The sequence below is a fragment of the Triticum urartu genome, chromosome 1A (assembly GCF_056163025.1).
Source record: "Triticum urartu cultivar PI428250 chromosome 1A, HENAU_Tu73, whole genome shotgun sequence".
NCBI classification, from domain to species: domain Eukaryota; kingdom Viridiplantae; phylum Streptophyta; class Magnoliopsida; order Poales; family Poaceae; genus Triticum; species Triticum urartu.
In genome coordinates, this window is record NC_141873.1 from 230419558 (window position 1) to 230563736 (window position 144179).

General features: G+C 46.2%; 1 protein-coding gene across 1 annotated transcript; it reads right to left on the reverse strand.

Annotated features, from left to right (window-relative positions):
* Positions 1-55245: 55245 nt before the first annotated feature.
* On the reverse strand, positions 55246-116912 carry LOC147990671 (uncharacterized). Its single transcript, XM_087538345.1, has 2 exons — positions 116394-116912; positions 55246-55251 (listed from the first exon to the last, which is right to left on the reverse strand). Exons 1-2 carry the CDS (start codon positions 116910-116912, stop codon positions 55246-55248), a joined length of 525 nt encoding a protein of 174 aa, XP_087394471.1.
* Positions 116913-144179: the final 27267 nt, after the last annotated feature.

Consider the following 144179-nt stretch of genomic DNA (forward strand, 5'->3'; position numbering starts at 1 on the left):
CTGGCCCGAGAATCCGGCCCCCTTCACCGAACTGCACCAAAGCGGCCCAGCCGGCCGGGACATCTGGCCCCCTGCCCGGACATCCAGCTCCTCGTGAAGGCCCAGACATCCGGCACGACGCCTGAACGACCGGCTCCTCCTGTCTGGGCACAGTGAAAGGGCCAAGGCCCATGTACCCCTTCTCCCCCTAGACTATATATACTCCTTCTCCTCCCTATTTCTAGGGTTGGCATTGGTTTTAGCTCATATGAGATATAAAGCTTTGCTCATCCACTTGATACATACTTCATTGGAGGCCAATTCCTCCATCTAGGAGAAGATCCTCGAAGTGGATTCAACCCCCCATCTAGGAGAAGATCCCCTCGTGGATTCAAGACCCCGCCTCCAGATCGAGAAGAACTACCGCCTCTTGTATCATCCTTTGTCGCATTTGAATCTTGTATCACTCATTGTGTTCATGGATCTAGCACATGTGTGATTGTTCTCGTTGATTTGAGTGCTTGTCCTTGTGATTTCCCTTGTGTTTCCCCTTGTGATCTTCATGGGATCCCCTCCAAATCATGAAATATCGGCCCTATGGTTTCCACCCTACATCATCTTGGTATCAGAGCCATGTTGATCATGATTTTGGAGTCTCCCTCTTTGTTTTCTAGCCTAATTTTGCTTTGCTTTCATCCTAAATTCAAAAATCCTCACCAAAAATAGCCCCAATTTTTTTTTTGTGATTTGTTGGTGTGATGATGTTTTGTTGAATTTGATCCGTGGATTTGATGTGTTACTCGTAGATCTAGCTTCCCCTAACTTTCCTCCCAAATCCATCCACGAAATCTCTCGAATTTGGCCCCAAATTTCCTTTTTCCCCATGAGATCCACCGAGTTCATCACGGATCTGGACCCCCGGACATCCGGCCTCCCGCAGCACATCTTCATCCACCACTTCCTTGCAGCCTAATTTTCGATAATTTTGACCAGGTTTCCACCATACCTTCCGCATACCACCACCACTTTCCGCAACCACCATCGCTTAGTCGCTACAACCTCTAACAATTTTGACATATTTGCTTTGAGAATTTGAGTTGCGGTTTCCGTTTCCTAACGTGTTTCGGCTACTTAGGGATGGTTCGACAACGAGATCACCACCGCTCATATTCGCCACAGATTCGTCATCGACAACAACCACTTCACCACTTTGACACCATAAACCGTAAGCAAGGACGGTAACTTTGATGACATCTTTGTCTACTCCTTGCCATTGCATTGATAACCCACATTAGCCTGCCTTTCGCGTCACTTACCTATCGAGACTAGCCATTGAGTATTGCCGGCAACGTTACTTGTGCACATTAGCAATCATCATCTCATTGCATACATAACATCGTGTTGGTATCCATATCTTGGTATCATCTTTTGTGTCACAAGGTTGTCATCGCATATACAATTGCTATCTTGGTTCGTGAAGTTTTGCATAAGAGGCCAAATAAAGAGCTCAAAAGAGAAAGAGCCAAACAAGCTTTTAAGCAAAAATAAAAGATAAGCAAAGAGCTTTTAAGCAAGAACCATAATATCATAGTACATTAAGATTGTCATACTCGATCATCTTGGATCATATCATCGGAACACCATACATATAGCATACTTGTGATAGAAGTCATTGCATTTTGCTTAGTAGGTTGTGCACAAGTCTCGTATCTGTCCTATTGTGCAGTCGAGCCAACGTCTCTCTAGCGTTGTGCAGCAAGAGCATTTTCCTAGATTCCACATTTTGGCTCATTCCTTGGTTGCATGACTCCTTTTATCTATCCGTGTGTGTGTTCCCATGTGCCATATCTTACTATTGGTCTACTTCTTCCATTTGCAAATTTGCGTATCTTTTTCAACATTATTGAGTCTTGCTAACATTCGCATAAACTTTGTGCCACCATCCTCACCAAGCTCCTCCAAAAGCTTTAATTGTGTAGGTGTGAGAAATTGGCGAGATATGGTACCAATTGTGATATTTCCTTGCTACACTATTGAGTGATCATTGATCCATTCTCAACATTGGTCAAAGTACATTTGGTATAGTTCTTTCCTTTCTTCCACTCACATATTTGCTTGCACTGATGGATAGGCCAACTACTTCTTCGAAACCACTCTTCATCGAGCAAGATGGTGACTTGAACACCTTTTTCACCAAGAACCACCTCTTTGGAGCGCAAAGAGCTTTGCACCAAGAACAAGAAGCTTTGAGCGACCGCATCGACTTGGTCGCCATAGACTTGCGACAATCTGAACAACATACAAGAGATTACTTCGACAACAAGCTTGAGGCACAAAAAGAGGATAGCAATTCAAGGATGGACGAGATCCGCACCTTGTTGATCAATCGTTCTTCTACCTCTTCGCCATACTCAAGATGGAGCCACTCAAGTCGACATTCTTCGCAATCTTCTTCAGATGCAAGTCCTCCTTGAGCTCGTTCGCATCATCACCCGAAGCCATGAAGCTCATCAAGCTCCACAAAACCCATTCCATGGAAATGGTCTACAAGGCTGTCTTCGTGAACATGCACGCCAATGGCAACAAGATAATGAGCCTCCGGTCCAAGTGCAAGCTCCAATCCGTCAAGATCGACAAGAGAGACAAGATGGTGATGCCCCTCAACAAGAGCAACAATGTCGTGAGGAACGAAACCATGAAGCCCAACATGCTCTACTCGAAGCTACACCAACCATCGACGAGCGCAACCGTCAAGCACGGCTTCAAGAAGAGGCCCTCTGTCGAGAGCACCAAGAAGAAGTCACATGCCTTGAAGAATACCAAGAAATGAGGAACCACGCAAGAATTCCACAACCTCATTGAAAAAACAATCAAGAGGAGCATGAGGAGCAAGCGATTCAAGACCCTCCTCAACGCCAAGAGCGCCATCACCATCGACCCCAACACAATGAAGAGCAATGCTACGGCAAGCTCAAGTTCACCATGCCTAAGTTCTTTGGAAGCAACAACCCCGAAGACTACCTATCGTGGGAATTGAAAGTTGACAATATCTTTCGCTTACGCAACTATGAGGAAGAGAAAAAGATTTCCATGGCATCGCTTGAGTTCCAAGACTATGTCCTCATTTGGTGGGAGCAAGTCATTGAGTGCTGAGCGGCAAGAGGTGACCCCGAGGGGACTTGGAGTGCAAGTCAGAAGAGCCACGAGGCGGCGGCAAGGGTAGAGGGCGCGCCTTAGGGGGCCGCCCCCTACCTTGTGGGACCCTCGGTGACTTCCTGACCTAGCTCTTCCTCCTATATATTCACATATATTCCAGAACCACTAGAGGCATTCACGAAAATACTTTTCCACTGCCGCAACCATCTGTTCCCGTGAGATCTGATCTTGGGTCCTTTTCTGGCATCCTACGGGAGGGTGATTCGATCACGGAGGGCATCTACATCAACTCTGTTGCCCTTCCGATGAAGCGTGAGTACTTTACCATATACCTATGGGCCCATAGCTAGTAGCTAGATGGCTTCTTCTCTCTCTTTGGTTCTCAATACCATGTTCTCCTTGATGTTCTTGGAGATCTATCTGATGTAATCTTGTTTTGCGGTGTGTTTGTCAAGAACCGATGAATTGTGGATTTATGATCAGCTTATCTATGAATATTATTTGAATCTTCTCTAAATTCTTATGTGCATGAATTGATATCATTGTATTTATCTTCGAATTATCGGTTTGGTTTGACCAACTAGATTGGTTTTTCTTGCAATGGGAGAGGTGATTAGCTTTGGGTTTAATCTTGTGTGATTTCACCCAGTGACAAAGTAGGGGTAGCTAGACACGTATTGAATTGTTGCCATCGAGGATAAAAAGATGGGGTTTTCATCATATTGCTTGAGTTTATTCCTCTACATCATGTCATCTTACTTAAGGCATTACTGCCTTCTTTATGAACTCAATAGTCTAGATGCATGCTGGATAGCGGTCGATATGTGGAGTAATAGTAGTAAATGGAGGCAGGAGTAGGTCTACTTCACATGGACGTGATGCTTATATTACATAATCATTGCCTTGGAGAACATCATAACTTTGCGCTTTTCTATCAATAATTTGTTCACCCACCATATTATTTGCCTTCATGAGAGAAGCCTCTAGTGAAACCTATGGCCCCCTGGTCTATTTTCCATCATATTAGTTTCCGATATACTATTTTGCAATCTTTTATTTTCAGATCTATAAACCAAAAAACCGAAAAAATATATTTTATCTTTTTATTTGTTTTATCTATCTCTATCAGATCTCACCTTTGCAAGTGACCGTGAAGGGATTGCCAACCCCTTTATCGTGTTGGGTGCAAGTGTTTGATTGTTGGTGTAGGTGCATCGATTGGGGACTTGCGTGTTTCTCCTACTGGATTGATACCTTGGTTCTAAACTGAGGGACATACTTATCTCTACTGTGCTGCATCACCCTTTCCTCTTCAGGGAAAAAACCAACGCAAGCTCAAGAAGTAGCAGGAATAATTTCCGGCGCCGTTGCCGGGGAGATCCACGTCAAGTCCACCAAGTACCCATCATAAACTCTGATCTATTGCATTACATTATTCGCCATTCCCCTCTCGTTTTCCTCTCCCCCACTTCTAAAATGATTTTCGAAAATATTTGCCTTTTTTGGCCCTTCTTCCTTTCATCCTTTCTTTTGCTTTCTGTTTGCTCATGTGTTAGATTGCTTGCTTTGTCACGATGGCTCAAGAGAATACCAAATTGTGTCACTTTTCCAATACTAATAAAAATGATTTTATTAGTACTCCGATTGCTCCCGCCACTAGTGCGGAATCTTATGAAATTAATGCCGGTTTGTTGAATCTTGTTATGAAAGATCGATTTTCCGGCCTTCCTAGTGAAGATGCCGCATCCCATCTAAATAATTTCGTTGAGTTGTGTGATATGCAAAAGAATAAAGATGTGGTAATGATATTGTTAAATTGAAGCTATTTTCGTTATCACTACGAGATCACGCTAAACTTTGTTTTCATCTTTGCCTAATAATAGTTTTGATTCATGGAATAAGTATAAAGATGCTTTTATTTCCAAGTATTTTCCTCCCGCTAAGATCATCTCCCTTTGGAATGATATTATGAATTTTAAGCAACTTGATCATGAACATGTTGCACAATCTTGGGAGAGGATGAAATTGATGTTACGGAATTGCCCTACTCATGGTTTAAATTTGTGGGTGATCATACAAAAAAATTATGCCGGATTGAATTTTGCTTCTAGAAATCTTTTAGATTCGAGTACGGGAAGTATTTTTATGGAAATTAATTTAGGATAAGCTACTAAACCCCTAGATAATATTATGGTTAATTATTCTCAATGACATACCGAAAGATCTTCCACTAGTAAAAAAGTGCATGCGCTTGAAGAGATTAATGTTTTGAGTGGAAAGATGGATGAGCTTATGAATTTTTTGCTAGTAAGAGTTCTTCTATTGATCCTAATTATATGCCTTTGTGTACTTTGATTGAAAATAATAATGAATCTATGGATGTGAATTTTGTGGGTAGGAACAATTTTGGTAATAACGCGTATAGAGGTAATTTTAATCTTAGGCCGTTCCCTAGTAATTCCTCTAATAATTATGGTAATTCCTACAACAATTCTTATGTAAATTATAATAATATGCCCTCTGATATTGAGAATAGTATTAAAGAGTTTATGAGTTTGCAAAAGAATTTCAATGCTTTGGTTGAGGAAAAATTTCTTAAGATTGATTATTTGGCTAGGAACGTTGATAGAATTTCTCTTGAGATTGATTCTTTGAAAATTAGATCTCTTGAACCCAAACATGATATCAATGAATCTCTAAAAGATATGAGAGTTTCCATTGATGAGTGCAAAGAAAGAACCGCTAAGATGCGTGCTAAGCGAGATTGGTTTGTAAAAGCGTGTTCTTCTAGTTTTTGTGAAAATAATGATGAAGATCTTAAAGTGATTGATGTAACTCCTATTGAATATTTGTTTTCCAATATAAATCTTGATAAATATGGGACTGGAGATGATTCGACTTTAGTTAAAAGGCGTCCCAATGATTTGTAGTTTATAGATCTAGATGCAAAATTGATAAAAGTGGGATTGGAGAGATCAAAACTTTAAGTAGCGACGAACCCACTCTTTTGGATTCCAAGGAATTTAATTATGATAATTGTTCTTTAATAGAATTTTTTTCCTTGTTGCAATCCATGTTGAAATTCTCCTCGTGCTTACAATCAAAATAAAGCTTTTACTAAACATATCGTTGATGCTATGATGAAATCTTTTGAAGAAAACCTTGAATTGGAAGTTTCTATCCCTAGAAAACTTTATGATGAGTGGGAACTTAATATTAAGATTAAGATTAAAGATTATGATTTCCATGTGTTGTGTGATTTGGGTGCTAGTGTTTCCATGATTCCAAAAACTTTATGTGATGTGTTAGGTTTTCAAGAATTTGATGATTGTTCCTTAAATTTGCATCTTGCAGATTCCACTATTAGGAAACCTATGGGAAGAATTAATGATGTTCTTATTGTTGCAAATAGGAATTATGTGCCCGTACATTTCATTATTCTTGATATAGATTGCAATCCTACATGTCCTATTATTCTTGGTATACCTTTCCTTAGAACGATCGGTGCAATTATTGATATGAAAGAAGATAACATTAGACTTCAATTTCCATTAAGGAAGGGCATGGAACACTTTCCTAGAAATAAAATTAAGTTGGCATATGAATCTATTATGAGAGCTACTTATGGATTGCATACCATAGATGACAACACCTAGATCTATGTGTTTTTATGCCTAGCTAAGGGCATTAAACAATAGCGCTTGTTGGGAGGCAACCCAATTTTATTTTTGTTCTTGCTTTTTTGGTTATGTTTTTAAATATATAATTCATCTATCCATTGGTTAGATGTGTTTTTTTGTTTTAATCAGTGCTTGTGCCAAGTAAGACCTTTCGGATGGCTTACGGTGATAGTTGATTTGATCTTGCTGAAAAACAGAAACTTTTGTGCCCAGGAAAATAATTTTCATTTCTTACAGAAGCATGCTTTTTATCTGATTATTTTTGCAAAAGATTGGTATAAAATTTCCCTGGTTGTCCTAATTTGTCAGAATTTTTGGAGATACAGAAGTATTCGAAGTCTATAGATTGCTATAGACTACTCTGTTTTTGACAGATTCTGTTTTCTATGTGTTGTTTGCTTATTTTGATGAATCTATGGGTTGTATCAGGGGGTATGAACCATGGAAAAGTTGGAATACAGTAGATATTACACTAATATAAATAAATAATGAGTTCACAACAATACCAAAAGTGGTGATTTATTTTCTTATACTAATGGATCTCGTGAGATTTTCTGTTAAGTTTTGTGTTGTGAAGTTTACATATTTTGGGTAAACATTTGATGGAGTATGGAATAAGGAGTGGCAAGAGCCTAAGCTTGGAGATTCCCAAGGCACCACAAGGTAATATTCAAGGATAACCAAGAGCCTAAGCTTGGGGATGCCCCGGATGATAAATTTAATTGAGGCTATATTTTTATTGACCACATGATATGTGTTTTGCTTGGAGCGTCTTGAATTATATGAGTATTTACTTGTTAGTTTGCCACAATCATCCTTGCTGTACACACCTTTTGAGAGGGACGCACATGAATCGTGATTTATTAGAATACTCTACGAGCTTCACTTATATCTTTTGAGCTAGGCAATTTTGCTCTAGTGCTTCACTTATATATTTTTAGAGCACGACGGTGGCTTTATTTTGTAGAAATTATTGAACTCTCATGCTTCACTTATATTATTTTGAGAGTCTCTCTAAACAGCATGGTAATTTTCTTTGGTTATGAATTTAGTCCTAATATGATAGGCATCCAAGAGGTATATAATAAAAAAAATCATATAAAGTGCATTGAATACTATGAGAAGTTTGATTCCTTATGATTGTTTTGAGATATAAAGATGGTGATATTAGAGTCATGCTAGTGAGTAATTGTGGATTGTAGAAATACTTGTGTTAAAGTTTGTTATTCCCGTAGCATGCATGTATGGTGAACCATTGATGAGGACATCAATACCATTGTTACACCCACATCCCCTACTGCTACATATACTCGACCAATTACTAGAGCTCGCGCATGCCAATTAATTATCAGGTACTTTCATTTCTTGGTAATGATTCTAATGTTCATGAGAATATGATGCTGCCTAAATTGGATACAGTTGTTTTGCTTACAAATGAAGGGACTGGCATGGATAAGAGGGATGAACACTGGAGAAAGACCAAGCACGGAGATGATGGCATGCGCAAGGGGAACAAGAACGGAGTTACAAGTGATGATTTCAGGACTTTGAAGCCACCATAAGGAGTGCATGAAGCCTTGGAAGAAATATACAAGATGCCACTTCATAAATTTCGTCCAGAGGCTATTCTAGGTGTTGTGTCACCTTATTATTGGGCTTATTTTAGGGTCCGTATGTGTGGGAAAACAAGAGTTAGGGTTGGTTTCGGACCCCTCCTCCAAGGGCCACTAAATTCCCCCCTCTTCCTCCATATATACAGCCGTTAGGGCGCCGTTTAGACTTTGGGTTTTGTTTAGATTAAAGTTCACCATAGCTGCAATTTTGCGTACTTCGTTTTTGTTCAACGACCAGACAAAGGCGTCACAGAACCCCAGCTTGATCAATAAAGCTTTCCTCTTATATTCGCAATATCCGGATTCCAATCTTAGGGTGTGTTTGGTTTCAATCACCAACTAGAATAGCATGGGTCGGACCCGTGACTGGGCCTCGTTCCTGCTTTGGTACATAGCTAGAACGGGAACCGGGACGTTCCCACCGAGCAAATATTCGGGCGATATCCGAAACGCGTTGATACCTCCAAATTGGAGGAATCACGCGGAACCGGTCGCTCTTTCCTCTCCCTCCGCGGAAACCAAGTCGCGTCTCCTCCCTAGGTTCGTCTCCCCCTCGTCTCTCCCTTCCCTCCCTCCGCTCTCTCACAGCCGCAACGCTCCCATCTGGGTAGCAGACCTGGCAACAACCGACGGGGGCCGGTGGTTGCTGGCGGCGGCCTGACCTGCAGGGGGGCGGCTGCAATTTTCAAGCGAAGGCCAGATCTTCTGGCGAGCGGCGGCGGCCTGATCTGCTTGTGGGCGGCGGCAGCCTGATCTGCTGGTGGGCGGCGGCGGCTTGATCGGCTCGTGGGCGACGGGGTACTGACCTGCTGGTGAGTGGGCGGCCGATTTGTTGGGGCGGTGACTGACCTGCTGCCCTGCTGGTAGCGACACACATGGACCTGGGAAGAGGAGCCCGGTGTGCTGTTGTTCATCAAGACTAGCAGGCGAGCAACTTCTCGTTCTTCCTCCCATCTGAAGATTTACTTCAATAGACTAATGGAGGCAAAGGAGCAGTGGCAGATCGCTAATGGAAGCAGAGTAATCATTAATCATTGAGGAGTTTGACCGTGGCTTTGGTTCAAGAGCAAATGGTTGTAGATATTTTTTATGCATTCTTATTATGCTTTGTTAATGTACCTTGTCAAAATGAACCAATTCCATTATGTTCCATCCCTCCAACCAAACACTGAAATGTAACCATTACATTCCATCTATTGTCTCCAAACAAACACAAGAACGGAACCGACCCATTCCTGTGGAATGGAACCATGACATTCCATTCCACTTTGTTCCGCAAGCAAACACACCCTTAGTTTCTTGCTTGTTCTTCGTTTGCCTGCAGGAAACAGACCTTCGTAGTCAGGTTGATCGTGCTCCGGCGTGGTCAATAACCTCTCGGAGTTGGTTTAGCGATTGCTAAGGAGCGACGTCCTCGCACGTTCGTAGTTAGATCATCAAAGTCGACTTCCTCCAAAATGATAGCCACCATCTCATCGAAAGACGGGACACCTTTGCCTCTATCAACCGTTATGTGATGAAGTCAGAGCATGATTTCTTTATTTATTGTCTTCCTAATGAGTGGCGGTCGGGGACGAGCGATGGTGGAGATGGTGGGAGCTGCAACAACTTGGCTAGCATGGAGATGGTGGAGAAGCTATCTCTCACCACAAGACCACATCCACATCCTTATTATATCCAATGGTTCAATAATAGCGGCAAGGTTAAGGTAACACGTACTATTCATGTGCATTTTAGTATCTCTACATATGTTGATTGTGATGTGGTACCTCTGCAAGCATGTTCCTTATTACTTGGTAGACCATGGCAATTTGATAAAAAAATTGTACACCATGGTAGAAACAATTAGTATACTCTTGTTCATAAGGATAAAAATATTACTTTGCTTCCTATGACTCCTGATTCCATTTTGAAAGATGATATTAATAAAGCTAATAAAGCAAAAAAGGAGAAAAATAAGAGTGAAAATCAGATTGTGGCAAAAGAATTTCAGCAACAAATGAAGCCTAATAATAAACCATCTAGTGTTGCTTCTGAAATTAAATTGAAAAGTGCATGTTTACTTGCCACCAAATCTGATATTGATGATCTAGATGTCAGCAAATCTATTTGCTATGCTTTTGTGTGTGAAGAGGCGTTATTTTCTTTCGAGGACGTGCCTTCCTTTTTGCCTCCTACAATCACTAACATTTTGCAGGAGTTCGCTGACGTCTTTCCACAAGACGTGCCACCGGGATTACCACCTATTCGAGGGATTGAGCATCATATTGACTTAATTCTTGGTGCTTTGCTATCCAACCGTGCACCATACCGTACCAATCCAGAGGAGACGAAGGAGATTATGCGTTAAGTCCAGGAGCTGCTCGACAAAGGTTATATACGTGAATCCCTTAGTCCTTGTGTTGTTCCTATTATTCTAGTGCCGAAAAAGGATGGTACATCACGTATGTGTGTTGATTGTAGAGGCATTAATAATATTACTATTCGTTATCGTCATCCTATTCCTAGGCTAGATGATATGCTTCATGAATTGAGTGGTTCTACAATATTCTCCAAAGTTGATTTGCATAGTGGATACCATCAAATTCATATGAAATTCGGGGATGAATGGAAAACAACATTTAATACTAAGTTTGGATTATATAAGTGGTTAGTCATGCCTTTTGGGTTAACTAATGCACCTAGTACTTTCATGAGATTAATGAACGAAGTTTGACGTGCTTTCATTGGACGATTTGTGGTAGTCTATTTTATGATATACTGATTTATAACAATTCTTTGGAGGAACATTTACGTGCTGTTTTTATTGCTCTACATGATGCACGTTTGTTTGGTAACCTTGGAAAGTGCACCTTCTGCACCGACCGAGTATCTTTTCTTGGCTATGTTGTTACTCCACAGGGAATTGAAGTTGAAAAAGCCAAGATTGAATCTATTGAGAGTTGGCCGCAACCCAAAACGGTCACACAAGTGAGGAGTTTCCTTGGCCTCGCTGGTTTCTATAGGCACCATTGTTGCACCTATCAATGAGCTTACAAAGAAGGATGTGCATTTTGTTTGGGATACTGCACAGGAAGAAGCCTTCATGGTATTGAAAGATAAGTTGACACGTGCTCCTTTACTCCAACTTCCTAATTTTAATAAGACTTTTGAGCTTGAATGTGATGCTAGTGGAATTGGATTAGGAGGTGTGTTATTACAAGATGGCAAACATGTTGCATACTTTTCCGAAAAATTGTGTGGGCCTAGTCTAAACTATTCTACTTATGATAAAGAATTATATGCTCTTATTCGGACCTTAGAAACATGGAAACATTATTTATGGCCCAAAGAATTTGGTATACATTTTTATAATGAATCTTTGAAACACTTTAAAAGTCAAGCAAAATTGAACCATAGACATGCTAAATGGTTTGAATTCATTGAGACTTTCCCTTATGTCATTAAAACACAAGAAGGGTAAAGAAAATGTTATTGCTGATGCATTGTCTCGTCGTTATACTATGCTTTCACAACTTACTTTAAAATATTTGGTTTGGGGACCATCAAAGATCAATATGTGCATGATGCTGAATTTAAAGATGTATTGCAGAATTGTAAAGAAGGTAGAACATGGAACAAGTTTGTCGTTAACGATGGATTTGTGTTTCATGCTAACAAGCTATGCATTCCAGCTAGCTCCGTTTGTCTTTTGTTGTTGCAGGAGGCGCATGGAGGAGGATTGATGGGACATTTTGGCATGAAGAAGATGGAGGATGTACTTGCTACACATTTCTTTTGGCCAAAGATGACACGAGATGTTGAGCGTTTTGTTGCTCGCTGCACTACATGTCAAAAAGCTAAGTCATGACTAAATCCTCATGGTTTATATATGCATTTGCCTGTACCTAGTGTTCCTTGGGAGGATATATCTATGGACTTTATTTTAGGTTTATCTCGAACAAAGAAGGGGAGGGATAGCATATTTGATGTTGTGGATAGGTTCTCGAAAATGGCACACTTTATACCATGTCATAAAAGCGGTGATGCTGTTAATGTTGGTGATTTGTTCTTTCGTGAAATTATTTGCTTGCATGGTGTGCCAAATACTATTGTTTCAGATCATGATACTAAATTTCTTAGCCACTTTTGGAGATGTTTATGGGCTAAGTTGGGGAGTAAACTTCTTTTTAATACTACTTGTCACCCCCAAACTGATGGACAAACTGAAGTAGTCAATAGAACATTGTCTACTATGCTTAGGGATGTTTTGAAGAATAATAAGAAAATGTGGGAGGAATGCTTGCCTCATATTGAATTTGCTTATAATCGTTCATTGCATTCTACTACTAAGATGTGCCCTTTTGAAATTGTGTATGGTTTCCTACCTCGTGCACCTATTGATTTGTTGCCTTTTCCATCTTTGGAGAAAGTTAATTTTGACGCTAAAGAACGTGCTGAATTGATAAAATGCATGAGTTAACTAAGGAAAACATTGAGCGTATGAATGCTAAATATAAACTTGCTGGAGATAAGGGTAGAAAACATGTTGTGTTTGCACCTGGAGATCTTGTTTGGTTACATTTGCGTAAGGATAGATTTCCTAATTTGCGCAAATCAAAGCTAATGCCACGTGTTGATGGTCCTTTAAGGTGTTAGAGAAAACAAATGATAATGCATATAAACTTGAGCTGCCTGCAGATTTTGGGGTTAGTCCCACTTTTAACATTGCATATTTGAAGCCTTATTTGGGAGAGGAAGATGAGCTTCCGTCGAGGACGACTTCATTTCAATAAGGGGAGGATGATGAGGACATCAATCTAATTGTTACACCCACATCCCCTGCTGCTACATATACTGGGCCAATTACTAGAGCTCGCGCACGCCAATTGAATTATTAGGTACTTTCGTTTCTTGGTAATGATTCTAATGTTCATGAGAATATGATGCTGCCTAAATTGGATATAGTTATTTTGCTTACAAATGAAGGGTTTGGCATGGATAAGATAAGAGGGATGAACACTGGAGCAAGACCAAGCATGGAGATGATGGCATGCGCAAGGGGAACAAGAAAAGAGTTACAAGTGATGATTTCAGGACTTTGAAGCCACCATAAGGAGTGCATGAAGCCTTGGGCGAAATATACAAGATGTCCACTTCATAAATTTCGTCCAGAAGCTATTCTAGGTGCTGCATCACCTTATTATTGGGTCAGGCCCATGTATTTTCGAAATACTTAAGTATAGGCTGATTTTAGGGTCCGTATGTTTGGGGAAACAAGAGTTAGGGTTGGTTTCAGACCCCTCCTCCAAGGGCCACGAAATTCCCCCCTCTTCATCCATATATACAGCCCTTAGGGTGTCGTTTAGACTTTGGGTTTTGTTTAGATTAAAGTTCACCATAGCTGCAACTTCGCGTACTTTGTTTGTGTTCAACAACCAGACAAAGGCGTCACAGAACCCCACCTTGATCAATAAAGCTTTCCTCTTATATTCACAATATCCAGATTGCAATCTTAGTTTCTTGCTTGTTCTTCATTTTCCTGCAGGAAACAGACCTTCGTGGTCAGGTTGATCATGCTCCGGCGTGGTCAATAACCTCTCGGAGTTGGTTTAGCGATTGCTAAGGCGCGACGTCCTCACACATTTGTTGTCAGATCGTCAAAGTCGACTTCCTCAAAACGATAGCCACCATCTCATCGAAAGACGGGACACCTTTGCCTCTATCAACCATTATGTGATGAAGTCAGAGCATGATTTCTTTATTTATTGTCTTCCTTATGAGTGACGGTCGGGGACGAGCGATGGTCTTTTTCTACCAATCTATCCCCCTAGGAGCATGCATGTAGTACTTTGTTTCAATGACTAATAGATTTTTGCAATAAGTATGTGAGTTGATGAGGACATGAGTACCTTGGATACGACCAAAAATATTGCATACATGTATATTTGTGAGGTGATTTCTAATGCAAACTATGAAATAATTTATTTATGTCATCCAGGACAAAAATACTTCACAAACTTTTGTGCCATGTCTAATTGTAGGTGTATGGGAAATTTGTACAATCCACATATGAAGACAAGGGAGAAAGATATGTTTACTTGCTGCTCAAAAAGTTCTCTCACGTCACTTTTGTCCCAAGAGAAGATAGAGTCCAAGTGTCTCACATTCTGAACTCAGATTCGGACTCCATAGACATACCTGAATCAAAACATCAATAACTTTTTCATACGGACTCCGAATTGGGTGATTCTTTTTTTGGAAAATATATTCCGTGCACTTTCCAACCCAATTGGGTTCACCTTCAAATTCGTCCAGGGCGTTGAGTTATGGACGAAACAATCTGATGCTGCAGCAGAATTCGAGTCAAACTACAAGTCCAAAGGTGTTACGTCACCTCCACTTGGGCCGATTGGCCTTGTACGACCTGGGTTTAGTTTTAGGCTGCCTTGGGACGTCCTGCCACCTCCTTGGCCGCCACCCCTTGCTCCTATATAATTAGATCCATCTAGTAGTTTTTTCCTTGGGTTTTATTTAGTTAAAAGTTAGCCATCGCTGCAACTTCGTGTACTTCGTTTCTGTCCAACGACCAGACCAAGGCCGCTTATGAAACCCCACTTTTATCAATACTTCATCCATATTCGCAATATTTAGATTACTTAATCATATTCTTGCTTGTTCTTCGATTTCCTGCAGGAATAGACTTTCGTGGTCAGGTTGATCGTGCTCCGGCGTGGTCAATAACCTCTTGGAGTTTTTTTGTGATTGCTAAGGCACAACGTCGTTGCATGTTTGTAGTCGGATCATCAAAGTCGTCTCCAAAAAAGCGTTAGTTATCATCTCATCGAAAGATTGGGACACCTTCGCGCCTCTATCAAGTGGTATCAGAGCCTAAGAACTAACAACGCAAAGAGAATAAGGAAAGGAAAAAAGTAAAAAAAAAGTCAGAGAAAAAAAAGAGAGAAAGAAAAAGAAAAAAGTGTGTGGAAAAAAAGAGAGAAAAAATTCGGATCTATCTAGACTCAATCTCGTAGTTGAATTCGGATTGGAACCTGTTTTGTTCAATGTTCAATAAAACAGGCATAACTTCCTCATACAAACTCCGTTTTGGCTTAGCGAGTACTCAAATGAAAGCTAGTGACGAGACGCATCTAAATAGTTGCAGAACCTAGTTCAATATTTGGCACCTCAAAATCGTCTTCTAAATAGGCCTTTTTCCCTCGGAAGCTCGCGAACACAACTTATTCCAGTTTTTCAGGCCAGTTTTAGAATTTTTTGACCTCTCATATCAACTCGGAATTGCGTGATTCTTTTTGCGTTTGAAATCCGGAGTCAGCGCCATTCTTGAGAAAAATTATCAGAAAATTGACACAAACTTTTCTAGAGGAAAGTTGTAGATAAAGTTGTTGGTATATCCTGCTTGGCAGTTGTTTCACATCATTATCTTTACTGCCATTGTGATCTTCTCTTATATCTTGCTTTCCAGAGCTATTCGTATCCTTTAATGATGCTAGTTTTGCTACATCGTGACCTCATTAGTGTTCTAGGCTCGCGTCTCTAGTCCAGTCCAGCCTATGACCAGCACACTACCGTCGTTGAGTGTTTATTCAACAGTGCATCTCTGAATTGATTATTGTTAATATTTTGCTACCATATACTTAAGCCTTCCAAGCTCCACATATTTCTACACCGTGTATACGCACTTTACCCTGGCAATCGCTTTCTAAATCTTCGGAGTTATTTGACACCGCTGGTTGCCTGCCACCACCTGCTGCATGGTAAGACATGTAAGATATTCATATTTGTTATACTGTGAGCGTTTTACCACCACATCCTAGTAGTTCATAGGAACATTATTCTCAGATTTTGTTTCTTATTTTCTACTAACTATGGCAGGTTCAGGAGTTGTTAGTTCTTGGGCTTCATCGATCATGGGAGATTTTCCATCGCCTAAGAAAATACAACAACTGTCACAAGAGGAGCAATAACATCAGAAAGCACATAATCAGGTTAATGTTTCCATGCCACCATTTACTGGTTGTTTTAGGCTTGATTTATATATTGAATGGGATTACAAAATAAATGCTATATTTGCTTCCCATAATTTTGATGAGCGTGGAAAATTTCAAGCTGCGGTAAGTACTTTCAGTGGCTTTGCTTTAGTTTGGTGGAGTGAATATTGTCGGTTAAACCCTGATTTTATACCTACTAATTGGGATGATTTAAGACTTGTCATGAGAGATAGATTCGTTGATGTTTATTATACTCGTGGCATGATTAAAAAATTACAACATTTAAAACAAGGCACTGACACGCTAACAAAATATTATGATGATTTACCAACTACATTGGTGCACTCATTTTTAGAAGAAAGTGAAGAAGAATTTATGGATAGATTTTGGGGAGGATTAAACCGTGATATTCAAGAGATACTAATTCATGAAAAGTGTTATCCTATGGACCATTTGTGTCGTCTTGCTTGCAAAGCTGAACAGGAAATAAAATGACGTGTTGTCCATGAGGAGAACAAGCGCGTGGTGCACATTCGAAGAGTTGATACAGATGTTTCTTCACCTACTAAGCATACTATGACAACCACATCCGTTGTTGCGAGGACTACATCATCTCCACCATGTGACACAACACCACCAAGAGTGCCTACATTGTCTTAGTTGATCATAAGAGGTAGTGACAAAGGTACAGATTTTCCACTGATGCATGCCTAGTTAAATTGAATACATCATGTGTTGAGTTACCTATTGATTTGAGCACACCAGCTATTTTCGAGAATCGTGTTACTATCATGAACGTGTCATGTGATCAAACAACTAAAATACCAACAATTTTGAGTGCACCCATGGAATTAACTGTTGATGCAAAAGAACCAATGTTTAATCATTTTGATATGATCTCTAATCTTGGTGATGATTCTGTGTCAAATGACTTATTGCATGTTTGCTTATTTAAGCATGTTGTGGCATGTAAATTTCATGCAAGTAAAGTTTATTCACCAATGTTGGGATGGTTTCATGATGAACATTGTCAATCCTTTCATATGAATAAGAGCTTCACTTATATGTGCAAATTGAGTTGCAATTTTCATTCCATCTAATACTTGTGATAATATTTTGGATTTACATTTTATGAACTATGAAAGTTACTCATGTATACATGTGTCATATGTGCAAAAATTAAGGGAAGTAAAAATGGATGACATATACATATACAACATGTACACCTTGTCTCTTTTCTTAGCCACATTTCAGATTAAGAAACATCGAGGACGGCTTTGTTTTAAAGAAGGGGAGGATGATGAGGACATCTGTACCTTGGATACGACCGAAAATATTGCATACATGTATATTTGTGAGGTGATTTCTAATACAAACTATGCAATAATTTATTTATGTCATTCAGAACAAAAATACTTCACAAACTTTTGTGCCATGTCTAATTGGAGGTGTATGGGAAGTTTGTACAATCCACATATGAAGATAAGGGAGAAAGAGATGTTTACTTTCTGTTCAAAAAGTTCTCTCACGTCACTTTTGGCCCAGGAGAAGATAGAGTCCAAGTCTCTCACGTTTTGGACTCAGATTCGGACTGCACAGACATACCTGACTCAAAACGTCAATAACTTTTATTTCGTGCACTTTTCGAACCAATTGGATTCACCTTCAAATTCATCCGGAGCGTTGAGTTATGGACGAAACAATCTGATGTTGCAGCAGAATCCGAGTCAAACTACAAGTCCAAAGGTGTTACATCACCTCCACTTAGGCCCATTGGCTGCCTTGGGACATCCTCCCACCTCCTTGGCCGCCACCTCTTGCTCCTATATAAGTAGATCCATCTAGTAATTTTTTCCTTGGGTTTTATTTAGTTAAAAGTTAGCCATCGCTACAACTTCGTGTACTTCACTTGTGTCCAACGACTAGACCAGGACCGCTTATGAAACCCCCTTTTATCAATACTTCATCCATATTCGCAATATTCAGATTGCTTAATCATATTCTTGCTTGTTCTTCGATTGCCTGCAGGAATAGACCTTCGTGGTCAGGTTGATCGTGCTCTAGCGTGGTCAATAACCTCTCGGAGTTGGTTTAGTGATTGCTAAGGCACAACGTCGTTGCACGTTTGTAGTTGGATCGTCAAAGTTTTCTCCACCAAATCGATAGTTATCGTCTCATTGAAAGATCGGGACACCTTTGCGCCTCTATCATGAGTTCTTTATGACTAATGTTGACTCCATGGATTATACGCACTATCACCCTTCCACCATTGCTAGCCTCTCTAGTACCGCGCAACTTTCGCCGGTGCCATAGACCCACCTTTTACCTTCCTCAAAACAGCCACCATACCTACCTGTTATGGCATTTCCATATCCATTCCGAGATATATTGCCATGCAACTTCCACCATGCCGTTTTACTATGACACGTTCCATCATTGTCATGTTGCTTTGCATGATCATTGCAAAGCCACCGATCATAATTTTCATACATGCCACTCTTGAGTCATTGCACATCCCGGTACACCGCCAGAGGCATTCATATAGAGTCATATTTTGTTCCAAGTATCAATGTTGGGGATATCGCTCATCGGGAACTTATCGGTCGACCCATGATAAGGGGTAAATCGGTTAATTTATCGGCATATCGGCTGATTTATCGCCATATCGGCTGATTTATCGGCCGGTTTATCTTATCGGTTAGACAACGGTAAGCGATAAATCGGCCGATTTATCAGAATATCGGAAGATATCTTGAACAGTGCTAAGTATCGAGTTGTAATTCTTGAGTTGTAACTATAGAAGTGTGATGATCATCATTATTAGAGCATTGTCCCATGTGAGGAAAGGATGATGGAAACTATGATTCCCTCACAAGTTGGGATGAGTCTCCGGACTTTACAAAAAAAATAAAAGAGGCCAAAGAAGCCCACCAAAAAAGATGAGAGAAGAGAGAGAAGGGGCAATGTTACTATCCTTTTTCCACACTTGTGCTTCAAAGTAGCACCATGATCTTCATGATAGAGAGTCTCCTGTGTAGTTACATTCATATACAAGTGGAAATTTTTCATTATGGAACTTGGCTTGTATATTCCAATGATGGGCTTCCTCAAATTTCCCTAGGTCTTCGTGAGCAAGCGAGTTGGATGCACACCCACTTAGTTTTCTTTTCGAGATTTCATAAACTTATAGCTCTAGTGCATCCGTTGCATGGCAATCCCTAATCACTCACATTGATATCTATTGATGGGCATCTCCATAGCCCTTTGATACTATCTCCTTCTTTTTTTGTCTTCTCAACAACCACCATATTCTATTCCCCCTATAGTGCTATGTCCATGGCTCACGCTCATGTATTGCATGAAAGTTGAAAATGTTTGAGAACATCAAAAGTATGAAACAATTGCTTGGCTTGTCATCGAGGTCGTGCATGATGAATACTTTATGTGATGAAGATGGAGCACAGCCAGACTATATGATTTTGTAGGGATAGCTTTCTTTGGCCATGCTATTTTGAGAAGACACAATTGCTTTATTAGTATGCTTGAAGTATTATTGTTTTTATGTCAATATCAAACTTTTGTTTTGAATCTTACGGATCTAAACATTCATGCAACAATAAAGAAAATTACATGGATGAATATATTAGGTAGCATTCCACATAAAAAATTATGTTTTTATCATTTACCTACTTGAGGACGAGCAGGAATTACTTGCCTATCGAGACTAGCCTTTGATTGTTGCCGGCAATGTTACTTGTGCATGTTAGTGATCATCGCATATACATCATATCATCTTGATATACGTATCTTGGTATAATCTTATCATCACTAGTGCAATACCTTGTTCCCGCATATACACAATTGCTATCTTGGTTCGTGAAGTCTTCCATAAGTGCAAAAGAAAGAGATCAAAAGAGAAAGAGCCAAAAGCTTTTAATCAAAAGAAAGATAAGCAAAGAGCCTGTAAGCAAGAACCATAGCATCATACTACGTTGCACTTAAGATTGTCATACTCGGTCATCTTGGATCATAACACCGGAACATCATACATATATAGCATACTTGGGATAGAAGTCATTGCATTTTTGCTTTATAGGTCGTGCACTAGTACCGTATACGCCTACTGAGCAATCCTGCTAGCGTCTCTCTAGAGTTGTGCAGCAAGAGCATTTTCCATGGATTCCACATTTTGAGCTCATTCCTTGGTTGCACGACCCCATTATGAAGCGATCCAACCCCAAACAGTCAAATCTCTGTGCATAAGTGCCATCCCTGGATCGGTAATGCTGACACACACAGTACTTCGAAGGATTTATAACATAGTAGCAATCACACACTTATTACATCGATAGTCTCAAAAGAGAACTTATTACAATAAATATGGCTTAAGGACATCTAAAAGATAACAACGGAAGGCTTGGAAGATAGAGTGAGTCCATTAACTCCAATGGCATAGCTGAGTGCACGACAACGACCTAGCGCACCTTACTCTTCATTTGAAAAGTTTGCAACATGATATGTTGCAGCCCGAAACGGGTCAGCACATCGAATATGCTGGCAATATAACATAGTAGAGCAATGAACAAGTAAATGCTATCACTACATGAATATATGGCTGGTGGAGGCTCTATGGTTATAATGTTTTTGCGAAAAGCCAATTTTGTCCCTACAACAAAGGAATATATTTTATTTAACTATCATGGTAGTTGAAAAACATTGAGAATGGTAAAACCCCATCTCAATCCCAATTAAAATTAATTAACATCCCAACAAATTAATTTAGGGTGATGAGATCCACATGATAATCCAAGAACCAGATACTCAAGATATCCATAACCGGGGACATGGCTAACCATGATTAGTTTGTACACTCTGCAGAGGTTTGCGCACTTTTCCCCACAAGACTCGATCTCCTCCGTTGTATTTCTCGCACTGCATGGTGTTTGAGAAACGGATGACCGAGACACCGTCTTTTCGAAGAGGTCCCCTTAACCGATAGATAGGCCAGTACACCTACAATCCCCTACATCTGCTAGCCCATCATGGAAAGGTTTCCCACGACTTACTTAACTATGCCAGAGCCCATAATGGCATGTGGCCGCACACGGAAGTTTCCAGCATGAATAATCTTATGATCTCTTTGAGCCTAGGTGGCGAACCAAAAAGGACAGCACTGGTATATCCCTAGGTGCCCACAACCAATCCACCCAGATGTGTGTGTAAGTAGCCACCTTAAGTAAACCATTAATTAATAATCTCACATCTTTCATGGATACACTCAAACCCAGTCCACGTCTACGAGCATAGCATGGCAATAAATAGCATAACGTAGAAGTAATTCCTAGGGTTCAATAGTAAAATGAGTAATAGGTTCTACCTCATCATCTACTTCCCAAAACCCACAAGTTAAGAGATCCTACTCATGCAATGTTTACTTGCCTTGCTGATGTTTACTCATGCAATTTTGGGTAATAAAGCGGTATGATCAATGTGTTACTTGCCTTGCTGATGATCCGCAAAACCTAGTGACTCGTAGTAGCACGCTGCGCACTTCGAGAATTCTAGCGCAAACAATAGCATACATAAGCACTCAAGCAAAAATTCAAGGGGAAAACTTCAAATAAGAAGATCCAAAATGAAAGTTCAACTGAAGAGGTTCGATTTGCAAAAAGAATCGATCAAAATGGAGATACGAAACTGAAACTACGGTCAAAAGAACTTCGTAGACAAATCTGCTTGGAACCAAATTTTAAATTTGTCAAAACATTGTTCAAGTTTAGTAAACAGAAAGAGGGTTTCAAAACGAAGAGTTTGGCGTTGGTTTCACTGGATTTGGACAAACGGTTAAGACACGGCGAGGGTTTGAAGATCAGGAGCTAATCTGCGATAAAAATCATCGCGGATAGGTCCTTGGCCGAAAAAAATAAAAAATAAAAGACTAACGAACGAAAGTTCGCTGTCTAAACCTAACCAGTGAAAAACGTTCGTTAAAACGAACAAACGGACGAACGTCCGCTAAATAAATAAACCGACGAAAAACCGAACCGATCTAAAAAAACAGATCTAGGGTTTTCTGGAAAAAAACCAAGACGATTTTTACCTAATCGAGCGAAAAGACCGGCGGCGGTGGCGGCTAACTCCGGCGGGGCTCCGGCGGCGGTGGCGGCGGGCGGGCGGCGGGGGTGGCGGCGTCGCAAAAACCGAGGCAGCGGCTAGGGTTTCAGGCGGTGGGGCGGTCGGGCCTCGCCTTTTAAAGGGGCCGGCCTGGGATGTCCGGCTCGGGCACAGCCCGTAGGTTGGTTCGGTTTTTTTAACGGACGGAGTAAAATAAATAAAAGAAATACCAAACGAAGTCCAAAAATCCTGAAATAAATTTTCACGCTCCTCTAATAATATTTTGGACAAAGTGAACATTTATTTGGGCTAAGAATGCAATTTTGAAAAAAAAAATCATATTTTTCTAATTCAAATAAAATAGTAATAAAATCCAAATAAAATATTTATTTGATTTTAATATTTTCCTCCAATATTTCATTTATTTTGGAGAACTTGTATTATCTCCTCTCAAATATTTTAATTATGAAATATTGTTGGAGAGAAAAAAAATTAAAACCAAAATGATCCACTTTTCAATATTTGAGAAAATTCAAATATGAAAACAATAAAATCTCCAACTCTCTCCATGGGTCCTCGAGTTGCTTAGGATTTTGGGATCACAAAGCCAAAATGCAAATAAAATATGATATGCATATGATGACCTATGTATAACATTCCAAATTGGAAATTTGGGATGTTACAATTTATCTATCCGTGCGTGTGTTTCCATGTGCCACATATTACTATTGGTCTACTTGTTTCACATGCATATTTGTGAATCTTTTGTAGCATTATTTGAATCTCGCTAACATTCTCATAAGATTTTGTGCCACCATCCTCAACAAGCTACTCCAAAAGCCTTACTTGTGTAGGTGTGAGAATCGACAAGATCCGGTACCAATTGTGATGTTTCCTTGCTACATTTTGAGTGATCATTGATCCATCTCCAACATTGGATATGGTACATTTGGTCTAGTTCTTTCCTTTCTTCCACTCACTTATTTTGTTGCGATGATGGATAGGCCAACCACTTCTTCAAATCCACTCTTCATCGAGCAAGATGATGACCCGAACAACTACGTCCCCATGAACCACCTATTTGTCATGCAATGAGATTTGCATCAAGAGAATAAAGTGTTGAACGATCTCATCACCGGCTTGTGAGACTACCTCAGCCACAAGCTTTCTACACAAACGGAGGAGATTAACGAAAGGTTGTCTACTCAAAAGGTGGAGACCGATGCAAGAATGGAGGAGATTCGTGCCTTGTTGGTCAAGTTCTTCTACGACATCATCAACATCAAGACAACACCACTCAAGTCGACCTTCTTCGGACTCTTCCTGGATGCAAGTTTTCCATGAGCTCATTTGCATCATCGCCAAGACCATCAAGATCATCATGCTCCACGCAACCCATCTCGTGGCAACGGCTTACAAGACCGCCTCCGGGAACGTGAACGACTATGTTGCCAAGCTAATGATCCTCCGGTCCAAGAGCAAGCTCCAATACGCCAAGATCAACAAGAACATCAAGATGGCGATGCCCCTCGACAAGCGCAACAACGTTGTGAGGAACAAGCACTTGAAGCCCAACGTGCTCTACGTGAATCAACACAAGTCATCAATAAACGCAACCGAAAAGCACAACTACCAGAAGAGGCCCTCTGTCGTGAGCGACAAGAAGAAGCCGCACACCTTGAGAAGAACGGAAAGATGAGGAACTGATGTGGAGCATCCTACGGACATCAACATGTCAAGAGTCTGTTTGGCGAGTGATACGTGTAACATCTACCTCACATACACAAAGGTGAATCATCTCCTTTACATGTGCTCGCTTGACCCGCATAGGTATTGTCGGAACTTCACGGACAACGAGGAGGAGTGCAAGCGCCATGGAACAACTACACCATCCGTGAGGGAAGCCTGAAAGCGACGACGGAAGAAGACAGAGCTGCTAAAGCTACAGCGGCCGGACATCCGGGCCAGAGGCCGGATATCCGGCGCCTGGGCAGCCGCACATGAGCTGCCCCAACAGTCGACTAGCCGCAAGCCAGCTCCAGCTCCAGGCCCCGGACATCCGGCCCTTCCCCCTGAAATCCGGCAGGGACGTATCCAGAGAGCAACCGAACCTCCACTTTAGCCCGAACATCTAGCCGAGACCACGGACATCCGGCTCGTCCCGAAGCCCCAGACGTCTGGCCCCCAGCTCGGACGTCCGGCACCTGCACGTGCCTAACCGGGCCAGAGGCCCATGTATCCCTTCTCCACTTACCCTTCGTGGCTTAGACTATATATACTCCTCCCCCTCCTCCTAGTTAGGGTTAGCAAAGGATTAGCTCATTTGAGATAGAGCTTTGCTCATCCATCCGGATCTACTCCACCGAGAGAGAGCGTGGCCTCTACAGGGAAGATCCATCTTGGATTCAAGACCCTCACGGGAAGATCCATCTAGGATATCATCAAGACCTCCTCATGGAGATGAACTAGTTACCCTTTGTATCATCCTTTGTTTATCGCGGATCGTGTAACTCTTTGTGTTTCGAGGATCTAACACGTATGATTGTTTCTTGTTGATTTGAGTGATTCCTCTCGTTTCCCCTCATGTTTTCCCCTCGTGTTCTTCGCGGGATTCCCTCCATTTTATGAAAGATCGAGCATCTAGGGTTCTACCCTACATCAGGAACCGTGCAATAATTCCATGTCCTGAATGTCAAGATAATCAAGCGGAGCACGAGGAACAAGCGGTTCATGACCCTCCACCATGGCAAGAGGATCATCACCATCGACTCGTATGCATTGAAGAGCAACACTATGGCAAGCTCAAGTTCAACATGCCTAAATTCTCCGGCGGCTCCAACCCCAAAGACTACCTTTGTACAAGAAATCTTCGTCTTGTTCGACACCTTCATGTCGTCCTTCCACTACAAGCAACTTGAAGCCGAGAGCTTCATCATTAAGAACTCCAACCAATGAGACCGACAAGGCAAGTTACATCAAGTGTTATACTTGCCAAGGCTGAGGCCGCAAGACAGACGAATGTTCCACTCGGTGCACCATGATTGCCAACGACGACCACACCTACAACTCTAAGAGTGAGGAAGAAATGGAAGCCCTTGAGTACATGCCCATGCACCGGCAAGTGAACGAAGATGAATATGACCAAGTCTTTTGTGACAATGATTCGAGCCCCGCTCTTGTTGTCTCCAAGGTCTTGACACTTCAACATCAACAAGACGAAGACCAATGTTTCCATGTCTACCACACCAAAGTGGCACCAATGTTCGTTCCGTGAAGGTCATCATTGACAAAGCAAGTTGCCACAACTTGGCAAGTAAAGAACTATGTTCCAAGCTACAATTGATCAAGATCAAGCATCCTCGTCCCTACAAGTTCCAATGGCTTAGCGAGTCCGGCACCATCCAAGTGGAGCACACGTTCAAGTCTCCTTCAAGATTGGCGCATACGAAGACACCTTGTGGTTCACATGTCCGTTTCCTACCTCCTACTTGGACGACCTTGGCAATTCGACCACAGTGTCATCCACAACGGAAGAACCAAGCAATGTAGCTTCTAGATGAAGGGAATGGAGTACGTGCTACGACCTATGTCACCAAGCCAAGTGATTGCCGACAAGCAAGCATCCACCCATCATGGAGAGAATAGTGAGAGACTGAGCCAACAAAAAGGGAGTGAGTGACACAAGCAAAAACTGACTGCCTCCACGATGAGCAACAAGAAAAACTTAGTTCTTTTAGCTACCAAACAAGACATGAGAGAAGTGTGTGAGAACCCATCGACCGTTACTCATTATGTCCTAGTGTTCAAGGATGAAGCGGCAAGGACTAACAACTCTCACCATCTACCTTTAGTGTTGTCTCGTTTGTTGTAGGAATTCCAGGACGTCTTCCCTGATGAGCTACCTCCGGGACTACCTCCTCTATGCAACATCGAACATTGAATCAACCTCATTCCTGGCGCACCTTTACCGAACAAGGCACCCTACCGTGTGAACCTTCAAGAAACCAAGGAAATACAAAGGCAAGTACAACACCTCATTGACAATGGGCATGTACGTGGAAGCTTAAGTCCTTGTGTCATTCAGGCTATTCCCGTGCCTAAGAAAGATGGTAGTTTTCACATGTGTTCCGATTGTCGTCCCTTTAATGATATCATTGTTCATTATCGATATCCCATTCCATGCCTTGATGATATGCTAGATGAGCTTAGCGGAGCCACCATTTTCTTAAGAGTTGATCTTAAAAGCGGCTACTACCAAATCGGCATTCAAGAAGGTGATGAATGGAAAATCGCTTTCATACAAAATCTGGCTTGTATGAATGGCTAGTTATGCCTATGGGCTTATCCGAAGCACCCAGAACTTTCATGCGTGTCATGCATTATGTTCTTCGCCCATACATTGGCATATTTGTTGTGGTCTACTTTGATGATATACTTATGTTTAGCGAGTCCTTAGAACATCATGTCACACATCTTAGAACCATTTTGCAAACTATTAGAAACGGGTGCCTTTATGCTAATATGGAAAAATGCACATTTTGTGTTGACAAGCTTGTTTTCTTGGGTTTTGTTGTGTCATCTAAGGGTCTTCATGTAGATGAAGTTAAAATTGATGCTATTAAAACATGGGTAGAACCAACCAACTTGCAACAAGTGCCTAGTTTCCTTGGCTTAGCCGGTTTCTATCATAGATTCGTTAAGGACTTTAGCACTATTGCATCACCATTCCATGCCTTAAGTAAGAAGAATGCACCATTTTTTGGGGACCATCCCATGATAACCCATTTTGATGAGGACATGACTACCTTGGATATGACCAAAAATATTGCATACATGTATATTTGTGAGGTGATTTCTAATGCAAACTATGCAATAATTTATTTATATCATCCAGAACAAAGATACTTCACAAACTTCTGTGTCATGTTTAACTGCAGGTATATGTGACGTTTGTACAATTCTATTATGAAGATAAGGAAAAAGAGAAGTTTACGTGTTGTTAAAAAAGTCTTCTCACGTCACTTTTGGGCTAAGAGAAGATAGAGTCCAAGTCTCTCATGTTCTGGATTCAGATTCGGATTGCACAGATATACCTGACTCAAAACACCAATAACTCTTTCGTACGGACTCCAAATTGGGCAATTCTTTTTTTGTTGGATAGTAGATTTCGTGCTCTTTCCAACCCAATTGGTTTCACCTTAAAATTTATTCAAAGTGTTGAGTTATCGACGAGAAAATTTGACGTTGTAGCAGAATTTGAGTCAAACTACAAGTCCAACGGTGTTGCATCACCTCCACTTGGGCCCACGAGCCTTGTACGACCTAGGGTTAGTTTTAGGCTACCTAGGGATGTCCTCCCACCTCCTTGGCCACCACCCCTTGCTCCTATAGAAGTACATCCATCTAGTAGCTTTTTCCTTGGGATTTGTTTAGTTAAAAGTTAGCCATTCCAACTTCATGTACTTCGTTTGTGTCCAACGACCAGGCCAAGACCGCTTTCGGATCCCCATCATTATCAATACTTCATCTATATTCGCAATATTTGGATTGCATTATCATATTCTTGCTTGTTCTTTGATTGGGTGCAGGAATAGAACTTCATGGTCAGGCTGATCGTGCTTCTGGCATCGCCAGTAACGTCAGCAGATTAGTTTAGCGATTGCTAAGGCGCAATGTCGTGCACATTTGTAGTAGGATTGTCAAAGTCGACTCCACCAAATCGATAGTTATCATCTCATAGAAAGACCGGGACCCTTGCCTCTATTAAGTGGTATCAGTTTTCAGGTTGCTCGGTGAGAATTTCGAGTTATCCCTAGATTAGATTTATTTTCTTACCTATTGTCCAAGAAAAAGCCACAAAAAAGTTAGATCTATTCATCCTATGTCCTAGCCAATCTGAGCCTTTGCAATTTTCTTTTCATTGTTTGCATTGTTGAATTATCGGTTGCATCATTGTGTCGAGTTGCTGGTCTTAGTGTTTACTTTGTTTAGAGTTTCGAGTTCTGCTCACATTAATCACGCCGCCGCCGCATCTTTATTCCTTCTAATTTCCACCATCCCATCCATCAATTTCTACCACGTGCTACCCACCTTTCATTGTCATAATCATAGTTGAGGTCGTTCACATCTTAGCTTGATCCAATCGGCATCTTATCTATTTTGTTTTGGAAACAGGGAGACACAAAAAAAGAGACAGAGAAAAAATGATAGAAAGAAAAAGAAAAAAAGTCTGAGGAAAAAAAGAGAGGAGAAAGAAAACAAAATTTTGATCTATCTAGACTCAATCTCGTATCTGAATTCGGATTGGAATCTGTTTTGCGCATTGTTCAGTAAAATAGGCATAATTTCCTCATACGAAGTCTGTTTTGACTCCGTGAGTACTCAAATGAAAGCTACTGACGAGCCACATCTAAAGAGTTTCAGAAGCAAGTTTAATATTTGAGACCTCAAAATCGGCTTTTAAATAGGTCTTTTTTCCCTCCGAAATTTGCGAACACAGCTTGTTCCAGTTTTTCAGGCCAGTTTTAGAATTTTTTGACTCCTCCTATCAACTCGGAATTAGGTGATTCTTTTTGCATTTGAAAGCTTGAGTCAGTGCCATTCATGTGAAAAATTATCGGAAAATTGACACAAACTATTCCAGAGGAAAGTTTGAGAGAAAGTTGTTGCTATATCCTGCTTGGCAGTTGTTTCACATAAGTATCTTTACTGCTATTGTGATATTCACTTTTATCTTGCTGTCCAGAGCTAGTTCGTATCCTTTATTGATGGTAGGTGTACTACGTCGTGACCTCATGAGTGTTATAGGCTCGCGTCTCTAGTCCGATCTAGCCTAGGACCAGCACAGTACCGTCGTTGAGCGTTTTTTCAACATTGCATCTCTCAATTGATTATTGCTAATATTTTTCTACCAAATATTTAAGACTTCCAAGCTCCACATATTTCTAAACCGTGTATTTGTATGTTCCCCTAACAATCGCTTTACTCAATCTTCAGAGTTATTTGACACCGCTAGTTGCCTGTCACCACCTGCTGCATGGTAAGAACTTGTAAGATTTTTTTGAAAAGGGGGGTAAACCCCATCCTCTACATCAGAAAGATGCATACGGCCAATATTATTAATAAGAAAAATATACAACATAAGTCTCCAAGTATCAAACAACGAACAAAAAAAGGCTCAGAAGAGCTAAATAGTAAAATGGAAAAGCCACAACCGGCTGGCATAAAAAGATAAGAGCACTACATGCCTATCCTATTACATGACCGCCATCCAAACCAGTTGAAAATATCCCGTGCTACCATCTCCCATCGGGTAGACCCAGTAACCAAACGCTTCCTGGCCTCCGTCAGAGTGAGTAGCGACCACATACGGATCAACGCAGTGGCTCTGAAGATAACATGCAAAAAGTGAATATTCGTTGTTCTGTTAAAGACCAAATCATTTCTGCAATTCCAGACTACCCATAATAAAGCACATACTCCTACACGAATGTGTCTCGCTGTATCGTAATCTATCCCGTCAAGCCACGTCCCAAATAACGTGTTGAGAGAATTCGGTGGAGTAATGTTAAAAGCTATGTGAACCGACCGCCACAAATTGTTTTGCCAAAGGACAATCCAGAAAGAGATGTTTGATTGATTCGTGTTGGTCGCAAAAACTACATCTGGTAGATCCTGTCCAAATGCGTTTTGCCAAATTATCCTTAGTTAAAATAACTTGTTTATGCACAAACCACATAAACACTTTGATTTTCAAAGGAACTTTAACTTTCCAAACATGTTTCAATCTAGGAATCACACTAGAGTTGATAACATCCAAATACATGGCTTTAACCGAGAATTCACCATTCTTAGTTAGTTTCCAGCACAACTGATCGGGCTGTTGAGACAGCTGAACATCCATCAATCTTCTGACAAGATTGAGCCAAGCTTCCCAACGGGTTCCCACTAGCATCCTCCTAAATTGAATATTGAGCGGAGTTGACTGCATAACTATTGCAACGTAAGCGTCTCTACGCTGAACAGTGATATATAAAGAATGATATTGGCGCGCGAGGGGCGTCTCCCCTAACCATGTATACTCCCAAAACCTCGTAGCGGTACCGTTTCATCTATGAATCTTGTCCTATTGAAAAAGAGTGGTTTAACTCTCATCGGTCCTTTCCAAAAAGGCGAATCAGTCAGCCTCACTGTCACCTGGGACAAGGTTCTGGAGTGAAGGTACTTGTTCTGCAAGATCTGAGCCGAAGCGGCCTCCATCTTGATAGAAAGCTTAAACAACCACTTGCCAAGGAGACATCTGTTCTTCACTTCTAGATTCTCAATACCTAGACCCCCTTGGTCTTTAGGCCTACAGATGATATCCATTTAGTAAGTCTGCATTTTCGCTTAAGTTCATCACTCTGCCAGAAGAAGCGTGATCGATAGAAGTCTAGCCTCTTCCAGACTCCCACCGAAACCTCGAAGAAAGAGAGAAGAAACATGGGCATAATCGTGAGGACCGAATTAATGAGAATTAATCGTCCTCTGTATGATATCAGCTTGCCTTTCCAGCAGCTCAATATCTTCTCAAAGCAATCCTCAATGCACTTCCATTCTCTGTTGGTTAGCTTACGATGGTGAATTGGTATACCTAAATACGTAAAAGGTAAAGCCCCCAATTCACCCCCGAACAATTGCTTGTACACATCTTGTTCATAATTAGCTCTTCTGAAACAGAACAGCTCGCTCTTGTGGAAGTTAATCTTTAACCTGGACAATTGTTCGAACAAGCATAACACGAGCTTCAAGTTTTGTGCTTTTGCCAAATCGTGCTCCATGAATATGATAGTATCATCAGCATACTGTAGAATGGATACACCTCCGTCTACTAAGTGCGGGACGAGGCCACCTACCTGACCCGCATCCTTAGCTTTTCCTATAAGAATTACCAGCATATCGGCCACTATGTTGAAGAGAATAGGAGACATTGGATCCCCTTGCCTTAGTCCTTTATGTGTTTGGAAATAGTGACCTATGTCATCATTCACTTTAATTTCAACACTCCGTTTTTGCGTGAAGGACTCTACCTGGTGTCTCCAGGCCTGATCAAAACCTTTCATATGCAATGCCTGTTGAAGGAATGGCCATTTGACCTTATTGTATGCTTTCTCAAAGTCCACTTTGAAAACAACTCGTCTAGTTTTTTTGAGTGGATTCCATGGAGTGTTTCATGCAGAACGACAACCCCTTCCAGGATGTTTCTGTCTGGCATGAAAACAGTTTGGGATGGTTGCACGATAGAGTGCGCAATTTGCGTAAGCCTATTAGTTCTGACCTTGGTGAAAATTTTGAAACTTACATTAAGAAGACAGATAGGCCTGAACTGCTCAATGCGAACAACCTCTGTCTTCTTGGGGAGTAGAGTAATCATTCCAAAATTAAGTTGAAACAACTGAAGCTGTCCACAAAAAAGATCATGGAACATTGGAAGCAAATCCCCTTTGATAATATGCTGACATTTTTTATAAAACTCCGCCAGAAAACCATCCGTCCTAGGAGTCTTATTGTTCTTCATTTGTGAAATAGCCTCAAACACCTCTTTCTCCATAAATGGGGCGGTCAAGACCTCATTCTCGTCCGACGCAAGTTGAGGGAAATCCTCAACCCTGGACTCATCTAAGGACACAAAGTTATCTTCTGGCGGCCCAAACAGCTTGATGAGGACATCAATACCATTGTTACACCCACAGCCCCTGCTGCTATACATACTGGACCAATTACTAGAGCTCGCGCACGCCAATTGAATTATCAGGTACTTTAGTTTCTTGGTAACGATTCTAATGTTCATGAGAATATGATGCTGCCTAAATTGGATACATTTGTCTTGCTTACAAATGAAGGGCCTAGCTTGGACAAGAAAGATGAACCTTGGAACAAGTTCAAGCGTGGAGCTGATGGCATGCGCAAGGGGATCCAGAACGGAGTTACAAGTGATGATTTCAGGACTTTGAAGCCACCATAAGGATTGCATGAAGCCTTGGACGAAATATACAAGATGCCACTTCATAAATTTTGCCCAGAGGCTATTTTAGGTGCTGTGTCACCTTATTATTGGGCCAGGCCCATGTATTTTCGAAATACTTAAGTATAGGCTGTTTTTAGAGTCCGTATGTGTGTGGAAACAAGTGTTAGGGTTGGTTTCGGACCCCTCCTCCAAGGGCCACGAAATTCCCCCCTCTTCCTCCATATATACAGCCCTTAGGGCGTCGTTTAGACTTTGGGGTTTTGTTTAGATTAAAAGTTTGCCATAGCTGCAACTTCGCGTACTTCGTTTCTGTCCAACGACCAGACCAAGACGTCACAGAACCCCACCTTAATCAATAAAGCTTTCATCTTATATTCGCAATATCCAGATTGCAATCTCAGTTTCTTGCTTGTTCTTCGTTTGCTCACAGGAAACAGGCCCTCGTGGTCAGGTTGATCGTGCTCCGGCGTGATCAATAACCCCCCGGAGTTGGTTTAGCGATTGCTAAGGCGCGACGTCCTCGCACGTTCGTAGTCGGATCATCAAAGTCGACTTCCTCCAAAATGATAGCCACTATCTCATCGAAAGACGGGACACCTTTGCCTCTATCAAGTGGTATCAGATTTCCAGGTTGCTCGGTGAGATTTTACAGTTTTTCGTAGTTTAGGTCGAGTCTGTTCTTCATACCTATAGTCCACGAAAAAGGCAAAAAAAATTTAGGGTTAGGTCATCATATCCAAACCAATCTGAGCCTTTGCATAGTCTTTTTAGAGTTTTGCTTTGTTGAATTTGCGGTTGCATCGTCGTGTCGAGTTGCTGGTCCTAGCGTCTAGTCCCTTAGAATTTCGAGTTCTGTTCACAGGTTGTCACGCCGCCGCCGCACCATCGTCATCATCATTACCATATACCACCACCCCACCATATACATCGCCGCTGCCATATACCACCACCAATCTGAGTCCACATATACCATCGCCATATACCACCACCAATCCGAGTCCAGATATACCATCGCCATATACCACCACCAATCCGAGTCCAGATATACCACCACAGTCTGAGTTCCACCAGATTCATCTCCGCCACTAGTCCTAGTCCGAGTTCAGTATTTTTTGCTTTGTTTCCGAGTTCCAGATCACGCCATACTCCAAGTCGTGACAGAGTAGGACTATCGCGATTACGTGCTACCCACAGAAGAAAAATAGTTCCAAACTCAAAAAAAAACTAAGTCTGGAAAATTCTGGCAAGGCAGTTTTTATACCATTTGTAGACTTTTTTGAAAAAAATTGTTGCGGGGCAAAAAAAAGAGGAAAAAAAGTGAAAAAAATTCAGAGTGTGCTCCTCCATTGTTTACGTGCAGCGCCATGATTTTGTTAGTATTCTAGGCTCGCGTCTCTAGCATGGTCTAGCCTAGGACCAGCACAGTACCGTCGTTAAGTGTTTATTCAACTTTGCATCTCTGAATTGATTATTGCTGACCCTTTTTGCTACCATATTATAAGCCTTCCCAGCTCCACATACATCTACGTCGTGCGTTTGACTCTCCCTGGTAATCGCTCTATCCAAGCTTTGAGAGTTTTGACTACGACGGTTGCCGATCACCGCCTGCTGCTGGGTAAGAACTGGTAAGAATTTGAGATTTGCTTGACGGATTTGTGACACCACCACCACCTCTTGTTAGTAGTCTGTAGGATCATATTCTTGTGTGTTTCTATTGTTGCTAACCATGGCAGGATCACAAGCCGACGAGACTGACTGGGAGAACATGACGAATAAGGAGTTGCATGATAAATTTCAGCAAATGATGAGTGGACAGGTGCAAGATGTGCTAAACAGATTTTAAGAGGCCATGGAGAAGATAGATGGCATGGAGAAGATGTTCGAAACAAAGCTCGATAACAGGTTTAATGAATTGCTCGCGCGTCTTCCACCATCACCACCGGCTGCACCTAACGCACCTCTACAACAACAACAACAACAACAACAACGACGACTACCTACACATCACGAAACAGCCCTCCGCTGAGCAAGCCGTCTCCCTCTTGCACCTGGCCAACCTGTTGGTGCTGCTGTTGATACTTCTGTGGCTCCTGCTGCTGATGCGGAGGAGGATGATTTTGCGGGAGATTACGAGGATGAGGTTGATCAAAATCAGAACTACGTGCCACCACAAGCACAGCAACCACCAGGTCGTCCACATGCAAATAATGGCAATGGTAGGGCTCACCCTCAGGTACGAGATCATGCCCATCTCCCTAAACTAAAATTGAATATTCCACCATTTGAGGGTAGATATGTTCCTGATATATATCTTACTTGGGAGTTAGAAACGGAACAATGATTTACATGTTTACAATATCCCGAGGAGAGACGTGTTCCTGCTGCTGTTTGTGCATTTACTAGTTTTGCATGTGTTTGGTGGTCTGAGCATTGTAGATTATATCCTATTCCAGTTACTTGGGCTGCTTTGAAAACTGCTATGCGTACTCATTGGGTTCCACCATATTATCAACGTGAATTACTTCAAAAATTGTAGCGTTTAAGACAAGGAAAAAATTCTGTAGAAGAATATTATCAGGAATTACAAACTGGCATGATTGGATGTGGTATTGTTGAGGAGAATGAAGCTATGCTTGCACGTTTTATGGGTGGATTAAATAGAGAGATTCAGACCATTCTAGAGTATAAGGAGTATACTAATATCACTCGTTTATTCCATCTTGCTTGTAAAGCTGAACGTGAAGTGCAGGATCGACAGGCATTGGCGCGAACTAACTTTTCTGCAAGTCGATCTTCATCATGGATACCACGTGCATCCTCTACTTCCACTACACCAGCACCTCCATCAGGTGCCACCTCCAGCCGTGATACAAGAAAGCAAGCACAACCACCACTATCTGCCAAGAGCACACCTCCCGGGCCTGTGCAGAGTTCTTCTTCTTCCATGGCATCAACAGGGCACACAAGTGATATTATTTGTCGTCATTGTAAGGGAAGAGGACATTTTGCGAGAGAATGCAAATCTCAGCGTGTGATGATTGCTACTGAGGATGGTGGGTATGAGTCTGCTAGTGACTATGATGAGGAGACTTTGGCTCTTATTACACGTGCAGAACGCGGTGGAGATGATTCTGATCATGAGACGCAATACATGGCTCCTGAAGATGCTGACAGGTATGAATGTTTAGTTGCTCAACGTGTTTTGAGTGTGTAGGTCATACAAGCTGAGCAAAATCATAGGCATAATTTGTTCCATACAAAGGGAGTTGTGAAGGAACGTTCTGTTCGCGTCATCATAGATGGAGGGAGCTGCAATAACTTGGCTAGCATGGAGATGGTGGAGAAGCTCTCACTCACCACAAGACCACATCCACATCCTTACTACATCCAATGGTTCAACAACAGTGGCAAGCTTAAGGTAACACGTACTGTTCGTGTGCATTTTAGTATCTCTACATATGCTGATTATGTTGATTGTGATGTGGTACCTACGCAAGCATGTTCCTTATTACTTGGTAGACCATGGCAATTTGATAAAAATTCTGTACACCATGGTAGAAACAATCAGTATACTCTTGTTCATAAGGATAAAAATATTACTTTGCTTCCTATGACTCCTGATTCCATTTTGAAAGATGACATTAATAGAGATAATAAAGCAAAACAGGAGAAAAATAAAAGTGAAAATCAGATTGTGGCAAAAGACTTTGAGCAACAAATGCAGCCTAATAATAAACCATCTAGTGTTGCTTTTGAAATTAAATTGAAAAGTGCACGTTTAATTGCCACCAAATCTGATATTGATGATTTAGATTTTGGCAAATCTGTTTGCTATGCTTTTGTGTGCAAAGAGGCATTATTTTCATTCGAGGACGTGCCTTCCTCTTTGCCTCCTGCCGTCACTAACATTTTGCAGGAGTTCGCTGATGTCTTTCCACAAGACGTGCCACTAGGATAACCACCTATTCGAGGGATTGAGCATCAAATTGACTTAATTCCCGGTGCATCATTACCCAACCGTGCACCATACAGTACCAATCCATAGGAGATGAAGGAGATTATGCGTCAAGTACAAGAACTGCTCGACAAAGGTTATATACGTGAATCCCTTAGTCCTTGTGCCGTTCCTATCATTTTAGTGCCGAAAAAGGATGGTATGTCACGTATGTGCGTTGATTGTAGAGGCATTAATAATATTACTATTCGTTATCGTCATCCTATTCCTAGGCTAGATGATATGCTTGATGAATTGAGTGGCTCTATAATATTCTCCAAAGTTGATTTGCGTAGTGGATACCATCAAATTCGTATGAAATTGGGAGATGAATGGAAAACAGCATTTAAAACTAAGTTTGGATTATATGAGTGGTTAGTCATGCCTTTTGGGTTAACTAATGCACCTAGTACTTTCATGAGGTTAATGAACGAAGTTTTACGTGATTTCATCGGACGATTTGTGGTAGTTTACTTTGATGACATATTGATTTATAGCAAATCTTTGGAGGAACATTTGGAACATTTACGTGCTATTTTTATTGCTCTACGTGATGCAGGTTTGTTTGGTAACCTTGGAAAGTGCACCTTTTGCACCGACCGGGTATCTTTTCTTGGCTACGTTGTTACTCCACAGGGAATTGAAGTTGATAAAGCCAAGATTGAAGCTATTGAGAGTTGGCCGCAGCCCAAAACGGTCACACAGGTGAGGAGTTTCCTTGGCCTCGCTGGTTTCTATAGGTGTTTTGTGAGAGATTTCAGCACCATTGCTACGCCTCTCAATGACCTTACAAAGAAGGATGTGCCTTTTGTTTGGGGTACCGCACAGGAAGAAGCCTTCACAGCATTGAAAGATAAGTTGACACATGCTCCTTTACTCCAACTTCCTGATTTTAATAAGACTTTTGAGCTTGAATGTGATGCTAGTGGAATTGGATTAGGAGGTGTGTTATTACAAGATGGCAAACCTATTGCATACTTTTCTGAAAAATTGAGTGGGCCTAGTCTGAACTATTCTACTTATGACAAAGAATTATATGCTCTTATTCGGACCTTAGAAACATGGCAACATTATTTATGGCCCAAGGAATTTGTTATACATTCTGATCATGAATCTTTGAAACACATTAAAAGTCAAGCAAAACTGAACCATAGACATGCTAAATGGGTTGAATTCATTGAGACTTTTCCTTATGTCATTAAACGCAAGAAGGGTAAAGAAAATGTTATTGCTGATGCATTATCTCGTCGTTATACTATGCTTTCACAACTTGACTTTAAAATATTTGGTTTGGAGACCATCAAAGATCAATAAGTGCATGATGCTGAATTTAAAGATGTATTGCATAATTGTAAGGAAGGGAGAACTTGGAACAAGTTCATTCTTAACGATGGATTTGTGTTTCGTGCTAACAAGCTATGCATTCCAGCTAGCTTCGTTCGTCTTTTGTTGTTGCAGGAGGCGCATGGAGGAGGATTAATGGGACACTTTGGCGTCAAGAAGACGGAGGATATACTTGCTACACGTTTCTTTTGGCCAAAGATGAGACGGGATGTTGATCGTTTTTTTGCTCGCTGCACTACATGTCAAAAAGCTAAGTCATGACTCAATCCTCATAGTTTATATATGCCTTTGCCTGTACCTAGTGTACCTTGGGAGGATATATCTATGGACTTTGTTTTAGGTTTACCTCGAACAAAGAAGGGGAGGGATAGCATATTTGTTGTCGTGGATAGGTTCTCGAAAATGGCACACTTTATACCATGTCATAAAAGCGATGATGCTGTTAATGTTGCTGATTTGTTCTTTCGTGAAATTATTCGCTTGCATGGTGTGCCAAATACTATTGTTTCATATCATGATACTAAATTTCTTAGCCACTTTTGGAGATGTTTATGGGCTAAGTTGGGGACTAAGCTACTTGTTAGTACTACTTGTCACCCCCAAACTGATGGACAAACTGAAGTAGTCAATAGAACATTGTCTACTATGCTTAGGGCTGTTTTGAAGAATAACAAGAAAGTGTGGGAAGAATGCTTGCCTCATATTGAATTTTCTTATAATCGTTCATTGCATTCTACTACTAAGATGTTCCCTTTTGAAATTTTGTATGGTTTCCTACCTCGTGCACCTATTGATTTGTTGCCTCTTCCATCTTCGGAGAAGGTTAATTTTGATGCTAAAGAACATGCTGAATTGATTTTAAAAATGCATGAGTTAAGTAAGGAAAACATTGAGCGTATGAATGCTAAATATAAACTTGCTGGAGATAAGGGTAGAAAACATGTTGTGTTTGCACCTGGAGATCTTGTTTGGTTACATTTGCGTAAGGATAGATTTCCTAATTTGCGCAAATCAAAGCTAATGCCACGTGCTGATGGTCCTTTTAAGGTGTTAAAGAAAATAAATGATAATGCATATAGACTTGAGCTGCCTGCAGATTTTGGGGTTAGTCCCACTTTTAACATTGTAGATTTGAAGCCTTATTTGGGTGAGGACGATGAGCTTTGTTAGGGGTGGCCCTGTTAGGGGTGAAACCTCCTGCCCGACCCCCAATAGAGCTCAACTAAACTGGATCAGCCGATAAATCACCAAGAGTCCTCGAAGCCTCTCGCGGCCTTGGCTGGTGCCCGGATCCCGGAGACGCCACAGGATCCCCACCAACCACGGGCGCAGCAACAGGACCCATGAAGGCATCTGAAACAGACGAAGCCGCTGGAGTGGGGCGGCGCGGCGAAGCGGTGAGAGGCCCCTGGCCGCCCATGCCACCCGACCCTCTCGCCAGGGTAGCCGTCGCCGGTAATGGCGCCGCAGGAGGCGTCGGGGGGATGCATCGCCAGGGAGGGAGAAGGGGGTGCGCATGCCTCCTGTCCGCATGCCCCTCCTTGGTCCGCCAGTCTCTCTAGGGAGCCCATGGCCGCAGAGCCAGCCTTGCCCCCCCCCCCCGAAGTAGGTGAAGAAGCAGCGTAAGAGGGCCAGGCCACCTACCCGCCTCCATCTGCCGATGCGTCCAAAACGGCCGTCACCTCCAGCCTAGGCAACGGAGATGAAGAGGGAGTAATGGAGACCTCCTGCCTACCGGCTCCTCCCACTCCATCCATCACAAACAAAGAGTCACACCCCACAATCAGCGGCGAAATATGTTCAGACGGATTCCAAATCAACTCGCTCACTGCAAAGACGAGGAGGCGTTGAGAAAGCCCCTGAGGATCCAAGCTACAACATGTTAGTCGGAACAGAAACCGGTGACTTCTCCTTAGCAGTCTCTCCTGCCTTAGACGAATTCGTAGGCCCTGTAGCCTTATCACCATTATTGTGTGCACTATCATCCTGGTTCCCGGAGGCACCTCCCCCCTCAGAAGTGTCCATATGATGTACCTCCTCAAAATCCTTAAATAGATCAGGGTCCTCATACTCGACATCCAACATATACATGATGCCCTCGTTAGTCCATCTTACCACATCCGGCAAGAACTCAATGTTAGCAACACTAACCAGCAAACGCGCCACACCATGAGCATGTGTGAAGGGAATATCCACCTTCTCCGTCTTGCCAAGAAAAGATCCCAGGCTCCATGTGACCAAGAAATTATCCAGTGGTTCAGTTGGCGCCCCAGAGAAACGAACCCAAATCTAAGTCAACGGCGTACCCTAAGGCTCCTTCTTTTTCCACTCATCAAACTACAGCACAAAACTAGTACCAGTGACTCTGCACATGCCAAACTTGAGGATTCTCAACTGATCGTCCTTAGAAGGAAACTCAACTTTGTAGATCTGATCTGATAACTTCATCAATGACCACTTAAAATTACCCGGTGCCAGCTCCTGTAGCTGCTGAATAATTAGCTTCAATCAGCGGTCCATGAACCACCTTCCCAACACCAGGGAAGGAAGTTTCAATCACAGGTGCCACAGGTGCCACATATGGTGGCTCGAAAAACATCAACTCTGAGCAACAGACCCCATAAATGTTAACAGTAGGCTTAGGCCCCAAAAGAAGAGGACACTCTGTCGCCGTATGCTTCGGTTTCCGGCAAAGATCGCACAACTCAGCATTGCATTCACCCATAAAGTGACCCGGTTCACCGCAACGAAAACAGATCAATTTTTTCTTCTTAATCACCCACTTGGACGGCTTGTCACCCTCGGACTTATCCGTACCTTTGTCAAACGCAGTATCACCAGGCCGAGTTGGCTCCGGCACCGTCACAGCTGCCAAAGACCGAATTGTCTCCACCGCAATCGGAGGCAAAACCGATCCATCAGCAGGCACCTCCGCTAAACTCGTCACCGAATCTGTAGCGGAGGGCGGCAGGCGCGGGGGAGGAGGGCGCCGGTGCCCGCCTCGACCTCGACGGTAGCGGCCCCGGAAGGAGCGGTTATTGGGGCCAACCGCACCCACCACAAAGTTTCCCGGCGGCCCTTGAAACCCTCTCATGTTATCTCCGTTCTCTGACCAAGGATAGCCGCGCCCACCTCCGGTAGACGACTAACCATGATGAAGCCCATCTCCGTAAGCATTAAAACCGTCATTGCCCCACTTACCACGAGGACGGATGCGATTATCTCCCGTGTAAGCGCCCGTTCTGCGGCCAAACGCGCCATGAGCAGAGCCACCCCACCCGCCAGCCTTCTGCCTGGGCCAAGGGTGCTGTGGTGGAGTAGGCGCAGCCCTGGACGACGGCTGCGCGACCCCGGCAGGGGGCATGGCAGCCCGCATGGTCGCCGGAGGGGCCGAACCCGAAGCCTGCGCTGGAGCAGCTCCAGCAAGCCCTGCGGCCATCCTCTCCGCAGGCGCGGTCTTCGTCGGCGGTGGGACCTTAGGCGGCATCACGATCTCGCGGTCTGCCGCCGCCGCGAACACGCCAGCAGGGCCAACACTCCTCCTCGCACGGCCAACAGCAGCGGCAGGGAAACCAATTCGCCCGATACGACAAACCCTAGTTTTAGTGGTGCTGCAACAGGAGGAAGGCGTGCGTGCATGTGGTGGCTCCCGATCCGATGCCTGCACATGCACATTGCCCCCCAGAGACTGAACGCAAGCCTATTCAGCCCCCTGGGCTATAGACCCAGTACTAACCAGGCCCACCTCGGAGACACCCATCAATTCAGGCCCAACTTGGCCCAATAGTGATTTCAAACGTTTCTCCCTGGCCGCCCGGGTCTCACCGAGATCCATCGCCGGTGCCGGCGCCGCCGTCTGCCGAGTCTGCTTCTAGCGAGCTTGAATGACCCTCCACGATCCGACAAAATCACCAAGAGTGAGAGATGGAAGACGTACCTTATGTAATGGACCCTTCCACGGTCTGATTGCCGTCGCCATCGTTCTCCGGTGAACGACTCGCCGGATCATCTCTTTCTTCTCCTCCGCGTCTAAACCAATCCTTATCGGATCATCGAGGGGTAGCACCTTGTCTATAGTCGTTGCCACCTCATCCTCATCGTAACCTGAATTAAAAAACTCACAAATTAGATCAGAAGGCGTCGGCGATGGGGGATTCTCCGCCGAGTCCGCGTCCGGCTCCCCCTCTGAATCGTCATCGTCACCTAACGCCCAGAAACGGTCACCAACTTGCCGCCGTGAGCCGAGGCCAGGAAGCAAAGAACGAGCATAGGCAGCGGTTGGCCCTACCGTCGCCCCCGCGATTGCCCCCTGAGTCACCCTACGCCCGGCCATATCACGCCTTTCTTGTGAGTTTCCTCGATAGTAAGATACTAATATTTTCTTTATTGTCAGCGTTTTACCACCACATCCTAGTGGTTCATAGGAACATTATTCTTGGATTTTGTTTCTTGCTTCCTACTAATTATGACAGGTTCCGGAGTTATTAGTTCTTGGGCTTCAACGATCTTGGGAGACGTGCCACCACCTAAGCAAATACTACAACCGTCACAAGAGGTACACAAACATCCAAATGCACATGATCAGGTTAATGTTTCTATACCACCATTTAATGGCCATTTTAGACCTGCTTTATATATTGCATGGGAGTTCGACATAAATAATGTATTTGCTTCCCATAATTTTGCTGATCATAAAAAAAGTTTAGGTCGCGGTTGGTTCTTTCACTGGTTATGCTTTAGTTTGGTGGAATGAATACTGTTGGCTAAACCCTGATTATATACCTACTACTTGGGATGGTTAAAAACCTGTCATGAGAGATAGATTCATTGATGTTTAATATACTCGTGGCATGATTAAAAAATTACAAAATTTAAAACAAGGCACTGACACGGTAACAAAATACTATGATGATTTACAAACTACATTGTTGCACTCATGAAGAAACTGGAGAAGATTTTATGGATAGATTTTGGGGAGGATTAAACCATGATATTCAAGAGATACAAATTCATGAAGAGTGTTATCCTATGGACCGTTTGTTTCGTCTTGCTTGTTAATCTGAATAGGAAATAAAATGACGTGTTGACCACAAGAAGAACAAGCGCACAGTGCACATTCCAACTGTTTGTAACACCCACGATGCGGCTATATCTCCCACGTGTCGGAGCACGACTTAGAGGCATAACCGCATTGTAGGCATGTCGCAAGAGGGGTAATATTTACACAACCCGTGTACTGAATAAGAAAGAGATACAAAGTTGGCTTACAATCGCCACTTCACACAATACATGAAAAGCATTACATCATCCAGAATACAATCAAGGTCCGACTACGGAACCAAAATAAAAGAAGACTACCCCTAATGCAAAAGATCCCCGATCGCCCCGACTGGGCTCCACTACTGATCAACTGAAACGAAACAACACAAAGAATGAGATCTTCATTGAGCTCCTCCTTGAGCTCGGTTGCGTCACCTGCACGGTTTCATCGGCACCTGCAAACCGGTTTTGGAAGTAATCTGTGAGTCACGGGGACTCAGCAATCTCACACCCTCGCGATCAAGACTATTTAAGCTTATGGGTAGGGAAAAGGTATGTGAGGTGGAGCTGCAGCAAGCACTAGCATATATGGTGGCTAACTTACGCAAATGAGAGCGAGAAGAGAAGCAAAGCACGGTCGTGAACTAGAAGTGATCAAGAAGTGATCCTGAAACTACTTATGTTCAAGCATAACTCCAACATCGTGTTCACTTCCCGGACTCCGCCGAGAAGAGACCATCACGGCTACACATGCGGTTGATGCATTTTAATTAAGTTAAATGTCAAATTTTCTACAACCGGACATTAACAAATTCCCATCTTCCCATAACCGCGGGCACGACTTTCGAAAGTTCAAAACCCTGCAGGGGTGTCCCAACTTAGCCCATCACAAGCTCTCACGGTCAACAAAGGATATTCCTTCTCCCAGGACAGCCCGATCAGACTCGGAATCCCGGTCACAAGACATCTCGACAATGGTAAAACAAGACCAAAAAAGCCACCCGAATGTGCCTACAAATCCCGATAGGAGCTGCACATATCTCGTTCTTAGGGCACACCGGATTGTCCAAGGTTTCGGTAGGCCAGCCCAGAGTTGCCCCTGGTGGCCACTGGCAGGTGACAAGTTGGACCAACACTCAAAGGAGCACTGGCCCGGCGGTTTAAATAAAGGGAAAAAGGCTTGGTGGCAAATGGTAAAACCAATGTTGGGCCTTGCTGGAGGAGTTTTATTCAAGGCGAATTGTCAAGGGGTTCCCATTATAACCCAACCATGTAAGGAACGCAAAATCAAGGAACATAATACCGATATGATGGAAACTAGGGAGGCAAGAGTGGAACAAAAACCAGGCATAAGGCCGAGCCTTCCACCCTTTACCAAGTATATAAGATGCATTAATTAAATAAGAGATATTGTGATATCCCAACGATAAACATGTTCCAACAAGGAACAACTCCAATCTTCACCTGCAACTAGCAACGCTATAAGAGGGGCTGAACAAAGCGGTAACATAGCCAAACAATGGTTTGCTAGGACAAGGTGGGTTAGAAGTTTGACATGGCAATGTGGGAGGCATTATATAGCAAGTGGTAGGTATCGCGACATAGGCATAGCAGTAGAGTGAGCAACTAGCAAGCAAAGATAGAGGTGATTTCGAGGGTATGGTCATCTTGCCTGAGATCCCACAAGGAAGAAGAACAGGTCCATGAAGAAGACAAACGGATGTAGTCGAACAGATCCTCACAACTCCAGAACGAAACCAAAGCTAACACGAGAAGCAACCCGGAAAGAAGCAAAGAACATAGTAAACAACCATCACATAAACATGGCATGATGCGCAAACAAGTATGATGCATGTCTGGTTTAAATATGCATGGCATGGCAAAGGGCACAAACAAAACTACAAGTTAAGTGGAGCTCAATATGCAACGAGATGCATATTGACGGAACACCACATCAATTATTTAGTTCTCTCTCGTTTATGTACCCAGCAATACTAAATGTTGTTAAACATGGCAAGAGGTGATGCAAAGTAAAACTACCTATTTAGGCAAGTTTAAATGAGGCCAGAACAATAAGCAACAAGTCCGGAAAATCCTCATGTGCATATTTATGGATTTGGTACTGTTCTGCCCTAAACCATATTTTAGAGTTATTAAACATGCAAAGTGATGCCACCATGTTAAACTAGGCATTTTTCAACCCCATTTACATACAAAGTTTATTAAAATCAAAGCTACGGTTATTTAGTTATGAATAAAATCATTTTAACCTGGCAATTAAGCAAAACTTAAACAAACAGTATTTTAAACATTTTAAACATGCGTGAAAGTTGGAGATTATGAATCTAGACACAATTATAATCATTTTTCATATATAATTTATTTTAAAAAGATGCACTGTTTGTGAGTTATTAAATGCATGAAACAGGAGGGTTTTTCTGTAAAAACTGTTGTCTCTGGAATATTGGCAAAATTCGCAGGACCAGGAAAAAAACCTAGCGGGCTGAATCTGGCCGGCCCAACAGTGCATAGGGAGCGGGGGCTGCGCACCAGGCCTCATGGGCCGGTCGGTGGAGGTGTAAGGCAGGCAGAGCCAGCTGGGCCGAGGCGAGGCCGACCCAGGTGCGCGCGGATCTGGCGGTTGACTCGATCGAGTCAACGTGGTCAAGCGGGAGCTGGCATTGGTCGTCGTTCTGAAGGAAAACGGCAGCGGCGGGTTCAGGGTGACGCGGGAACGGGCAAGGGTGGTGCAGGGCCGGGACGGAGCTGTGGCACAGGACTTGGGGGTGCCGGCGGCGGGGATGGAAGCAGGGGCGCGCCGCGGGTGGCTGGACGAAGCGCGCGAGGAGGCAGGCGCTCGTGCACGACCTCGCGAAGCAGGGCGGCGGCGGCGGATTTGGCGCGGAGGCGAGCAGGAACTTGCAGCTTGGTTCCCATGGTGGTGGCTGTGGAATGATTGACAGAAGATTATAGAAAAGAGGGAGCCGCGGGGAGGAGGAAGGAGAGATGGGCGGTGCGGGGCTGGCCTGGTTCCCTGCTGCTGATCGGCGCGACGAGGGATGGCGCGGAAGTGGCTCGAGGCGGCGTCGTGGCTGGCCTGTTTCTCAACAGAGCTCTCCGGCGGTTGCGTGCTCGGGGACGGGAGGACACAGGAGGTGCGGAAGCTGCGGGCGAGGAGCTCGGGGAAGCATCCCTGGCGTTCTTCTGCTCATCGCCGGCAGGGACGGCTGGCTCCATGGAAGTGCTTGAGAAGAAGTAGAGGAGGCCGTGGACTCTGGCTGTTGGTCGAGATCGAGTTTTCTTGATCTGGAAGCCGGCCGGGATGGGTGCTGCTCGGGGAAGGGGAAGCTCGGGCAGTGGTTGGCTATGGTTTGGATCCAGGAAGATCGGGCGAGGGGATTTGGCCTGGTGGGATCTGGATCGCTCCCGAGGAAGGAGGAGACTTGTTCGAGCGCTTCGTTTGGGCTGGTGGGGAGACCGAGGAGAAGGTGGAGGCTCTGGTTGGTTCGCTGGTGATCCCGAGGGGAACCAGAGAGAGTGGCGGCGGAGGGATTCGGAGGATGGGACAGGATAGGCTAGGGTTTGATCTGATATTTATATCAGATGAGTTTAGGTTAGGGGATAACTCGTCCCTCCGATCAAAATCGGATGGTCGGGAAAAATAGGCTAGGGAGCCCAAATAAGAAAACGGTGATGTTTTGTAGATGTTTGGGGATGATCTGGATCCAACAGTGATGACTGTCCGGGTCGGGTCCGAGAATGTTTCGGACGCGCACGTGAGGGGTCGGTGCACTGTGCAAAGCGGGGTTTTCGGACCGTGCGATCACATCGGACGGCTCCGGACGCGAAGAGGGGTAGGTGGATGGACTAGGTGGACTGTGGAGAGGCTGAGAGGAGAGAAGAGAGACAGAGATGGCCCGACAGCAGTTTCCGGAGACCGAAAATGTCCGACGATAGACCGGCTATACTGCCGCTATAGTTTAACGGTTGGGCTATCAAACGAACTCCGAATGCGATGAAACTTGGCAGGCGACCTACTAACACTACAACAACACCGCATGCCAACTTTCAACCCAATCCGAGAACATTTTCCGGCCACTTATAAAATACTATTTCGGACATGCCGCAGGCGCGTGCAAGTGTGTCTGGGCTCAGAACGGACAACGGACGGATGCAAGTTTTGAAAACATGCACATGCAATGTGGATGATGAAATGGCAAGATGCAACACGCAAGTGAATGAGATGGCAATGACGGCAAATAACTAGAAGACACCTGGCGCATCAGTCTCGGGGCGTCACAACACTCCACCACTACAAGAGGATATCGTCCCGAGATCTAGAATGGCACCGGAGAGAAAAGTAAGAGGAAGAGAAGAGGTAAAACTAAGTTGCTTCTTTGACAAACGAGTGACACCAAAGAACCTTGAAAAGTTGAACAAATTGAAAGAAAGAATACAAACGAAGATGAACAAAGTTGAAAAGACTCCTTTAGAAAAGAGAAAGAAGGAAGAACAAATTCGGGCAGCACTCCGGTTGAAAAATGATAAGCAACTTAATAAGATGAAAAGAACTAGAAGAGATGACACAAAACTCCGGTTAAATGGATAAGCAAAGGAAAGAACATGATCTTTGATAAAACGAGATGATGGTTGAAGACAACAATATCACAATGCCTCCGGAATGAAAGAATAGAAGTTGGATCATCAAAACAAAAGAACGTAGAAGAAAACAACATCTTCTACCTCCAATGAGCTTGAAAAGCATCTTTAGGAGAAGGGTCGAACGGAATTGTTGGAAAACCAACAACGAAAAAGAGTAAGCTTGTTGTGGGCTTATAGAAAACATCTCAAAATTATGAGGTGAAATTCCGCCACTAACGGAAGACAAAAGATTTGCTTGGTATGAACAACGAGACGAGAAGCTTATTTCACCGGGAGGATAGATGAAGAACTTGGGTCATTTATGAGCACCATAAATAGCAACAATCCTTAGGAAAGGCTTTAGGTGAAACATGACACAAGATAACCCCAACGAAGAGGTTGATGGATTTAAAATACCTCATTCTTAACAACATGTGAATCATTAAACATGAACTCAAATTATCAAGAATGACATAATACCACCTCCAATGATACGGTAGAAAGAATTGCACTCCGGATTGCAAGATGGAGAATGCTTGAGCTCCTCTGGAAAGAATCTTGATGAACACTTCGAGAAGGAATTAAATCCTTTATGAACCATCATGTAGCGCCTCCATGAAGAACTCCGGTAAACAAAAGGATCGCGAAAAGAAAGAGAAGTTGAAAACACAAGGTGAAAGCTTGTAATGATTTAGATGGATCTCCGTGATAATTAGAGCTTGGAACTCCGAGAAAGAAAAGATGAACAAAAGAAAATCAAGAATTTATTCATCATGAACAAACTCCGAAGGAAGGAATTTATCACTTGGATGAAACAAGAATAAGAATTATGTTATGCGTATCCTTCACCAATTTAATTGATGACAAGCAACGGATTTGGCATACTACTTATTCTCGTAGAAAGAGTTAAGATAGATATAGCACCAACTTGAGAAAGTCTTCAACGAACCATCGGTAGGATTTGGGAACAACGAATGAATTAATACAATAGCAACGGAAGAGAATTCTTGAGCGAACCACCATAAGAATAGAACAAGAAAAGTAGCAAAAGCACAATTCACCGGTAAGAATTGGAAAATGAATGAAGATACTTAAGAGAATTTTAGATACAAGTGAAACGAAGAGATCCCGAGCTGATTATAGAATACTTGGATGATGCACCGGTAAGATTTGGAGAAACGAGAGCTGGAAGCTGGAATGAATAATTTTGAGATGATGGGCTCCGGATAATCTAATTGAAAAATACTCCTGAATTGCTCTGGACGGGTGAAAAGAATTTTTTACAATCTCAACAATTATGAGAGGATGGCATCACGCTTGAACTGAGAATCCTCGAGAGAAGGCACAAGATTTAGAGGAAACACTTCTTTAGTCTTCAAATCCGAGAATAACGATGAGAAACACCACCAAGAATTGTTGAGGCACTCCAAAATGAAAATTAGAAAGGTTGAACCAATGATGAAAAGAATGTGAAAGATCTTGGAGAAGGCATTTGACTGATGATAACTCATTCTTACGTCAAACTTGGAAAATAATTTGAGAATCTCCAGGAAAAATTAGAAGAGTCAAGTAAGATCCTAGGAAAGACCTGTGGGTTAGGGCCCACTCAAAAGAAACACCGTTGAAAGATTTGAAGAGAGATTGCACCGGTTGAAATAAATGGATTGAATAAGATAACAATCTCGAAAAAAGGCTTGAACGAATACAGAGTGGAAGCACGAACGTTCGAGATATCTTCAGCACTCCAGAACAAATGAATAGCGAGGAGTGGATGATTAAGAGGTGCACCGGCATGAGAAAGCATTTGAAACAAGGAAAAGGCATGTGATCAACACAGAAAGCTTGAATTGAATCCACCGGAGAAGAAAAGAATGAAGAATGACGAACGAGTAGAGCATCTTCAAGAGAACCACCGGGTAAGAACGTAGATTGAAAAGAATGGTGAGACTTCACATCCATAAAATGGATAACGAATTAAGAAATCCGAGTCCTTGACGAAAAATGGGTGGGTGGGCGGGAAAACAAAGGCAACTTGGAGACGGATGAAACAAACAACATTGACAAAAACTAAGATTGGATCTTGCAAATAGGAAAAAATGATAGAATCATCTTGAAGAGAATCGCACCGGTTGGAAAGAATTGACGTGACAATCTCGATGATCATCAAGGATTAGCATCCACATAAAAATATGAGAACACCGCTTAGGGAAGGTATGGAATCGACACTTGACTTCGAAGCAACTCGAATACCAGAACTCAAAACAAAAACAAGGATTGGCTTGCAAAATAAGCCGGAACAAACATATGATAGAGATTTCATCCGAAGTTTTCGTGGTGGGGCCCACACGGGCTGGATCGTACAGCACCATCATGTACAAGGAAGTGCACATGACATACGAAGCGTCCCCGAGTCAGCATAGCCAAGGACTCTTTAAGACACAACGAGACCACTGTAAAACCAACCGTGGATAGGCAGACCACTAGACGTCGAACCCCAATTTCATATCATACATATGTCGGAAAGATATCCTAGGAGCTACTTGAATTCCCACTTATAAACTCCCGAAACTTTCCGGTTATGCAATCAGGTGTTGGGGATACAAGGGAAGCATAATATCTCACCCAAAACTAGCAAATCCTACATCCAGCTGTATCCATCCTTCAACACATAACCAAGAAACCTTCGGAAATCATTTACCTCAACCTTCGAAAAGCATCTGTTATACGAGTTATGGCAATTCTCCCGAATTCCCGCCCCAATACTGGGTGGCATCGAGGTTATCTCACCAACAACTGCATAAAAGAGATTTTCGATGTCGGCAAAGCTTAGGTATTCCAGAACTGCAATGATAAAATTGTGACGACAACACCTCGGAGCTCAACTCCCTGGAACACTGCCACAACCCCTAAATGTCAGGAGGCACCAAGAACAATGTTCTCGTCACAAAACCATCGGAACGATTCCAAGATACCCATGTGATCCTAAAATAAATTCAGTGAAATTTAAGGAGAGAAGAGTCAAAACTCTACATCAGGAGGCCTTACCAGAGCGACGAAGGGACTGAGGAGTAAAAAGAATCCTACTCTCCAATATATATAATCCTCTAAGACTCAAAACATTTTTCTAGACTCAACAACGCCAGTGATTCGATCAAGCGGGCGGCTCCTAAGTTGGGGAAGGCTCTGATTACCAACTTGTAACACCCACGATGCGGCTATATCTCCCACGTGTCGGAGCACGACTTGAGGCATAACCGCATTGTAGGCATGTCACAAGAGGGGTAATCTTTACACAACCCATGTACTGAATAAGAAAGAGATACATAGTTGGCTTACAATCGCCACTTCACACAATACATGAAAAGCATTACAACATCCAGAATAAAATCAAGGCCCGACTACGGAACCAAAATAAAAGAAGACTACCCCTAATGCAAAAGGTCCCCGATCGCCCTGACTGGGCTCCACTACTGATCAACTAAAACGAAACAACACAAAGAACGAGATCTTCATCGAGCTCCTCCTTGAGGTCGGTTGCGTCACCTGCACGGTTTCATCGGCACCTGCAAACTGGTTTTGGAAGTAATCTTTGAGTCACGGGGACTTAGCAATCTCACACCCTCACGATCAAGACTATTTAAGCTTATGGGTAGGGAAAAGGTATGTGAGGTGGAGCTTCAGCAAGAACTAGCATATATGGTGGCTAACTTACGCAAATGAGAGTGAGAAGAGAAGAAAAGCACGGTCATGAACTAGAAGTGATCAAGAAGTGATACTGAAACTACTTACGTTCAAGCATAACTCCAACACCATGTTCACTTCCCGGACTCCGCCGAGAAGAGACCATCACGGCTACACACGCGGTCGATGTATTTTAATTAAGTTAAATGTCAAGTTTTCTACAACCGGGCATTAACAAATTCCCATCTGCCCATAACCACGGGCACGGCTTTAAAAAGTTCAAAACCCTGCAGGGGTGTCCCAACTTAGCCCATCACAAGCTCTCACGGTCAACGAAGGTTATTCCTTCTCCCAGGATGGCCCGACCAGACTCGGAATCCCGTTTACAAGACATCTCGACAATGGTAAAACAAGAGCAGCAAAGCCACCCGAATGTGCCGAAAAATCCCGATAGGAGATGCACATATCTCGTTCTTAGGGCACACCGGATTGTCCAAGGTTCCGGTAGGCCAGCCCAGAGTTGCCCCTGGTGGCCACCGGCAGCTGACAGGTTGGACCAACACTCAGAGGAGCACTGGCCCGGGGGTTTAAATAAAGATGACCCTTGAGTCTGCAGAACCCAAGGGAAAAGGCTAGGTGGCAAATGATAAAACCAATGTTGGGCCTTGCTGGAGGAGTTCTATTCAAGGCAAACTATCAAGGGTTCCCATTATAAGCCAACCGTGTAAGGAACGCAAAATCAAGGAACATAACACCGGTATGACGGAAACTAGGGCGGTAAGAGTGGAACAAAACACCAGGCATAAGGCCGAGCCTTCCACCCTTTACCAAGTATATAAGATGCATTAATTAAATAAGAGATATTGTGATATCCCAACAATAAACATGTTCCAACAAGGAACAACTCCAATCTTCACCTGCAACTAGCAACGCTATAAGAGGGGCTGAGCAAAGCGGTAACATAGCCAAACAACGGTTTGCTAGGACAAGGTGGGTTAGAGGTTTGACATGGCAATGTGGGAGGCATGATATAGCAAGTGGTAGGTATCGCAACATAGGCATAGCAGTAGAGCGAGCAACTAGCAAGCAAAGATAGAAGTGATTTCGAGGGTATGGTCATCTTGCCTGAGATCCCGCAAGGAAGAAGAACGGGTCCATGAAGAAGACAAACGGACGTAGTCGAACGGATCCTCACAACTCCGGAATGAAACCGAAGCTAACGCGAGAAGCAACCCGGAAAGAAGCAAACAACATAGTAAACAACCATCACATAAACATGGCATGATGCGCAAACAAGTATGATGCATGCCGGTTTAAATATGCATGGCATGGCAAAGGGCACAAATAAAACTACAAGTTAAGTGGAGCTCAATATGCAACGAGTTGCATATTGACGGAACACCACATCAATTATTTAGTTCTCTCTCGTTTATGTACCCAACAACATTAAATGTTGTTAAACATGGCAAGAGGTGAAGCAAAGTAAAACTACCTATCTAGGCAAGTTTAAATGAGGTTAGAACAATAAGCAACAAGTCAGGAAAATCCTCATGTGCATATTTATAGATTTGGTACTGTTCTGCCCTAAACCATATTTTAGAGTTATTAAACATGCAAAGTGATGCCACCATGTTAAACTAGGCATTTTTCTACCCATTTACATACAAAGTTTATTAAAATCGGAGCTACGATTATTTAGTTATGAATTAAATCATTTTAACATGGCAATTAAGCAAAACTTAAACAAACAGCATTTTAAACATTTTAAACATGCGTGAAAGTTGGATATTATGAATCTAGACACAATTCTAAGCATTTTTCATATATAATTTATTTTAAAAAGATGCACCGTTTCTAAGTTATTAAATGCATGAAACAGGAGGGTTTTTCTGTAAAAATTGCTGTCTCTGGAATATTGGCAAAATTCGCAGGACCAGGAAAAAAACCTAGCGAGCCGAATCTGGCCAGCCCAAAAGTGCACAGGGAGCGGGGACTGCTCACCAGGCCTCATGGGCCGGTCGGTGGAGGTGTAAGGCAGGCAGAGCCAGTTGGGCCGAGGTCAGGCCGGCCCAGGCGCGCGCGGATCTGGCGGTTGACTCGACCGAGTCAACGTGGTCGAGCGGGAGCTGGCGCTGGTCGTCGTTCTGAAGGAAAACGGCAGCGGCGGGTTCAGGGCGATGCGTGAACGGGCTAGGGCGGTGCAGGGCCGGGACGGCGTGGTGGCACAGGACTTGGGGGCGCTGGCGGCGGGGATGGAAGCAGGGGCGCGCCGCGGGTGGCTGGACGAAGCGCACGAGGAGGCATGCGCTCGTGCACGACCTCGCGAAGCAGGACGGTGGCGGCGGACTTGGCGCGGAGGCGAGCAGGAACTTGGAGGTTGGTTCCCCTGGCGGTGGCTGTGGAACGATTGACAGAAGATTAGAGAAAAGAGAGAGCCACGGGGAGGAGGAAGGAGAGATGGGTGGTGCGGGGCTGGCCTGGTTCCCTGCTGCTGGTCGGCGCAATGAGGGATGGCGCGGAAGTGGCTCGGGGTGGCGTCGCGGCTGGCCTGTTGCTCACCAGAGCTCTCCGGCGGTTGCGTGCTCGGGGACAGGAGGACACAGGAGGCGGGGAAGCTGCGGGCGAGGAGCTCTGGGAAGCATCCCTGGCGTGCTTCGGCTCATCGCCGGCAGGGATGGCTGGCTCCATGGAAGTGCTTGAGAAGAAGCAGAGGAGGCCGTGGACTCTGGCTGCTGGTCGAGATCGAGTTTTCTCAATCTGGAAGCCGGCTGGGATGGGTGCTGCTCGGGGAAGGGGAAGCTAGGGCAGTGGTTGGCTATGGTTTGGATCTAGGAAGATCGGGCAAGGGGAATTGGCCAGGTGGGATCTGGATCGCTCCCGAGGAAGGAGGAGACTTGTTCGAGCGCTTCGTTTGGGCTGGTGGGGTGACCGAGGAGAAGGTGGAGGCTCTAGTTGGTTCGCTGGTGATCCCGAGGGGAACCATAGAGAGTGGCGGCGGAGGGATTCGGAGGATGGGACAGGATAGGCTAGGGTTTGATCTGATATTTATATCAAATGAGTTTAGGTTAGGGGCTAACTCGTCCCTCCGATCAAAATCGGACGGTCAGGAAAAATAGGCTTGGGAGACCAAATAAAAAACGGTGATGTTTTGTAGATGTTTGGGGATGATGCGGATCCAACGGTGATGACTGTTCGGGTCGGGTCCGGGAATGTTTCGGACGCGCACGTGAGGGGTCGGTGCACTGTGCAAAGAGGGGTTTTCGGACCGTGCGATCGCGTCGGACGGCTTCGGACGCGAAGAGCGGTAGGTGGATGGACTAGGTGGACTGTGGCGAGGGAGAGGAGAGAAGAGAGAGAGAGAGGGCCCGATAACAGTTTCCGGAGACCGAAAATGTCCTACGATAGACCGGCTATACTGCCGCTATAGTTTAACGGTTGGGCTATCAAAAAAACTCCGAATGCGATGAAACTTGGCAGGCGACCTACTAACACTATAACAACACCGCATGCCAACTTTCAACCCAATCTGAGAACATTTTCCGGCCACTTATAAAATACTATTTCGGGCATGCCGCGGGCGCGTGTAAGTGTGTCTGGGTTCAGAACGGACAACGGACGGAACGAGGAGACCGGGACGGATGCAAGTTTTTCAAAACATGCAGATGCAATGCGGATGATGACATGGCAAGATGCAACACGCAAGCGAATGACATGGCAACGACGGCGAATAACTGGAAGACACCTGGCGCATCGGTCTCGGGGTGTCACACTGTTGATACAGATGTTTCTTGAACTACTAAGCATACTATGATAACCACATCCATTGTTGCGAGGTGATAGAGGCGAGGGGCCCGATCTTTTGATGAGACGATAACTATCGATTTGGTGGAGATGACTTTGACGATCTGACTACAAACGTGCACGACGTTGCGCCTTAGCAATCGCTAAGCCAATCTCCTGAGCTTACTGACGATGATGGAAGCACGATCAGCCTGACCATGAAGGTCTATTCCTGCACGCAATCGAAGAATAAGCAAGAATGTGGTAATGCAATTTGAATATTGCAAATATATATGAAGTATTGATAAAGGTGGGGATCCGAAAGCAGCCTTGGTCTGGTCGTTGGACACAAACGAAGTACACAAAGTTGCAATGGCTAACTTTTAACTAAACAAATCCCAAGGAAAAAGCTACTAGATGGATCTACTTATATAGGAGCAAGGGGTGGCGGCCAAGGATGTGTGACGATGTCCCAAGGCATCCTAAAACTAAACGTAGGTCGTACAAGGCTCATGGGCCCAAGTGGAGGTGATGCAACACGTTTGGACTTGTAGTTTGACTCGGATTCTGCTGCAGCGTCAGATTGTTTCATCGATAACTCAATGCTCCAGACGAATTTTAAGGTGAATCCCATTGAGTTGGAAAGTGCACGAAATCTAATTTCCAACAAAAAAGGAATCACCCAATTCGGAGTCTGTATGAAAGAGTTATTGGTGTTTTGAGTCAGGTATGTCTGTGTAGTCTGAATCTGAGTCCAGAACGTGAGAGACTTGGACTCTATCTTCTCTTGGCCCAAAAGTGACGTGAGAAGACTTTTTGAACGGAACCTAAACTTCTCTTTTTCCATTATCTTCATACGTGGATTGTATAAACGTCCCATACACCTGCAATTAGGCATGACAAAAAAGTTTGTGAAGTATCTTTGTCCTGGATGACATAAATAAATTGTTGCATAGTTTGCATTAGAAATCACCTCACAAATATACATGTATGCAATATTTTTGGTCGTATCCAAGGTAGTCATGTCCTCATCATCCTACCCTTCTTGAAAACAAAGCCGTCCTCGGCGTTGCTTAATCTGAAATGTGGCTAACAAAAGAGATAAGGTGTACATGTTGTATATGCATATGTCATCCATTTTTACTTCCCTTGGTTTTTGCACATATGACACATGTGTACATGAGTAACTTTCATAATTCATAAAATCCGAAGCCAAAATATTATCACAAGAAGTAGAAGGCATGAAAATATTGCAACTGAGTTTGCATATATAAGTGAAGCTCTTATTCATTTCAAAAGGTTGACAACGTTCATCATTAAACCATCCCAACATTTGTGAATAAACCTTACTTGCATCAAATTTACATGCTACAACATGCTTAAATAAGCAAACATGCAATAAGTCATTTGACACAGAATCATCAACAAGATTAGAGGTCATATCAAAATGATTAAACATTGGCACAATTATTTTCAAACGTATTTGATCCAAATCTGATTTATTCCTGGATTCACATGGTTCTTTCATATTAACAGTTAATTCAATGGGTCCACTCGAAATTGTTGATCTTTTAGTTGTTTGATCACATGGAAAAGTCAAATTATCAACATAGTCCTCTAAAATAGGTGGTGTGATCAAAGTAGTGGGTAGCTGATCAGATGGTGCATTTAAATTGACAAGGAATTCCTCATTCTCATGTAGAGGTGGAAGATCAGTACCTTTTTCATTACCTCTTACGATCAACTTAGCTGATGTAGTCACTCTCGAGGGTGATGTGTCACATGGTGGAGGTGACGTAATCCTTACAACAACGGATGTGGTTGTCATAGTACAACTAGTAGTTGAAGGAACAACCGTATCAACTCTTGGAATGTGCACCGTATGCTTATTCTCCTTATGGGCAACATGTCATTTTATTTCCTATTCAACTTTGCAAGCAAGACGAAACAAACGGTCCACAGGATAACACTCTTCATGAATTAGTATCTCTTGAATATCACGGCTTAATCCTCCCCAAAATCTATCCATTAAATCTTCTTCATTTTCTTGTAAAAAGGTATGCAACAAGGTAGTTTGTAAATCATCATAATATTTTGTTACGGCGTCACTACCTTGTTTTAATTGTTATAGTTTTTTAATCATAACACGAGTATAATAAATATTGAAGAATCTATCTCTCATGAGAAGTTTTAAATCAACCCATGTAGTAGGTATATAATCAGGGTATAACCGAGAATGTTCGCTCCACCAAACTAAAGCAAAGCTACTGAATGTACTAACTGTAGATTTAACTTTCCTACGCTCATCAAAATTATGAGACGCAAATCTAGCATTTATCTCGTACTCCCGTTCAATATATAAATCAGGCCTAAAACGACCAGTAAATGGTGGCATGGAAACATTAACCTGATTATGTGCATTCTGATGTTGTTGCTCCTCTTGTGACGTCTGTTGTATTTTCTTAGGTGGTGGCAAATCTCCCACGACCGATGAAGCCCAAGAACTAACAACTCTGGAACCTGCCATAGTTAGTAGAAAACAAGAAACAAAATCCGAAAATAATATTCCTATGAACTACTAGGATGTGGTGGTAAAACCCTCACAGTATAGCAAATATCAATATCTTACAAGTTCTTAGCATGCAGCAGGTGGTGACAGGCAACCAGCGGTGTCAAATAACTCTGAAGATTGAGTAAAGTGATTGCCAGGGGAACGTACGTATACACGGTTTAGAAATATGTGGATCTTCGAAGGCATAAATATTTGGTAGAAAAATATTAGCAATCAATTAGAGATGCAATGTTGAAAAAACGCTCAACGACGGTACTGTGCTGGTCCTAGGCGAGACCGCACTAGAGACACGAGTCTAGAACACTAATGAGGTCACGTCGTATACAACTAGCATCAATAAAGGAAACGAAGTAGCTCTGGACAGCAAGATATAAGTGAAGATCACAACGGCAGTAAAGATACTGATGAAAAACAACTACCAAGCAGGATATACAACAACTCTCTCTCCAACTTTCCTCTTGAAAAGTTTGAGCCAATTTTCTGATAATTTTTTCAAAGAATGCTACTAACTCAAGCTTTCGAATGCAAAAAGAATCACTCAATTCCGAATTGATATGAGGAGTCAAAGAATTCTAAAACTGACCTGAAAAACTGGAACAAGTTGTAGGCACGAACTTCGAAGGGCAAAAAGACCTATTTAGAAGCCAATTTTGAGACGCCACATATTAAAGTAGCTTTTGCAACTATTCAGATGTGGCTCGTCGCTAGCTTTAACTTGAGTACTTGTGGAGCCAAAGCGGACTTCGTATGAGAAAGATATGCCTGTTTTACTGAACACTTCGCAAAACAAATTCCAATCCGAATTCAGGTAAGAGATTGATTCTAGATAGATCCAAAATTTCTTTTTTTTCTCATTTTTTTCTTTCTCTCCTTTTTTCTTTGACTTATTTTTTACTTTTCTGCCTTTGTTTTTTCACTCTTCCTCTTTCCAAGACAAACTAGATAAGATGTAGACTGGATCAAGCGAAGATCTGAACGACCTCAACTATGATTGTGACAATGAACGATGGGAAGCACTGTAACGCCCCGGATACAACTTTCCATATTTGTAACTCCGACTCTTGCCTTTTCCGGAGATGCGATATGAGTTTCCCTTCATGGTTGGGTTTTTTTGTCTTCGTTTTGCTTTTTTTTTCATGTCATGTATTTCATATCATGTCATCATGTGCATCTCATTTGCATTCTTGTTCGTCTCATGCATCCGAGTATTTTCCCCGTTGTCCGTTTCGCAATCCGATACTCCCACTTGCACCCGGCGCACCCCTCTTGTCTCTTTTCGTGAGCGGGTGTTAAACGTTCTCGGAATGGACCGAGATTTGCCAAGTGGCCTTGGTACACCACCGGTAGACGACCCATCAAATTTCGTGCCATTTGGAGTCCGTTTGATGCTCCAACGCTTAACTGGATAATCGTAAAGGCCTTTTTTGTGTTGCAGCCCAACACCCCTCCAAAACAGCCCAACAACCCATCTAAACCATTTCCATGTCCTCCGCCGTCGGATCACGATCGTGTGGGCGAAAACAGCACCTCATTTAGACACTCCCACCTCCTTCTACCTATATATATGTGATCCCCTCCGAATTTCGTGCAGATGAACCCTAGCCCCGCTCCCCTCGCGCCGCCGGACACGTCCAACTCCGGCCGGACATGTCAAGCCTCCGCGTTGCCCGGACCAATCCGGGGACGCCACATCATCATGCCGCCGCCCTCGCCCACTCACAGCGCGCCACCTTACCCGCGCCACCTCACTGCGCCTCCCACCACCGCCGCTGGCCCCGCAAGCCCATCCGGGGCCCTCCCGAGCCCATGGGAGCCCGGATCCCGCCACCCATTGCTCCGCGCAGCGTTGCCCGCTCGCCGCCAACGTTCACCGGTGCTGCCTCGCCAGCGCGACCATAGATTTCTTTTCCTCTTGCATATCTTCAGGACTGAGAAATAGAACACCCCTTTTCTTAGGAGTTGGCTTAGGGGTTGGTTCAGGAACTGGATCAGGGATTGGATCAGGAAGTGTCCAATTATTTTCATTAGTCAACATATTATTCAATAGAATTTCAGCTTCATCTGGTGTTCTTTCCCTGAAAACACAACCAGCACAACTATTCAGGTGGTCTCTGGAAGCATCGGTTAGTCCATTATAAAATATATCAAGTATTTCATTTTTCTTAAGAGGATGATCAGGCAAATCATTAAGTACTTGGAGAAGCCTCCCCCAAGCTTGTGGGAGACTCTCTTCTTCAATTTGAACAAAATTATATATTTCTCTTAAAGCAGCTTATTTCTTATGAGCGGGGAAATATTTAGCAGAGAAGTAATAAATCATATCATGGGGACTATGCACACAACCAGGATCAAGAGAATTAAACCATGTCTTAGCATAACCCTTTAATGAGAACGGAAATAATTTAAGGATATAATAATAGTGAGTTTTCTAATCATTAGTGAACAGGGTGGCTATATCATTTAATTTAGTAAGATGTGCCACAACAGTTTCAGATTCATAGCCATAAAAAGGATCAGATTCAACCAAAGTAATTATATCAGGGTCGACAGAGAATTCATAATACTTATCAGTAACAAAGATAGGTGAAGTAGCATAAGTAGGATTATATTTCATTCTAGCATTCAAAGTTTTTTGTTTCAGCTTAGCTAAAAGCTTCTTAAGATCACTCCTATCATTGCAAGCAAGAAAGTCTCTAGCAGTTTCTTCATCCATAACATAACCTTCAGGAACAACAGGCAATTCATATCTAGGGGGAGAATCTTCATCATCACTTTCATCAATATTATCAGTTTCAATACTTTCATTCTCTCTAGCCCTAGCAAGTTGTTCATCAAGAAATTCACCAAGTGGCACAGTAGTATCAAGCATAGAAGTAGTTTCATCATAAGTATCATGCATAGCAGAAGTGGCATCATCAATAACATGCAACATATCAGAATTAATAGTAGAAGCAGGTCTAGGTGTCGCCAGCTTACTCAAAACAGAAGGTGACTCAAGTGTAGAGCTAGATGGCAGTTCCTAACCTCCGCTAGTAGTTGAGGGATAAATCTTGGTTCTTGGATCTTTTAAGTTCTTCATAATGATAAGCAGATATAAATCCCAAGTGACTCAAAGAATAGAGCTATGCTCCCCGGCAATGGCGCCAGAAAATAGTCTTGATAACCCACAAGTATAGGGGATCGCAACAGTTTTCGAGGGTAGAGCATTCAACCCAAATTTATTGATTCGACACAAGGGGAGCCAAAGAATATTCTCAAGTATTAGCAGCTGAGCTATCAATTCAACCACACCTGGAAACTTAATATCTGCAGCAAAGTGTTTAGTAAATACGCAAAGAACAACATATGGAAAGCTCGTAGGCAATGGATCGGTGATAGAGAATTATGCCGGATGTGGTTCATCATGTAACAGTCACCAATGTAATGTAGGCATGTATTCTGAATATAGTCATACGTGCTTATGGAAAAGAACTTGCATGACATCTTTTGTCCTACCCTCCCGTGGCAGCAGGGTCCTATTGGAAACTAAGGGATATTAAGGCCTCCTTTTAATAGAGTACCGGATCAAAGCATTAACACATAGTGAATACATGGACTCCTCAAACTACGGTCATCACCGGGAGTGGTCCCGATTATTGTCACTTCGGGGTTGCCGGATCATAACACATAGTAGGTGACTATAGACTTGGATCAAGAACTCTCATATATTCATGAAAACATAATAGGTTCAGATCTGAACTCATGGCACTCAAGCCCTAGTGACAAGAATTAACCATAGCAAAGTCATAGCAACATCAGAACATAGTGGATACTGGGGATCAAACCCTAGCAAAAGTAACTCGATTACATGATAAATCTCATACAACCCATCACTGTCCAGCAGGCCTACAATGGAATTACTCACACACAGCAGTGAGCATCATGAAATTGGTGATGGAGGATGGTTGATGATGACGATGGCGACGGATTCCCCTCTTCGGAGCCCTGAACAGCCTCCAGATCAGCCCTCCCGAGAGAGTTTAGGGCTTGGCGGCGGCTTCGTATCGTAAAACGCGATGAATCCTTCTCTCTGGTTTTTTCTCCCCGAAAGTGAATATATGGAGTCAAGGTTGAGGTTGGTGGAGCGTCAGGGGGCCCACGAGGCAGGGGGCGCCCAGGGGGTAGGGCGCGCCCCCCACCCTCGTGGACAGGTGGAGGCCCCCCTAACGTGGATCTTCCTTCCAGTATTTTTTATATATTCCAAAATAATTCTCCATTGATTTTCAGGTCATTCCGAGAACTTTTATTTCTGCACAAAAATAACACCATGGCAATTCTGCTGAAAGCAGCGTCAGTCCGGGTTAGTTCCATTCAAATCATGCAAGTTAGAGTCCAAAACAAGGGCAAAAGTGTTTGGAAAAGTAGATACGACGGAGATGTATCTGCCTCCTCCACGACCATAGCCACGATCACCATGCTTGGGGCGACGACCAAGACGCCAATCGCGAAGGGCCCTAAGCTCCTAGCAGTCATTAGTGTTGTGGCTATGCATGTTGTGTAAGATGCAGAATGGGCGGTTGCCCGTGGGAGGTTCGTCATGGTCGTGGCAACGCTTCATCTCAGGTTCAACCGCAAGCATGGTGGGACCCTTGCGCTTCGCCTCCTTAGCTGATGTAGGGTAGAACCCTAAACGGCCGATCTTTCACGATAGGAGCGGATCCCACGAAGAACACGAGAAACACGAGGGTGGAAACAAGGGGAAACACAAGAGAATCACTCAACCAACAAGACTTTGGAGGTGTCAGACAGTCAAGACTTTGGAGACAACAAGTGCGGGACTTGAGTCTTCATCACAAAATACTTGTTCTTCTTCATTGTTCACTTGGCGGTGCATGGCGACTTGCTCAAGGGCTTCCATTTCGCCTTCACTCATGGAGTCATAAGTGCCATCGTCGTTGAAGACCATGGTTCGCTTGTTGGTGCACTCATAGGACTTGTGGCCTCGGCCTCAGCAAGTGAAACACTTGAAGGAACTTGTCTTGACGGTCTCATCGGTTGGGGTTGATGATGATGAAGCTCTCGGCTTGAAGTTCCTCGTAGGAGGATGTCTTGTAGTTGATGAAGCTTTCTTGGAAGTCGACTTGTCGATGTTGGTAGTAGAAGGCTTTGTAGTCGGTGTTGGAGTTGTTGAAGCTTGGTTGTTGGAGAAGCCGTAGGACTTGGATGAGAACTTGGCATACTTGAAATCATCTTGCACTTGGCGTTCTGCTTTGGTAGCTTGGTGCACTATCTCGATGAGATTTGAGTATGGTTGGAAGTCGGCGATCTTCTTGATGGGATGATTGAGTCCATTCAAAAAATGTGCCATTGTTTGCACATCATCTTCCGTGACATTGGCTCTTATCATTGCAATCTCCATCTCCTTGTAGTATTCTTCAACGCTCTTTGTTCCTTGCTTGAGTTGTTGGAGTTTCTTGAAGAGGTCGTGGTTGTAATAGGTAGGTACGAAGCGTGCTCTCATGACATCCTTCATTTGCGCCCAAGTAGTGATGGGTAGTTCACCTCTTGCCTCTCGGCACTCTATGATTTGTTCCCACCAAATGAGGACTTAGTCTTGGAACTCAAGGGATGCCATCGCGATCTTCTTCTCTTCTTCGTAATTATGCAAACGGAAGATCTTGTCAACTTTCAATGCCCATGAAAGGTACTCTTCGGGATCGTTGCTTCCGTTGAACTTGGGCATGGTGAACTTGAGCTTGCCATAGCGTTGCTCTTCATTGTGTTGGGGTCAGGGATGATGACGCCCATGTTGTTAATGATTGTTCAAGTCGTGGTGCTCTTCGCGCGAAGGGTTGTCATCGTCATGTTCTTCTTGTCATGGAGGATCTCCAATGTCGTCATGCTCTGGATTGACTTGTTGTTCTTGGCGAGCTTGTGGAGGAGCTTGTCGAGCTCGATGAGGAACTTGAAGATGCACGCAAGCTTGAAATCTTCGTTCTTGAATTTCTTCGCGAAGTGCTTCCTCTTGTTCACGGGCTTGTCGGCTTCGGTCGGCTACGGCTCGACTCGAATTTCGTAGAGCTTTCTACGCCGCAAGTGCTTAAGCGTCACGGAGTTGTTGTTCTTGACGTTGTGCCTCGGCATCTTGAGCATTTTGGTGTAGACGCGCTCGCTCTTACTCTTCATGTTGGCGTTGTCGTTGCCATTCTCGTGCTAGCGCAAAGGCCTCTTGAGTTTGACATTGTCGGCGCTCTTGAGAGTCGGTGTCGCATAAGGGATTGAGGCTTGCTTGACAGTCGGTGCGCGCGGCTCGGCAAAGAGTGTTCGATGTCGGTGTACTTGAGCCGGAGAGGGTGAAGTCGGAGTGGCGGCTTGAACAGCTCCTTGAAGTGGAAGACGAGCGGTTGAGCAACAAAGCACGAATTTCGTCCATCCTTGCATCATTCTCTTGCTTGTGATCATCGAGCTTGTGGTCAGAGTAGTCCCTTGTACGTTGCTCGGAAAGTCGCAAGTCGGAGGCAAGGTTGTCGATGCGTTCACTCATAGCTTGTTGCTCTTGATGCAAAGCACGTTGTGCACCAAAGAGGTGACTCTTGGTGATGAAGGAGTTCATGTCGTCGTCTTGCTCCATGAAGAGTGGGTTGGTAGAAGTACTTGGCCTATCCATTATTCCAAGACAAATGTGAGTGGTAGAAAGAGAAGAACGAGTACCAAATGTACCTTGACCGAAGTTGAAAGTGGATCGAGGATCACTCCAATGTAGGACAAGGAAATAGCACAATTGGTACTAGCTCTTGTCGGTTTCTCACACCTACACAAGTACAAGCTTTTGGTGGAGCTTGGTTAGGATGGTGGCACAAAATTTGATGCAATTGTAAGTGAGCTTCAATAATGTTGGAAAAGATTCGCAAGATGCAATGTAACAAGTAGACCAAGCATATAAGGTACACGGAAACACACACGCAAAAAGATAAGTGGGGTTGTGCAACCAAGGGTGAGCCAAAATGTGGAATCCACAAAAATGCTCTTGTTGCACAACACTAGAGAGACGCTAGCACGATTGCACAAAAGGCGGATACAAGAACTTGTGCACAACCTACTTAGCAAAAATGCGACGACTTCTATCCCAAATATGCTCTATGCAAGGAGTTGCTATGATATGATCCAAGATGATCGAGTATGACAATCTTAATGTTGTAAGATGCTATGGTTCTTTCTTTAAAGCTCTTTGCTTAAAAGCTGGTTTGGCTCTTTGATGTTTGAGCTCTTTTCTCATGCAATGCTTGACGAACCAAGATAGCAAATGAGTATGCGATGACAACTTTATGACACAAGAGATGATACCAATATATGCAACAATGATGTATGTATGCTATGGGAAGTATGATCACTAATGTGCACAAGTCTCGTTGCCGGCAATACACAATGGCTAGTCTCGATGGGTAAGCAACGCAAAGGAGTAAGGCTATGATGGCTATCAATGTAATGGCAAGAGTGATATGTCCAATACCAAGATGAGGTTACCGGTCTTGCTTCCGTTATGGTGTCAAAATGGTGGCACGAATACCAAGGTGTAGTCGAGGTGGTCGTTGTTGATGACGATGTAGGACGATGGTGATGATGTAGAACGCATCTGTGTCGAAGATGAGCGGCGGTGATGTCGAAGTCGAACCGTACCTAGATAGCCGAAACACAAAAGGATACGGTATCGCAACTCAAATTCTCAAACCTCGAAGTAGCAAATGTGTCGGAGAGCAAAACGGTCCAAAAATGGTTGGGTTATGCGGAAGTGGTGGAGGTATGCGGAAGTATATATGGTATATGGTGGGCACCGGAAACAAAATGTGGTGAAAGATGGACGGAAAATGGGGTGGTGGATGGAGATGTCGCTGCCAGGGGTCGGATGTCCGGGGGGAAGGCTGGATGTCCGGGCATGACGGGCCGGATGTCCGGGCTCTGGATCCGGGGACGAACGGGATGAACACCGCGTGGAGAGGTTAAATCCGGGCGAAAATTGGAGGAATATGTGGATGCAAATTGGGGGAAAATGGATGGGAAGCTATATCCACTCAAAACAAAGCAAATCCACGGATCCAAACCAATAAAATCTCAACACACCAAAAAATCACAAAAAAAATTTGGGGCTATTTTTGGTGGGGAATTTTTGCATTAGGATGAAAAACAACAAAACAAGGCTAGAAACCCAATGGGGAGGCTCTGAAATCGTGATCAACGTGGCTCTAGATACCAAGATGATGTAGGGTAGAACCCTAATCGGCCAATCTTTCACGAAAGGAGCGGATCCCACGAAGAACACGAGAAACACGAGGGTGGAAACGAGGGGAAACACGAGAGAATCACTCAACCAACAAGAAATAGTCACACATATGCTAGATCCTCGAGTACGTAAAGTAAGATACACGATCCACGATCAACTAGGGACGATACACGGTAACCGGTCTTCTCCGTGAGGAGGTCTTGAAGTTCTTCTCCAAAAGGAGGTCTTAAATCCAAATGGATCTTCTCTGTAGAGGCCGCGGTCTCTCTCGTGGAGTAGATCCGATGTGGATGAGCAATGCTCTATCTCTAAAATGAGCTAAACAAATGCTAACCCTAGAAAGTTGTATGGGGTGGAGTATATATAGTCTAGGGGGGAGAAGGGATACACGGGCCTCGGCCCTTCACTATGCACAGACATGGGAGGCGGGATGTCCGGGCTGGTCGGGCCGAATGTCCGGGCTTTCAGGCGACGCCGGATGTCTGGGCTGGGGGGCGGATGTCCGGGCTGGAGTGGTGGCATTTATTGCTCTCGGGTTCGGAGGGGCCGGATTTCCGGGGCGGTGGCCGGATGTCCGGGGGCTCGGGAGAGGCCGGATATCTGGGCTGTCGGGGCCGGTTGTCCGAGGCCTGTAGCTTCTGGCGGTTGTGCTGCTGTAGTGGATGACGCTCCAGGGGCCGGATGTCTGGGGCCTGGGAGATGCTCTTGGCTCCTTCCGTTGGTTCTCCTCATCCGTGGACTTGGGGACTTGTACATCTTCATGCGCATCTTCGGGAGGGCCCTCTTGTTGCCTAATCATGCACAACACCTCAGACTTAGGTAGTAGCCATGTCTCATGCATAGAAAGTGGGAGTTCGGAGAGGAGTGAGTTCACCTTATCTTTGATAGCCTTGGCTCGGGCTCATGTCATAGGTCCAAGTGGTGTCATTGGAGGTGTAGGTGCGTCTATGAGGATGATCTTGGGATGCTCCACATCATCTCCCCTCCCTTTGGGAAGATCCGTCCTCGGATCAAAATCCTCATCACCATGGTAAGGCGAGAGATCTTTGATGTTGAAGATGTCGCTCATGGAGTACTTGTCACGAGGGATGTCGATCTTGTATGCGTTATTGTTGTAGCGTGCAAGAACCTTGAATGGCCCATCCACGCGTGGTCAAAGTTTGGACTTGCGTTCTTGGGGAAAGCGGTCCTTGCGAAGGTGTAGCGACACGAGGTCTCCAATGTTGAATATCATAGGGTGCTTGTTGACGTTGAGCTTGGTCGCAAGGTGTTGTACTTGGCGCTCGATGGTGTTTGTTGTATCTTCATGAACCTTCTTGAGATTGGTCGCTCGTGCACTTGCGTCCCAATTGATGCGCTCTTGGAGTGGTAGAGGGAGAATATCCAATGGTGACAAAGGGTTGAATCCGTAGACGACCTCAAAAGGGCACTTGCCGGTTGTTGAGTGTCTTGCTCGGTTGTAGGCGAACTTGGCGATGGGTAGACACTCCTCCCACTCCTTGATGTTCTTCTTGATAAGTACTCGAAGTAGAGCGGAGAGTGTGCGGTTTGTCACCTCCGTTTGGCTATCGGTTTGAGGATGGTACACCGTGAAGAAGAGTAGCTTGATTCCGAGCTTGGCGCATAGGGTCTTCCAAAAGTAGCTAAGGAACTTGACGTCGCGGTCCGAGATGATAGTCTTTGGCACACCATGGAGACGCAATATTTCCCTACAAAAGAGATTAGCAACATGTGAAGCATCGTGTATCTTGTTGCAAGGAATAAAATGTGCCATTTTTGAGAAACGGTCCACAACGACAAATATGGAATCTTTCCCATTTCGAGTCCTAGGCAAACCAAGTACAAAGTCCATGATAATGTCTTCCCATGGTTGGTATGGAATTGGTAGAGGCATATAGAGGCCATGAGATTGAGCTTTGGACTTAGCTTTGCGACATGTAGAGCATCGGTTGGTGAAACGATTGACGTCCCGAAACATCTTTGCCCAAAAGTAGTTCTTCGAGAGCGTGGCGAACGTCTTGTCGCGTCCGAAATGTCCCATTAAGCCTCCTCCATGAGATTCCTGCAAAAGCAACAAACGAAGAGAGGACTCGAGGATGCAAAGTTTGTTAGCTCTCATAAGATATCCATCGTTTATGTAATAGCGTTCCCAAGATGTATTCGACAAACACTTGGCATAAGGAGTAGCAAAAGTTGCATCATGCTCATACAAGTCTTTGGTATGCTCGAAGCCAATGACATCTAACTCAAGTTGTGTAACAAGCATGCATATGCGGGAAAGAGCATCCGCTACAATGTTTTCTTTACCCTTGATGTACTTGATGACATAAGTAAAAGACTCAATAAATTCACTCCATTTAGCATGACGCTTGTTCAACTTGGTTTGTCCCTTAAGATACTTGAGAGTCTAATGATCGGTATGAATGATAAACTCATGGGGACGAAGGTAATGTTCCCATTCATGCAAAATGTGGACTAAAGCATATAGCTCTTTGTCATAGATGGGATAATTGAGTTGCGCTCCGGAAAGTTTCTCACTAAAGTAAGCTATGGGGCGCTTCTCTTGCGTTAACACACCTCCTATGCCATTACCACTAGCATCGCAATGAATCTCAAAAGGCTTGTCGAAGTTGGGTAAAGCAAGCACGGGAGCATGAGTAAGCAAATTCTTAAGCTCATTGAATGCGGTATCTTGGGATGGTCCCCAAACAAAAGGCGCATTCTTCTTTCTCAAAGCAAGCACAGACGAAGCAATGGTGCTAAAATCCTTCACAAAGTGACGATAGAAACCCACAAGGCCAAGAAAACTACGCACTTGATGCAAGTTGGTTGGTTGCGGCCAAGTCTTAATAGCATTGATCTTGGACTCATCAACATGAACACCCTTAGAAGAAACAACAAAACCCAAGAACTTATCAACACCAAAAAGGCATTTCTCCATATTAGCATAGAGGCGCTCTTTTCTAAGAGTTTGCAAAATGGTGCGGACATGGGTGACATGCTCTTTGATAGATTTGCTAAACACAAGAATGTCATCGAAGTAAACCACAACAAATATACCAATGTAAGGGCGAAAGCCATGATTCATAAGGCGCATAAAAGTTCCCGGTGCATCCGAAAGACCCATAGCCATGACTAACCACTCATACAAACCAAACTTGGTTTTGAAGGCGGTTTTCCATTCATCACCCTCTTGTATGCGGATTTGATAGTAACCACTCTTAAGATCAATTTCGGAAAATATAGTGGCACCACTAAGCTCATCAAGCATATCATCTAGGCGTGGAATGGGATACCTATAGCGAACGGTGATAGCATTGATAGGTCTACAATCGGAGCACATGCGAAAGCTAACGTCATGTATTGGTACAAGAATGACCGGGACGGTACAAGGGTCAAACTTTCACGCACATGTCCATGGTCGATGAGATGTTTTACTTGCCTTTGTATTTCTCTTGTTTCTTCGAGGTTGACACGGTAGGGAGCTTTGTTCGGAAGAGGTGCTCCGGGGATGAGGTCGATTCGGTGCTCAATGCCTCGTAGAGGAGGTAGACCCGGAGGTAGCTCATCGGGGAAAACATCTTGAAATTCCTGCAAAAGAGAAGACAACACTAGAGGAAGAGTGTGAGAAGTGTTAGTTTGTGGTGCATTGTCCTTGCACACGAGGACGTAGTGTAGGACACTAGATGGGTTCTCACACACTTCTCTTATCTCACGTTTGGTGGCAAATAGAACTAGGTTCTTGTTTTCGCTCATCGTGGAGGCACTCGATTTGGGCTTGTGGCGCTCACTCTCTTTTTGGTGGCTCGCTCTCTCACTATGGTCTCCACGATGGGTGGCTTGCTTGTCGGCAATCACTTGACTTGGCAACATTGGACGGAGGATGTACTCCTTGCCCTTCATCTTGAAGATGTAGTGGTTCGTTCGGCCGTTGTGGACGAGTCCTCTATCGAATTGCCATGTCCGTCCAAGGAGAAGATGACAAACAGTCATTGGAACGATGTCTCACTCCAAGGTGTCTTCATAGGTGCCGATTTTGAAGGAGACTTGTACTCGGTGCTCGACTTGGATGGTGCCGGAGTCACTAAGCCATTGCACTTTGTATGGATGTGGGAGCTTCTTCTTGGGCAATTGGAGCTTCGAGCAGAGTTCTTCACTTGCGAGATTATGACAACTCCCGCCATCGATGATGACCTTGACGGATCGTCCATTGATGTCGGCCTTGGTGTGGAATATGTGGCATCGTTGGTCTTCTTCTTGGTGATGTTGGAGAGTCAAGACTTCGGAGACAACAAGTGCGGGACTTGAGTCTTCATCACAAAAGACTTGTTCTTCTTCATTGTTCACTTGGCGGTGCATGGCGACTTGCTCAAGGGCTTCCATTTCACCTTCACTCATGGCGTCATAAGTGCCATCGTCATTGAAGACCATGGTTCGCTTGTTGGTACACTCATAGGACTTGTGGCCTCGGCCTCAACAAGTGAAACACTTGAAGGAACTTGTCTTGACGGTCTCATCGGTTGGGGTTGATGATGATGAAGCTCTTGGCTTGAGGTTCTTCGTAGGAGGATGGATTGTAGTTGACGAAGCTTTCTTGGAAGTTGACTTGTCAATGTTGGTAGTAGAAGGCTTTGTAGTCGGTGTTGGAGTCGTTGAAGCTTGGTTGTTGGAGAAGCCGTAGGACTTGGATGAGAACTTGGCATACTTGAAATCATCTTGCACTTGGCGTTCCGCTTTGGTAGCTTGGTGCACTATCTCGATGAGATTTGAGTATGGTTGGAAGTCGGCGATCTTCTTGATGGGATGATTGAGTCCATTCAAGAAACGTGCCATTGTTTTCTCATCATCTTCCGTGACATTAGCTCTTATCATTGCAATCTCCATCTCCTTTTAGTATTCTTCAATGCTCTTTGTTCCTTGCTTCAGTTGTTGGAGCTTCTTGAAGAGGTCGCGGTTGTAATAGGTAGGTATGAAGCGTGCTCTCATGACATCCTTCATTTGCGCCCAAGTAGTGATGGGTGGTTCACCTCTTGCCTCTCGGCGCTCTATGTTTTGTTCCCACCAAATGAGGACATAGTCTTGGAACTCAAGGGATGCCATCGCAATCTTCTTCTCTTATTCATAATTGTGCAAACATAAGATCTTGTCAACTTTCAATGCCCATGAAAGGTACTCTTCGGGATCGTTGCTTCCGTTGAACTTGGGCATGGTGAACTTGAGCTTGCCATAGCGTTGCTCTTCATTGTGTTGGGGTCAGGGATGATGACGCCCATGTTGTTAATGATTGTTCAACTCGTGGTGCTCTTCGCGCGAAGGGTTGTCATCGTCATGTTCTTCTTGTCATGGAGGATCTCCAATGTCTTCATGCTCTGGATTGACTTGTTGTTCTTGGCGAGCTTGTGGAGGAGCTTGTCGAGCTCGATGAGGAACTTGACGATGCATGCAAGCTTGAAATCTTCGTTCTTGAATTTCTTCGCGAAGTGCTTCCTCTTGTTCACGGGCTTGTCGGCTTCGGTCGGCTACGACTCGACTCGAATTGCGTAGGGCTTTTTGCGCCGCAAGTGCTTGAGCGTCATGGAGTTGTTGTTCTTAACGTTGTGCCTCGGCATCTTGAGCATTTTGGTGTAGACGCGCTCGCTCTTACTCTTCATGTTGGCGTTGTCGTTGCCATTCTCGTGCTAGCGCAAAGGCCTCTTGAGTTTGACGTTGTCGGCGCTCTTGAGAGTCGGTGTCGCATAGGGGATTGAGGCTTGCTTGACAGTCGGTGCACGCGGCTCGGCAAAGAGTGTTCGATGTCGGTGTACTTGAGCCGGAGAGGGTGAAGTCGGAGTGGCGGCTTGAACAGCTCCTTGAAGTGGAAGACGAGCGGTTGAGCAACAAAGCATGAATTTCGTCCATCCTTGCATCATTCTCTTGCTTGTGATCATCGAGCTTGTGGTCAGAGTAGTCCCTTGTACGTTGCTCGGAAAGTCGCAAGTCGGCGGCAAGGTTGTCGATGCGTTCACTCATAGCTTGTTGCTCTTGATGCAAAGCACGTTGTGCACCAAAGAGGTGACTCTTGGTGACGAAGGAGTTCATGTCGTCGTCTTGCTCCATGAAGAGTGGGTTGGTAGAAGTACTTGGCCTATCCATCATTCCAAGACAAATGTGAGTGGTAGAAAGAGAAGAACGAGTACCAAATGTACCTTGACCGAACTTGAAAGTGGATCGAGGATCACTCCAATGTAGGACAAGGAAATAGCACAATTGGTACTAGCTCTTGTCGGTTTCTCACACCTACACAAGTACAAGCTTTTGGTGGAGCTTGGTTAGGATGGCGGCACAAAATTTGATGCAATTGTAAGTGAGCTTCAATAATGTTGGAAAAGATTCGCAAGATGCAATGTAACAAGTAGACCAAGCACATAAGGTACACGGAAACACACACGCAAAAAGATAAGTGGGGTTGTGCAACCAAGGGTGAGCCAAAATGTGGAATCCACAAAAATGCTCTTGTTGCACAACACTGGAGAGACGCTAGCACGATTGCACAAAAGGCGGATACAAGAACTTGTGCACAACCTACTTAGCAAAAATGCAACGACTTCTATCCCAAATATGCTCTATGCAAGGTGTTGCTATGATATGATCCAAGATGATCGAGTATGACAATCTTAATGTTGTAAGATGCTATGGTTCTTGCTTAAAAGCTCTTTGCTTATCTTTCCTCTTTGCTTAAAAGGTTGTTTGGCTCTTTGATGTTTGAGCTCTTTTCTCATGCAATGCTTGACGAACCAAGATAGCAAATGAGTATGCGATGACAACTTTATGACACAAGAGATCACTAAAAAAAAGACACATCCGTGACCTTTTGGGCCGAACGAAATTTTTTTCTGTCATACATATGACACTTCTATGACGATAATTGTGACTAAACCCGGTATCATCATAGATGTGGTGGGCTCCTACTTCTATCACAAAAAATCATGACAGAAAATGGGCTTTTCGTCCTGCGCGGGCCGGAGACGCAGCTGCATGACATTCTTTGGGGCGTCCATGATGGAAAAAAACGTGGTAGAAGCGAGGGGGAGGAAAATTTCGGGGAGTTCCCAGTTACGCTGGGAGGTCGGCGGCCGAGCGATGCACGTTTCTCTCGTACACGTACGCGCGTGTGTGCAAGGCGTTGGCTCTAACTGAACCCGAGCGAGGCGTTGGGCTCTAACTGAACCCGAGCGATTGCACTGCAGGCTACGCGTTACTGAACCCGAGCGATCGATCGATGGCTGCTAACTGAACCCGATCGAGCGATTCCTTCGCTACTGCTGCTAACTGAAGCCGGTCGATGTTGCCTCTGGATGAACAGTGAGCGTTGGGGGGGGGGTTGGATGAACAGTTCCCGGTGGGGTGGATGAACAGGACCCCGTGGTGTTGCCTCTGGATGAACAGGATCCCGATCGATCGAGCCGGTTGGGGCTGGATGAACAGGACCCCGTGGAGGGCTGGATGAATAGGACCACCCCATGGAGGGCAGGAGGAACAGTAGACGGTGGAGGGCAGGATGAACAGTAGCCCGTGGAGGGGTGGTTGAACAGGAGCCCATGGAGAGGGCTGGTTGAACAGTAGCCGGTGGAGTAGCGCACGGTGGAGGCTGGATGAACAGGAGCCCGTGGATGAACTGTCGCAGGTGGAGGCTGGAGGAGGTCGACGGTGGATGAACAGTAGCTCGTGGAGGCTAGAGGGGGTCGGCGGTGGAGATGAACAGTATCCCGTGGAGTCCCGTTTTGCGGTACGCCACACCCCTCCCGATTAACAGGACCCCCGTTTCGACCGTGGCCGGTCGAACACAAGGCCGTTTCCTCCGTTTTGTGGTATGCCAGGCCTCGTTTCCATCGCCTGTTCCGTCCAAGCCCTTCCAATGAATACGACCATGCATTCCGTTCCGACCCAGCCGGTTGGCTCCCACGCGTTCTGTTGCCTCCCCATGAACACGACGCATTCCGTTGCCTCCCCATGAACACGACGCATTCCATTGCCTCCCCATGAACACGATGACGACGCTGCTTCTCCGTTCCGACCCAGCCATGTCAACGAGTCGTCGCCGTACGTATGCGTGAGTAGGCGTTCGAGACCCCGCCCGTATGTACACATACGTGGCCGTATTTTCTTTCTTGCACCCTGGCCGCATCTACTACGACACGTGTGCGCCTCTCCATCCACCAGTATATATGTACGTACACGTTCGCGACCAGAATGACAACGCTACGTACGCTTCGACCAGGTGGGTCCCGACTGTCAGGCACTTCCTTGCCTGCGAAGATGTAGCTGGTGGGTCCCAGCAGTCAGGGGGCGAATCGTTTTGTTTTTTGTTTTGCCCAGACGCACTTCCTTGTGTGCGAAGGTGTAGCTGGTGGGTCCCAGCAGTCGGGGGCCTGGTGGGTCCCAGCAGTCAGGGGGCGAATCGTTTTTTTTCGGACGCACTTCCTTGCGTTCGAAGATGTAGCTCGTGTGTCCCAGCAGTCATGGGGCGAATCATTTTTTTCACGAAATACGATGGCCTGTCCGGTGGGTCCCCGCTGTCAGGTGGAGGAATAATTATTTTGCTCGTAATAAGGAGGCACTTCCTTGCGGCTGCCGTGGACCCAACTGTCAGCCTCTCCACGTACAGTACTCTTCCGATGGAAGTCGGTCGTTGACCACGTTGACCACACCGCGCTAAGAGCACCAGGGCGGTGGTCTGGACGACGGCGAGGCCTAGGAAGGGGACGACGCGGAGCCGGGGAAGACGCAGCAGTGGAAGCCCGCGCGGAGAGGAGTACGAGGGTTCACTAGTTCGGCTGCGGTGTGAGGCTACCGTCGCCGCAGAATAACAGGGGGTGTGGGTGAGTAGAGGGATGGCCTGGCCAGCAGTGGGAGTAGTACGGGGTGGTGAGGCCTCCGCGGCATCACAGCCGGCCACGGGAGGCAGGAGCACGTGACACGACCGGCGCTGCTTTGGGTGGCTGGAGCAAGAAGACCAGAGGTTGAAGAAGCACTACGGCCGTTGGATGGACATCGTACGATCACTGCAGCTAGAATCGTTTATATTGACTAAGTTGACAAAGCCCTTGGTACGCGTCAACTTAGTAGGCCCATAGCTCGGATTTGGCAGAGAACATATAGCCCATTTGTGATTTGTAAGAATGTACAACCCATTTTTTAATTCTAATGGAATTTACTACAGTCCATTTACATTTTGTTAAAAGTACAGCCCAACTTCTAGCTAGGACAATGATTAATAATTTCAAACAACCGCTCAAAACAGAATTCAAATAAAATTCCCACATTTTGATGGGATCTGAAATATTTGTATCTGAAATTTCTAGTCAGGTTAAATATAATTTCAAAATAAAGTTGTATTACGTTAAAATCCAACGAAATATTACGCGCGCAACAAGTAATGAAATTAAAATTTTCAAATTCCAAAAATAATATATTTTTCAAACTAATTACGTGTTTGGTGCATAGTAACTGTTCAGTTATTATAATTACATCCCATTTATTATTTCTTAAAGTCCATTTTCTTGTTAAGCCTAATGCATACATCCTAGGAAAGTTTCCATCCCAGCGGGGCGGAGAATAACAAGTTGACCCGGATATTGTGTACAACTGTCGGCCCAGTTGCATTGCTGATGTTGGAAAAAAGCTATTTTTTATACACACATTAAAAATTGTATAGATAAGGAACATTTTTTATACACACATTTAACAATTTTTAAATACATGATTAACACTTTTTAAAACATATTTTTTAGTCAACAGTGGGACCACAGCGAGCGGAGGAGGTCACAATACACATATTTTTAAATACATGATTAACACTTTTGCAAAAACAATTAGCCCACAGCGAGCCAATTAGCTCCAGTAGGCCCACAGTGGGCCGACAGGGGCCAGTCGGCCAGCTGTAGGCCGACTGGAATCCAATTGGCCTGCTGTGGGCCGACAAGGCCCAGTCGGCCTGCAACAGCCGGACGGTGTATTATTTTTTTTAAAAAAATTACCTAGCGTAATATTTATGAAAATTAATAAAAAAATGTATTATTTAAAAAAATAGCGAAAAAGGCCTGTGTAGTACAGTACAACCTAACATGGTTACTCAGCCCACATTCAGCGACGCCGGAAAGGCCCAAACAAGGCTTTTGTACAACTTTTTGAAGTCACTGAGCTCAATTAATAACTTAAGAAAAAAATTAGATTACAGTGGAACCTAATTAAAAGCTGTCACGAGCAAATAAATAATTCAACGGGTCCCACTTGTGCGTGCGCGCGCACGCGTATGTGTGTGTGTGTGAGAGAGATAGAGAGAGAGAGAGATAGAGAGAGAGAGACCCATCGGCCGATGCTCGTAAATACATCTTTCAGCCATATGCATTGCTGATGCTCAGTAAAAACTTATATAGTTGACACAATCATATAGAACATCATAGCACACTGAACTTGCATACAAAAAATTCATGCAGGCGGCACAATCAGGATGGAAGCAGTGGATCACTACGGGAAGGGCTATGTTGAAACCAACGAAGTCGTACATAATGGTTCATCGTCTTTATCAATGACGGGGAAATATCTTGAATGTTGTGCAAAGAAAACAGACAGACAACACAATAAGTTCTCCTAGCACATTAAGTTGATGTACAGCACTTTCTAAAAAAAGTTCAGGTACAAAATTTGAACAGGTCACAATCAAATGTACTGGCATATCAGTGCTTCACACCCATAGCTCGGATTTAACTAGTATCTGACAAGATTCAGTTGTTACCTCAAATTAGAGCACATCGAGGCAGCCAGCACTGCCTCTTCTCCCAAAGAAGCAGTGGCCTCCGCCGCGCGATGGAGTAGGCCTTGTGCCATCCATCATTCCGAGCAACACGGGGAAAGTCTGACGTTGACTCCTATAATGGACGTCGTCGACGGATCCTGGCACCAGCGGCGGCGGCAGGACTTCGATTGATGGATTGACCACTTCTTCGACATGCACGAACACTCGATACTGGTACATCCCTAACGTGGTCCGCGGCGGCCTTGGTGGCGACGAATAGTTCAACCCCGGTTCCTGCACCGGTATCTCAACACCAATCACCTTCGGTATGGTGGACGGCTTCTTCATCCATGCCATAACCATCAGAGCCTAGCTGTCTGGAGGAACAAACATACTTACGAGCTCACCTCCAAGGTCGTTGATAAGCTCGTTCATGGACTCGCTGTTCCAAGCACGTCGAGGTATGCCATGGAAGGTAAGCTTTGTTAAAAACTCAAGCTCAGAGGGCACCGAGCCCCATCCTGGGTTCCACCGATTAAGGCTCACCAGCGCGCCATCGCAGAACAAACGCCGGGAAGATTCGAACACACGACTGCAGTCGAAAGTTGTCCGGAACCTGACGAAGAAATCAGCCGGTGGCGGACAGACTTTGACGAGCAAGTCACTTATTTGGATGACGTGCGCAATGCCAAGAGCTTTGACAAGGTCATCCGGCGAGACAGGAGGCCGGTCGCCGTTGATGGTTACCATCAGCACTTTGCCAGCAAACTGGTCGTCAAGCGCCGCCATGCCACTGTTGAGCGATAGCACGCAGCGACCGAAGGCAAGACGGACCTTAGGATCTCCGGCTCGGACATCCGCGTTGACCGGCGACATGATAGTGCGCTTGAGTACAGGGAGTACAGGAGGGGGATTTGGGGGAACTGGAGTAGGAATCGAGATTCCAGAGGTGGGGGAGGGGCGGGAGACTGCGGATGAAAAAGTAGCATGAATTTCGAGCACGCGCCAATATGCTCTCGGCGCGCAAGCGCACGAAAACACTGGTGGCACCCACATGTCGGCCTAAGAGTCCTTATTCATTCTTTTTTGGAGAGCCCGGCCTTTTTTTCAGGATCTTTTGAGAGCCCGGCCTGAGAGTCATAATTGACCTGTAGTGCATTGCGTTACTACTCGGCCCATATGCAACGACACCTCACTGGCCCAAACAAGTGTACATCATCGAAAAGACACTGAGCTCAAATTATATAACTTGAAAAAAGGAGATATACTCTGAACACTGGAGAATGGTGATGCCCTCATTTAGCCCACCAGTAGTTCGAGACAATAAACAGTTCGAAACAACAATATATACAACATTCAAACACAGACTAGTGACTACTACTGACATAAACAGCAAGACATGATAGTTCATAAGAAGTGTTGCTACACCACCAAAACGCACCCATCTGCAGCGCTCAGACTCTCGTGATCCAGACGAGAATGGCATTCTAAACAGAAGCAACTATTACATAGTAAGAGTGACATGGACGAGGATGACCAAATGACAAGGAATATGCATAACAAAAGAAAGAACTACCCATCCAGAACCAGCAGCAAAGACAACAAAGTCATTCGAAGAGATGATCCAACACCATCATAATTTGCAGCCCTGCTTCAGCGACCAGTGATCCGGAGACACCAGTACTCCACCCTTTCGATGCAACAGCCCAATTACCTATCAACCTGAAGGCTCGAACCACATCACTGCCTGTCGTAATTGAGACATCCAAGGATCAAAGTTAATCTGGATGCCTTTGTCATTCTCACCTTCTTTTGGCTACAGGCTGTATCATTGACAATCAGGGGAGTTTGCTCCCGAACTCCTAGGGCTCGCCGTGTAGACACAGTTTTCCATAGCAAACAGAGCCTCTCTGCCATCAAGGTCCTTGCCAACGGTGATCTCCTGGTTAATAGGATAATTGAGTCCGAGAAATAGAGAGTGTGAACCAAGGCTATTTACCCGCCTCCAACTAAAAAATCCTAAAGGCCCCAACAAACTGGTATCCTGCTCATAGACGTAACAACCACTGTCCAGATACTCATGTATTACACGGTGCTTGTATACAGTGGGGTTTTTGCAATATAACTTTTCTGGCTCATGTGTCCGAATGATCATCAGTCTTTTCCCGTCGTCTAATTGAGCGAGGAACCAGTTGTTCTTCCCTGTTTTTGGAAAAGGTGGTGTGATTACAAAGGGCAGTAACTGTAGGGACACTGCATCATATCAAAAAGGACAGGCATTGTTAATGTAAGATCAGCATTGTTCAGAGTATGAGTAGGATAATGCAAGAAACAGCATTGATATGTCCTTGTTGGAACTGGGAGGAAAATATAGGGAAATGTACACTGGGTTCGAAAATATAGAAATGCCATGCATGCTTATACTCATGTTATCTCGCAATCGATTCTTCACAGGAAACTACCATGTCATGCATGTTATGTAATCATGTTCTGTCCTCACAAACAAATTCTTCAAGGTAACTAACAGACCATGCATTGTTATATACTCGTGTTCTGTGGGCAAAAATTTTGTGAGGATATTATTCTAGCCATTGATTGCTGAAGGGAGAATATAGGTATTTACACATGGTAAGCATTGCAGGATTTCACTACTTCCAAATATAGAGTTCTCCATATGCACATTTACTTCCCTAATGTATGGTTAGATGAAACCAACAGTGTGGTGCATGTTTCTACATCACGAAAATGAGGAAACTAACATGGCCATTGATATACACTCATATTTAGTAGTAGTATATAGATTACTGTAAAATAAGGATAATATCCATATATTCCTAACCGTTTGATTATTTAGGGTACAAATTGGCTGTAATGACATGGTCACAATCGCATGAATTAACTCATTCCAAATATAGCTGATTTACGGCGTCTCTAATACATTGCCATAGTTCTACTCAAATTCTGCTCAAACAGAGATATGCCAATCATCACAAAAAGTTCAAACAGTGTCATGGCGTCATCATTAACATGAGCGGAAACAACTTACACGCGCCGTCCCAGCAATACGTGGTACCATCTGCTTTGTCGATCGCGTAGATGATGCCATTGTGTTCAATAGCATCACAGAAGTGTGTATCAGCTTTGATGATGATCCACTGCGAGCCGAGTTGTCTCCAGCTAAATAAGGCACCGGCGTAAAGATAGGTGAGTCCGCGGTCGAACAAGGCAATTAGCTTGAAGTATGCATAATTCGCATGTCGTGTGGGCACTTGGCAGATTACAATGTTCTGCAAAACAAGGTCCGTCCAACTGACGTAGTAATCTAGATGACTTGGATCGCGATGGTAATACTCTATATAATCCAACGGAGGAAGGATAATCTCATGGGAGGTCTGGAAATTCACGAGCACCAACTTTTTACCGTCTTCTCTGAAGGCAGCCATCTAGTGGGAGTTCATGTCGACCCAGTACATACCTGCCAAGAAGTTTCAGGCGATGGTGATCGGATCGATGTCGAGGGAAATGATGTACGGCGACCCACTACATACCTGCAAAGAAGTTTCGGCTAATGGAGATCGGATTGAAGTCGAGGGGCATCATGCACGCCTCCGTATCATGGTGAGCCAATCTCGCAAGACCAGATAGCAGCAAGCGGGGTGTCTTGAAAAGCTTAGGCCTCGCTTCAACGATGGCCGTGTGCATGTCCCTCGAGCATGCTGCCAGCCGCAGGGCGCTCAACATATCCATACACAAAAAACAGAGGTCGAGGATGTCACTGGGGAGATTGCTCCAATCGCGGCTCATATGGATGTTGCGCGGTTCGCGTTCGGCCATGGTGGAGTTTGGAAGGGGGCTTGATTTACGGGGGATAAGGATGTCGGTGCTGGAGCGGCTAGCGAGGGAATAGTGGTACTGGGGGAGACGAGTGAGGCGACGGTACACGGGGGCACAGTGAGATGGAGACGAAGATGGAGATGGAGTGCTGCTATGGGAGCGGAGAGGGAGACGAGGCGAGGCGCCAATGTGCTGTATAGCGGCGGTGACAGACTGCACTGTGCACAGGGTGAGGCTGACTTTGGTAACCTGAATACGCCGCCTGGACTAGTGTCAGGCGCAGGGTGTTGTCACTTCACTGTGAGGACCGGATGAATAGTATTTTGACCATCAAGTGTACCACAGTTGTACTACTACAACTACTAGTAGGTACATGATTACTCCAGTATTGTATAGCGTAAATAGGTCTCCCGTGCTAGCATGCCTGTTCACTTCATCGTTCAGGTATCATCCATATTGCGAGCAGAACCAAATTCTCGTGCATGCCCAATCAACGCTCTGTTGCGATGCATGCAGTGGTCATTCTGGTGCATCAAGGACGGCATGCAGATCGTTCCACACTTGACAAGAGGAAAAATGGAAAGGTAGAACGCGGCAGTAGAGGAAGAGAATGCTGGCTAACGAGGCTGGGAGGGGATCGAGCAGGAAGTTAATGCTCCACGCCTAAAGGTTTTGGGAAAACCTGATTTTCATAAGGTTACTTATACTCACCTAAACAGAGGGAGTATTCCTTAACCAGAGAATGTTGTGTCTCCCACTCACGCGCTCAAAAAAAACTACGACACATTTTTTATCTGTTTACATAGGTCCCACTTATCAGGAAGGATGGGCACGTACACGAACAGGTATGACTCATCAGTCTACCCGCATAGCCTTTTCGTTTAGTCTACCTAGCCATATAATCAACTGCCTGCACGCCACTTCTCCCATTTACTTCTCCATCGGGAACCGATTCTCCTCGTCTTCTTCACCTCCCCTTCGTCTTCATTTGCATCCAAACCCCACTGCTTTCACATTGTTTTAACCTCTTTAAATAATCATCTACTACTTCAGTTAGACTAGCCATCTAATCCTAATTCTCCAAACCATAGCCCTCCGTTCCAGCGGTTCCAAATGGTGATAGAGATCGAGGTGCAGGTTTTTGGCGTCCAAGATGTCCTCGTCGAAGGCTCGATGTGCATAGTTGCCACCGTCACCGTCCACCCAAGGGTTGTTCGGCAGTGGATCAACAATGTATCCAACTCCCTCGAAAAGGTAGAGACGAGGGTCATCGGTCTCAATGCAGAGTACACGGAGCGTGCCCCTGGGAAGATCCAACACGCCGCCGTCCTTTAGCTGTGCCTCGAAGATGAAGTTTTGGTGTACCACATCATACACTCGCCCTCCATACCAGGTGAGCTTCACGATTTCTTGTCTCAGGAGGACGTATACTTCTGTGGGGTAGCCATCGAAGGGGACAAACAGAAGCTGGAGCCGTACAACCTTAATTTGAATAGCATCGCTGACCTACAAACCAGAATCAAAATTCCTGTAGAAGTTTGTGATAAAAAGACACCATCCCTATTCGACGTAGCAAATTTTGTGCTCGGTACAAATCTTCAGAAGGGTGACGAGACGGTGGCATTAAGGTCGTCTGGATGGGCGAATTATCCCTTGACGTACGAGCGGATAAAATATGCTGCCCTCGATGCCCGTGTGAGTTTCGAGATAGCTGTAAGGTCCAAAGAGCTTGTTGCGAAGCCGTCTCCCACAGAGAATGAGAACAAGAAGAAGAAGAAGACGAAAAGGTTGCACCAGCAGGAGGGCATTATGGATGGATGAACTATTTCCTCTTTTGTAAAAAAATTATTCCCTCTCGGTGTATATTGATATAGATGGACTATTTCGACGGTGTGCATTTCTTTGGAATAGAGTAGTAGCGTGGGTCCGCTTGACTATAAGGAACTATTTATCCACATATATAGCTTTCTCTGCTACTCCTTCCAGTGATCGGTATGCACTGCATGTGTCCGTAGACATGACAGCTTGTCCATGGAAGTTCAACTACGGCGACCATCACGTTTCATCTCGCGATTCCCACGACGCCTCTCCAACCAATGGCACCACGCCCCCCGACGTGCGCCTCACCCCTCTCGGCCGCACCGCCCCTCTGCCTTTGTGTGCATGACATGTGGGCCACCTAAAATGCGGCGTGCATCAAGTTTCTACCACAGCCACCCGCGATTCCCACGACGCCGCTCAAACCCATGAAACCACACGTCCCCCGACCTACGGCTCACCCCTCTTGGCCCCACTGCCCCTCTGCCTACGGGAGCATTACATGTGGACCAGTCACCTATCGGGTCCACATGTTATTGACTCAAAGGTAGGTGTAGTAAGGCGCTGAAGCTCAGTCCCGACGGCCCCGAGAGGGAAATGTAACTCCTGCGCCAGGGCTTGTGGTGCTCCCGTAGCACGAACTCGTGCCAAACTCAAGATTTGTTTCTTTACTATACATGCACGCAACGATTTAATGGACATTGTTATCTCAACATGTGATGGGGAGCTCTAAATTTGAATTTGAAACTTATAAAATGAAAAGATTGAAAACAAATAAACTGGGAGAGAGGGAGTATATCGTAGGATGTGTCCCATACAAAATAAGTCACCTGGTTTGTCACCGTGAAGATGCGGTTAGAAAGGAGCACAGCGTCTTCCTACTCGTACGGCAACAAATCGGCCGCAGACAGCATGGTCCGCCTTTGATCTCCATGTGCAAGGTTCGTGCTATCTTATTCAATCTCACGGTGGTTCCATCGTACTAATTCATGCGATGGCCCGTTGCATGGTTGATCCCAATGTTGGACAAAGGTTCTACGGGAATGGTTTCACCATTCTAAATGTTGTGCAAATTGATGTTGGTACCCTCCCGTACATATGCAAGACAATCTCCACTCGCACCGAGCCTAACCTGTGAAACAGTGGGCAGGGGGAGAATTAGGAAATGGACACGGAGGTAGTCTTTAGAATGCATTTACTATGTGATCAAACTCATCTTACCTGCTCATCGGAGGAAATGCGAGTGCCCCTCAACGTCGGCATCTCAAGGGGCGTCAACTTGCAACTACGGCCATGCCGCGCTGGAGAGACCCCCAAGGAAACATCCTCGTGCGTTCCACGGAACATCAAGATGCATTTATATGAGTAGTTTATCTTGTGAGAGAAAAGGATGAACGAGGGAAGGCCTCTAGAGATAGAGATGGACACTACTACTACCAATGTGCTGGCTCGTGCGTTGCAATGGATCCAAAGTAGTAGAATAATACTTGTTCACGTGCTTGAAATATAAACACTCTAGTTTTGATATACATGTGTCAGCAGACATGACAGCTTGTCCATGGAAGTTGAACCACGGCGACCATCATGTTTCTTGTTTCTATCACTAAGCCACTGAAGTTCGGTCCCGTGGGCCCTGAGAGGGAAACGTAACTCCTGCGGCAGGCCTTGTGGTGCTCCCGCGGTACGAGCTCGTGCCAAAACTGGAATTTGTTTCTTACTACTACCAACTAGTACTAGTAAGGTACACGTGCATTGCACGCATGAGATTCTGGTGGTTTGTGCATTATGCTTCTACATGTGGAGCTTTCTGGATTCTAACATGTGGCAAAATCTGGTGGAACGTAAGGTTAGGCAAGTTTGATTAACTTAGGCGAGTGTTTGATTCAAGCCACACCTTAGGCAAGCCACACTAAGGCCCCACATGACATACACACAAAAAATGTGGCAAGACTCCCTTAGGCTTGCCAACTTGTTTCTCTCGTTTTGAAGAACTAATAACTTTGCCTAAGCTTAGTTGTGGCAAAGTTAGGGTCTGTTTGATTCAAAGGATTTTCATAGGATCTTTGAAGGATTAGAATCCTTAGGAATTTTTACTATGTTGGTCATTTGATTCATAGGATTGAATCATGTAGAATATTTTCCTAAGGATTCATTTGTACTACGTTTCACAGGAATTCTAACATGCACTCCAACCTCTTGAAAGAAATCCTTTGTTTTTCATGTGAAACAATCAAACAAACTCAAATCCTATAGGGATCCAATGAACATGCCATTCCAATCCTACATTTTTCCTATTCCTGTGTTTCTGCAATCCTATGAATCAAAGAGGCCCTTAGTCATGAATTAAGTTCAACCATGGAGTCTTCTAGATTATACATGTGGCAGAATCTGGTGGATGATATCCAACGGCCAGTAGTGCTCGGATTTGCCATCTTTGTACCGTCGGATTGGCTTCATCCAACGACCAACTTTCAAAGTTTTTCACACACTATATAGGGTGTATAGATATAGATGTGTCGGTCCGTTGCAATGGATCCAAAGTATATATATCTATTTAGTGGAGTGCACTCTAAACACATTATCTATTTATTTTCTCTAACCTTTTGTAGCCATGCAACCAAGCCACATAAGCTTCATGGGTGCCCCCCACATCATATTATTCATACTACGTTGATTGAAAAAAAGATAAATCACCCAAAACAAGATCTTCCCGTTTTTTGTTCCTACGATGTTGTGCCGTGCACGTACCTACTAGTTGTATAGTGGTAGTACTAGTAATATAGTATTAGGAGTACAAACTTGGTACTAGTAGGAGTAGTACTAGTATGGAATGCTCCTACTCTATCAACGAGCCCCGTCTGACACCAAATTTCTTGGCTTCCATGCTACAACTAGATCTTCCCCTCGTTTCTTTTTTCCAACCTGGCGGCGGGCGGGGTGTCGGTTTGCTCAACGGCGATCCCACATGAAAGTGAAAATTCTAGGCAACACGCCTTCCCTAAGCCATGTGTCGTGCCGGACGGGTCGTGTTGTACTCCCGATTCCCGGGCGTGTGGGGGTGCGACGCGAACGCGGCAGGCCTTTTCCTTTTACCAGCAATGTGCTCGTGCGTTGTGACGGATCCAAAGTAGTAGAATAGTAGTATTTGTTCACAAACTTGAAAGAAATCACTATTGTTTTGATATACTCCTAATATATTACTCCCTCCATACTTAAATATTTGTCTTTTTTGAGATTTCAAATGGACTATCACATACGGATTATATAGACATATTCTAGTGTTTCTAGCAAGATGCCCGCGCGTTGCACGAAGTTGATGGAAAAGGTAAGCACAAGTTATAAATTGACGGATGGAGTACTAGTTACAGTGATGCATATAATTAAGCAAAGGGATCACACATGTCGGTATTGACTGGAACGAGAATGCAACAGCACAATAAGAATTAAGGCCACGATGATGCGATCGCAGTGGTGGTTACAGAAGGCAAGAAGAAAGATCGATCCACGAACGTACGACCTCCTCCTCCTCAACTTAGTGCGTCGGGCCACCGACCAGCGTCTAAGGAGCGGCCACTTTTGTGGTGAGGTCGAGGTGCTTCTCAGCAAAGGCATCCAAGGCTTCCAGCCGGTTGAGGAAGGCCAACGTCATAGCGTCCTCACTGGCCTTGTAGATACCTATGTACACGATTTCCTCGTACATGTGGATGTGTAGGTCGATGAATTCTTGCAAGGCGAGGTGCCTCGCGGTGAGCGCGACCTCCAGGTGGACATTCTTCGTGGCGTCGGCGGGCAGTCGCAAGGCCACCAGTGCTTGAAAGAGGTTCTGGCCATGGAGGCCGATTAGGGTGGCAGGCAATGAGGAGCCCGGGCGCGCGGGCTGGAGGAGTACGGCGATGTTGTCCGCGAGCTTCTTAAGGACGGTGAACTTGTTGCTGGTGGCAACGATCATCTGGTCCAACTGAGAGTCGTAGTTGGCGTCGAAGGCGGCCATCCACCAGCCGGTCTCCAACACCGTCTGGAGACGATCCTCGGCGCCATGCCACAAGCCAGCGTCGTGGACCATCTGGCGCAGCCGCTGGCCGCTCACGAGCATCGCCGCCATGGGTATGGAGTGAGCTCTTTTGCACTTAGTGTAGGTGCTTAGGCAAATGCTTAGGTGCGTACGATGTGGTAGATGTATTGGAATGGAGGGGCACCTTTATATGAGGGCAATGAGGGCAAACTGCGTTGCATTCACATCGTGCGGCCTCTCTTCCCGGACCTCCTCCCATTACTTCCCTCATGCATTAATTGAAGAAGGATGCATTGGCTGTTCAAAATATCAGGAACTACTACTCCCTCCCTCGTCTACATTAAAGCCGTATCAGGAACTGCGCCGCCCGCTGTCAAATCGAATACTCCCTCCGTCTAGGTGAGTATTAAGTCATCTTACGAAAACCAAATACTCCCTCCTTTCCGGTTTATAAGGCTCAATTCAAAAATCTCACCAACTAAGGTAGATGATGAGTGGTGGAATATTTCTTGTAGTTTGCAAAATCACCCAATTAATGCTCTTGTTTTCCTCAAAAAATTATGTTTACGAATGCATTAATTGCAATGCATGCATGCATAAAGTGCATGCATTGGTCGGTTTTCTCTTAATACTTGCATGCAATGATTTAATGCACCTTGAAGTCTGAACATGTGATGGGGAACAACCAAATTGAGCCTTATAAAATGGAAAAACTAAAATTTTGAGATAAGCCCTATAAACCGGAAAGGAGGGAGTAGTAAACACATAGGCGTGGTGCATTAACTCTCACGTTGTTTCTTATTTTTGACATAAATAGAGGAATCAACCAAGAAGAGATGTGGGGCTTGTATGCTTTTAATGACTTGAGACTATCAAACATGACATGCATTGGTCAGTTCGTTGCACAAGAACAAATACAACCCACGTCAGCACACACGCATCTTATATAGCATCACATCCAATGGCTATAAAAGATGAATGAGACCAAATTATATCTCATCTTGACGAGTTCTAGCAAAACTGTATTGATAATACTTAGTACTCCTACACCATGTATCATATATTATTATCATGTAGTACTTTATTTATTTATGAGGTATCCTGATGGCACTGCACCGCCAAGAAAAGAGGGTAACATCAAAATTATGGACTACTTTTTTGAGTATGTTGGTAAGGTCCGGTCATAGTCACTTGTTGAAATCTCTAAAAAGACAAATACTCCCTCCGTCCGGAAATACTTTTCATCAAAATGGATAAAAGGAAATGTATCTAGACGTATTTTAGTTTTAGATTCATCTCTTTTTATCCATTTTGATGACAAGTATTTTCGGACGGAGGGAGTAGAAAACAGAGTTGGTGATGATGGTGTGCGTGCCATCCTGCAATATAGGCCGTCGGATTTATATCTAACGGATAGGAAAGAAACTATGGCAATTTTGCAAAAATATACCCACACGTCTCTCCATGTTCGCAAATAAGGCCTTCCCTCGTTCAACCTTTTCTCTCACAAGATAAACTACTCATACAAATGCATCTTGATGTTCCGTGCAACGCACGAGCAGCTAGCTTATTTCTTTTAAAATAGTTGTTGTGATATTTGGGTTGAAGTGATATATTTTATGTCTGCCTCAAATGATTTCAGATTCACTAGTAGTAACAAAGAAAAGGTTGCCTTGTTAATTAACAGAAAACAGGGTGAAAACTATCACATGAGGCCGGTAAAAACAAGGCACACTGGGTTCAGCGTCATCGTCACTACAGCTGTGTGCGCGCGAGAAGTCTACATATCAAGGGGGCTACCGAGCGAGGCACCGAGACACAATGTTTGAGAGAGAAACCAATTGACAGATTATGATCAGATCGAGTTCTCACCCTTCTGCTGTCATTGTTGGGGGGAGAGAGAAAGATGTATCGAGAGTGTGCGCGGTAGGCACAGAGGCACAACTAGCGAGTGTGTGTGTGTGTGTTTTAAAGAGGGGTAGATAGATTATTATCAAGATCGATGTGCCACCCTACTCCTTTGGTGCTGGGTAGTGTGTGTGTGTGTGTGTGTGTATGTTTGAGAGAGAAGCCAGTCGATAGATTAGTATCGAGATCGAGGTGTCACCCTACTCCTTCGGTGTTGGGAAGTGTGGGTGTGTGAGGGGGGGCAGTGACACTCACATATCTCTACTCCTATAAAAACAGAGTTGGTGATGATGGTGTTCCTGCCATCCTGCAATATAGGCCATCCAATTTATATCCGACGGATAGGAAGGAAACTATGGCAATTTTGCAAAAAGATACCCACACCCCTCTCCGCATTTGCAAATAAGGCATTCCCTCGTTCATCCTTTTCTCCCAGAAGATAAACTTCTCATACAAATGCATCTTGATGTTCCGTGCAACGCATGGGCATCTTGCTGGTAGGGGGAAGAAGTTTGTGTGACACCTCATATCACTTTGCGGCCTCACGCACGGTATTCCCACGGGTGTCGCCTTACCATGGCCCGGGATCGTTTGTGCCTTTTGGCTCACGTATATGATAGTGTCGGTAGCATCCATATGATAGAGAACCCGGGCTAGCATGACTAGTCATGAACCCAAAGTGGCACTAACTTATGGGGACAGGCATACATGAATCAACATCGAGCATGTCGGTCAGCAGCGTGCGAATCCGGGCTGTAGCACTGGGCTAATAGGACTTCGGTGAACCGGGCTGTAGCAGGCTAGGCAGGACTCCGGATGTCACCGCATGACATTTCCCCGAAGGGACAGACACAGGAATGAAGTGAATCACATGCCGGCTAGTCTAAGTGTTCCAGAGCAGTAGTGTTTGGCTAGCAGGACTCCGGGTAAACCGGGCTGTAGCGGACTACCATGGCTCAATGGAAGCACTAGACTACATTTCCCCATAAGAGAGGCTACCAAGGAAAAACAACTAGGTTGTCGGATCCCACACATAGCAATACATGTCACACGTACGCATAATGCAAGTATGTGTTGTACAACATGGCATCACAACATAACGCAAACTCATATAGATAAAGGCCCAAAAGAGCCACATAGCATTAAATACAAATAGGGGTCACATGACCCATCATACAAAGCATACAAGCAACGGAAGCATTACATGTCTGAGTACAGAAAACTACAAAAGGAAAAAAGGCTGAGAAGCCTGACTATCTACAAGTCCCTCCCAAGGGTACAAGATCGTAGCTGAGGTAACAAGCTACTCGTCGAAGTCCAAGCGGTACTACTAGTGAGACAGATGTCTCACCTGCAAAACATAAATAAAGTAAACGTGAGTACAAAGGTACTCAGCAAGACTTACATCAGATTCTACCATACATGCATTTGTATAAAGAAGGTAATGTGGGTTTTAGTTGCAGCAAGCCAGCTTTGACTCAGTGGCTATCCTGTTCTATGACTACGAGAAACTTCTTTGTGGTGAGGCAGCACACACGAGTCCACTAATCACCACCTCAATACACTACTATGGATTCATCCCTGTCTCTCTACGAGAAGGCCATCCATAGCACTCACACTTGTCTTGAGCATTTTAGAGTATCCATTTCAAGTTGTCTATGTACCACGTAAGCATCCAAGAAGTCCATAACCGAGGACACGGCTATTCGAATAGTTCATGATAACCCTACAGGGGTGTACTTCTTCACACACGCTCTCGCCACTTACCGCCAGGTACACGTCATGTATCTCGGCAACCTTCAAGCGGAAGCCTGGCGAGGGAGTTGGCCACGACCTAACTAACCACACAAGACTCTAGTCCAGGTTTATCGCCTATTCGGGTTCCATCCGCAAGGAGATCCGGCTGGCGTGTCGCTCATGGCCCCAAACGATGTGCGAAGGGTTCCCAAGCCCACCTCGCCGGATGGATCTATGGTTGGTACACCGTGCCACTTGTGCCTAGTCTGTCCCAAGCCTAGCTGGCCGGGTGCCACTTGGTAGACTACTAACACTACCTACAAACATCAGAAACTATTGCAACTCCTGGACAGAGATCAAGGCGGTTAATAAGTCGAGAGAGCTTGGAGCGCCCGGAGCCCAATGTGTGGTAGTAGCTAATCATTGGACAACTTAAACAGAACTCAGTTCTTAGGGACGGTTCCAGTGAGACAACCCACCATGTACTCCTACATGGCCTCTCACCGCTACCTTTACCAAATCGTGTTCACCACTTAACTCTCAACATCAGAACATAGCACTGTACTCCAATTCATTCCAAATGACCTGACATACTCTAAGCAATAGCAGGCAATGCATGGTAGGAACACAACAATCAACTCCTGCACATGCTAGTGGGTTTTAACTATTTACTGTGGCAATGACAGGTCATGCAGAGGAATGGGTTCAACTACCGCAGCATAAAGTAGCAGTTGAATCGTTGTTGTCCTAATGCAATAAATGAGAGCAGGAGCAAGAGAGTAGGATTGTATCGGAATGAACAAGGGGGTTTGCTTGCCTGGTAGATCAACAGGGGGCACTGCTCCACAGACAGGTACTCTCGAACAGACCTCGGAGCAGGACCTATCGAGAAGAACGGTGCCGCCAATCAATACACAAGCATATGCAACAATATGATGCATGATCATGGCATGTAGATGTGATGTTGTTTGAGCTAATGCAGCTAACATTCATTTGGATGAAGTCCATTTGAACCAAGAATTCAAATGCAACTCCAAGTTAAGTCTTTATAAATGCCATAAGTGTGTTTTCATATATACAACATGTATAGGTTGGTTTTTCATGCATGAAAATGGTACAGATGGATAGATTGAATTTTTTTGATAATTTTTATATATAACTTATTTCAATCTGAGCTATGGTTGAATTTCTACGAATTTTAGAAGTTTATATCATTTTCTGGATTTTCCTGATTTATTTATAAACCAGAAAATGATATATTGCGTCAGCACTACATCAGCATGATGTAAGCGAGTCAACGGGGCTGACCAGGTCAAACCTGACGCGTGGGGTCCACACGTCAGTGTCACAGTTAGTTAACAGGGTTAGTTAGTTATTAAACTAATCCTAAACTAAAATTAACAGGGCCGGGCCCCACATGTCATTGACCCATACGGGTCAAATCTGGTCAAGTGGGGGGTCAAACCCAGTCAACCCGCCGGCGTTTAGCCGCCGGCGAGGCAGAACGCAGCGGAGGGGCACGGGATTCGCCTTCCGGCGACGAAACGCGCGGCGGAGACCACCTACGCGATGCCCAGGCTCGCGCGCATCCAGTGGGACACGCGGGAGGCCGTGGGGTGGCCGGACCTACGGGAACGGCGGGTTTGGCGCTACGGAGCTCGGTAGGGGAAGCCGTTGGTGGCTACGGTCTTGTGGAGGGACGCTGAGCACGTTGATGTGCTCGCCCGCGTGCTACAGCGTCTGAAACGACGGCGGCGACATGGCTGTGTGGCGGCGAGATTCGGGCACGGCGGCGCTGGCGCTTAGAGGACGTGCGGGGTGACGGGGTTAGGGGCGAAACGAAGAGGGGCTCACCCTACGTCGTTTGGAGGCGTCAGCGAGCTCGGGGGAGGCCGGACGGCGATGTGGCGTTGCAGGCGATCTCGGGCGCTGGAGGTTGAAGACGATGGCGGTGGTGGCGTTCCAGGGCTTCCCACGTCATGTGGCTCGACGGGGGGGGGGGGGCAGCAGGCGGCGGGGCGGAGCTCGTGGGCACGACGACGGGGTGAGGGGGAGGCGGTGAGCGTGTCAACGGTGAGTGGCGGCGACGGTCATGCGCGGTGGTGGGAAGAGAGCAAGACAGGGGAGGGGATAGAGAGCAGCGAGTGAGGGAGAGGAAAGAGGGGTCTCGAGGCGTCTCCGTGGCGTCGTCTAGGCGCGTCGAGGGGGAGCCAGGCAGGCAGGCTGCTGCCGGCGTGGCGCGCTCGCGCTGGGGCGTGCTCTGCTTCTCCTCTGCCTTCTGGCAAGAGGAGGGGGATGACTGGCAGCGGTGGTGGGCTGGGCCAGCTCCTGGGCTGCACAGTGCCAGGCCGCAGGTAAGCATAGGTAAGCTTTTTCCTTTTTGTATTTCTTTTCTATTTATGTAATTTCTTTTCTGATTTAGTAAAATACTAAATCAATTTATTTTCTTCTGAAATTTATTGTAGGAGCTAGTTGAAATATTCCAGAGCCCCTCACATAAAAATCAGAATTATTGGACATATATAAATAAATATATCATATATATATCCAATGCAAATAATTATTGCATTAATTCCAAATGGCCAAAATAAATATTTATGAGCTCCTGAAAATATTTGTTTGAGTTTTACCTCTAACCAATATTTTCAGAGAGCAACATGAACATTTTCTTGGACCTTTTTGGAGCAATTTTTATCTGGGTTATTTCCAGAAATGATTCCTGAGGGTTTCATAAATCCCCATTTAAAATTTAAATGAAATTTAAACATGATGCTCACAAGAAGGTTAGCCTAGGTCATACCAGAACTAGGGATGTGACAACTCGCCCCCACTCGGAAGAATCTCGTCCGGTGATTCAGGAGTTGGTGGAAAGAAAGCGGGGTACTCAAGTCGAAGACGATCTTCACGCTCCCAAGTAGCTTCTCTCTCGGAATGATGAGACCACTGAACCTTGAGAAACTTGATGTTATGACGTCGGGTGACACGCTCTGCTTGATCAAGGATGCAAGCAGATAACTCTAATATGTGAGGTTATCTTGGAGAGCAAGCGTTTCGTGGTCCATCATGGAAAAGACTGAGTATCCAGCGAGCTGATCATATAGATCGTTGATCCTGGGGAGCGGATACTTGTTCTTTATCGTGACCAAATTAACGGGACGATAATCTACAACCATCCGGTCCGTACCATCCTTCTTCTTGACGAAGAGAACGGGGCAAGCCCAAGGAGAAGAACTACGACGGATGAAACCCTTTTGCAAGGACTCATCAAGTTGTTTCTTTAGCTCGGCTAGCTCTAAGGGTGCCATCTTGTAAGGTCTCCTGGAGATTGGAGCGGTTCCTGGGATAAGATCTATGACGAACTCTACATCTCTGTCAGGTGGAATACCTGGCAGTTCCTCAGGAAAGACATCCGGAAACTCACGGATTACCGGGATATCTTCAAGGTCAGGAAGAGGGTTGGCATTAAGAGAATAGAGTTGGCGCTTTGCAATTCTGGTGGAGACAGTGACTATCTTGCCAGAGGGGTGTGTGAGCTGAACAGACCTGGTGTAACAGTCAATCTTGGCATAATGAGCTTTCATCCAGTCCATACCCAAGATGATGTTTATATCTGAAGACTTAAGGGATATCAAGGAAGCTAGGAATACAAGTCTGTCAACATGTATTTCATTGCCATAACTTATCCTAGAAGTTTGCCACTTGGATCCGGGAGTTTGAATGAGTAATGGGGAGGGCATATCACAAAATGACATGTCGTGCAAGCGGGCATAACTTTCGGAAATGAAGGAGTGAGATGCTCCAGTATCGAATAGAACCGAAGCTGGATGACAGTTGACAAGGAGTGTACCAAGAACAATATCTGGATCATCATGAGCGTCTTTAGCTGAGACGTGATGCACACGTCCATGTTCAGTGGGAGCTGACTTGGCACTGATCATCTTGCGTGATGGCTTACTACCACGGCCAACAGACTTCTCGGGCTGGGGTGGAGCAACACGGGTCTGAGTGCAAATACGGGCAATGTGGCCTGGCTCTCCACACTTGTAACAAATCTTGGAGGTAGTATATGGACCCGTATTGGCAGGCGGTCCACCAATAGGCCTGGGTGGAGCATATGGCTGAACTGGGTGAGGCGCCACATAAGAAGTCCTTCGGTGTATAACCGGCTGGAAGAGCGGAGTTCGGAACCCAAATCCGACGCTTCTGCGAACTGGAACCGGAGGAGGAACCCAAATCACGGGTGTGCTTACGAGACTCCTCGTAAGTGAGTTGAGCTGTCTATGCATTAATGGCCTTGTTCACAAGAGCCTGGAATGTATTGCAATGATGCAAGTGGAGATCACGATGCAACATGGGGTTGAGACCCTTCCGGAACCTAGCCTGCTTCTTGGCGTCTGTGGACACCTCTTCTGTAGCATAGCGGGCGAGGTTCTCAAACTCTTTACTGTAAGCATCAACAGCCATCTTACTCTGGGTGAAACTACATAACTCTTCTCTCTTGTGGTCAATGAGAGCCAGAGGGATGTGATGCTCGCGAAAAGACTCAGTGAAATCTCTCCAGGTGGGTATCTGGCCAGCTGGAAGCATAGCCTCATAGTTCTGCCACCAAAGGCTAGCAGGACCTTCCAGATGATAAGCAGCGTAGGTGACCTTGTCACTTTCAGCTACGTTCGCAGAACGTAGCTTGTGAGTGATACTACGAAGCCAGTCATCTGCATCGAGTGGTTCAATAGAATGATGGAAGATAGGTGGTTTCAGACCAATGAAATCATAGATGGTCGCTGACTCTTTGCACTGGGGTGCGGTGTTCTCCTCGATATGTGCTAACAAGCGGTTAGACTCACGCTTGTTCCTCTCCATTTCTAACATGAACTCTGCCAATGAAGACTGGTCGGGAGGATCCTCATCCCTACCATCTCCGTGGTTCCGACTACGAGCAACAGAACTTCGGTTAACCGGCAACATCCTGAAGAACGAAACCAAGGAAAACAAGGATGGATTCACTATCATCATAAGGATGTAGAAGGTAGCACAAGAATTTAGTATCTCTCGAACTCCTAGGACAATTCCGGCAGCATAACGGTAGTAAAATGCTCAAAATGAGACATCCTGCAAATGATGGGGTAGTACCAAACTCAACATCATCACTCAAGGTTCTGAGATATTACTAAACATGCTACACCGGAGGTACTCGAACTGGGATATGACTCTGATCAACCAATCCTAAGAGACTACGGAGTAGTAACACGTGATCCTGATAGATGGAAGAGAAAGCCTAGTTTCTTAACCCCGTAGGAAAGATAGGATGACTTAGATCAGAAGGCATGAGGTATAAGGAGTAAAAAGAGCCTTACGTTCCCTTCCACAATCAATTCCCTTATATAACTAAAGAGTTTCTAGACTCAACTTTGTCGGATTTCAGGTTCCGGCAGACCCTTGAGGTTCGAACACTGGGGTGCATGCAGAGATTTCGCCTCCTACCTACCTGCACCCCCCCGCCATGCTAGGATCTGAACTAAGGAAAGAACAACACAAGAGACACAGGGTTTATACTGGTTCGGGCCACCGTTGTGGTGTAATACCCTACTCCAGTGTGTGGTGTGTGGATTGCCTCTTGGGCTGATGATGACGAACAATACAAGGAAGAACAGCCTCGCGAGGGTCTGTTCTTGGCTGAGGCGATGAACTGCTGGGAGGAGTTCAGCCACCTTTCTCTCTCTCTCTCTCTCTCTCTCTCTCTGCTCCGACCGACCCCTTGCCATGTGGGTGGCTGGTCCTATTTATAGAGGCCCTGGTCCTCTTCCCAAATATCGAGCGGGAAGGGAGCCAACAATGGTGGGCTAATTTGAAGGGGGACAGCAAGTATCTGCTATCCTGACAAAAGTAGTCTTCGCCTGCGCAAAGCTCTGGTGATGATGCCGTCTTGGGCTCCACGGTGACCTCCGTCTCGTAGTCCTCCTGGTCTTGGTCTCGTTGCACCAAATGGCAACCTTTGCCTGACGCCTCGGTACTCCGCGACTGCGCTTGCCCCCTTTGCACCAAAGAGGAAAGGAGGACGCTGCGCGGGCTGGCGCCCGCCTGGCGCCCTGAGTCATCATGGCTTGCATCACGGGCACCTCGCGAGGTACCCCGCCTTGATCTCTCCGCCAACTCGTGAGCCAGCCTGGTCGTCCGCCCCGCGAGGCTTGGCCCCTCGCGAGGGTATTGAGTTTGTGTTGGTGAAGATGGGCCGTGCTGGGCCCCCCTTTGAGCCACGCCGCAGGCCGCAGGCAGGCAAGTCTGGGGACCCCCGTTCCCAGAATGCCGACAGTAGCCCCCGGGCCCAAGGCGCGCCCAGACTTGGCCATGCAGGGAGGCGGAAGGGCAAGAGCGAAGCGCCGCGGGCCCTAACAGCCTGCGGCCTTGGGCGCCGCTTGGCGGTTGATTGGACGTGGGCGCCTCCACTTCCCCACGGCGCCTCGGCAACTACACGGATTGGACGAGTCCCTGCATGCAAAACGGGTCATGATTACCTGCGATCGTGGAGGTCGGCGGTTGGCCTCCGCCGGTTATAAGTACGGAATGTCGTGCACCCTTCCAGTCCATCCCTCCTTGCTTCTCCTTCTTCCCGATTCTTGCTCCGTCTTGGCATGATTACTCCGATCCGCCGGTTCTCGACGGCAGAGAAGGGAAAGGCTCCCCGAGAGGGGCCAGACCCACTTTCACCGAAGAAACGACATGTCCACCGTGGCCCGGACGAGGGGGCCCTTCAGGTGGTGTCGTGGCCTTGGGGCGAGCGTGCGCCGCCGGGGTTCCCGCTTCCATTGTACGCCCACGTCGAGGGCCCCGAAGGAGCTGATGTCGACCTCCACGGGCGGCGCCGCCGTCGGCGCCGATGGGTCATGAAGGTGTGGGTCGTCCCCCCTGGGGCCCACACTGAGGGCTCCTCCCAAGAGTTCGTGCTCCACGTCGCCATTCCTCTTCAGTCTTGGATCCACCTTCCTCCCTTCTTCTCCTCCGTCATCCCGCAGGGGGAGCCCCTGGAGCTCTGGTTGCAGCACGCCGGCTGTAGCACCCTCGCGACCGAGGCAGAGGTCGCGGTCGTCACCCCAGGCGAGGTCTACATGACCCGGGGCTGGAGAGAGATTGCCCGGGTTTGCAGGACAAGGGGCGTCTTCGCGATCCACTTGGACTACGACGGTGCTTCAGTGATGCTCCTCAAGGTCTTTGACGCGAACGGCGCCGGGTGGAGTGCTGCCCCGGTGAAGGCGGCCAGGGCCCTGCTGCGACAAGGACTGGGCTCGCCAATCGCTCCCTTGGCGGCTCCTCAGGCGGTGGAGACGTCGGAGGCTCCAGTGACTCCGGCGAGCCCTTCGCGACTCCGGAGACGAGCGACGACAGCTACGAGCCCCCGAGCCGGCGCCGCTCCCGGAGCAGGGCAGGCTCGTCAGGCCGCCGCCGACTCTGATCTGGATGGGGTTGGCATCGGTGCTTGACGGCCCACTGTTGATGATGGCGTCTTTTGTAGCGATGCGCGTAGTTTGCGTCTCTTTAGGTTCTGTTCCCTGCGAGGAACCAAAAACGCGCCCCATGGGGGCTTGTAAAGTGCCTGTGATCCTGTTTTGTTAATATAACCCTTGTCGTAGATTTGCGTGAGTTGCTCATCCCGTCTTAGCTCGGTCCTCCCTTTCGAACCTCACGAGGGCTTGGTGCTCTGCACCGACAGGTCCCAGTTCCAAGGCGGCTTCAGCCGTCGCTGGTATGCCAGGTCGCGATGCCGTGGTCAAGGCCAGGAGGTGAGCGACCCGGAGTCCGATAAGAGCCCCTGAGTCGTGATGCTCAGGAGGTCCCCTTTGGCGCCCAAGCAGACATCGTTCGGTGAGAAAGGGGAGCGACGTCGCTAACATGGGATAGCATTAGGTGCAGGGATGGTGCCACAGTAGCTGGCGCTTCCGGGTGATAACTTATCTCGAGGATCAGGGGCCGCTCTCTGGTGTGTGGCCGGGTCCGTGCATCGGCAGGCGCAAGGTTTCTCGGCGAGGTCCTCGTGTGTCTCTCCCCTCTCTCCTTTGCTCCCCTTTCTGCTCTACGTCCTCGGGTCCCGGCCCTCGAGTGAGTCTCAGCCGTCGCTGGTATGCCAGGTCGCGATGCCGTGGTCAAGGCCAGAGGGTGAGGGCTGGAGAGCCAGTAGGAGCCCTGAGTCGCGATGCTCAGGCACCCCCCCTTTAACATGCAAGCAGTTCGCGCGGACGAGAGCGAAGGAGACACAGCAAGAGCTTCGCCTAACGCAGCTCCTTCAGGAGGTCCTGCAGGTCCATCATAGAAAGAGCAAGGAGTTGCCATAACAATTGACGGTCAGCCGTTGGTTGCTTCCGAAGGGTAGTGAGGCACTGAAGGCTTGACGAGGTGACGCTATGCGGGGATGCCGCGGCCAGAGCTCAGCCATCCAGGTTTGTCGGCGTTGCAGGGACGGACCCATGCGCAAGCGTCGTGCCGTTTGGGAGCAGCTCCGTTAGTTGGCGTCAGCTGAGCAGGCAACTAGGTAAAGCACATTAGCCGTGAAGGAGTGGATTCGTTCAAATAGATGCGGAGATCACTGGGTCAGGCTTGAGCGACTTGGGGGTCATGCTGCCCGAGGGGCACCCCCAACAAGGTAAGCCAACAACATGGAATGAAAAGGGATACACGCCGCAGGGACGTACCCACGCGGCCTGGGAATAATGCAGCCCTAGGGGCACTCCCAGCCGGAAGTGAAACTTGAAAGATGTCACCTGATGACGCTGAAGACGAAGGGGTGTTGGTGTAGCCGGCTCGGTGGGCTGCGGAAGCCGATCCTCATGAGCCCCCAGGCCCAGGGGCCTCGGGAGGCTTCGGAGGCGCTGACGGTTCCTCGCGGGCCATCTTCATCTCCGCCAGGGCTGCGGAGTGCCTAGCCTCCTGAGCCTCCGTGGTGCCCCTCATGAGGCGCTGGTGTGTGTCAGCCACGTTCGGCAAGCCGTAAGGAATGCGAACGTAGCTATGGGGTGGACCTCCGCAGCGCCGGGAGGCTTCGGAGGCGCTGGCGGTTCCTCGCGGGACATCTTCATCTCCGCCAGGGCTGCGGAGTGCCTGGCCTCCTGAGCCTCCGTGGTGCCCCTCATGAGGCGCTGGTGTGTGTCAGCCACGTTCGGCAAGCCGTAAGGCATGCGAACGTAGCTGTGGGGTGGACCTCCGCAGCGCCCCACTCGCGAGGGCCAGAGGCGCCCCAGGGAGGCGACTCGGTTGAGCCCTAGTATGTCGATGCAGACGCGCAGCCCGCCATCCTCGCCTGGATGGGGAGCCACTGCTGGTAGGCGGCGGGCGCCTCTCATGACTCTGGACTCTTGTAGCTCCTGAATGTCCTTGCTGACGAACTCCTGTGGGTCTGGATCTCCTTGCCTTGCTCCTTCTTGAGGGAAACATGCTTCGAAACACGCCTCCATGTGGTGCCCCAGCGCCTCCCTCGTGACCCTTGCTAGGTCGGTGGCCCTCCAGGGGAGAGCCCCCGAGCCCTGCCTGAGGAGGGCGCCGGGCGCGCTTTCCTATGCGATGGAAGGAGGTTCCCCCTGGGCAGGCACGGGCCCAGAGGGGCCTGCCTCCTGAGGGGCCAGGCCGGACGATGTCTTCTTCTTGGGGGCGACCTCAGGAAGCCTCCTGCTTCCGCGATCCGGGTCTTCCAGTGATGCGGCCTGAAAGGCTCGCTCCAGGGAACACACCGCGTCCTTCTCTTCACAGGGCACAGTGATGACTCCGCCGCTTCCTGGCATCTTGAGGACGTTGTAGCCGTGGTGAGTCACGGCCATGAACTTGGCCAGTGCTGGGTACCCAAGGATGGCGTTGTACGGCAGGCGGATGTGAGCGACGTCGAAGTCGATGAGCTCGGTGCGGTAGTTGTCGTGTGCCCCGAAGGTGACAGGGAGGCGGACCTGCCCGATCGGGACCGTGGAGCCGTCGGTGATACCGGAGAAGGGCTTGGTTGGCTGAAGCTAGCTGTAGGGCACTTGGAGGTTGTTGATTGTCTCTACGGACAGGACGTTGAGCCCTGCCCCGCCATCGATGAGGGTCTTGGTGACCACCACGTTGCTGATGATTGGGGAACAAAGCATCGAGAGGACTCCGGCTGTAGCCGCACACTTGAGTTGATCTGCTGAGCTGAATGTGATGGCGCACGCCGACCACCTGAGAGGGCGCGTGGCTTTGAGCCTGGGGAGGACTGCGTTCACTTCGTGGGGAACTGCTTGAATATGCGTTGAGAGGCTGGGGCTTGAGCTCTGCCCAGGATTTAGGCGATCGCGCGCGGCTCCTGGAAGCCCCCAGCCTCCTCGTCCTGGTGGCGGTCCTCGTTTCTCCTTGGCTGCGGCGGCAGCGGTGGGAGGCCTGCATTGCCTTGCGGGCGATCCTCGCGAGGCTGATCCCTCCAGCCTCCCTCGCGGGGCGGGTCTTGCCAGCGATCCTCGCGAGGTTGGTCGCGCCACCCCTGGCGCGGGCCACGGTCTTCCCAGCGTCATGCGTTCCTTCCTCCTCCTCAGCCGTATCCCCGGTCACCACGGTCAGGGCGACGGCCGATCCTTCCTTCTCGCACGGCTCGGAGTTCTTGGCATTTGCTAGTGTTGTGGGTGTGGAGGTCGTGGTACACGCAGTACCGGCTGCCCTTGGGAGGTTTGGGCTGATCTCTGCCCCGCTTGGTGTCTGGTTCTGCCACGAGCACGGCAGCCCCCTTGCGCTTCACTTCCTTGGCCTTGAGCTTCTTCTCTTCTGGGTTTGCAGCAGGCAGCTCGAGGAGGGAGAGACGCCCTTCCTCAGCCCTGGCGCACTTGTTCGCCAAGTTGAGCAGCTCCAAGGAAGTGCACAGGTCTTCATGCATCGCCAGCTCCTCCTTCATCTTGACGTCGCGCACGCCGTCGGAGAAGGCTGAGATGATGGCCTCTTCAGTCACCTTGGGAATCTTGAGGCGTGCGTTGTTGAAGCGTTGGATGTACTTCTGCAGGGTCTCCCCGGGTTGTTGCTTGATGTGGCGCATGTCGCTCACGGCGGGTGGCCGGTCGCGTGTACCTTGGAAGTTGGCGATGAAGCGGGTGCGCATCTCTTCCTAGGAGGAGATTATGCCTGGAGCCAGGTTCGGGAGCCAGGTGCGGGCCCCGTCCTTGAGCGCCATGGGAAACCAGTTCGCCATGACCTTCTCGTCTTCGTTGGCAGCTTCGATGCCCAGCTCGTAGAGCTGGAGGAACTCCGCAGGGTCGGCCGTGCCGTCGTAGCGAGGGGGCAGGTCCGGCTTGAACTTGCCTGGCCATGCGACGCTGCGCAGTTCGGTGGTGTAGGCGCGGCAGCCTGCTGTGGCCACGGGAGGCCTTGGGCGATGGAGAGCCTGGTCTTGCATGTCCCCACGCGCCGGAGCAGGAGGATGGTCGCGACGTGCTGGAGCAGGGAGCGCCCGGGGAGCTTCTGGCGGGCGAGGGACTTCTTGGCAGCTCTGTTCTTGCTGCGCTGGCACCTGACGGAGCGGGTTCCGCCCAGGGGCCACGCGCCTTGGTGCCATGGCGTCTTCTTGAGGAGGAGGCGGCCGGGGCGCCGCCGGAGCCTCATCACCCGCGCGGGGCGGGGTGCGGTGCAGCGGAACGGACGGCACGGAGGAACCCCCTGCGACGCGGACGAGCTCGGCGACGAGGCCAAGCCATTCTTCGTAGACGTTGTCGACGGGACGGTAGCGCAGGAGCTCATTCGCCGCGATGAGTGCAGCCCGAGCCTCCATGGGCGCGCGGAGCGCGCGGGACGAAGATCCAGCTGAGGCGAGTGAGGGAGTTGCGGTGCGGCCATCTTGGCGCACGGATGGATGCTGAGACGATGCTTGCTGCTCGTCCCCCGCCGGGCCGGTGGGTGCATTGATGGCAGGTGATGGGGAACGGCGAGGACGCCCACCGACAGGGGCTGTCTGGGCGACGTGGGAAGCGAGGGCGGCCCAGCGCTCCGCGCGGGCCCGACGAGCGTCAGACATGAGCGTGGTGGTCGGAGGAGAACGGGGCGATGAAAGACGAATTCCGGCGCACCCCTACCTGGCGCGCCAAATGTCGGATTTCGGGTTCCGGCAGACCCTTGAGGTTCGATCACTGGGGTGCGCGCGGAGATTTCGCCTCCTACCTACCTACACCCCCCCCCCGCCATGCTAGGATCTGAACTAAGGAAAGAACAACACAAGAGACACAGGGTTTATACTGGTTCGAGCCACCGTTGTGGTGTAATACCCTACTCCAATGTGTGGTGTGTGGATTGCCTCTTGGGCTGATGATGATGAACAATACAAGGAAGAACAGCCTCGCGAGGGTCTGTTCTTGGCTGATGCGATGAACTGCTAGGAGGAGTTCAACCACCTTTCTCTCTCTCTCTCTCTCTCTCTGCTCCGACCAACCCCTTGCCATGTGGGTGGCTGGTCCTATTTATAGAGGCCCTGGTCCTCTTCCCAAATATCGAGCGGGAAGGGAGCCAACAATGGCGGGCTAATTTGAAGGGGGACAGCAAGTATCAGCTATCCTGACAAAAGTAGTCTTCGCCTACGCAAAGCTCTGGTGATGACGCCATCTTGGGCTCCACGGTGACCTCCGTCTCGTAGTCCTCCTCGTCTTGGTCTCGTTGCACCGAAATGGTAACCTTTGCCTGACACCTCGGTACTCCGCGACTGCGCTTGCCCCCTTTGCACCAAAGAGGAAAGGAGGACGCTGCGCGGGCTGGCGCCCGCCTGGCGCCCTGAGTCATCATGGCTTGCGTCACGGGCAACTCGCGAGGTACCCCACCTTGATCTCTCCGCCTCCTCGTGAGCCAGCCTGACGAGGCCGTGCCTGAGGAGCCTCTGTGTCGTCCGCCCCGCGAGGCTTGGTCCCTCGCGAGGGTCTTGAGTTTGTGTTGGTGAAGATGGGCCGTGCTGGGCCCCCCTTTGAGCCACGCCGCAGGCCGCAGGCAGGCAAGTCTGGGGACCCCCGTTCCCCGAACGCCGACAAACTTCGACCAGGTTGGCTTGGAAATCCTATGGGCAGTCAGGCTCTGATACCAAAGCTGTCGGGACCCCGATTCTAAGTCACACCGATCTAGCATGTAACACCTCATATCACTTTGCGGCCTCACGCACGGTATTCCCACAGGTGTCGCCTTACCATGACCTGGGACCGTTTGTGCCTTTTGGCTCACGTATATGATAGTGTCGGTAGCATCCATATGATAGAGAACCCGGGCTGACATGACTAGTCATGAACCCAAAGTGGCACTAACTTATGGGGACAGGCATACATGAATCAACATCGAGCATGTCGGTCAGCAGCGTGCGAATCCGGGCTGTAGCACTGGGCTAATAGGACTTCGGTGAACCGGGCTGTAGCAGGCTAGGCAGGACTCCGGATGTCACCGCATGACATTTCCCCGAAGGGACAGACACAGGAACGAAGTGAATCACATGCCGGCCAGTCTAAGTGTTCCAGAGCAGTAGTGTTCGGCTAGCAGGACTCCGGGTAAACCGGGCTGTAGCGGACTACCATGGCTCAATGGAAGCACTAGACTACATTTCCCCATAAGAGAGGCTACCAAGGAAAAACAACTAGTTTGTCGGATCCCACACATAGCAATACACGTCACACGTACGCATAATGCAAGTATGTGTTGTACAACATGGCATCACAACATAACGCAAACTCATATAGATAAAGGCCCAAAAGAGCCACATAGCATTAAATACAAATAGGGGTCACATGACCCATCATACAGAGCATACAAGCAACGGAAGCATTACATGTCTGAGTACAGAAAACTACAAAAGGAAAAAAGGCTGAGAAGCCTGACTATCTACAAGTCCCTCCCAAGGGTACAAGATCGTAGCTGAGGTAACGAGCTACTCGTCGAAGTCCAAGCGGTACTACTAGTGAGACAGATGTCTCACCTGCAAAACATAAATAAAGTAAACATGAGTACAAACGTACTCAGCAAGACTTACATCAGATTCTACCATACATGCATTTGTATAAAGAAGGTAATGTGGGTTTTAGTTGCAGCAAGCCAGCTTTGACTCAGTGGCTATCCTGTTCTACGACTACGAGAAACTTCTTTGTGGTGAGGCAGCGCACACGAGTCCACTAATCACCACCTCAATACACTACTATGGATTCATCCCCGTCTCTCTATGAGAAGGCCATCCATAGCACTCACACTTGTCTTGAGCATTTTAGAGTATCCATTTCAAGTTGTGTATGTACCACGTAAGCATCCAAGAAGTCCATAACCGAGGACACGACTATTCGAATAGTTCATGATAACCCTGCAGGGGTGTACTTCTTCACACACGCTCTCGCCACTTACCGCCAGGTACACGTCATGTATCTCGGCAACCTTCAGGCGGAAGCCTGGCGAGGGAGTCGGCCATGACCTAACTAACCACACAAGACTCTAGTCCAGGTTTATCGCCTATTCGGGTTCCATCCGCAAGGAGATCCGGCCGGGGTGTCGCTCACGGCCCCAAAGGATGTGTGCAGGGTTCCCAAGCCCACCTCGCCGGATGGATCTACGCTTGGTACACCATTCCACTTGTGCCTAGTCTGTCCCAAGCCCACCTGGCCGGGTGCCACTTGGTAGACTACTAACACTACCTACAAACACCAGAAACTATTGCAACTCCTGGACAGAGATCAAGGCGGTTAATAAGTCGAGAGAGCTTGGAGCGCCCGGAGCCCAATGTGTGGTAGTAGCTAATCATTGGACAACTTAAACAGAACTCAGTTCTTAGGGACGGTTCCAGTGAGACAACCCACCATGTACTCCTACATGGCCTCTCACCGCTACCTTTACCAAATCGTGTTCACCACTTAACTCTCAACATCAGAACATAGCACTGTACTCCAATTCATTCCAAATGACCTGACATACTCTAAGCAATAGCAGGCAATGCATGGTAGGAACACAACAATCAACTCCTGCACATGCTAGTGGGTTTTAACTATTTACTGTGGCAATGACAGGTCATGCAGAGGAATGGGTTCAACTACCGCAGCATAAAGTAGCAGTTGAATCGTTGTCGTCCTAATGCAATAAATGAGAGCAGGAGCGAGAGAGTAGGATTGTATCAGAATGAACAAGGGGGTTTGCTTGCCTGGTAGATCAACAGGGGGCACTGCTCCACAGACAGGTACTCTCGAACAGTCCTCGGAGCAGGACCTATCGAGAAGAAAGGTGCCGCCAATCAACACACAAGCATATGCAACAATATGATGCATGATCATGGCATGTAGATGTGATGTTGTTTGAGCTAATGTAGCTAGCATTCATTTGGATGAAGTCCATTTGAACCAAGAATTCAAATGCAACTCCAAGTTAAGTCTTTATAAATGCCATAAGTGTGTTTTCATATATACAGCATGTATAGGTTGGTTTTTCATGCATGAAAATGGTATAGATGGATAGATTGAATTTTTCTGATAATTTTTCATATATAACTTATTTCAATCTGAGCTACGGTTGAATTTCTATGAATTTTAGAAGTTTATATCATTTTCTGGATTTTCTTGATTTATTTATAAACCAGAAAATGATATATTGTGTCAGCACTACATCAGCATGATGTAAGCGAGTCAATAGGGCTGACCAGGTCAAACCTGATGTGTGGGGTCTACACGTCAGTGTCACAGTTAGTTAACAGGGTTAGTTAGTTATTAAACTAATCCTAAACTAAAATTAACAGGGCCGGGCCCACATGTCATTGACCCATACGGGTCAAATCTGGTCAACTGGGGGGTCAAACCCAGTCAACCTGCCGGCGTTTAGCCGCCGGCAAGGCAGAACATGGCGGAGGGGCACGGGATTCGCCTTCCGGCGACCAAACGCACGGCGGAGACCACCTACGCGATGCCCAGGCTTGCACGCATCTAGTGGGACACGCGGGAGGCAGTGGGGTGGCCGGAGACGATGGCCACGGCAACCATGGCGGTGGCCTGAGCTACGGGAACGGTGGGTTCGGCGCTACGGAGCTTGGGAGGGGAAGCCGTTGGTGGCTACGGGCTCATGGAGGGACGCTGAGCACGTTGATGTGCTCGCCCGCGGGCTATTGCGTCTGAAACGACGGCGGCGACATGGCTGTGCAGCGGCGAGCTTCGGGCACGGCGGCGCTAGCGCTTAGAGGACGTGCGGGGCGATGGGGTTAGGGGCAAAACGAAGAGGGGCTCACCCCGCGTCGTTTGTAGGCATCAGCGAGCTCGGGGGAGGCCGGACGGCGACGTGGCGTTGCAGGCGATCTCGGGCACTGGAGGTTGAAGACGATGGCGATGGCGGCATTCCAGGGCTTCCCGCATCGCGTGGCTCGATGGGGAGGTAGCAGGCGGCGGGGCAGAGCTCGTGGGCATGACGACAAGGCGAGGGGGAGGCGGTGAGCGTGTCAACGGCGAGTGGCGGCAACGGGCGTGCGCGGTGGTGGGAAGAGAGCAAGACAGGGGAGGGGAGACAGAGCAGCGAGTGAGGGAGAGGAGAGAGGGGTCTCGACGCGTCTCCGTGGCGTCGTCTAGGTGCGTCGAGGGGGAGCCAGGTAGGCAGGCTGCTGCCGGCATGGCGCGCTCGCGCTGGGGCGTGCTCTGCTTCTCCTCTGCCTTCTGGCAAGAGGAGGGGGATGACTGACAGCGGTGGTGGGCTGGGCCAGCTCCTGGGATGCTCAGTGCCAGGTCGCAGGTAAGCATAGGTAAGCTTTTTCCTTTTTGTATTTCTTTTGTATTTCTATAATTTCTTTTCTGATTTAGTAAAATACTAAATCAATTTATTTTCTTCTGAAATTTATTGTAGGAGCTAGTTGAAATATTCCAGAGCCCCTCACATAAAAATCAAAATTCTTGGACATATATAAATAAATATATCATATATATATCCAATGCAAATAATTATTGCATTAATTCCAAATGGCCAAAATAAATATTTATGAGCTCCTGAAAATATTTGTTTGAATTTTACCTCTGACCAATATTTTCAGAGAGCAACATGAACATTTTCTTGGACCTTTTTGGAGCAATTTTTATCTGGGTTATTTCCAGAAATGATTCATGAGGGTTTCACGAATCCCCATTTAAAATTTAAATGAAATTTAAACATGATGCTCACAAGAAGGCTAGCCTAGGTCATACCAGAACTAGGGATGTGACAAATTCATTCACGTATCACTATCTAGCGATCGTGGACGTGCATCGCTTGAACATAAGTCAATATCTACTCCGTATCATGGCCAAAGGTACAATACCGATTCAACTCTATAAAGATTGGACACTCACATATCACATTTTTTCTATTTAAATAAGCCTTTTTAGTTGTGCATGCCAAAGTTACAGTGATGTTTCTTCAAACAACCAATGTAGCTATCATGAACATGCACCATCGTTACTCTTGCATTCAAATTCATTAGTCTTGGATGATTTAAGTTTCTCTTTTGAAGTAATATATGTAATATTCATATATGAATTCAACGGGTACGCAATTTATGAAATGGAGGCTATGTAATCATATGAGGTAACACTTTTAAGTAGCTGACTACAATATCCATTTCTTTTTGTGCGCCTCTACACTAACACATCAATGCATTATGTTTAAAGTAAATAACCAATGGCACTAAATTATCTATTTACATGAGAAATACATAGGCTGAGCGTTTGATCCCTTTTTTTGTGAATGCGTCACTACACCCGTACGATTGGCCGCGCCCGTGTGAACGTCCAAGTAATCGGCGCATCATCCCGAGTTATTGTCTTTTTTCTGGGGTGGACTTCACACCAGTTATTAACTGGTGATGCGTGCCCCGTGTACACAGTCTAGCATGACCTTCCCGCTAGCACGGTCCAAAATTAGTTGAAACTGGATACGAACGATCCCGCGGGCGGCAAAATCTCCCGCCTCCTTCTAAAATTTCCGCCACCTTAGTCTTTAGCATGCGAAATCCCCCTTTTGTCCTTGATGCACGAAGACCAACATTTACAATACCGCCCTCATCTACATGATAGGTCGGGGCTGCTTTGGTAACTTCCGGTTCCCCCACTACACGGCACCCCCATTTCCTCTCCCCCTCCCGCAAAAACGACTAACTCCACAGCACCAGAGCATCTTACATCACGTCGTCCATATTTCATCGCCCTTTCTCCCCTCCCCTCTCGAAACCCTAGACTGCTCATCCACCGGCGTACCATAGCCCATCCACTGCCAGCGGCGTCCACCTTGCCGGATCTGCTTCTGCGGCCGCATCTACCCCTCCCACCTCCCCTAGAAACAAGTAGACTGCTCATCCACCACTGTACCACAGCCCATTCAGTGTCGGCCTTGTCCACGGCGCCGGATCTGCTTCGCCGGTACTCTCGTCAACCGCCGCGCATCTGCAGCGGCTCATTCGTACTCCCCACCGGAGACGCTTCGTCCACACCCCCCGGAGCCGCCCCACCGACGCCCCCGTCGACGGCCTCTGATCCTCTTCGCCGACACCTTCCTCAACCCTACCAGAGCCGCTTCGCTGACACCTTCCTCAACCCTACCGGAGTAGCTTCGCCTATACCATTCTCAACCCTACCGAGGCCGCTTGCCAACTCACAAGTCCACGGCCTCATATCTGCTTCCTCGCACCCTCATCCAACCTACCGGAGCAGCTTCTGACGCCCCATCCACGGCCGCAGATCCGCATTGTCGACACCACCCTTAACCCAACCACCGGAGCAGCTTCTGACGCCCCGTCCACGGCTGCAGATCCGCATCGTCGACACCATCCTTAACCCAACCACCGGAGCAGCTTCACCTACGCCCTCGTCCACGGCCATAGATCTGCTTCGCCCACACCGTAGTCCACCCTACCGGAGCCACTCCACAAACACCCTACTCGACGGTTCTAGATCTCCTTACTGGACCCCGACAGCCAGCGCAGCGTCATCACCCTCGATGTTTCTAACCTGATTCCCACAGTATGGAGAGATGCCAAGCACCTGCCACGTCCTAGGTACTTGTCACCTTTAAACCCGTCCAGCATCACCTGCCCGATGTACTTAAAATATACTAACCGGTCGATGTTACCTGTTATGCAGCTGGCAAAAGCTACAAGGACTATGTTTCTTCTGGATCTAATAGCTTGGCCAACCAAGATCCTGGACTGAGGCATTGCTATGATCTTGTAAGCGCGTCTCTCTCTCTCTTGTATTGTTCTGTGCCTGCCAGCGTGCTTTGCTAGGATTTTTGACCAGCAATCCCTTTGTGCAGACAATGATTTCTACTACTGGCTGCTAAATTAGATATGTAGATGTCATACATGATACTACCTCTTACCTCCATTCCTAAATATAAGTCTTTCTAGAGATTCCACTATAGGCTACATACGGAGCAAAATGAGTGAATCTACACTCGAAAATGCATCTATATACATCTGTATGTGGTCCATACTGGAATTTCTACAAAGACATATATTTAGGAACAGGGAGAGTACATTACACAAAATCGTAGGTGGCATGTAGGAATTCCAGTGCACTACATTAGGCTCCCTTAGAGTGCCTGCTAGTCCAGCATACAGAGTCATGGCTAGTTTATGGTACGCACACAATCGTTAATTGGTGGTTTAAATATGCGCAAGGGATATGCAATGTAATATCATGTAGAGATGTCTGAAATTAGCCGTGTCAACTTGCACATAGGGTTACACAATGAAAAAGTACAAGATGTATGTGGCAATTTCATGGAACATCGCAAAAAAAGGAGAGGCAGCGGTGAGCCTATACAGTGTGCCATGGTACGTCACTCCTCCATTGCAATTATCGTGACATGTTATTTGTATGCCAGTTCTATTAGCCAAGTTTCTTAGGGACAGTTATTATGAGTTATCGTAAGAAAATAAGCACCTGTGAATATAAGCTCCATGTAATAAGCCAACCAGTTCTTTTCATTGGGTTCTCATCTTATCTTTGGTATGATCAGTGGAAAGTCTAGATTGCATTATATTTTTTTCATTTTGCTGCCCATATGGAAATTAATTTGACTTGCAAACATCACAAATTGAACCCAGTGCAGTAATTAATATGATAGGAAAACAGACCATCACTATTTGCTCAAAATGCAAATACAAAGATACCATCTACTTGGCAGAATCTACTTTGGTCAATGTTTTCCATAGAGATCCCATTGCCTAATTTAAACGAAGAACGCATGACCCACATTTAAATGAAGAACAATTATTTATTGAAATTCGATGGTCCAAGTGGCTGGTTATTATCATATAGCAGCACCACCTGAAAGCATCATATAGCAGGAGCAGCAGCAGCTCATAGCAACTCATCAGCAGCAGCAGTCTGCAATTCATCATATACCAGCAGCAGCTCATAGCAATTCATCATATAGCAGTAGCAGGAGCAGCTCATAGCAATTCATCATATAGCAGTAGCAGGAGCAGCTCATAGCAATTCATCATATAGCAGCAGCAGGAGCAGCTTGTAGCAACTCATCATATAGCAGCAGCAGGAGCAGCTTGTAGCAACTCATCATATAGCAGCAGCAGCTCATAGCAATTCATCATATAGCAGCAGCAGCTCATAGCAACTCATCATACAGCAGCAGCAGCTCATAGCAATTCATCATATAGCAGCAGCAGGAGTAGCTCATAGCAATGCATCATATAGCAGCAGCAGAAGCAGCTCATAGCAATTCATCCTATAGTGGATCAGAATGAAAATTTGGCAAAAAATCAGAGGAGATCCTCACCTTGTTGGATGAGCTCATCCTTCAACAGCACCTCAAGGCCATGGCCTGGGAGGAGGGGATGGGGAATAATGTGCCTTCTGCCGCAGTGTGGCATCAGCCGTAGTTGTGCAGCGCCCGCCAGAGTAGTGCGTTGGATGAACCACAGTGGAGCAGCTGCTGGAGACCATGAGAATGAGGGGCGGCGCCAGAGGGAGGAGAAGCCAGGGAGATTTGCCCCTACCCGCCGGCCATGTAGCCTAGCTGGACATAGCATCATCGAGGACAAGGCCAGATGGGACTAGTGGCGACGGCTCGCTGGAGGAACCCTAGTGCTGCAGTCAGGGGATCGAGGTAGAGGGAAAGGGGAGAGGAGATGCAAGCGGGCAGGGCAATGAATGCTTGCGTGTTTGTTTCTACATGAGGGTCAGGTGTGACACAGGCGTCAGCAGTTGCATTTTGAGTGTAATATAGGCAGACAACATAGTCATTTCACTATTCCCCTTCCCTTCAATTTTTAGTGAGGTTCTACCCGAAACACCCCCCTCCAAAGCAAAATTAGTTTAGCCCAAGCCCATAACTAAAAAATGACTTCTTTTCATCTTTTATGGCTTATTTTGACAATATGCCCTGAAAAGACGGAATCGAACTGGCCCTTAACCTGCAATTCAATTGTGCGTGCAATGATGAATCACTCCTGCCTGCTATCTGTACATTTAGGCATCATCATACATGGCATAACCTAATACATGTGCATTCCATTGTAGAATCTGGAATATGCAATGTTTATGTTAGTTCATACGTTGCACATGATGTTTAAATGCCCCTTAAATCTGGTCAGTCAAGTGATGGTCTTTAAGCCTCCTTCTTTGCTTCTTTTCTTGATATGTAAGATTTGCTCACACATCTGTTCAATTGCTTGTTTGCATCAGCCAGCCATACTAGGACTGTTTGCTTTGATTACTTGTTGTTCTTGACATAACACTCTAACAGAGCTTGTCAACGATCTAAACACTAAGGGCTGCTATAGTGGGGCCCTGTCTAACTCATAGGTGACATAAAGGTTTGGTTGTACACTACAGTAGGCTCTCCAAGAGTACCTAGAGATCCAGTTCGAAGGTATGCATAGTTTTTACATAGTGCAGACATAGTAAATGCTCATTTCATTGTGTGCAAGTGCAAGAGATGCGGCATGTTTCATTATGTGGTGTTGTTTTGTTATAATCTCATTCTTTTGTGTTCACAGACTGGAAAGTATGCATATTTATCTTCCAAGGAGACGAGTAACTATTTTGTGTCACCTTGCAGAGAGGGTGCAATGAACATAAGATTGAGGATTTCCAAGTACAAGATGTTAGGAAGGAGCCTTGCAAGAGAGTAGGAGCTGCGCTGAGCCTCTTCAACCTGCTAAGGTAAGTCACTGTATGCAACTCAACAGTTCAATTCCTTGTTTGTTTCAGGCATAGTTAATTTTCTCTTTCAGTTGCTTTATTTGTCCTCAGTTAATGAGATGCCCAAATAATCATGCCTGATGTTTGGTACTTGTATCACTATTAGTTGACATAACTAAAGGCCTTCCATTTAATTACTCTGCCGAAGTGTGCCTGAAGCTTTGAAGTCTATTAACCAACTATTATTGCATGAGACTCACAATCTAGTTTATACTACGCTAATGATTGCATAGTTTTTCCTGTTGTAGTATGTTTGTATGAAACCCTCTGCTGTTCATTATGCTCCCTAAGACTTTAATTGAGGCGCAGAATGGCCAACTGCTTGCTTACTTATACGCAACGTGTTGTCTAAATTTGTAACTTGTCTGTGTTTTCGATTGGGCCCCAACATCATGCTCCTCTGATGAGCTAAGAGGGATTTCTGTATGCAGGCTGCACAGACTATCTTTTTTATAATTTTTAAAATATCACCTGCTTATGCTTCATGACGTGTAACATTTTTTTTCAAAGTGACGTGTAACATTATTGTTAGTCCTATTTTGCCATGTAGTACAAAATAGTGTCTTGTTCGCTTCACTATTGTAACTATATTTTTGCCCTAGTCATGTGTACTTACAGAAACATTTCAGGATGAAGTGACATCAACACAAAGATCTGTGAGCAGTGCGGCATGGCCATTACCGAATGATTATGGATTGGAATTGGAATGTGCTAATGTTCTCGAGCATCAACTAGAGGTGGCAAGACAACATGTACATGATTGTCAACGTATAATCGACAAGTTGAGAATGGACATGCAGGAATTAGATGCAGGAGTCAAAAAATGAAACAAGACACTGAGGTAACCATGAAGGAATTGGAGATTTTGCAGACTGAAATTTGTGCTATCTGAATCCGGCCAATCCTATATTCTGAAGAGATTATAGTTCAAATGGAGTTAAGTTCATGCGCGTCCATGATGTATGAGCTGTATTTGCCCAGTGGGTATAATCGGCTGTAATTTCTTTATTGTATAGTGTAGGATTATTCTACCTTTCTATGCATTGATCTCTTTGTTGCAATAGTGTAGGCTTTTTAGAGGTGATAGTATTGAGTAGGATAATTCTTTGAATATGCTATATCATTCAAACGGGGGCCAATTCGCCCGACCATGGCCCTTCACGGGCCGTCGGATCCATGGGCCTTCTACGTCTCGTAGGATCCATGGGCCTTCTACGTCTCGTAGGATCCATGGGCCTTTTATGTCTCGTAGGATCCATGGGCCTTGTACGTCTCGTAGGATCCATGGGCCACCGGCTCATTTATGGGTCTTGTACGGGCCTTTAATGGGCCGTAGACGGGCCTTTAATGGAAATCATATGTTTTATGGCTGACCATAACGGGCCGTTAATAGGCCGTATTTGGTGATGCTATGAAAATGGCCCAACAGACTAACAGTCCAGAAATGGGCCGACTATAACGACGGGCTGAATTTGGCCCACAAACAGAAAATGACAGTAACGGGCCGTAAGTAACCGAATGCTGCAAATGAGCCCAAGAATAAATGGGCCCTCAAAAGGCCGAAAGTTAACTTGGGCTGGAAACGGAATAACGGGCCGTTAATGGGTATAAAGTGATACACTGTTCATTATGGGCCAGTTTCACCACGGGTCGTTAATGGGTGTAAAGTAACACACTGTTCATTACGAGCCAGTTTCAGCATGGGCCGCTAATGGGCTAAGAGTTACAAAGGGCCTCATATGGGCCGAAAGACTTCATGGGCTATACATGGGCCAGAAGTGAAAACGGGCTGGAATCATATTGGACGGCCCAGATGACGCTACTGGGCCTAATTCGGATAGTGTGTAACGGGACTTGGGTTAGCAGGCTGTAAATGGGCTATATGCGAACAGGCCGTTAACATGCTTTTCATGGGCCGGCCCGCCAGCTTTTGACCAAGTCAAATGGGTCGGCCTTTTCACAGGAATGGGCCACTGTTGGGCCGTGCCACATGTCGACGTATCATAGGCGCCTTCTGTCCAGTGAGTGGATGACATCTGTCCCAACGATGAACCGACACGTGTTTCCTCTAGCCAATGATGATTTTACATGTGGAAAATCCACATTGGTCGGGGCTGTTAACGGGTTATCGGATCCAAAACCCGGCCCGATAGCTTAACAGTGTTCCGTTACGGTGGATGCCACATGTCGGTCACCCTTGACGAAAGCACTTCTGTGATGCATGATTTATTGTCATGGAAGTGGACACTTCCCTGATGATAATTTTGGTAATGTCATGGAACACTTCTACGACAGCACAGGTATGACTATCTTGATTCTGTCATAAATTTGTCATGGATGTACATGCATGACAAAAAAAGCGACCTACTGTGACAAACACGTATCATCACGGAAGTGTATTTTTTTGTAGTGGATGATACCAATATATGCAACAATGATGTATGTATGATATGGGAAGTATGATCACTAATGTGCACAAGTCTCATTGCCGGCAATACTCAATGGCTAGTCTTGATGGGTAAGCAACGCAAAGGAGTAAGGCTATGATGGCTATCAATGTAATGGCAAGAGTGATATGTCCAATACCAAGATGAGGTTACCGGTCTTGCTTCCGGTGTGGTGTCAAAATGGTGGCACGAATACCAAGGTGTAGTCGAGGTGGTCGTTGTCGATGACGATGTAGGACGGTGGGGATGATGTAGGACGCGTCCGTGTCGAAGATGAGTGGCGGTGATGTCGAAGTCGAACCATACCTAGATAGCCGAAACACAAAAGGATACGGTACTGCAACTCAAATTCTCAAACCTCAAAGTAGAAAATGTGTCGGAGAGCGAAATGGTCCGAAAATGGTGGAGGCATGCGGAAGTATATATGGTATATGGTGGGCACGGAAACAAAATTTGGTGAAAGATGGATGGAAAACGGGGCGGTGGATGGAGATGTCTCTGCCAGGGGTCGGATGTCCGGGCGGAAGGCCGGATGTCCGGGCTTGACGGGCCGGATGTCCGGGCTCTGGATCCGGGGACGAACGGGATGAACACCGCGTGGAGAGGTCAAATCCGGGCCAAAATCGGAGGAATATATGGATGGAAATTGGGGGGAAATGGATGGGGAGCTTGATCCACTCAAAACAAAGCAAGTACACGGATACAAACCAACAAAATCTCAACACACCAAAAAATCACAAAAAAAATTTGGGGCTATTTTTGGTGGGGAATTTTTGAATTAGGACGAAAAACAACAAAACAAGGCTAGAAACACAACGGGGAGGCTCCGAAATCGTGATCAACGTGGCTCTAGATACCAAGATGATGTAGGGTAGAACCCTAATCAGCCGATCTTTCACAAAAGGAGCGGATCTCACGAAGAACACGAGAAACACGAGGGTGGAAACGAGGGGAAACACGACAGAATCACTCAACCAACAAGAAATAGTCACACATATGCTAGATCCTCGAGTACATAAAGTAAGATACACGATCCACGATCAACTAGGGACGATACACGGTAACCGGTCTTCTCCGTGAGGAGGTCTTGAAGTTCTTCTCCAAAAGGAGGTCTTGAATCCAAATGGATCTTCTCCGTAGAGGCCGCGGTCTCTCTCGTGGAGTAGATCCGATGTGGATGAGCAATGCTCTATCTCTAAAATGAGCTAAACCAATGCTAACCCTAGAAAGTTGTACGGGGTGGAGTGTATATAGTCTAGGGGGGATAAGGGATACACGGGCCTCGGCCCTTCACTGTGCCCAGACAGGGGAGGCCGGATGTCCGGGGTGGTCGGGCCGGCTGTCCGGGCTTTCAGGTGACGCCAGATGTCCGGGCTGGGGGGGCGGATGTCTGGGCTGGAGTGGTGGCATTTATTGCTCTCAGGTTCGGAGGGGCCGGATTTCTGGTCTGGTGGCCGGATGTCTGGGGGCTCGGGAGAGGCCGGATGTCCGGGCTGTCGGGGCCGGTTGTCCGGGGCCTGTAGCTTCTGGCGGCTGTGCTGCTATAGTGGATGACGCTCCAGGGGCCGGATGTCCGGGGCCTGGGAGATGCTCTTGGCTCCTTCCGTTGGTTCTCCTCATCCGTGGACTTGGGGACTTGTACATCTTCATGTGCATCTTCGGGAGGGCCCTCTTGGTGCCTAATCATGCACAACACCTCGGACTTAGGTAGTAGCCATGTCTCATGCATAGAAAGTGGGAGTTCCGAGAGGAGTGAGTTCACCTTATCTTTGATAGCCTTGGCTCGGGCTCGTGTCGTTGGTCCAAGTGGTGTCGTTGGAGGTGTAGGTGCGTCCATGGGGATGATCTTGGGATGCTCCGCATCATTAGCCTTGGCCTTCTTGTCTTCAGGGTCGGCCTCAGGAAGCTCCAGGAGGGAGAGGTGACCCTCCTCGGCCCTTGCACACTTGTTCGCCAGGTTGAACATCTCCAGGGCCGAGCGTAGGTCCTCGTGGATGGAGAGTTCCTCCATCATCTTGAAATCCCAAACGCCAACAGTGAAAGCTAAGACGTTGGCCTCGTCGGACGCCTTCGGGATCTTGAGGCGGACGTACGTGAAGCATTGTATGTACTTGTGTAAGGTCTCGTCCGGCTGTTGCTTCACGCGCCGCAACTCAGCCACTGTAGGAGCGCGGTCATGGGTGCCCTGGAAGTTGGCGAAGAAATGCTCGTGAAGCTTGTCCCGGGAGGAGATCGACCCCTCCGGGAGGTGCAGGAGCCAGGAGTGCACGCCATCCTTGAGAGACATAGGGAACCAATTCTCCATGAACTTCTCATCCCCGTTTGCCGCCTCGATGCTCAGCGAGTAGAGCTGGAGCAACTCCGCAGTGTCAGGGTGCTGTTGTAGCATGGAGGGAAATCCGGCTTGAACATGCCGGGCCAGATGACGCGGCACGGCTCCGGCGTAAAGGCACGAAAGTCCGCCGCACTCAAGTGCGGGACTTATGGTTGGAGGTCGGTCTTGACGCCCACGCGCCACCACCTCCAGCAGCGCGTGGTCTTGGCACGACAGCGCAGGAAGTGCACGAGTCACCTTGGGGCCACTGCGCCACCTGGCAGCTCGCCTTGTCGCGTGCTGGTGCCCCGCGTAGCGGGTCGCGTTGTTGCACATCATGCTCGGGCTCAGGGTCATCACCACGCAGAGGAGGAGGAGGAGTGACATGAGCCACGTCACACGCCTGGGATGGCAGGGGACGAAGCGAGCGGGGCGGTGCAGGGGCTTCACCCGCGGTGCTGACGAGCTCGGCGATGCGGCATCGCCAGTCGTCGGCAGGACGGCAACGCGGCAGCTCCCGCCCCATGAGAAGCGCAGCCTGCGCGTTCGCCGGCCCGCGGCGAGCATGGGAAGCCGACGACGTGGTTGGAGTTGGTGACGGAGTGGCGGTGCGGCCGTCGCGTCGCACGGAAGGTGGCAGCAACGAGTCTTGCTGCTCGTGGACAGCAGGGTCAGTGGCGGCATTGGCCACAGGGGAAGCAAAGCGGTGGCGGGCGCCGCGGCCCACGGGCACCATTGTAGCGACGCAAGCGGCCCGGCGCTCAGCACGGACCCAGCGGGCATCAGCCATGGGGGTGACGGAGTGGGTGATACGTCTCCAATGTATCTATAATTTCTGACTGTTTCATGTTGTTATATTATCAATCTCGGATGTTTTATAATCATTTTATAGTCATTTTATATCATTTTTTGGTACTAACCTATTGACATAGTGCCAAGTGCCAGTTCTTGTTTTTTCCGTGTTTTTAACATCGCAAAAAATCAATATCAAAAGGAGTCCAAATGCCATGAAACTTTGCGGAGATTCTTTATGGGCCAGAAGGAACACAACAGGCCCTGGTTGCACCTAGGGGGGAGTCCCAAGGAGGGGACAACCCACCAGGGCGCGCTAGGAGGCCCAGGCGTGCCCTGGTGGGTTGTGCCCACCTTGGGTGCCCCCCGAACCGCCTCTTTACTCTATAAATACTCAAATATTCCAGAAACCCTAGGGGACTCGACGAAATATACATCCAGCAGCCGCAGAGTCCAGAACCACCAGATCCAATCTAGACACCATCTCGGATGGGGTCCACCACCTCCATTGGTGCCTCTCCGATGATGCATGAGTACTTCTTTGTAGATCTTCGGGTCTGTAGTTAGTAGCTAGATGGCTTCGTCTCTCTCTCTCTCTTGGTTCTCAATACAATGGTCTCTTGGAGATCCATATGATGTAACTCTTTTTGCGGTATCTTTGTTGGGAGCTGATGAACTTTGAGTTTATGATCAGTCATATCTTTTTATATACATGAAAGTTATTTGAGTTTCTTTGATCTCTTATATGCATGATCTTTATAGCCTCGTATTTCTTCTCCGATATTTGGGTTTTGTTTGGCCAACTTGATCTATTTATCTTGCAATGGGAAGAGGTGCCCGGTAGTGGGTTTGATCTTATGGTGCTTGATCCCAGTGATAGAAAAGGGAACTGACACGTATCGTTGCTACTAAGGATAAAAAGACGGGATCTATATCTATGCAATAGATAAAGGGATCTTGTCTACATCATGTCATCGTTCTTATTGCATTACTCCATTTTTCCATGAACTTAATACACTAGATGCATGCTGGATAGTGGTCGATGTGTGCAGTAATAGTAGTAGATGCAGGCAGGAGTCGATCTACTAATCTTGGACGTGATGCCTATGTAATGAGCATTGCCTGGATATCGTCATAATTATTTGAGGTTCTATCAATTGCCCAACAGTAATTTGTTTACCCGCCGTTTGCCATTTTTCTTGTGAGAAGCCACTAGTGAAACCTACAGCCCCGGGGTCTTCTTCCTCATATATTATCTTGTGACCTACTTTTCCTTTGCATTTTTATTCAGATCTATTAAACCAAAAATACAAAAATACTTTGCTGCAATTTGTTTTATTGGCGATCTATTATTTCAATCTACTACAATTTTCTAGCATCTTTACCCGAAAGGGATTGACACCCCTTTAACACGTCCGATTGCGAGGTGTTGTTATTTGTGTGCAGGTGTTGTTTACGTTGTGTTGCTTGGCTCTCCTACTGGTTCGATAACCTTGGTTGCTTCACAAAGGTAAATACCTACCGTCGCTGTGCTGCATCATCCTTTCCTCTTTGGGGAAATACTGACGTAGTCCAAGCAGACAGGAGTTTTTCTGGCGCTATAACCAGAGAGCAATCAAAAGGAATTTCTGGCACCGTTGCCAGGGAGGATCTTGTTCACAACTAGGTTCCTAATCACAAATCTCATCTCCTTGCAATTTACATTATTTGCCAGTTTCCTCTCGTTTTCCTCTCCCCCACTTCACAAAAATTTGCCGTTTTATTCGCCTCTCTTTTCCATTCGCCGTTTGCTTGCTAGATCTGTTTTTGCATGCACTCTTATTTGCGTATTCATGATGCCTCAAAGAAAATATTATGATGTTCCTTACCCAAATATTTTGCTTGAAATTGAGAAAAGTACAAAGGAGTATATGATTACACAATTTGAGCATAATAAGTATTTTACTGAAGAACTTAAGGAGCACTCCGTTGTGCTTGATGCTATTACAAAACAACTTGATGATATCGGTAGAGAAGTTTGCAATCTTCAATCTAAGTATGCTTTTGCCGAAAGTTTGCTAGGAAAAATATCCGATGCACAAGCTACCTTAGTGAATCAAATGGCCGCTAAACCAATCTCACTAGAGGATAAAAGTGATGAAGATCTTAAAATGATTGGTGTTTCTTCTATTGATTCCTTGTTTAGTAAAGTTAATATTGATGAAAAGGGACTGGAGAAGAGTTAACTTTAGGTAGAAGGCGTCCCAATATTTCGGAGGGTGGAAATCTTGTTGAAAAAATTGATGAAAGTGGGTTTGAAGAGGTCAAAACTTTAGCTAGTGATGTGCCCACTCTTTTGGATTACAAAGACTTTAATTATGATAGTTGCTGTTTTATTGATTGTATTTCTTTGTTGCATTCCATGATAAATTCACCCCATGCTTATGAACAAAATAAAGCTTTTACTAAACATATTTTTGATGCTATGATGAAAGCTCTTGAAGAAAACATTGGAATTAGAAGTTTCAATTCCTAGAAAATTGCATGATGAATGGGAACCTACTATCAAAGTCAAGATTAAAATTATGAGTGTTTTGCTTTGTGTGACTTGGTTGCTAGTGTTTCTCCAATTCTGAAATCTTTATGTGATGTGCTTGGTCTTACCGATCTTGAATCATGCTCTTTGAATTTGCACTTGGCGGATTCAACTATTAAAAAGCCTATCGAAAGAATTAATGATGTTCTTATTCTTGCAAATAGGAATTATGTGCCCATAGATGTTATTGTTCTTGATATTGACTGCAATATGTCTTGTCCAATTATTCTTGGTAGACCGTTTTTACACACTATCGGTGCCGTGATTGATATGAAAGAAGGAAATATTAAGTTCCAATTTCCTTTGAGGAAGGGTATGGAACACTTTCCTAGATCTAGAATTAAGCCACTCTATGAATCAATCATGAGGGCATCTTATGGATCTCGAACCAAAGACAAGAAAACTTAGATCCTTGCTCTACGCCTAGCTAAGGGCGTAAAACTATAGCGCTTGTTGGGAGGCAACCCAATGAATAAATTTTATTTTTTCTTTTTGCTTCCTGTTTTTTTGTGTTAGCAAAATTATGCTATTGTTATGATTGTGTTTTTTATGTTTTAATTAGTGTTTGTGCCAAGTAAAGCCTTTAGGATCTTCTTGGATAATAGTTGTTTGATCTTGCTGAAAAAACAGAAAAAAATACGCTCACTAAATTAATTTTCATCTTTTACCAGAGAGCGATAAAATACCCATTCCACCTGCAGAAGATTAGTATACAAATTTCTCAGGTCATCCTAATTTTTTCAGAATTTTGAGAGTTACAGAAGTATTTGAAATAGTCAGATTGCTACAGACTTTTCTAGATTCTGTTTTCTTTGTGTTGTGTGCTTATTTCAATGGCTCTATGGTTTTCTTTGTTGCGTATTTGCCATATAAAAGTTGGAATACATTAGATATAATACAAAAACAAAATATGAGTTGGTTTTTATACATCACTTATAGTAGTGGTTTATTATTCTTATACTAACGGATCTCACGAAGGTTATGTTGAGTTTTGTGTGATTGAAGTTTTCAAGTTTTGGGTTATCTTACGATGGATGAAGAAAGGATGGAAGAGCCTAAGCTTGGGGATGCCCCGGCATACCAAGCTATTATCCAAAAATGAGCAACCAACTAAGCTTGGGGATGCCCCCGAGTGGCATCCCCGCTTTCTTCCAACAACTATCTGTATTTTACTCGAGACTATATTTTTATTCGTCACATGATATGTATTTTGCTTGGAGCGTCTTGTATGATATGAGTCTTTGCTTGTTTTATATTGTGTTTTAAGTCATCAATCCTTGCTGGACACACCTATTTGAAAGAGCCAAAATTATGTCATGACTTGTTAGAATTGCTTTTTGTGCTTCACTTAAATCTTTTATGAGCTAGGACTTGCTCTAGTGCTTCACTTATATCTTTTTGAGCACGGTGTGCTTAGTATTTTTGAAGAAATGTTGTCTTGCTTCACTTAGATTTATTTGAGAGTTAGTAAAATTTTGAAGAAATTCTTTCTTGCTTCACTTAAATTATTTTGAGAGAAAGAAAATTTGTTATGCGCATGATCTTCACTTATATTTGTTTGAGCTTATAAAAAGCAACACATGAAAATTAGTCCCAAAGTGATAGATATCCAAGAAGGATAAAGAAAAGAAAAATGCCATGAAGATCATTGGACAAAGTAAACTTGATTCTTAGTAATAGTTTTGAGATATGATGATGTGATATGTGAGTTATGTTGGTGAGTAATTGTGCTCTAGTAGGAATATTGGTGTTAAGGTTTGTGATTCCCGAAGCATGCACGTATAGTCTCTCGTTATGCTATGATGTTGGAGCATGATTTATTTTTGATTGTCTTCCTTATGAGTAGCGGTCGGGGACGAGCGATGGTCTTTTCCTACCAATCTATCCGCACACAATGATCGTCAAGCAAGCCTCAATCCTCTACGCGACACCGACTCTCAAGAGCGTCGACAACGTCAAACCCAAGAGGCCTTTGCGCTAGCACGAGAACGGCAACGTCAACGCCAACATGATGAGGAAGAGCGCGCGCGTCTACATCAAGATGAACAAGATGCCGAGGCACAACGCCAAGAACAACAACTGCGTGAAGCTCAAGCACTTGCGGTGCAACAAGCCCTCCAAGATGCAAGTCGCGCCATAGCCAACCGAGGCCGGCAAGCTCGTGAACATGAAGAAGCACTTCGTGAAGAAGTTCAAGAATGAAGATTTCAAGCTCGCATGCATCGTCAAGTTCCTCAAGTTCCTCCTCGAGCTCGGCAAGCGCCTCCACAAGCTCGCCAACAACATCAAGTTCATCAAGAGCATGACAACAATGGAAATCCTCCACGACAAGAGCAACATGAGGTTGACAACCCTCCTCACCAAGAGCTACACGAGCTTGACAATCATCTACAACACGGGCGTCATCATCCCCGACCCCAACACAATGAAGAGCAACCTATGGAAAGCTCAAGTTCACCATGCCCAAGTTCAACGGAAGCAACGATCCCGAAGAGTACCTATCATGGGCATTGAAGGTTGACAAAATCTTCCGTTTGCACAACTATGACGAAGAGAAGAAGATCGCGATGGCATCCCTTGAGTTCTAAGACTATGTCCTCATTTGGTGGGAACAAGTCATCGAGCGCCGAGAGGCAAGAAGTGAACCACCCATCGCTACTTGGGCGCAAATGAAGGATGTCATGAGAGCATGCTTCGTGCCTACCTACTACAACCGTGACCTCTTCAAGAAACTCCAACTACTCAAGCAAGGAACCAAGAGCGTTGAAGAGTACTACAAGGAGATGGAGATTGCCATGATATGAGCCAATGTCACGGAAGATGATGAGCAAACTATGGCACGTTTCTTGAATGGACTCAACCATCCTATCAATAAGATCGCCGACTTCCAACCATAGTCGAACCTCATCGACCTAGTGCATCAAGCTACAAAAGCGGAACGTCAAGTGCAAGACGATTTCAAGTATGCCAAGTCCTCACCCAAGTTATACGGCTTCTCCAATAGCCAAGCTTCAACGACTCCAACTCCTTCTACCAAGCCTTCTACAAGCAACATCGACAAGTCAATTTCCAAGAAAGCTTCGTCAACTCCAAGTCATCATCCTACTATAAGCAACTTCAAGCCGAGAGCTTCATCATCATCCACTCCAACCGATGATACCGTCAAGACGAGTTCCTTCAAATGCTTCACATGCGGAGGACGAGGCCACAAGTCCTATGAGTGCACCAACAAGTGGACCATGATCCTCAACGGCGACGGAAACTATGACTCGATGAGTAAAGGAGAAATGGACGCTCTTGAGCAAGTCTCCATGCACCGGCAAGTGAGCAATGAAGAGGAACAAGTATTTTGCGATGAAGATTCAAGTCCCGCTCTTGTTATCTCCAAGGTCTTGACTCTACAAATCACCAAGAAGAAGACCAAAGATGCCATATCTTTCACACCAAGGCCGACATCAATGGAAGATCCGTCAAGGTCATCATCGATGGAGGGAGTTGTCATAATCTCGCAAGTGAAGAACTTTGCTCCAGGCTCCAATTGCCCAAGACGAAGCACCCACATCCATACAAAGTGCAATGGCTTAGTGACTCCGGCACTATCCTAGTCGAGCATCGAGTACAAGTCTCCTTCAAAATTGGTGCTTATGAAGACACTTTGGAGTGCACGTCGTTCCAATGACCGTTTGCCACCTTCTCCTTGGATGCCCATGGCAATTTTATAGAGGAGTCATCCACAACGGCCGAACGAACCACTAAATCTTCAAGATGAAAGGAAAGGAGTACATACTTTGTCCCATGTCTCCAAGCCAAGTGCTCGCCGACAATCAAGCCACCCATCATGGAGATAATAGTGAGAGAGCGAGCCAACAAAAAGAGAGTGAGCGCCACAAGCCCAATCGAACACCTCCACGATGAGCGAAAAGAAGAACTTAGTCCTATTTGGCCACCAAAAGTGAGATAAGAGGGGTGTGTGAGAACCCATCTAGTGTCCTACACTACGTCCTTTTGTGCAAGGACAATGCACCACAAGCTAACACCTCTCACACTCTTCCTCTAGTGTTGTCTTCTCTTTTGCAGGAATTTCACGATGTTTTCCCCGACGAGATACCTCTGGGACTACCTCCACTACGCGGCAGCGAGCACCGCATTGACCTCATCCCCGGAGCACCGCTTCCGAACAAAGCTCCCTACCGCGTCAACCCCGAAGAAACCAAAGAAATACAAAGGCAAGTAAAGCATCTCATAGACCATGGACATGTGCGTGAAAGTTTGAGCCCTTGTACCATCCCGGTCATCCTTATGCCAAAACGAGACGGTAGCTTTCACATGTGCTCCGATTGTAGACCTATCAATGCTATCACCGTTTGTTATAGGTATCTCATTCCACGCCTTGATGATATGCTTGATGAACTTAGTGGTGCCGCTATCTTTTCAAAAATTGATCTTAAAAGTGGTTACTATCAAATCCACATACAAGAGGGTGATGAATGGAAACCCGCTTTCAAAACCAAGTTTGGTCTATCGGAAGCACCGCGTACTTTTATGCGTCTTATGAATCATGTCTTTCGCCCTTACATTGGTGTGTTTGTTGTGGTCTACTTCGATGATATCCTTGTTTTTAGCAAGTCTCGCAAAGAGCATGTCACCCATGTCCGAACCGTTTTACAAACTCTTCGAAAAGAGCACCTCTATGCTAATATGGAGAAATGCCTTTTCGGCGTTGACAAGCTCGTTTTCTTGGGTTTTGTTGTATCTTCTAAGGGTGTTCATGTTGATGAATCCAAGATCAATGCTATTAAGACTTGGCCACAACCAACCAACTTGCAACACGTGCGTAGCTTTCTTGGCCTTGCGGGTTTCTATCGTTGCTTTGTGAAAGATTTTAGCACCATTGCTTCGCCTTTGCATGCTTTGAGCAAGAAGAATGCGCCTTTTGTTTGGGGACCATCCCAAGATGCCACTTTCAATGAGCTTAAGAATTTTCTTACTCATGCTCCCATGCTTGCATTACCCAACTTTGACAAACACTTTGAGATTCATTCGATGCTAGCGGTAATGGCATAGGAGGTGTGTTAACGCAAGAGAAGCGCCCCATAGCATACTTTAGTGAGAAACTCTCCGGTGCGCAACTCAATTACCCCATCTATGACAAAAAGCTCTATGCTTTAGTCCGCGTTTTGCATGAATGGGAACACTATCTTCACCCTCATGAATTTATCATTCATACCGATCATGAAACGCTCAAGTACCTTAAGGGCCAAACCAAGTTGAACAAGCGTCACACTAAATGGAGTGAATTTATTGAGTCTTTTCCTTATGTCATCAAGTACATGAAGGGTAAGGACAATATTGTGGCGGATGCCATTTCCCGCATATGCATGCTTGTTACTCAACTTGAATTGGATGTCATTGATTTTGAGCATATAAAAGACTTGTATGAGCATGACCCTACTTTTGCTACTCCTTATGACAAGTGTTTGATGCACACCTCTTGGGAACGCTATTACATTAAACATGGATATCTTATGAGAGCTAACAAACTTTGCATCCCCGAGTCTTCTCTTCGTTTGTTACTTTTGCAGGAATCTCATGGAGGAGGCTTAATGGGACACTTTGGACGCGACAAGACGTTTGCTACGCTCTCAAAGAACTACTATTGGCCCAAGATGTTTCGTGACGTCAACTGATTCACCAACCGATGCTCTACATGTCGCAAAGCTAAGTCTAAAGCTCAATCCCATGGCCTTTATATGCCTCTACCAATTCCATATCAACCATGGGAAGACATTAGCATGGACTTTATACTTGGTTTGCCTAGGACTCAAAATGGGAAGGATTCGGTATTTGTCGTTGTGGACCGTTTCTCAAAAATGGCACATTTCATTCCTTGCAACAACATAGACGATGCTTCACATGTTGCTACTCTCTTTTGTAGGGAAATATTGCGTTTACACGGAGGGCCAAAGACGATCATCTCGGACCGCGACATCAAGTTCTTTAGCTACTTTTGGAAGACCCTATGCGCCAAGCTCGGAATCAAGCTACTCTTCTCCATGGCGTATTATCCACAAACCGACGGCCAAACGGAGGTTACCAACCGCACACTCTCCGCTCTACTTCAAGTACTCATCAAGAAGAACATCAAGGAGTGGGACGAGTGCCTACCTATTGTCGCGACCGGATTGTCAGGATATATTTCCCATAAAATGGTCCTTGTGCCCACCAGCCCCAGGATTACTGTTAGCTAATGAGGCACCAACTTGATACATAAATTCCAAGCAAAATACAGAATATGTAGTACAAGACCATTCTAGCCTATGAGTACAACACAAGGTTTCTAGTGGCTGATGGCGGAAGCGGTTTGTGGTTCATCAGCGTCTATGGGACTCCATTTCCCATAGGAACAGCTGACCTGGATAACTCCTGTCTTTGCGAGGCTGCTATCACCATTGCGTAGGTTCCGGGGCTGTCATCGCAATGCTCCTCTCCATGCAAGAAATCCGGCTAAGACAATAGCCAGGGACAAGCCAGTGGGTACTTTGAATGTACTCGCAAACATTATGAACTCAGGTATAATATAACAAATGATAATCATGCCCAGGAATATTCCATGATCACAACGTCAGTCACGAAATAAAAATCCATGATGCACGCAAGTAGGTTATTCATGTCAAACACGAATATGCAATCAGAGAGTAGAAATAGAATGCACCGATCAGGTGTCTGAAGCGACGCCTCGAAAGGATAATAATATAAAGCATGCCTCAGTCGGGCGTCTGAGCGACACCACATAGAGGGCTTACAAATAAAATAAATAACAAGCATGCCACAGTCGGGCGTCTGTGCGACACCACATAAAGGGCTTATAAGTAATTTAAATAACAAGCATGCTACAGTCGGGCGTCTGAGCGACACCACATAAAGGGCTTATAAGTAATTTAAATAAGAAGCATGCCACAGTCGGGCGTCTGAGCGAGACTACATAAAGGGCTTATAAGTAATTTAAATAACAAGCATGCCACAGTCGGGCGTCTGAGCGACACCACATAAAGGGCTTATAAGTAATTTAAATAACAAGCATGCCATAGTCGGGCGTCTGAGCGACACCACATAAAGGGCTTATAAGTAATTTAAATAACAAGCATGCCACGGTCGGGCGTCTGAGCGACACCACATAAAGGGCTTATAAGTAATTTAAATAACAAGCATGCCACAGTCGGGCGTCTGAGCAACACCACATAAAGGGCTTATAAGTAATTTAAATAACAAGCATGCCACAGTCGGGCGTCTGAGAGACACCACATAAAGGGCTTATAAGTAATTTAAATAACAAGCATGCCACAGTCGGGCGTCTGAGCGACACCACATAAAGGGCTTATAAGAGACTAATCATAGTGAATATCCAGGAGGTAGAGTCGTCCCAGGGATACTCAATAATTCAATTAATACCAGTGGTTAGGCTATAATAATAATAATCATAATCATCATATGTCCCAAGTCATGATCAATGTTTTGGTTTAGCAATTTTTCCTCCAAAGACCGACACTTGACCCATCCAGACTGTAGTCCTTAACTACGAACACGGCTATTCGATTAGATATAACCTCTGCAGAGGGTGTACTCTTTACCCACGAGTAACAGATTCCTTTAGTCCATCGGGGCTAATTCCGTCTATGGTCTTTTAATTGAAAACACACCTGACCGCACACACCAGCCTAACTTACCTGTGTTTGGAATCACCCACGACACCCATTAAGCGAAACTCTAAGTGGGGAGGCTACAACCTCGACTAGCATGGGATCACAAAATTTATAACGCGCGCAAACTAGGGGAGCTACCCCTTCGGCTCCAACCGGAAACACCCATGCCCCCAGATCAGGTGGCATGTCTACCGGATGTAGCCGGTATCTTCCACCATGGCCTCTCTATACGGTGTGTGCAAGGAAGGGGTTGACAACTTACTGAACCGTACCCTACCTATGGCAGGGACAAGTGGTAGTACGAAACAAGTATGGGGGTTACTGGAACAAGACTCGATCTACGGTCGACTCGGGAGATTAAGGCATTCCCTGCAGGATTAGTATAACAAATATATTTCACACCAACAAACAGAATCACCACTCATCATACCTCACCATGCCTTACCGGACATAATCGTCTCAACGAATTATTAGAGACAAGTTCGTGTCTACCCAAGACAGAGACTTTCCCGGATTCCTCTCGATAGGCATGAAAGGCATACGAGGGTGATTACTATCAGAAGCATATCAAATTCCAACAGCAAGGAATCATCATTATGCACTCATGAATATGATCATAACACCACATAAAATATCGAACACTCCATGTCAAGGTGGTGTCGTATTAGCATCGAACGACACACAACAAATATTATGTCGGGGTTCAGAATGCTTGCCTTCAAGAGTATGCAAGAGGGGGTGCACTTTTTGAAAGTTGCTTCCTTCCTCAAAATCCTATTTTAAGAAAATTTAAATTTACACATAGTTTCAAAACAGTACACAAAAGTTGTTTGGAAAATTTTCAGATAAATATGGAAATAAACTAGATGAAATTTGGGAAACAACAAAAAAGAATCAGGTCAAACGGAGTTATATTTAAAAAGTTATAGCTAGTCAAAGTTTTAGTCAAAATATGTTTTTAAATTAAACAGAAAAAGAAAAACGGTTCGAATAAGAATACGCTTTCGAGACAGAGAAGACGTACTCCTGTGTTTTACGTTTCCACTTAAAACACGTCGGCGGAGCTGGGGTCACTGGCAGGTGGGGTCGTCGGGTCCACTGGTCAGGTCCACTGGTCGTCGGGGTCTCGAGCTATGGTGGCTCCCGATCGGGCTAGAGAGGTGGGGCGGCTCCGCACGGTTGAGGGGAGTCGGATGGTGGCGCTGGAAGAACTGGGGAGGCCCTGCTCGCGACGTACGGCACCGGAGCATGGCGGCGGCCGAACTGGCCGGAGACGAGGCAGACTGCCTCCCTCCGTCGATTCCTGGCTATGGGAGCACTAGGGAGATGGCCCAAGGTCGCCTGAGGGTCTGGACGAGCTCGGGGGATCCTTTTATAGGCGGTCGAGGTCGGTTCCCGCGGCTGCGGATAAGAACGCTGGCCAACTGCCATTCTGTTGCTGGCAGGGCGACGTGGCGGCGACGGGCGCTAGCGGACGGGCTCGTGGATGAGCTCGAGCTGTTCCAGAGGGCAGCTAGCGGCCGGCTGTGGTTGGGCAGCGCTGCCATGGCAGGGGCGTGTTGCGGACGCCGACGTGCCACCAAGAGGGCTCTTACGGCAGTGATGTAGGGCGCCAGGGGCGGCTTAGAGGGTCCTGGTGAGCGGACGAGAACGGGGCGCGGCCCTGTGGGCGAGAAAAGGCCAGGGGCAAGACGCGGCGGCTCGGTTGCGCGCGTGTGCAAAACGTGCGCTCTGGGCGCGCCCAGAGCACGCACACTACATGCTCGACAGAAAGCCAGGGTGGCCTAGAGGGCTTGGGTGAGGCTGGCAATTAACAGGTCTAGGTTGGAGGTGGCTAGGAGATTAGTGGACATGCTGGTTTGTCCAGAGGGGCAAGATCACAGTGCAAACATAAAACTATGCCAAAGCTGTCCATGAACTCAAGGTGCTCGATAGAATGCCATGGGCATCTATGCATCTCTTCTGGTGGCCCAAATCTCTAGGTTGGGATCTCTTTAGGTGCAAGTGATGATGGCAAGGCTATTTGGGCAAAACCAGAAACTTGTTAGTGCAAGTTTTGCAAATCTTCAGTTCTGGACAGAAAGTGAAGGGCATTATTGCATGGACCAAATATACTCCAATGGGTCCAATCTCCTGGACTTAAGGGTTTGGTAGGCTGGTCTATAAGTAGGATAAAAATCAAGGGTAATATGGAAAGATAAAACATGGTTGCAGTACAAAACACCAAACTGGACCCGAATGAAGATGAGGATGATTTGCTCAAATTTTTCAAAGAACACCAATGGGTTTTTGCATAAAGTTGAATTATACACTACTACTAACATCCCCCAATTTTGGTGGAATTTTTAAAGAAATATTTAAATAGGTTGTAGTGCAAATGGAACTCTAAAACTCATGAAAAATCATTTTTTTAAGAAATAAAGCTGAGGAAAAATAATTGTAGAAATAATTACACTGATAAAAAGGAATGGTCTTGGGAAGATATACAAGTCCAACAATATTTTTGAAAGGTTTCCACCTAGAAGGAAAAAAACTCAAAAATTCAGAGGGACAGAGTGATCTGAAATTAAAAGATAAAACTAGAAAATAAAATTTTAATTTCCCAGCAAAATTTTAATTAATAAATCAAGGACAAATTTTTGGGGTGTTACAACACTACCCCCCTTAAGAAAAAATCTCGTCCTCGAGATTTGCTAAGGGCTGCTTTGAAAAGAATTACTCCTACTATCTCAAAGTAATATCACAAAAATAACTATCCTACTCATGCAATAAAATGTGGCTACAGTGAGTGGGCAATTTAAGTGGTGTAAGACTACAGTGTGGAATACTGGTGCTGCGTGGAAAAATCTATGGTTGGGGAAAAATGAGAAATACCTACTTTTGGTTACAGTGAATTTAGAATAAATTTCTAAATTTCTAAAACACGCTAGTCGTACCCGAGAGCACCGTGCTCTCTTTGGCTGACAGGTGGACCCGGAGCCCACTGTTAGTCTCTTCTTCTACCTCTGGCTCTCTTTTCTTCCTCTCTCTCGCGTGCTTTCCCGTGCTTTCTCCACCGGCGACATCTAGCGCGTAAAGCATCTAGGCCGTACTGCGGTAGTGCGCGGTGCGCTAGCTTCCGGTGCAGCGTGCACTCACCTCGTCGGCACTACTCGTGGATTCGCCTCCGAACACCGGCGATCGAGCGACGAGCGGCACTGGTGGACTTCGCCCACCGTACACCGATCTCGAGCTATAAAATGACCGAGGTGCTCCTTTCTTCTACCTCACACCTGGCCTCGCTTCTCCTTCTCCTTCCTTCTCCTCCATTTCTGTTTGCAGGAGCTCGAGACGAGGCTCTAATGGCGGAGGTGATGCCAGACTGGTACATGATCCTGATGTGCGGAGGGTTGGCGGCATTGCTGGGGTTCTCCGTGCTCTTGTGCGTGATGATCCTCGATGATCGTCGTGATGCTGCCGCTCGAGTGTTAGCTCTCCACGGTGGCGATGATCATGAGGATTAAGTGCGGTGTCGGGAGCTAACTGTTGTCAGTGTGCTAGAGGCAACTTTCACCCGAATAATTACCCACAAATCTCTCCTTCAGAGACTGTGGTGTGCTAGGGAGGTGATCAGTTAGGTGCAAAATGTGCACGTGGATTTGCAATTAGTGCACGTGGTCGAGTGGTTGTGGTTGTGAGTCTGCTGTCGTGGTGCTGCGTAAATAAAAATCTATGTCGTGAAGAAATATACGCTGCAACAACTCAGGGAAAATCTCACTTCAGAATTTACCGAGAGTGAAATTAGTTAATCAAAATTATCAGCAGTAAAAACTATTCACATTAATTGAAACCAAATATTTAATTCATCGTACAAATTTAGGATACCACGCATAAGTTGCAACACATAACTAGATGCTGGGACAATAAACACAGCAGTGACGTCTACAATGAAAACGGCAAATAGACAGGGTCCTGAGAAAACGTCTCTGGTACTGGGGCACACTCCTCTTCTATCGGGGGAAGCGGGTTGACTAGTCGAAGGACGCGTCTCTCTTGGTCGGGCCTTAGTGGTCTGCCGATGGCGATCTGAGGATTTAAATTAGCGAGGCTCTGGAGATAACCCATTACTCATTGGGTTAAACACTCTTGAGCGATGACATACTAGGCAAGGTTGGCCAGTGCTGGGTCTCTCTCAATTCATCCACCGGGAAAAGCTGCTACTTCTCCGGGTGCTGCACGACTGGGGAAGTAATAATACCCTTGTTCGCTGGCATAGGGTACTGCGAATCGAAGGCGAGCAAGCGCTTCATACGCAGCAGCTTCTATGGCCATTTGCAGAGTCAGCATAGATTTCCCCACGAAGGAGACTTCCGTTGGGTCTTGGTTTGGGTTTGCAGGGAGGGATGTGCACCAGTGCCCAATATTTCGAGGTGGATGGGGTGATCCTCGATTTGAGCAACTCATACTGGGGTGGATGGGTAGAACTCATGGTACTGCAGGTAAAGTCCCACAATATTTTAACAAAACTACCTGGGGTTGCATCTGGAGTTCTCAGAAAAATACCAGGGCTTGGCATGGCAAAGAAATGGTCGTGAGAGTTGTGCACAAGGTGAGGGATACTTGGTAAGGTCACGAGGTGGCCTTTTATATAGCATCTAGGCTGGGTCATTTATCGCGGTGAGGGGCAACTAGTTTGTCGGTTCTGCTCTATGGGGTCGGGGTCAATGCCACAGATACACATATCTCACAAAAGTGACGTATAACTGTGGGTGTCGTCGGGGGTGGTTTTTGGTAGCTACGCCCGGAATTAAAAATGCAACCGTACACCAACATACTTATGCATGGCTACTATTTAAAATAGGGGCGCACAAGCATACAGCATTTAATTATGGCAATACAAGATCACACAATTACAGGGCGTGGACATACTAAGACTCGGTACTACTCGAGTGACTTACTCTACCATGTTAATATCTAAGCGGGCGTGCCTTGTGGACGTCGAGGCTTCTCCACGGGTTTCACCATCGGGGTTAGTTGGATGGAGTTGAGGAGCTGCAGGGTCGGGGTAGCGATGATGACCATCGCGGGGGTTGTTGGCCACAATCCCGTTGGAGCGTGTTCCCAAAAGGCGATGAAGCACTTCTGGGGACACCAAAGCATTTTGGTCGATGGCTGGGGCAGACCTCAAGGACTCGATCGGTTGTCTGAACAGCACGACTGGGTTGTCGGCGTCGAGCTCATCCCCTCCTCTTGCCGGGGCTTGATGAACCAGTTCTCCACGAGCTGCGATCAGATCAAGGGTGGTTTGATCGAACAGTTCCTCTAGTGCACTTACATAGCGCACCAGATGCAACAATGCAGGATCTGTCTTGTGATCTCCGTTGGAAACCTGGGGTGGCCTACCATACCCGTCACGGCTGGGGTAGTAGTAGAACGAGCGATAGTTAACTCTGGGCGACAAGTGCCGGAGTTGAACTATAGCCTCTCGAGCAGCTAGTTGGATGGCTTGTGGCTCAAAGGAATTTGTCCTTCCGATGAACCTGTAGGGGCGTTCTGGCGATAGACCCCTACCATAGACGTGCATAGTGGCCCAGAATTGACGGCTCTCACCGCTCATGGGCCCTTGGTACACAACATACTCTGGGGGCTCTTCTAATGCAAAGGCACGGCGGGTGAGGTTTGGTAGCACGGTCACAAAACCTCTAAGGTTGGTTGTTGTGGTCTCATTGTGCACAATGGGGCCAGGCATTATAGCTCGGTTTGGGGAAGAGGCTGTGCTGTGCTGGGTTGAGGCTAGCGTGCCCTTTTTATAGAAAAAGGGGACGGAGTCTTCCTTCGCACGCTTGCGAAAGAGACTATTTAGGTGTCGGTCACTGGCGCGTGATCGGCAGGCTAGGCTGATAGGTTGGGCACCGACTTCCAAAACGTGTCGGGGTCACTGTGTGGCTATCTTACACGAGAAGCTTGACTGGGGCTAGGTTAAGGTCTGGTGGATTGGTTAATCTAGGTTTATTGACCTGGCCAAGATAGGATTAGCCAATGGTCAGCCTGACTCTGATACCAAGCTTGTCGCGACCGGATTTTCAGGATATATTTCCCAGAAAATGGTCCTTGTGCCCACCAGCCCCAGGATTACTGTTAGCTGATGAGGCACCAACTTGATACAGAAATTCCAAGCAAAATACAAAATATGTAGTACAAGACCATTCTAACCTATGAGTACAACACAAGGTTTCTAGTGGCGGAAGCGGTTTGTGGTTCATCAGCGTCTATGCGACTCCATTTCCCACAGGAACAGCTGACCTAGATAACTCCTATCTTCGCGAGGCTGCTATCACCATTGCGTAGGTTCCAGGGCTGTCATCGCAACGCTCCTCTCCATGCAAGAAATCTGGCCAAGATAATAGCCAGGGCCAAGCCAGTGAGTACTTTGAATGTACTCGCAAACATTATGAACTCAGGTATAATATAACAAATGATAATCATGCCCAGGAATATTCCATGATCACAACGTCAGTCACGAAATAAAAATCCATGATGCACGCAAGTAGGTTATTCATGTCAAACACGAATATGCAATCAGAGAGTAGAAATAGAATGCACCGATCAGGTGTCTGAAGCGACGCCTCGAAAGGATAATAATATAAAGCATGCCTCAGTCGGGCGTCTGAGCGACACCACATAGAGGGCTTACAAATAAAATAAATAACAAGCATGCCACAGTCGGGCGTCTGTGCGACACCACATAAAGGGCTTATAAGTAATTTAAATAACAAGCATGCTACAGTCGGGCGTCTGAGCGACACCACATAAAGGGCTTATAAGTAATTTAAATAAGAAGCATGCCACAGTCGGGCGTCTGAGCGAGACTACATAAAGGGCTTATAAGTAATTTAAATAACAAGCATGCCACAGTCGGGCGTCTGAGCGACACCACATAAAGGGCTTATAAGTAATTTAAATAACAAGCATGCCATAGTCGGGCGTCTGAGCGACACCACATAAAGGGCTTATAAGTAATTTAAATAACAAGCATGCCACGGTCGGGCGTCTGAGCGACACCACATAAAGGGCTTATAAGTAATTTAAATAACAAGCATGCCACAGTCGGGCGTCTGAGCAACACCACATAAAGGGCTTATAAGTAATTTAAATAACAAGCATGCCACAGTCGGGCGTCTGAGAGACACCACATAAAGGGCTTATAAGTAATTTAAATAACAAGCATGCCACAGTCGGGCGTCTGAGCGACACCACATAAAGGGCTTATAAGAGACTAATCATAGTGAATATCCAGGAGGTAGAGTCGTCCCAGGGATACTCAATAATTCAATTAATACCAGTGGTTAGGCTATAATAATAATAATCATAATCATCATATGTCCCAAGTCATGATCAATGTTTTGGTTTAGCAATTTTTCCTCCAAAGACCGACACTTGACCCATCCAGACTGTAGTCCTTAACTACGAACACGGCTATTCGATTAGATATAACCTCTGCAGAGGGTGTACTCTTTACCCACGAGTAACAGATTCCTTTAGTCCATCGGGGCTAATTCCGTCTATGGTCTTTTAATTGAAAACACACCTGACCGCACACACCAGCCTAACTTACCTGTGTTTGGAATCACCCACGACACCCATTAAGCGAAACTCTAAGTGGGGAGGCTACAACCTCGACTAGCATGGGATCACAAAATTTATAACGCGCGCAAACTAGGGGAGCTACCCCCTCGGCTCTAACCGGAAACACCCATGCCCCCGGACCAGGTGGCATGTCTACCGGATGCAGCTGGTATCTTCCACCATGGCCTCTCTGTACGGTGTGTGCTAGGAAGGGTTTGACAACTTACTGAACCGTACCCTACCTATGGCAGGGACAAGTGGTAGTACAAAACAAGTATGGGGGTTACTGGAATAAGACTCGATCTACGGTCGACTCAGGAGATTAAGGCATTCCCTACAAGATTAGTATAACAAATATATTTCACACCAACAAACAGAATCACCACTCATCATATCTCACCATGCCTTACCGGACATAATCGTCTCAATGAATTATTTGAGACAAGTTCGTGTCTACCCAAGGCATAGACTTTCTTGGATTCCTCCCGATAGGCATGAAAAGCATACGAGGGTGATTACTATCAGAAGCATATCAAATTCCAACAGCAAGGAATCATCATTATGCACTCATGAATATGATCATAACACCACATAAAATACCGAACACTTCATGTCAAGGTGGTGTCGTATTAGCATCGAACGACACACAACAAATATTATGCTGGGGTTCAGAATGCTTGCCTTCTAGAGTATGCAAGTGGGGGTGCACTTTTTGAAAGTTGCTTCCTTCTTCAAAATCCTATTTTAAGAAAATTTAAATTTACACATAGTTTCAAAACAGTACACAAAAGTTGTTTGGAAAATTTTCAGATATATATGGAAATAAACTAGATGAAATTTGGGAAACAACAAAAAAGAATCAGGTCAAATGGAGTTATATTTAAAAAGTTGTAGCTAGTCAATGTTTTAGTCAAAATCTGTTTTCAAATTAAACAGAAAAAGAAAAACGGTTCGAATAAGAATACACTTTCAAGACAGAGAAGACGTACTCCTATGTTTTACGTTTCCACTTAAAACACGTCGGCACAGCTGGGGTCACTGGCAGGTGGGGCCATCGGGTCCACTGATCAGGTTTGACTAGTTGCCCGCGCCCTCCTTCCTTCTCTGGCCGAGCGGTGGCGGGGCTCCGGCGATTGCCGCAGGCGAACGGCGGCTCCCTGCAGGATTCTGAGGGCGGGGATGGATCCGGTGGTCCAGGGCAGTCCTCCCAGTGGTCGATAGGCTAGAGGGGGTGGAGGGGGTCGCCGGCGGTGAGCTCCGTGACGGACGATGGTTTCGGGTGGATCGGGGTCTCGTGCTATGGTGGCTCCCGATCGGGCTAGAGAGGTGGGGCGGCTCCGCATGGTTGAGGGGAGTCGGACGGTGGCGCTAGAAGAACTGGGGAGGCCCTGCACGCGACGTATAGCACTGGAGTGTGGCCGCGGCCGAACTAGCCGGAGACGAGGCAGACGGCCTCCCTCCGTCGATTGCTGGCTATGGGAGCACTAGGGAGATGGCCGGAGGTCGCCTCAGGGTCTGGGCGAGCTCGAGGGCTCCTTTTATAGGTGGTCGAGGTCGGTTCCCGCGGCTGTGGATAAGAAGGCCGGCGAACCGCCGTTCTGTTGCTGGCAGGGCGACTTGGCGATGATGGGCGCTAGCGGACGGGTTCGTGGATGAGCTCGAGCTGTTCCAGAGGGTAGCTGGCGGGCGGCTGTGGCTTGGGCGGCGCTGCCATGGCAGGGACGTGTCGCGGACGTCGGCGTGCCGTCAAGAGGGCTCTGACGGCGGCACTGTAGGGCGACAGGGGCGGCTTGGAGGGCCCTGGTGAGTGGACGAGAACGGGGCGCGACCCTGCGGCGAGCAAAGGCCAGGGGCAAGACGCGGCGGCTCGGTTGCGCGCATGTGCAAAAAGTGCACTCTGGGCGCGCCCAGAGCACGCACACTACATGCTCGACAGAAAGCCAGGGTGGCCTAGAGGGCTTGGGTGAGGCTGGCAATTAACAGGTCTAGGTTAGGGGTGGCTAGGAGATTAGTGGACATGCTGGTTTGTCCAGAGGGGCAAGATCACATTGCAAACATAAAACTATGCAAAGTTGTCCATGAACTCGAGGTGCTCGACAGAATGCCATGGGCATCTATGCATCTCTTCTGGTGGCCCAAATCTCCAGGTTGGGATCTCTTTAGGTGCAAGTGATGATGGCAAGGCTATTTGGGCAAAACCAGAAACTTGTTAGTGCAAGTTTTGCAAATCTTCAATTCTGGACAGAAAGTGAAGGGCATTATTGCATGGACCAAAAATACTCCAATGGGTCCAATCTCCTGGACTTAAGGGTTTGGTAGGCTGGTCTATAAGCAGGAGAAAAATCAAGGGTAATATGGCAAGATAAAACATGGTTGCAGTACAAAACACCAAACTGGACCCGAATGAAGATGAGGATGATTTGCTCAAATTTTTCAAAGCACACCAATGGGTTTTTGCATAAAGTTGAATTATACACTACTACTAACATCCCCCAATTTTGGTGGAATATTTAAAGAAATATTTAAATAGGTTGTAGTGCCAATGGAACTCTAAAACTCATGAAAAATCATTTTTTAAAGAAATAAAGCTCAGGAAAAATAATTGTAGAAATAATTCGACTGATAAAAAGGAATGGTCTTGGGAAGATATACAAGTCCAACAATATTTTTGAAAGGTTTCCACCTAGAAGGAAACAAACTCAAAAATTCAGAGGGACAGAGTGATCTGAAATTAAAAGATAAAACCAAAAAATAAAAATTTAATTTCCTGGCAAAATTTTAATTAATAAATCAAGGCCAAAATTTTGGGGTGTTACACCTATCACCGAGTTCGCCTACAACCGAGCAAGACACTCAACAACCGGCAAGTCCCCCTTCGAGGTCGTCTACGGATTCAACCCTTTGTCCCCATTGGACATTCTCCCTCTACCACTCCAAGAGCGCATCAATTTGGACGGAAGTGCACGTGTGACTCATCTCAAGAAGGTGCATGAAGATACAAGACATACTATCAAGCGCCAAGTACAACGGCTTGCGACCAAACTCAACATCAACAAGCACCCCATGGTCTTCAACATTGGTGATCTCGTGTGGCTACACCTTCGCAAGGACCGCTTTCCACAAGAACGCAAGTCCAAGCTTCGACCACGAGCAGATGGACCCTTCAAGGTGCTTGCATGCTACAACGACAACGCCTACAAGATCAACATTCCACGCGACAAGTACTTCGTGAGTGACATCTTCAACGTCAAAGATCTCTCTCCCTACCATGGTGATGAAGAATTTGATCTGAGGATGGATCTTCCCCAAGGGAGGGGAGATGATGCGGAGCATCCCAAGGTCATCCCCATGGACCTACCATCGTCTCACCAAGTGCCTAGCGGACCCATGACACGAGCACGTGCAAGAGCTCTTGAAACCAGGGTGACATCTCTCCTCTCACATTTCCACTTTGATGCACATGAGACATGGCTACTACCTCATACGGACACATTGTGCATACTCAGGTACCATGGAGAATCTAAGGGGCAAGGAGAAGAATAAGAGGAAGATGGACGTGAAGACGGAGAAGAAGAAGTGATGAAGAAGAAGCTACAGGCTCCGGACGACTGGCCAGGACCAGACGTCCGACGATCTCCAGGCTCTGGACGTCCGGCCCTCTCCGGACGACCGACGCCACCGCACCCGAGCCAAATCTACGGATTCCCGGAGTCCAACGAACGACCGATGCCCAGACGTCCTACCCCGACCGGACGTCCGACCGAAGCACACCCGAGCCGAAATTACGGACGTCCGACAGGCACCGAACGTCCAGACCCTCGCGAGCCTCCGGACGACCGGTGACTCCCGGACGTCTGATGCCTATGCACTACCATGTGTTGGGCCGCAGCCCATGTACCCCTTTTTCGCCCCCTTTTTCACTAAGACTATATATAGACCTCTCCCTCCTCCTTTCTAAGGTTAGCAAAGGATTAGCTCATATTTCGTGTGAGAGCTTTGCTCATCCACTTGGTTAACTTCTCCTCGGAGATTTGAGCCTCCACCGGAGGAGATCCCCCAAGCAGATTCAAGACCCCTCTTTAGGGAAGAACTCAAGACCTCCTTTGGAGAAGAACCAGCTACCATGTACCGTCTGTTGTTAACTTTGGATCTTGTATCTCCTATCGTGTTTCGAGGATCTAGCGCATGTGTGATCATTCTTGCTGGTTTGAGTGTTCTCTTGTGTTCCCCTCATGATTTTCCCCTTGTTTCCCTCCTCGTGTTCTCCTTGTTCATCGCAGGATCCGCTCCTTTCGTGAAAGATCGGCCAATTAGGGTTCTAGCCTACATCATGAGGTCAATGCCGTAGAGCCAGGAGAAGATTCCCAAAAGCCGCTCAAATGGTCCCGCACACCTATCATCTTTGACGTAGAGGATCACCCTGACCGCACCACTGTGGTAGGGTGTTTGCGGTTATTGGTTTCGCCAACAATCCACAACATCAAGGTCACAAAGATGCTAGTTGATGGCGGGGAAGGGTTGAATCTGATTTCCTCCAAAGTGATTACAAAGCTTCAGAGATCAGATGAAGAGCTCAAGATTATTGGCACATTTCAATGAATCAACCCCGGCAGGACTCGTCCTAAGGGGAAGATTACGCTGTCAGTGACGTTTGGCGGAGAACTAAACTACCGGACATAGAGGGTTGTGTTTGATGTGGTCGAGCTCCCCTTGCCGTACAATGGGATTCTTGGTCGTCCAGCTCTGGCAAAATTCATGGCGGCATCTCACTGTGCCTACAACACTCTAAAATGCTAGGGCTAATGGGCGTCATTTCCATCCCGTCCGACAAGAAAGATGGAATCATATGCGTGGATAAGATGTACCGGGATGCGATCGCTACCGAGGCTGCAGAAGTTGTAGCTCCCACTAAGGAAAACAAGAAAGGAAAGAAGGCTAGCAGAGATGCCAACAAGGAATCCGGGAAGCGCCTCTCCGGAGTGTGCTGCACCTGTCGATGATTTGCCAGAGAGTTCCACTAGCAAGAGATCTAAAGTTTCTTCGCCTGCTATAAAGAAGGTCCCAAGAGGGCTGGATGGCGCTGGTGGTACATTCACCATCAGCTCCACCCTTGATGACAAATAGGAAAGTGTGCTCGTTGACTTCCTATGGACGAATGTTGATGTGTTTGCTTGGCAACCATCTTACATCCCCGGCGTTCCCAGGGAGGTAATCGAGCACCACTTCCTATCTTCCCTCATGCTCGGCCCGTCAAGCAGATGGTTGGGAAGCAAGCTTTGGAGCGGCAACAATTCATTGTCGAAGAGATCAAGAAACTAGAAGCGACTGGTTTGGTAAGAGGAGTGTTGGATCCGACGTAGTTGGCGAACCCAGTGGTGGTGTGCAAGGCGAATGAGAAATGGAGGCTTTGCATAGACTTCATAGATCTGAACAAGGCATGCCCGAAGGACCCTTTCCCCCTGACGCACATCAATCAGATTATGGATTCCACTTCCGAGTGTGATCTACTTTCCTTTTTGGATGCATACTCCGGATACCATCAGATATTCATGTCCAAGGAAGATAAGGAGAAGACCACGTTCATAACCCCATGTGGCACGTACTACTTTGTGCGAATGACCTTCGGGTTAAAGAGAGTTGGATCCACTTTTGCAAGAGCAGTGCAAATTTGGTTTGAGCCTCAGTTGCACAGGAATATTGAAGCTTACATGGATGACATAGTGCTCAAAACCAAGGACAAATCAACACTTATTCTGGATTTGGAAGAGATCTTTGCAAACATGTGCAAGATTAACTTCAAGTTGAATCCTGAGAAGTGTGTGTTTGGCGTTCCCTCCGAGAAGCTACTCAGCTTCTTTGTGTCCCACCGAGGGATAGAGGCCAACCCCGACAAGATCGGAGTGATCGAGCAGATTCAAGCACCCAAGACAGTCAAGGACGTGAGGCGTTTAACTAAGTAGGTTCATTTCCAACTCTGCCGAGCGCGCCCTACCGTTCTTCAAAATTCTGAAGAAGGCAGGGCTAATGAATAGGATCCCGAAGGCAGAAGCAGCTATGCGAGACTTGAAAGTGTATCTTTCCTCTTCTCCCACCTTGGTCGCTCCTAAACCACAAGAGTCATTGCTACTATACTTAGTGGCAAGCAATCAAGTGGTTAGTGCAGCGTTGGTAGCGCAGCGGGAAGTAGATGAAGGAATAGCCGCACCTACTGTCCTCCATGAAGAAGGAGCTGGACTAGTCACGGCAAGGTTGGATACAGATTAGGGAGAAGCAGGGAAAGCTAACGATAGCAGTTTTGAAGCCACAGCAAAGAAGAAGGTAGTGCAGTAGCCAATGTACTTTGTTAATTCCCTGTTGCAGGGGGCTAGGTCAAGGTACTCTGGAGTGCAAAAGTTGATCTTCGGCCTCATCATGGCCTCAAGAAAACTGCGCCACTACTTCCAAGCCCACGAGATCACAGTTGTCACTCGTTTCCCTTTGCAACGCATACTGAGGAACCCTGAGGCAGCCGACAGAATAGTTGAATGGGCATTAGAGTTCTGAAGTTTTGGTTTGAAGTATGAGAGTACCTCAACCATTCAGAGTAGGGCACTGGCGTATTTCATTGCAGAATGGACACCCACGCCAGATGAAGGGACACCAGAAACAGTTATCCTTGGCAAGGAGGCGCCCCAAGAATGGATCATGTATTTTGACGGTGCCTTCTCGTTACAAGGCGTAGGGGCTGGTGTGCTCCTTGTTGCGCCCACTGGAGAACACCTCAAATATGTGATCCAAGTGCATTTTCCCTGGGAGAAAGCCACCAACAACACTGTGGAATATGAAGGGCTCCTTGCCGGACTCAGAATTCCAATGGAATTGGGAATTAAGAAGTTGATCATTCGTGGAGACTCGCGGCTCGTAGTGAGACAAGTAAACAAGGATTACCAGAGTCCATTAATGGAGGCATATGTAGAAGAAGTGAGGAAGCTGGAAGAGCATTTTGATGGATTGCAAACAGAGCACGTGTCGCGTGCGGAAAACAACATTGTTGACCATATTTCAAAGTGTGATGCACAAACACTTCATGTGGAACCATGAACTTTTGTTCTCCACCTGACTCAACCCTTAGTATCCCCAACAACGATGGCCAGAAAAAGGAGGAAATTGGACTCCGGCAAGCATCTCCCGACAGGGCTTCCCAAAGCCCCTGGTAGAGAGGCTGCCGGAAATAACTCTACTTCGCCTGCTGACTGCTGAGTAATACTCTCCCGCGAAACTACAAGTTCTTGCGGTCAAGATATGCGCTCCTATGAACGAGGAGGTGTCGTTTGTCCTTGTTGCCGATCCTCAAGCTCCAACTTGGGCACATCACATAGTCCACTTCCTTCAAACATGAGAACTTCCCGAGGAGCAAGAAGAAGTCGAAAGAGTAGCCCAGAGGGCCTATATGTATCAATTTGTCAATGACACATTGTATAGAAGAAGGCCCAATGGTGTGAAGTTGAAGTGCATTTGCTGGGAAGAGGGAAGGAACTGTTGGCAGAAATACACAAAGGCATGTGCGGCTCCCAAATTGGATCAAGAGCCTTGGTTGGAAAAGCTTTCCGGCAAGGTTTCTACTGGCCCACGGCCCTCCAAGATGCAATTGAGATAGTCACCATATATGAAGCCTTCCAGTTCCACTCCAAGAATATCCATCAACCTGCTCAAGCTCTCCAGACGATCCCTTTGTCAGGGCCATTTTCGGTCTGCGGGCTCGACATCTTGGGCCCCTTCCCCCGTGCTACCGAGGGCTTTCAATTCTTCTACGTTGCAATCGACAAGTTTACAAAGTGGCCAGAAATGGAGCCTGTGAAAAAGGTAACCGCACAATCAGCTTTCAAGTTCTTGAAAGGATTAGTGTGCCGTTTTGGAGTACCCGCCAGAGTTATCACTGACAACGGCACCCAATTCACAAGTCGTGCCTTCATGCAATACGTTCAAACCCTCATAAGCAAGGTTTCATTCGCCTCCGTTGCTCATCCTAGGAGCAATGGACAGGCTAAGAGGATGAATGCTAAAGTGCTGCGGGGGCTCAAGACAAGGACATTTGATATAAGTTGCAAAAATGCGGCAGACACTAGATCGACGAGCTGCCGGTGGTTATTTGGTCCCTTCGTACCACACCAAATTGAGCTACTGGCCAAACTCCCTTCTCCCTAGTCTATGGGGGAGAAGTAATACTCCCCAGGGAATGCATATACGGGTCACCTCGGGTACTTGCCTACGATGAAGTAGAGCAAGAGCATCACCGGCATGACGATGCCATGCTCCTTGAGGAATACCTTCTCCGAGCTGCTGTGCGTGCTGCATGCTACCAGCAAGCCTTACGCCATTATCACAGCCGCATGCTCCATTCCCGGAGCCTTGAGAAAGATGACCTTGTCCTTAGGTGTGTTCAGTCCACCAAGGGTACCAACAAGTTGACGCCGAAGTGGGAAGTCTCTCATCGGGTAGTACAAGTCACCAGACCTGACGCGGTCCATCTTGAGACCGAAGATGGCATCAAAATGCAAAACTGATGGAATATTGAGCATCTTCGCAAGTTCTACCCGTAAGGCGCGGCTGCTGGGCCCAGCCCCAGCAGCCACCCTTTTGTGCAAGCCATGCCGATGCGCATGTAACCCTTTGTACAAAGCCAGGCGCAGA

Bases quoted from the DNA above. Each gene is read 5' to 3' on its own strand.
- LOC147990671 (XM_087538345.1), bottom strand. From the start codon at position 116,912: ATGCTACAACAGCACCCTGACACTGCGGAGTTGCTCCAGCTCTACTCG.